This window comes from Heteronotia binoei, chromosome 12, assembly GCF_032191835.1.
Source record: "Heteronotia binoei isolate CCM8104 ecotype False Entrance Well chromosome 12, APGP_CSIRO_Hbin_v1, whole genome shotgun sequence".
Lineage (NCBI taxonomy): Eukaryota > Metazoa > Chordata > Lepidosauria > Squamata > Gekkonidae > Heteronotia > Heteronotia binoei.
The window spans coordinates 57,433,135-57,574,546 of NC_083234.1; the positions used below are offsets into that span (position 1 = coordinate 57,433,135).

The following is a 141,412-nucleotide window of genomic DNA, read 5'->3' on the forward strand; positions in this document are numbered from 1 at the left end:
CTAAAGGGCTCATGAAGCTTTTATTAACCCCAAGATTGCCTTAAAGTGTTCAGACTCATCTTTTATTCCAGAATAGCATGGTTTGCAGTGATGCCCTTGTTCATGACCTGAAGTCCCGAAGCCCAATTTTAGGATTATCTGTAGTGTCTATGCAGATTTGGGTTTGCTTCAGGTGACTTGGAGACAGGCTTAAAACCTGGCTGAACAATGAGTAAAATTTTCCCTGTCACTGTCCTACTTCATTTCACATTACTCCTTTAGGGTGTTTTTTTTTAAAGTTAGTGGCAACTTAATCATTTGAAGTGAATTTTACAATGGCAATTATCTCTGTATCTTAAAATAAAGACTTTCATTAAAAGGCGAACATTTCTTCCCTAGCCCCTAACTTCATACAGCAAATTAAGTGTATTTGTTTATAAAACTTATTAAATTCCTGCTTCGCTGTTTAGATAAACTTGCATAAATAGTTAAGCACCTAAGAGTCTAAGTTTCCTGTTATCTTTGTTTTTCTAAGGTATGTGAAGTATGAACACTTGGCAGAAAAATGGAATGATCACATCACTCTGTAAACACCAAACATCACTTGTGTGTGTGTGTGAAATATGCAGGTTGGCAGCAATCACGCATCTTTAAAATGTAGTTAAGAAGTGCCCAAGGTCTAAGGCCTAACATTTGAAAGCTTTTAAATTGTGGCCATTGAGTTAGATTGCAAACTTGGTCAGGTAATAGTATGTAAATTAATCTTATGAAGAACTGCAAATCCTAGCTTATTTGCAGCAGTGACTACAGTGATGTTTCTCAGATGACGAGAGCACATTATTGACCAATGTCATAGGCTATGCTGTCCTGTTCAAAACCTATCCTTGGTCATTAAAGGTTGTTAAATAGCCGGTCATCTCAGTAATTTTACATCTTTATTCTTACTCAAAGAGCTTAGGGTGACATGCATGTTCTCCTTTCTCCATTTGATCCTGACAAGCCTGTGAAGTTGGCTAGGCTATGGGAATGAATAGCCTATTTGGAGTTTGAACCTGTTTCTCCCCAGGCTAAGCCCAGCACTAGCCATTATGCTATACTGGCTCTCATTTTGGATGAGGATCAGGGTGCAGAATTGAAAGCAAAATGATCATTTTTGTGTTTTGCTGGAATGCTTCTTTGTAACTAATGTGGCTGTGAACTTGATCTTCTACTTGTTCTCAAAATTCATATTACAGGTTCAATGATATATCTGTAAATACAAAATGAAAGTCTCTAGTACTTATAAAACCAAACTGCAACGTAAGGGTGGTGTGATAGTTCCTGTTAGGAAAAACAGCATGTCTTAACCCAAAGATCCTACCCTAGGTGTAGCATCTCTGAAAAGCCAATGGCAGCTTTTCAGGGGGTCCATAATTACAGATGACTGATTCCAGGGGTCGTTTTGTAGAAAAATAGAGCTCATCCAGGAATTGTTATGCAGCTGCACCTACTATTCAAGGGACAAGGAGGTGGAACTCTCAGGAGGAGGAACTCTTAGAAAGGTTCAGGAGCTGTGCTCCTGTGAGCTCCCACTGAATCCGAGGTCTAATTCCGTTCCCCCCCCCCCCCCTCCAAAGTGCCTCTAGTGCATGTAGCATATTTGGGTGGGCCTAGCCTCCTATGGGTGAAGTTTGTGTGGTAGAAATGAAACTAGCATGTTCTTTAACAATATTGCTGAATACCTGACTTGGTAGTATGTTAAGAAGCATTCTGTTTGGTTCATTGCAGTCTCCTTTCTTTTATGTTCTTATAGACAGCTTCAAGAGGGGATTAGCCACAGTGTATTGATGAAACTTGGGCAGTGATGCTTGGTGTATTCTTGGTGCTTGGCGGGAAGGGGGGGATGACAGTGGGAGAGCTTCTAGTGTTCCGGCCCCACTGATGGACCTCCTGATGGCACCTGGTTTTTGGGCCACTATGTGACACAGAGTGTTGGACTAGATAGGCCATTGTCGTGATCCAACATGGCTCCTCATGTTCTATATAGGGCTGATTCCGCACTCACCTTTCTCCCGGGCAGGCTTCTGTTTCTGGGCGGAGCAAACTGGTGATTTCACACCAGGTGCTCTGCACCAGCATTTTGCACAGGGCAAACCCGTGATTTCCCCCGCTGCAGTGTAAACCTGTTTTTTCTGTTGATCTTGAAATGTAAACTGCTATGAAGTTTGGGTCGCCTGAAAAGAATAGTGCTACCACACATCTCTAATAATTTCCAGAACTTGTTACTTAAAATTTCTTGCAAGTGGATCTGTGAAGAGATAATTAAAGACACGTGGGGAACACATCTTTGGGTAGGAGGCATTATGAGGGGCAAGGCGGTTGGAGCTCACTAGAAGCCCTGTTCTGCGCTGAGGTTAGGAAAGCCCGAGTTTAAAAACAAAAAACCATGTATCTTATTTTTTTATTTTTTAAAAAAACACACACCGGGGGATGGGGCGATTAGACTAAGCGTTATAAGACAGATCGCCATCTTCCTTCGTCTTCACAAGTTTGGTTCCCCACTCCACTTACAGCTGCTGGAATGGCCTGAGGTCAGCCATAGCTAAGGAGTTGTCCATGAAAGGGCAGCTGCTGTGAGAGTCCTCTCAGCCCCACCCACCTCACAGGGTATCTGTTGTGGGCGGGGGGAGAAGATCTAGGAGATTGTAAACCGCTCTGAGTCCCTGATACCGGGAGAAGGGCGGGGTATAAATATGCAGTCGTCGTCTTCTTGGTTGTTCGAATATGGTCCGGTTAAAAACAAAAATGGGGTGACTTTAATTCCGCCTCCCCTTATTCGTGCAGTGGGAAAGATCTCTCGCCACAATCCCTTGGGAGAGAGCGCAGCCTGTCTTCAACTCTCACCACGCCCGAAGGACCTCCGAGGAAAGCGACGGCCGGCTGAAGCGAGCGACGCAGGAGCGCCACGCCGGCAAAACAACCGCCCGCCTTTACCGACCGCCTTGCCTGTCACGCGAGGGGCGGGACTCCTGCTCCGTCCCGCCCCCATATCCTTTTGTCTCTCTGGTTAGTGCTTACGTCATCGATCTCTATTTCGTCAGTTCCGCCAGCCTGTAGAGACAGTGTTTCCGGGTCCGGTGGTAGCATCGTTTCGGTGAGGAACAGCCGGTAAGTTGTGAGAGGGGAGTACTGTGGTTTTGCTCTTGGCTGGCGTGCTTGGGAAGGGAAGGTGGACCGCCGCTTTGTTACACTTTCCGGTAGCAGGAGCCGTGGTGGGGAGGGGAGGGGACTGGGGGCTGGACTCGATTGTTCACGGCGACTGAGAAGGATGTACTTTGGTGGAAACTTTGTTTTGGTAAATAGGGTGATCGGGAGAGGGTTTGCTTGGTGCGACTAATTACTTTGACAAGGAGGCGGTTGTCCTGGCGTTATGGTGACCACGGAGGAGGAGGAGTGGGTGGAGGCGATCAGTGACCAAGGTCCTTTCTGAGAGTCAGGTAAACTCTATGAAGAAAGGTTAAGGCGCTTGGGGCTCTTTAGCTTGGAGAAACGTCGACTGCGGGGTGACATGATAGAAATTTACAAGATTATGCATGGGATGGAGAAAGTAGAGAAAGAAGTACTTTTCTCCGTTTCTCACAATACGAGAACTCGTGGACATTCAATGAAATTGCTGAGCAGACAGGTTAAAACGGATAAAAGGAAGGACTTCTTCGCCCAAAGGGTGATTAACGTGTGGAATTCACTGCCACAGGAGGTGGTGGCGGCTACAAGCATAGAAAGCTTCAAGAGGGATTGGATAAGCATATGGAGCAGAGGTCCATCAGTGGTTGTTAGTCACAGCGTATTGTTGGAACTCTGTCGGGGGCAGTAATGCTCTGTATTCTTGGGGAGGGGCTTCTAGCCCCACTGGTGGACCTCCTCATGGCACTTGGGGTCTTGGCCACTGTGTGACACAGAGTATTGGACTGGATCGGCCATGGGCTTGATCTAACATGACTTCTCTTATGTTCTTAAGTGCCAGTGACAGCTTTTGTGCTTGTTAAGGGCTTGCATGTGAGAGTCCTGAAGTTCTGTTTGAAAGGGGAGGGGGGAGTCTTCAAAGGCAGTTTTATTTCTGTCATGCAAGCACAGAATTCACTTTAAGTGGCTGAAGACCAAGCCTAAACAGATGATTGGCAAGTACTTGAAGAGCTGTTGATGACATATGAACATATGAAGCTGTCTTATACTGAATCAGACCCTCGATCCATCGAAGTCACTGTTGTCTACTCAGACTGGCAGCGCCTCTCCAGGGTCTCAAGCTGAGGTTTTTCACACCTGGTTGCCTGGACTCTTTTTAGTTGGAGATGCCAGGGATTGAAGCTGGGACCTTCTGCTTACCAAGCAGATGCTCTATTACTGAGCCACCGTGCCTCCCCTATCATATAGAGGATGATGCAGAATTGATTTCTGTTGCCCCAGAAGGTTGGACCAGAACCAACGGATTGAAATTAAATCCCAAGATTTTTTGACTAAACGTTAGGAAGAACTTCCTGACAGAACGGTTCCTCAGTGGAACAGGCTTCCTTGGGAGCTGGTGGGCTCTCCTTCTTTGGAAGTTTTTAAACAGAGGCCAGATGACCATCTGACAGCAATGCAGATTCTGTGAATTAGGCAGATCATGAGGAGGGCTGTATCAGAAGGGTTGCATCAGTGCTTGGTTCTTGTGGTCTCTTCTCACACACCCAGGGAAATGCTGATTGACACTTCGGGGTCAGTCAGCAGTTTTTTTCCAGGCCAGATTGGCCTGGGACCCTGGAGGCATTTGCCATCTTCTGGGCATGGAGCTGGGGTCACTGAGGATGTATGTGTGTGGGAGGTATTTGTGAATTCCCTGCATTGTGCAGGGGGTTGGACTAGATGACCCTGGAAGGTACCTTCTAACTCTGTGATTCTATGACACCTGAACTCGCAGTTGTAGTGCAAGGAAGCTGACTGCTTCATTTTATTTTAAATTATCTGTGTTTGTCTGCATAGTCTGCAGGATGGCCCAGTGTCATCAATGGAGTCCACTCCCAGTCTGAACTGGCTGGGTTTTTAATGCTAGGGCTTTGTCTTAAAGCTTCACTTTCTGCATTGCCTCAGGCAAGTGCTGTGCAAATGTAACAGCAGTTTTCTAAATAGTAGACATAATCGGAAAACACTATTCAGAAGTTGGTAGCAACATGAAATACAAGCTAATTCACTGCATTCTCAAAAGCCCTCATGGTGGTTTCTGAGAGTCCTCTTTGCGAAGAATAGTTATGCCAGTTATTTTCTCCAGAAAGACAGCTTGCCCATCACCACAGGTTTTCCCTACAACATACTGTCTTCTGGGGAGGGGTTTGAGGTCATATGGGACTGTGTTGAGGCACCCATGTGAACTGAGCATGCACCCTAGAACACTTTCTAGGATCCTTGGGAATGTGCAGGAAGTTTATTAGACCCATAAGGCTTCCTTAGTAGACCACTTTAAATGAATCATGTCTCCTGAAGATAGTGCAGGCAAGAATCGTTGTATGGAAGTCACATGCACAATAGAAAGCCATGTTACCCTCTGTATAGACTGTGCATGTATATATGCAACTGTCCCATGTTTCACCTTGTCTTATCTGTCTATAAACTGCATGCATTTTATGTAGTGGAAAAAAACATAATGCATGATGCACTGCTTAATAGAATATAGCTACTTTTCTGGCATTTGCTTTTGATGATGTAGAAAGGGAATGCTAGCACTGAATGTGGTAATTTGCTGTTATCCCAAATGAATTGGAGAAAGCTAGTGTGGCAAGAAACTTTCATTATTGTAGTGAGGGCTTAATTGGAGTTTCTCTACAAGAACATGTAAATAATATTGTATCCGTGTATCTGCTCAGTGATCTTCCTTTCACCAGCATGCATATTTCTAGATGATGATTTCCAGACTGGTGATTGATTTCCAGGTATTCAAATACAAGGGGGCTTGTAGGAAAGGGAGTCTTGGGAGGGCAGAATTACGCAGGTGAGAGGGCTGTGGTCTTCCTACCTAGTACAGCAATTGGTCTGATAATGTCAATAAGATCTTCTGAGGATCAGTGTGGCAGAGCAATCGGCGAGGTTGTGAAGAGACCCAGTTAATAATTTATGGTTGCTCAGGGTGATGGTGTCAAGTATATGGAAAGGCTGAGTAGGGTGATGGTAGTTTCCCCTGATGCGGCTGAGCAGGGCCTCACCTTAGAATGGCTTCTCTAGTGTTCACAGTATTTTTCAATTTTTATTCTTCCTCCATGGAGTTCAGGGCAATGCACATGATTCTCCCTCCAGCAGTGAATTATCACAGCAACCCTGTTAGGTTGATTACATTGAGGGAGAGCAAATAGTGAACCTTATGGCTAAGTATTGAGTTGAACTTGGATTTCCTTAGTTCTAGCCTGGTATTTTAATCATTATACCACCCTGACAGAGTTAGAAATGTCAGGCATGAATCATGCAGACCAAAGCTTGTCAGTCTCTCTTAATGCTTTCAACAGAGGCATCTATTATCTGTCTCCTTAGCAATATGAGCACAAGGAGGCAAAAAAAACTATTTTAAATTAAAAAACAAAGCCGTTGGAGGGCTGGGTCTCACATTAATTTTGCTGGTAGGGTTGTATGTGTGTGTTTTAATATTGTGTGGAGGAACAGCCACTCTTTGGACCAGATGTACAAACTAATTGGAGTATTTCTTAACATCTTCTTAGAAATGCTTTTCTACTCTGGTCTCCTGTACAAATTAAATGTCTTGTGCTTTCAAGGAAGGTGTCCAAACAGGGACACTTGTCTGGCTTAGGGCCTAGAAATGTATTTCAAATTACTAGGTATTGGATCCAGTTTCTTTTCCTGAAAAGCCAGCATCAGTTTTGTGCTGTTGTTTAGCGACAAAGCACATGCTTTGCATACATAAGGTCCCAGCCTTCTTCTTGAGACAATGAGTATCAGCAATTCAGGTTCAACTTCTTGCCATTATCATACAAACCCAAGTTGTCTTGTGGCATAACATTTTTTTTTCTGGTAAAAAAGCAATACAGTAATCACAATTCAGCCAGCTGTTTAAAGACTTCCATTCATCCCCCTGCTACAGTCCAGGTTCATTGCTGCTGCCTGTTCCTCTTCATCTCAGCAACCCTTGTGCTGCATCCCTTCCCATGAGGATGTGAAAATTAAGGAGCCTTCACTTCTCCCTTGTAATGCTATGCCTGTGCACATTTTGGTTGAACATATGGTGGTGGAAAGTGCCATCAAGTCACAGCTGACTTATGGGTTTTTAAGATAAAGAGACATTGAGAAGTGGTTTGCCATGTTTGCCTCTGCAAAGCAATCCTGGACCTTCTTGGTGGACTCCCATCCAAGTACTAACTCATCCAGGGCCGATCAGGCTTAGCTTCCAAGATCACATGAGAGTGCACAAGCCTGGGCCAAGGTGGCTTACATTGATGGGGACCCAAAGCAGCTTTCTTCCCTTTTCTCTCACCATTTTATCCTTGCAGCAACCTGTAAGGTAGGTAAGTGTGTATGACTATTCCATGGTTGCCTAGTTAGCTTCCACTGCATACTAGAGATTCAAAGCTGGGCTTTCCAGAATCTAGACTGGCACTCTAACCACTACACCACACTGACTTTGTTTGGGTCCAGAGGTGGAGTAGCTAAGGAGCTGGTGCAGAGCAGTGTTAGATATGTACTACAGTAGTGGCAGTTCCCTGCCTTGGCTGTTGATGATGATAGAGGGTACTCTGCACAAAGGGGCCCTTCAATAGGTTCCTATTACCACATTCCCTTCACTTGTGTTCTGAAAATATGCACAACCTGAGGCCTGAGAAAGAGCTCCACACTGCCATCTGAGCTGTCCTGACTGGGTCTTATGTAGTACTTGGGAGGGTTGTGATTGATTGCATTAGTTGGTGCCTTAAACTGTGCTAGTGCTTGAGGGGGTATGGTGAGAGGCAGGTTTTTTTCCCCTCTGCATGTATTTTATGGGAATCTTTAAAGCTGTGTCAGAGTTGTCACTGGAATAACACTGTACTAGGGGGCTTGACAAGGACTGGGGGGGCTTAAATTACTGACTGAGCCATGTCCTACCTGTAACATGACCCAATGTAGCCCAGTTCTGTCCTGGAGTTACACTACCACTGCAGCTTGGCACTAGCATATTTTGGAGTTCTTTGGCTTCGTCACTATTCACCTACAATCAGATTAAAATCCTAGCTCGTTTTACTTTTTCCCTGCCTTGATATTGACCATATAGTTAGCCTGGTAAAGGTGTTGGAGGAACTGCCCAAAGAGTTGCCTTACAACTGTGAATATCCCTTTGTTGGATGATGGCCCATTGTTTGTCTTTCAGAAGCGTTACAAGCTCAAGTAACCTGGCATGGTGTCAGGTGGTCTTGATTTCCTAAACAAAGTACCTGTTAAAGCTGAAATTCTCAAACTCCTTCTGAGTTCCCATGCACCTACTAGGAGGGTCTCAAGACCTACGGGATACCTGTGAATGATGGAACTTCACTAGTGACTGGCTGATGCTACTAGACCAATAGAAGTGGGGGGATTTCTGTGTCACAGGATGGAGCTGCAGTTGGAGGAAGGAGCTGAGGTGCTCCCATCCTACAGAGCAGCTAGGCAGGGAAGACAGCAGCAGTAAGAAGGGCAAAGAGAAGGAGGTAATTTTCTTATGAAGACCTTTAGTAGCCCTTCCCCCATTACACAGACTCTTCTGCACTGCATTGTGGGATCTCTGTCATAACACAAAGGAATTGCCACATGCTCAGTTATCAGTTAGTTTATTGAGTTTGGGGATGGGTGAACAGAAGAGACATGAATGTTTGGCAAATTTAGAAGGAGTTGAAAAAGTTTGACAGAGGCTATTCTAAATATAAAACACTGGGAATAGGCTACTGTGTGTGTTCATGTAATTGCTTTGTTAGACTTGGTCTTTATATGTGTCTCATTGATTTTCAAGCACTGCAGGGCTAGAAGTCCCTTGAGGGAATGAAATTCACCAGATGGAAGTGAGGTCAGACATAAAGAGAGATTTCTCCAGTCCCTTTCTGTATTAGCTGGCCTTCTGATTTGGAACAATCTTGACTTTGAGGGCTTGACACAAGGATGTTTGCAAAACTGAAGAAGAAGATTGCTGAGGAAGCAGCTACTGCACCACGGCCAGGAGGGGCGGGCCGCATCCCCCGATCATTCAGCAAGGAGTCAATCACATCTGTGGGAGCAGATTCGGGGGATGACTTTGTAAGTAAATAGATCTCTATCTCTCTATCTCCCTCCCCCCCAAAATACTGGAACTTGAGGGCAACCAGTGAAGATGATGGGCAATAGACTCAAGGTGGACAATTAACAGTATTCTTTATACAACATTAACTTCTGTAATTCACTGCCATGGTAGGCAGTAATGGCTATTACGTAGGAATCTTAGAGGAATTATATTGATGGAGGATAGATCCATCAGGGTAGGCCCTGATTAGTACTTTGACGGGTGACCACCAAGGAAATCCAGAGCTGATATTGTGAGGCAGGCAATGGCAAACAACCTCTGAACATCTCTTGCCTTGGCGGGGGAAAGGTTACCATAAATCAACTGACTTGTAGCACTTGCCACCTACAGGTCCATCAGTGGCTGTTAACTATAATGACTAGATGTGACTTGCATGCTGAGAGGCAGTATACCTTTGGCTGGGTATACCTTTGGCAGCAGAAGACACTGATCTCTCTACCCCCACTGTGGGACTTTGGGGCAACTGGAAACAGGAAGTTGTACTTGATGAATTTTTCCTCTGATCCAGCAGGGCTCTCCTAGTCTGCATTTTCAAAGCCAGCAATTTATTTAGTCATGTTCTGTAAACTGCAGATTTTAAAATAAAAATCAGAAAATGTAGCTAATCATTTTTGATAGATTTGTTGTACCCAGTTTTCCTCTGCTATGAGTCTTTGCCTGGTCTAAACATGTCTGATATAAATATATACAGAAAAAGTAGGACAAAAATACAACCTTGAACATTTCCTGTGAACTCAACTTGTAAAAGAAAATCAGTTCTGTAACTCTCCTAGAGAACGAGTGATGTGCCGCTACCTCTGGCCTATGAGCTCTTTTGTAGTGACGAGCCCTTAGTGATGGTGTTTCTGAATAGTTATTGCTGCCGGGGAGAATATCTCATGTGTGGATTAATCAAGATCCATGCTGAGTCCAACAAAGTGTATCTGACCAAAGTGTGTAATCTAATCATGAGAGAGGACTGAGGAGCAGCTTGGTATGCCAGTATCTTTTAGCCACAAGGAAACATTTCACATGATGTAAAAATTACAGGAAGACATCCTTCCTTTTAATAGCCCTGTTTCCTATTGTTAGGTTATCAAGTGGGGAGATGTAGCCTTCTCTTCTTTAGAATCTGTTTCAGGATTTGAAGAGGGTCCTTCCATCTTCCTTATGCCATTAAATGTTCTAGTATGTTGGATTACTTCTCCTTCACTATAAATGAGTGTTTCTGCTTGTTTCTCTCTAACCTGCCAAGCCTTCAGATGGAAGTAGTTCCAGAGAAGACCTCTCATCTCAGCTGTTCCGAAGGAATGAACAAATACGGAAGCTGGAAGTGAAGCTATCTGGTATGTTTCCCATTGTGAACACAGAGCTGAAACTGGGGGCAAAGGTGCTGCATTCAGAAACCATAAACTTCTCTGATGTAAAAGGCGACTCAAGCAAACTTCAAAAGGGCTAGAGGCCATAGCTTATTGGTAGAGTGCATGCTTTGCACCCAAGTGCTCAATGACTGACATCTCCAGTTATTAGAACTGGGTAATAGACCTTTCTCCCTGCATGTTACCATCCTGTGGCCCAGGCCATCTACTAGGAGGCAGGATCTTATAGAGCAGATGGACTAGAACCTTCAGCTGGCTCTGGAAAAGAACTGGGAGATACCTCCTTGTCTGTCTCTGGCCAGATTTTCCTTCTGTGAAAAGAAGCCTGACTTCAGTTGGACAGAGTGAAAATTACCCAGTGTTTGGACCACTGTTTACCAAAAGCATTGAAAAAGTATTTCAAGATGAGCAGATTACCTGTTCTTTGCCTAAATCCCTGAACATTCACTACCAGACAGTACTGTGCTAGAGGGATCAAAAATCTAAATTGTTTTAAGGCAGCTTCATAGTTTTAAACTTCTTATTTGATCATATTCCTTTAACCTACCACAGCTGATTCTGTTATTGAGTGGATTATCAGTATTGTAAAGCTTCCTCACCTCTGAGAATATGTTGTTGCTGCCTTATCATTGTAAGTTTTTTGGAGTATTTTAAAGGAGGTTAGTCCACTGACATCAGGGTTGTGGTATATACAAAGATACTTGGGTATAATAGAGGCCCATTCACACATTACATTAGATACAGGTACATACCATCTTGTACACATTCATGAAATTGTCACAGACTACTGGAAAAATTGGGGAAAACATTGTTCTGCCTATTAGTCATGGGGATTTGATGGCCTCTTGGGGTAACCCCCCCCCCCCAAACCCTGAGGAGTAATGCATAAGGGAGTAGTGTGGTATCATTGTATTGTTTGATATTTGCTGGGACCCTTTTCTCTAGCCTGCTCAGTGGTTATGCTCTCAGGGGTAGGGAGATGTTCTGCAGGAGAATCTACAGAGGGCTCTAGAGGCAGCTGCAATTAAAGCTTAACTTTATGCCTGAAACAATTACCTGGAATTGCTTTGAGAGACTTTTTAAAGGGTGTAAGTCTCAGTCTGAGAGGCAAACTGGACGTTGTGTGTGACAGGAGCTGGGAAGTGGGTGCCCAATCTGTTGTTGCTCATAAGAACTGGGTAACTTATTTTGAAAGTTCTCCATTTGGCTGTGGAACACTGCAAGGGGGGAAGAGGGGCTTCTAGTTCCCATTCATCCTATTTTTGCCTGTGGAAAACACTGCGGCAGAAGCTGTTTGCCCCTTTCTCTGGCTCTACATGCCCTTTCCACTGGCAAAAGCAGTACAAGAAGGAAACTAGAAAAACCTCATGCCCCACAGTACTTTGGAGTAGAATGAAGCCTGTTTCAAAGTAAGCTACTAAGTTCTTGCTTATACCAGCAAGTCAGCTTTCCTTCCTTCCTTCCTTCCTTCCTTCCTTCCTTCCTTCCTTCCTTCCTTCCTTCCTTCCTTCCTTCCTTCCTTCCTTCCTTCCTTCCTTCCTTCCTTCCTTCCTTCCTTCCTTCCTTCCTTCCTTCCTTCCTTCCTTCCTTCCTTCCTTCCTTCCTTCCTACATTAGACATTAGATTTCTGGATCGCTCAATCCTTGCTACTGCAGGGCTCTGGGCAGTGGGCACCTGTGTCCTGATTCATGTTATACATAATGCTTAGCTTGGCCATAAAAGGTATTGGCTGGCATGGTATCCATCCCTGTCCTCATGTCAAATGTGGTCTTCATGCATCCTTGTGGCAGCAAAAATTTGAGTCTGTCTGTCTATATCTCCTCCATAGTTGGTGAGCAGTAGTGGTTATGTGTGTTGTCAAGGGAAGGCTGGCTACCTTGCCTTAACAAAAATGATTTTCAGAATAAGAAAATCATTGTCCATTTTCACTCACTTTCCCCTTTCCCGTCTCCCTTTTTTTGTTGTCTGTCCACATCCGGCTGGTGCCACCACCTCCTCTTCCGCTCAAGATTATGCCGAGCAGGTTCGAAACTTGCAGAAGATTAAGGAGAAGCTTGAAATTGCGTTAGAGAAGCACCAGGATTGTACGTATCGTTCTTATCTTTCCCTTTAAAAGGGGCTTGAGGGTCTCTGAAAGCATACAGAAGAAAGAAGGGGGGTTTCTTACTTGATCACTGTCTGCATAATTAGTTTATGGAACTTGCAGCCACATGATGAAGCGATGGACACGAGACTATATGTCTTTAAAAAGGGAACTACCACAAATTCAAATCTGTGTTCAGAGGCAGGGCAGGTCTGAATACCAGTTGCTGTGGAAAAGACAACAGTAGAGGAAGGCAGTTGTCTTCATTACCTGCTTGCAGGCATCATGGAGGCATCTTTTTGGCTACTGTAAGGACCTAGATGGAATCTCAGTTCAGTTCAATGGGCTTTTTTGTTATTCTTATGAAGACCATAGTGCTGTTAGTAATCATTCTCTTCCTCTAATAGAGAGAACTTCCACACTGTATTTCTGCCCCAGATTAGGTTAGAACCAAGGTGGCAATACCCAGAGCTAGCCAGAGGTCACTGGAGGCTTGCAGCTGAGCCTGAAGGGGAGCAGGCAGAACTTTGTTCCTGTTTTATTGATCAGGCAACAACAGAAGGCTGTAAACCAGGACTGACCAGTCCCAAGGCTTCATGCTGCCAGAGCTTGTTTTCCTGTGCCTGGCTGGAGTTTCTGCACGTCCGGGAAACTCTATGCTAGACTACAGACTCAGTTTATGACATTCCTGATTCAAGCCTGGAACCTAAATGGGCTGCTCTTACCATGAAGCAACATAAAACTGTTGCTTGAGGCCGTGGATTCCAGCCAGAGTAACACTTTTTCAATTTCCAGTTACATAATGTCATGAAAATAGAGTTGCCTTTCTGGGAGCTGAGGGAGTTGGCTTATTTTTTTGATTTAGCAGTTGAAAACATCTAATGCCAGCGTTATTTCTACATAATTTATAAGGAGCAAAGAAGCCAACCATCCGAGCAGAGATGTACATTTGTACATGTCTGAGAAGCACATGTTGCTAAATTTTAGCCAAACAAAAACAGGAAACCACAATGTATAGGAACACCATGTGAGTAATTTAAATAATTACTCAACAAACAATTCCAAGGTGTGGTCTCTAATTTTTAACACTGTATTATAATAGTTTTAAAAATTAGAGACCACAACTTGGAATTGTTTGCTGAACATTTATTTAGATTACTTGCATGGTGTTTCTAGCGTTTTGACAGCTAAATTTTAGCCAGCATTTATAGTGTCCTGATTTGTTTGCATAATCAATGCATAAGAGACACAGCATTAGAGATATGAAATTTCTGGATAGGGGTGTGCAAACCCGCCCGCCCCCATTCCCCCCCCCCTCAATTTGGGTATATTGAACCAAAAAATTTCCTGTTTTCTGAAAAATCCAGGATCCCAAGTGCGCCAGGTTTTTTTTTTGAAATCCCGGATTTTTGGGGTTTAATAGACCCAAGGAAAAAATGGGGGGGGGGGATTGCACACCAGAAGCTGTGCCCAGAGGGAGCAGTCTGCCAGCCAGCCACAAGCCGAGTCGGTGGGAGCTGTCTTCTGCAGCTTCTTGAAAGTTAAAGTGGCTGCAGAAGCCCAGCAAACAGCTGAGAGGTGGGAGCAATCCTGCTGTTTTCAAATCTACCAGTAATTCCTGAATATATCTGGGATTTTTTCAGGATTTCCTCCCCAGTTTTCCCAAGAAAACCTGGATACATTTGGGAGGCTGAAATATACCTGAAAAATACCAATAAGGTATTGGGCATATTTTCAGCTTGGATAGACCCAAATGTACGCCCTTATTTCTGGAATTTTGAAGCCATGGGGGAGAAACATGGTCCCTCCCCAGAAAACAACACTGGATATTTTGGGAAAAGCTGAAATATGTGCAATACTTACTGACCTACTGAACCTAAACTAATTTTAGCTGCCGTAATGACATAAAATGCATCATTTATACCTTATTTAGCATACAAAATTACTATACTTGAAATCTTGATGGAATTTTAAAGTTATATATGCCCTAGTTTCTACAAACAAAATTGCAAATGTACCCATTAATTGAGAGACAACTGCAAGGTGATGCACGCTGTGCTACCTTACAGCATTCAGCTTTTTACTTATGCCAAGTTTTTAAAATGCAAAGTCTATATGACCCTATTTTTTGGAATACACACTTTACCACTTGAAAAACTGCATAGTGGAATGGTTCTACAAAATAAAACTTCTCTGTTTTCTTGATGGAGTGGGCTCAGAATCATTCTCCTTTACCTGCCGTGCTGAGTTTCTGTGAGACAAGTAGAAAGAAAGGTAAATGAAGAACTACAAAGTTTTCTTTAGGCAATGCACAGATGTTACTTGGACTTGTGCATCGTATGTCATTCACAGCCTCTCTGAGGAAGCTTCAGGAACAGAATGAGGCTCACCAGGCCAGCAGGGCCAAGATGGCAGAAGGAATGACGTTAGCACTTGAGAAGAAGGACCAGGTAACAGTTCCTGTGAAATCCTTGGCATGCTCTGGGTTTGTAGAGAATCGCTAGAAGAGGTACACATTCTTCTGGATACCATGCTATCCCATGGTGCTAAATATTTGTTTTTTAAAAGGAAGAAATTTATCCTTCCAGATACCCATGGCTACTTTTATTGAAAACAATCCTCCACAACTGTATATGTAACAACAAGCTGCTATAGTATTCTTTTATTTAGATAGTAAAATTCTGTCCAGCCATGTTTTTTGCACGGAGTCATTCTGGTTTCCAGCCTATTCCAAAGCCATTCGCTGAATTTTCCATGTGCTATCATTGCTTCCCAAACCATTAATACATTTCCATCAGTCTGTCATTTCCAAGTTCCTTGTTACAATTATTTGTTGCAGTTGCAAGTGGCTGAGCAGTTTGCTTCTTTCAGCAATAATATTTGAGTTCCGCTCCATTGAATGACTTAAGTGGAATTCTGGGTTTTTGGTGTGTCTGCCCTAACTTTTGACTGGGGATTTTCCCTAGGTGTACTGGGAAAAGCTTAAAATACATTGCATTTTTTCCCCATTTTTCCATGGATTTCTTTGGCCATTGCAAGACTGAGAGAGGTCTGCCTACTAATTATTTTTTTTATGTTTTGTTTGGGAAGGTTATGGCTTCTTTGTTACTTGAGTCTTTATGGGACAGTCTGAGGAAATGAGTTCGTATTGAAATAAACGTAGGGTTGTGGTGGGGGGGGGGAATGTCTGCTAGGCTGTCAGTTATACCCTATGGAGACCAGTTCCCATAGTGGATAATGGACTATTGATCTGTGGTATCTGGGACTTTGGGGGGGCTGGTTTTTGAGGTAGAGGCAGCACCAGCTTGAGAGCAAATAGCGCCCTAGGCAGGTGCCCCCCACCAGCACCCCTGGGTGCACTCTGCTTGCCCCCCCCCGCCGCGGCCACCACGCTCCTCCCCTGTTATCGTTGCTGCTGCGGCCACCACCAGCCTCCTCCTGCCTGCCACCGCTGCACTCCGCTTCCCCCCCCGCCGTCACTAGCCTCCTTGGGCCCGGCGCAGCCATGCTCTGCTTTCGCCGCCACGCTTCACTCTGCTCACCCCACCCCCGCACTCACCGCTTGCGCGTTTAACCAAACGCACAGGCTGCGATAAGCCAATAGGGCTGTAGTCGTGGTGAGCGGGGGGAGGGGGGCAAGCGGAGCACAGCAGTGGCAGCGACAAGAGGAGCACGGGGGGCGAGTGGAGTGCAGCGGCAGGCAGGAGGAGGCAAACTAGCTGGTTGTCTTTGGCACCAGAGGCGGGGGGAGCCCAGTTCAGCGCCCCTACCTCTCAGCGCCCTAGGCAACTTCCTAGTTTGCCTAGTGGGTGAGCTGGCCCTGGGTAGAGGCACCAAATTTTCAGCATAGCATCTGATTCCTCTCTTTAAAACACCCCGCCCCCTCCAGTTTCAAAAAGATTGGACCAGGAAGTCCAATTCTATGAGCCCCAAAAGAAGGTGCCCCTATCCTTCATTATTTCCAAATGGAGGGAAGGCATTTAAAAGGTGCATGGTCCCTTCAGATATGATTGTCAGAACTCCCTTTGGAGTTCAATCATACTTGTCACACCCTTGCTCCTGGCTCCACCCTCAAAGTCCCCAGATATTTCTTGAGTTGGACCTGGCAACCCTAAATAAATGTTGTTAGTCTTTGAGCTGCCACTGGACTTTAGTCTCAGTCTGAGAAGCCCACATGTTATGGGGAATCTACAGTGCTCAGAAGGTGGCTAGTAAGAAGTTAGAGCACCTGCTTTGGTTGCTTAGTGGTAAAACAGTGCATGCAGAAGATCCTAGATTTGATTCCAGCATCTCTAGTTAAATGCTCCGGGGTAGCAGGTGCTGAGAAGTACCCTTCTCTGCCTGAAACCCTGTAGAGCAGGGTTGTCAAATTCCTGGCCCACCTAGGGTTTCAATCAGGTCTGTGGCAATTTTCTCCCCACTCCTCCACATCCTGTCCTCAACCCTTGAAGCTCCAAGGCTACTTACTGTGTTCAAAGCTCCTTCTGCTTTGTCTTTGCTGTCTTCTGGGTTTGCAAAGTTTCAAGAAAAACACAGTATGGATTTTCTATTAAGGTCTCTGCACCCAGAGTCCTTAATGGAAAATTCATCCCATGTTTTCCTTGCAACTTTGTGGTGCAATGTATTTTAATGGAGTGGAGCTAAGGCAGTATGGCCAGTTGAAGCTCCTTGCAAATCAAGGGTTGATGCTTTTATCTAGCTTGTCTCTGCTGAATGAACTGGTGCCTTGTGAGCACTCTGACTTGGGTACCCACACCGAAGGGGGATATTACACTGGAGAGTCATTGCCAGTCTAAGTAGATGGGGGTGAGGTGGGGGGAGAAGCTTGTAGTGCCCAGCCATTTCATGTTTCTCCAGGTTCATAGCATTTTATACTTATAGTTTATATTTTTAGTTTCTGCCATGATTCTTGTGCTTTTTCTTGATGTTTTATTTTAAAAATTGCATTGCCAAATCCCACTATTCTCCCACCTTTCCATTTTAAAAAATATCACAACAGTTTTAAGCATGTTTGTATTTTAAGTTAACAACAATATATTTAATTGTGTGTATCTGTAATTCTGTGTCCTTTATAAAGTTTACATCTCTGCTACTTTGCATTACATTTTATGACATGCATGGCTCTGCCCCACAAAGTTCGATTTGTGTCAGATCTGACCCTTGTAACAAATGACTTCAACACCCCTGAGTCACTGCCAGATAATACAAGACATTGCTAGATGTACCAGTGGTCTTAATGTGTACAAGGCAGCTTCATAAATGTATTATCTGATCAGTTTTAGAATGCTGACTTATCATGCCTGGGGGCGATAGTTCCTTCTTGCCCCCTCATTTCTTTCTCTCCTGTACTGGATCTAGTCCCTCAGATGATTTTCCTTCCTTCAAGGGACTGTCTCTTTAAGGAACGAGCCCTCCCCTACTGTGATGTAACAACAGCACCTGCAGCTGATGTGCTTTGAACTGTGCAGAGCAGATGGTTTGAGCTCTGAGCCACTTTTCTCATGGGCTGTGTCACTTACTGCTCAGCTCTCCCTGGTTTATTCCGAGTGTTCTTTGGTATTTGTAGTGAGGCAGCCCCTCCTTGGCCCCTTCATTGTTTCCTGTAGACATCTGGAGCAGGCAAGACAATGTCTACTTGTCCTTTTTTCCATTTCCAGGAATGCAAGGAGAAGCTGTCTCATCTTGAAAAGGTAAGTTGGTTTGTTTAGCGCTAACCTCAGATGTTTGAGTAGGCCTGGGCAAAAAATGGTGATAATTACCTTCTCGAGGATCCATCCTTCCAGCCACTTAGGGGCTCAAAGCTTGAAGCCTTACTGCATACTTTGAGCTGCTTGGTCTCTCTGCCTTTTGCTTTCTTCTCTGCACGTGGTTCAGTTGCTGTTTTCCAAGAAGCAGTGTCTGGAGCACACAGTGGGTGTGCTTTCTCTGCAAAGGAACATTGATGGAAAGTCCTCATTTCCAGGTCATTTGCCAGAGGCTGAGTCGTTCAGGGGCATGCAGCCACTCCTGAAATCCCAGGGGGCCCTAGGGCCTTGAAAATGGCCTTGAGGGGGTTGGGGGTGGGAACGTCCAGCAGCTTCCACTTAGACTCTGGTTGGCTTTTGGAGTTGCCATTTTTGTTTCCTAACCCTGTTGTGTATGCCTATCGGCCACTTAACAGGAAAGGAAGATCCTTACAGAACAGTTACAAGAGATGCGAGAACAAAGCTTGAATCTCTTCCAGAAGCGAGATGATTACGATGAGCTGGAAGGCTTTCAGCAGCAGGAACTGGCTAAAGTCAAACACATGGTGAGGCAGTTGGGGCGGGACCGGCAACTCTGTAACGTTATCTTAGTCAGCCAAGTGCTTGCTTGGTCCTGCCTTTTTCCTCCAGAACAGAAGATTACCTGTTCTCATCCTGTTTCAAGAAGATGGCAGGCTTGTAGCTTAACCTAGTGAAAGGCTGTCAGGTGGCAGGTGTAGGGAAAAGGCCTTTATTTGCCTGATATTTTGGTGACGTAACTGCTAGTCAGGATGGACAGCACTGGGATAGATGCACCCAGTAACTGAGTCATTAAAAAGCAGTTTCATACGTCCAGGGTTTGATGAGCCTGTCTGCTAGGCTCCAGTCTCTCCTTGCATCTGATGCTGCTGTACTTCGCCCATTCTCTCCTGCTGCCACTGCTGGCCCTCATTCCTCACTCTGTCCTTGCCTTCTCTTTACCTCCCATATGGTAATTCTGGGGTGGCAGTGTTTATCTGTAACTGTCACGATGGTGTAAAAAGTTGCGGTATTGCAGAAGTGCCTCCCTTGAACTGCTTGATGTGTGTGCTCAACCTTTTTTTTAACATCCAGCTTTTGAAGAAAGAAGAGTCCCTCAGTCAAATTGAGAGAGAACTCGAAGCCTCTAGGAAAGAACTCTCCCATGTCCGAGAGGAGCTACGTGCCTCCACCTCTTTGTCCACCCGTCTGACTGCTGAGTTGCAGGAGCTACGACAGCAGCATGCGGACCTGGAGGCAGAAAGGTGGGGTCAATCTTGCATCTGGTTTTTCTGCTTGGTTCTTGGTGTGAGCGTGTTGTGTGGTGGGAGGGGCTTGACTATCTGGGGATGATTGGGCAGATGTGGGGGAATTCCTTTGGGTTAATGCTGTTAGATCTCTTGGGATGACCTAGAGTGAATTAGCATTGGTGGATTGTTGTCTTCACTCTGTTTGAAGAAATGTTGAGGGATCTAAGTCCCGAATGACCACATCATTGTCTCAAGCTTTCAAGACCTCGCTGACTGATGAGCTAGTTTAGACCGCAGGTGTAGTTGGGGTAGCCACTCATTGCTCCTGTCTAGCTCTGATCTGTCTGGACTAAATTCCACCCCCACACCAACCTGACTAGTATCAGTTACCACACTATCCAACCCCACCAGTCGTTGCCATTCATCTTCTCTTTGGGTCTCTATCAGGGAGAAGAGGGGGGTATATATAAATATTAATGGCAAATCCCTGCAAACCGATGGACAGCTATATGTGCATGTTATGAGCATCTGTGATCTCATCACTTGCAGCTGTTGACTAATTGAACGTGCAAAGGCTTTAAGAATGTTTCTGTTCCTAATTGGCCTCAGAGCTTTTGGATACTTTTGGAGAAGAGCTAGGAAAGAACCAGTTAACTCTTCTTTACATTGGCTCATCTTTGGCCGGTGGGTGAACTTTTTTTCCTTTTTGCGAAGGGATGAGCTCTTAGATGCAGAGGAGAGTGCAGAGAATAAGATTACCAACCTGGAGCAGCGGGGCCATGAACTTCAAGCATACATCCAGCAGATGTCAGTAGATCTTCAAAATGTAAGCTGGGAAATGCATGTGTTTCTCCCTTCAGTATTCATCCTTCCCTGCTGTCAGAGAATGCTGCCACAAGCTACTGTGCCCCAATGAGTACACACTTAGTAGCATGCCTAGGTTTGTTTCCAAGGAATGTGTGACACAGCATAATAGCTGGCTTGTTAACCTCTTAGTGGAGTTCAGTTGTGCAAAGAATCAGCGATTCATGAATGATCTGAGAACAGTTAGTGATGAGGAGTGGCTGGAAGAATGGGGGGTGGATTGTCATCCCAAGATGAGAAACGTGTCTCCCCCCACACAGCCAGTCATCTTACTCAATATTGGTTGGATAAATGAGCTTCAAAGCAGTTGAGTGGTGGCTCTATTTGCAAAGGTTAGATTTTGAAAGTTTTTCTCTCTGATATTCTAGGCTCAGGTTGCTGCCTCCAGTTATGAAAAGACATTGGAAACACTGCAGGCAGAACACGAAGCTCTGAAACTGGCATATGAACAGCACAAGCAAAAGGTATGTCCTGGAACTTCCCATGCATGAGCACTGTAAACAGCCAAAGACAACATCAGGTCCTTGGACTCTGCCAGAGGGAAGACCAATGTACTTGTGCAACACGGAAGGCTGTGTTGTCAGATTTCCAGAGCCACCAAAGCTGGAGCTGGTGGACGTAGATCTGTTCCTGATGCATGATACAGGAGTACTTTCCACATAGTTTTCATGAACAAGATGACCTAATGGCATTATGCTGGTTCTTGTTTTCTGGTACAATTTCTACAGCAGCTCTCAGAAGTTATGCTAAAGAGCTGTCCCTCTCATCCCTGTTGCCAGAGAGGGCTGTTCCCATATTCTTGCCTATTTTGGTTGAAAACTTCTTTTTTCCTTTTCACAAAGCAATTGTTTGCACAGCAATGATGTGTACCTTGGGTGTTCCAACAGATGACTGCCGAAGTGGAGGAGAAAAAACAGCTCATGGGACACTTGCAAGGGAAACTGACCACTCTGGAAAAGCGATTGGAAGGCAACCTCTCTGGTGATGAGCATGTACGGGAGCTACTCCAGGAGGTAATAAGTGCATTTGGAAAGGATGTCAAAGCAGTGCATTAAGGACACAGAAATTTTTATCCCTAACATCTTATCCCTAACACCTTCTGAGGCCAGTGGAGTTTGCTCGCCCACACAAGTTCTTGCTCTGCAAGAGTACCTGGATTCAGTGGGCATGCTTCCAGACTGGATGCCTGCCTCCATAGAGGCTCTGTGGTTGCGTACTGACAGGGCGTGTCAGTTGCTTTGTAGTGCAGCTTGCGCTAATGGCTGTTTGTGTTTTCTCTAGAAAAGCATTCTGGAACAGCGGCTAGAGAGTGCCCTGCAGCAGCTTTCAGTAGCACGGACGAGTCACGCAGAGAGTGTGAGCCTCTTGGAGACTCAGGTATGCATGCTGGACAAGGTCTTTGTGTGAAAGAGCTACCGCATTCATTGATCCTGAAGGACCGTTCTTGACTTGGCAAATACAAGGCTTAATTTGAAAAGTGGTTAGCCTTGGCATCCGCTTTCAGTGCCACATCTCAGACCTGGAATTAGTGAGAGAGTATTTCCTCTGAGCGTGTGCAGAGCATCTCTCACTGCCAGCCCCATGCATTAGGGATTAAAAAAAACAGCTTCTTGGGAAGAAGATTTGGCTGTGTCTTTTAAATTATTAACTATAGATTGGTCTGGTGCCTGAACTGACACATCAGAGTTGCAGCTGTTACTCTACTCCCAGATGCTGGGTATGAACTTATGTTTGTAGAAGTGCTGAGAGGACAGTAAATGCAAATCTTCTAGTCCATGGCCAGTCTTGGAAGTTCAAACCGCGACTTGAGCCAAAGCATGTTCCATTCTAGATCCACCAACTGAATTGCAAAGTAACAGAAGGGCAGGTGCAGCTGAGTGAGAAAGAAGAATCCATGCGGAACATCCAGGAGAGCAGTTTGTACCAGGTAGAGGCAATGTGAGCTTGTGTATTTCTTTTCTCCTTTTGTCATAAATTGGGGGGGGGGGGGGCTGTACTGGAAGACAGTTAAGAATTTTGGACCAGAAATGAATGTGTGTGTTCATCTTGCAGCTGAAAGGTCTGGAACAAGCCCTCCAGCTTGCCAACGAGGCAGCGGCAAAAAGTAAAGATGATGCCAGGGAAAGAGAGCAGCAGATCCAAAAGCTGGTGAGTGGGAGGAGGAAAGTAGATACTGAGAGCTTTTAACATAAAATTTCTTCCCTTCCTCCCTGGCCATGGCAGGCCCAGGGGTTATTCATTGCACTTTTACCCTTCTTCTACCATGGATACCCAAGCAGCACATTTTCTTACTATATGGCTTCAGGCTAAAATAGTTTGTAAATCCATAAAATAAACCTGAAAGATGTGTCAGAATAAAACTTGCCAGTTGAGTAAGGAAGGCCATGCAAGCTGTTTTTGTTTTAAACAGCGTGTTAGATTTACCAGGAGGCTGAAGAGGCATCATATAAACATCTTAAATAAATAAATGTATAAACACATGTGCACACTTCTTCTTTCTGGCACCTGTAAGATTGGTGGAATTGCCTGCCTCTCCTTCTCCCTTGGCAGCAAGCAGACCTGGAGCTGGAAAGCGTCAAATCAGAGGAAGCCATCTCTGCTGTGAAGCATCAGTGTGCTGAGCAGGTCAGAAGGCTTGAGGAGCAGGTTGCTACCCTTGAAGCAGAACGAGAAGCTGAAATGATGGGTGCCCAGCACAAGATTGTGAGTACTGCATGCAAATGAGAATCTGTGAATTGGTGAAATTATGCAAATTGAGCTGTTTTGCATAATGGATCCTGACTTTGCTAGTCATAGGAGTGGCAAGGTTACAAAAACTGTGTTCCCAAGTACTGAATCTTCACCTATTCTGTGGCTTCTGGAATCATCCACACACTTTCAATCAAATCTTCACAGCCATAATGGTGAGAAACTTGAGCATTTGGAGGCCCAAACTAGATGTCTTGTCTAACAGGAGTCAGATTGGGGTTCCCCCAAGTCCAATTCTGGTCTTTTAGGTCAGACAATCGGGCGCTAGGGCCCAATTCGGCTTTGGCACATGGCACTGCAGGAGGAAGTAGCTTCAGCCTCTCCCCCACCCCTTGCCCCCCAGTCATTTTTCTTAGCCAAAATGGGGGAGGGGCATTTGCCCCACTGTGGGAGCTGCATGTGCATCTGACATTAGTGGACCCATTTCCGCAGTAATTTTAGTTAGGTAATGACTAAAATGGACTCTGGTCCTTCACCTCTGTTGCTGCTTCCCTCTGTACTCATTGGTCTGAATTACAGTGATGATATGGAATGTCCAAGAGCATTTTAACTGCTTTGAGTGAAGATGTGAGCAACAGAACTCTGGCACATAGAAATCAGCGTTTGTGATGGAAGTTATTGATTAGGATACGCAAGAAACTTCACACAGGACCTTAGAGCAAGAGCAGCTTTACTTGGGCAGAGAGGCACGTTGACTTCAGTTCTTCCCAGAAACTGTATGATTTATACACCATTAACAGTCCAAGAAGGCAGCCCCTTTCACAATGTCATGCTTCCACACAACAACGTTGTGAAGTATCTATTTCAGGAGAGTTTATTTCACTGTGCATACATTCCATGTGGAGGAACTGAGGTTAAGAACTTGCCTAAGGCCTTTCTTCAAGCTGGACAAGTGCAATTTAAATGCCAGTTGCTGATATCCTACTGAGTAGATGGCTGGGTGGGTGGGTGCAGGCATCTTTGAACCTAAGTGAAATACTTCTAGAGCTATTTAGCTGTTCCGGTGAATGTCCTCATCCCCACCAGCTGCTCCCTCCCCAGTGTCAAATTTTTGATTTTAAGTTCCTTGGGACAGTGATGTGTTGCCTTGCGGTTTGTGAAGCGCCATGCCCATAGAAGGTGCTGTATAAATAGCAATATTAATCTTGATGAAGTAGTCCATTGCTTTTTCCCACTTCATTAGAGCCAACTAGAGAAAGAAAACGAAGAACTCCGAGACAGCCACAGGGAATGTGAAAGCTCTTCAAGAAGGCAAGAGTCAGAATTGGAAAGGCTAAAGGTATGGGGTGAGGAGGGTGGATGGGCTGGAACTCTGTGTTCAGCCAGATGGAAGCTGGGGTCTCGTGGGTGGGTGGGCAGCATGGCCTTGGGGCTGAGCCAAGCCCACACAGTTGATGTTTTGGCAGTGCAGCAGGGAAGACAGGGCCCAAATATCAAAGCAGATTACCAAGTCATAGAGCCAGCAAGCTAATTTCAGGGCCAGCTGAACTAACGGGGAACTTGAGACTTCATTTTTATACTGTAAATGTTTACTTCTCTATCCCATACCAGACAATATGATTTGTGAAAATGAAGGGTGACTGGAGGGGGGGGGGCAGGGAAGAGAATGATAGTTCTTTGACCGGCAGTGGATTTGCAAGACTTCCAGTAGAGAAAGGTCATTCCCGAAAGCTGCTGAGGTCCTTTAACCAGAGAGACCAAAAATGGAAGAATATGTGTCTGCAGCACTGGGGAAAGTATATTATCTTCTTGGGATCCTGGAGAGCTGCTATCAAAAACTGGGTTAAATGGCACCAGTAGTCTTGGCTGTGTGTATGATCATATATGACGTGTTCTCAAGGCAGTCTGCCACCCAAGTACTGGCTTCGCCCAGACTTGCTTAACTTCAGAAATGGAATTGCTTTAAGCACAAAGTTTAAAGTGCCAGCATCGGGGGGTGAAGAGACTGGGGTGCTTCTGGGTGCCTCTTTGATTATGGAGGTCCAGGTCACTGCCGCTGTCAGGTCTACCTTTTTCTATCTGAGGTGGATCAGGCAGTTGTTCCTGTATCTCAACTCCCATAACCTGGCTACAGTGCCCCATGCAATGGTCACTTCCAGGTTGGATTATTGTAATCCCCTTTACATGGGGCTGCCCTTGACTCTGCTCCGGAAACTCCGGCTGATGCAGAATGCAGCAGCATGTATGTTGATTTCGTTTATGCAGAGGTGGATCTATCCTGTGCAAAATGCACTGGCTGCCTGTTGAGTACCAGATCAGTTTCAAGGTGCTGGTACTTCCTTCAAAGCCCTATATGGCCAGGGGCCGCATATTTTTGAGACCACTTTTCTCAATGTGAGCCCCGTAGGGCTCTAAGATTGGCAACTCAACCTCTCTTGGTGGTCCTTGGCCCCAGAAACATCCAACTTGCCTTGATTAGGGTCAGGGCTTTTTCAGCCCTGGCCCCCACCTGATGGAATGAACTTCCATTGGAGATCAGGGTCCTGTGGGACCTGCCGTTCTGCAGGGCCTGTAAAACAGTTGAGGCAGCAGACATCACTTTCTATTGGGCCTCCCCGCCACCCACCCCAGCGACCTTGGAGATCTGATGGACCTCTAGGCCTGACTTGGTCTTCACTGTTGAGGCAGCGTTTTACAAGTTGTGTATTTTAGCTGTTTTTATATTGTAAATTTTCATATTGTTTTAATGTTAAACTTCAGATAGTAGAGAACCCTTCTTGAGCCTGCTTTGCAGGAAGGGTGGGATATATAAATATAAGAAATAAATAAAAATAAAGGAAACCTCTGTTATGGAAGACTTTCTGCTTTTGCTTGCTTTCTTCATTCCCCAGAGTTCCTGTTGACAAGTCATTATATGGGATGACAGTCCTATGAAGTTCATATGTTTGTGCTATAGAAGCATTTGATAGAAATTTAACCCAAATAAAGCTAGCTAGAACGGGAGAGGTGAACTGACTGGAGAGAGGTTTCTTCCCCATTGCTATCAGCTTGATGCCATTCTTAACTTTCCTTCATCAGTAACATCCAGATTCTTGTTCCTTTGTAGGCAGAATTAAGCAGTAGGGAAACAGTTAGTGTTGAAATTGCCAAGGCCCTGGAAGAGACACGGAAACACAAGGAGGACTTACAGCAGCAGGTAAGTCTATATTGCTAGTACCCCACTGTGAGTTAATCGGCCTTGCGTCCCTTTCCCCAGAGACCAAACCTGAGGGAATCTAGAACATCTGCTGTGCAAAGTAGTTTGCAGTGTGACCCTAAGCTAGCCATTGCCTTCCTTGGATTTGAGGTGTGTCTGCATGGGTTCTTTGCTCCAAATTCCACGCTTTTGGGATGTGGGGTTTTTTTCAATGTGTCATTATACCAAAATATGCATCAGCTTCTCTGAATTCCCAGCTTTCATAATTTTTAAAAAGCAAGCCTCTAGACCAGGGGTGGCCAACGGTAGCTCTCCAGTTGTTTTTTGCCTACAACTCCCATCAGCCCCAGCCAGCGTGGTCAGTGTCTGATGGGAGTTGTAGGCAAAAAACATTTGGAGAGCTATCGTTGGCTACCCCTGCTCTAGACTCTTTGCTTGCAGAGATGTATAGGAAAAAGCATATCTCTACAACAAAATGGGCTAGAAATTGACTTCTTTTATTAAAAGGAAAGCTGAGAAAAATGTAGGACTTGATGCATATAATGGTATATAATTATTAACACTATAAAATTGATGATTTAAAAACTATCAGGAAAACCTACTGTATACATTGCTTGTCTTTGTGTTGAAAACACCTTGGTAGACATTTTGGTCAGACTCTAATCACTTCAAAGGAATCTGCCTGCTTAGAACTGATAATTGTGACGTTCTCTCTCCAAAACAAACCTGTTTTGGAGATCACCTGGTAAAGTAACTGATTGCCCAATTGGATAGCTTTGTCTTGCTCCATCATCCAGCCACTGTTTGCAATAGCCTTTTTAGCAGTACTAGGGATAGGAGGACATGACTGGTGCCCCTTTGTTCTTTCTCATAGCAATGGTGGTTTTGCACCTACCTCCTGCTATTCATGAGAAAGACTGTCTTGAAGCTTTCACCCAATGGTGTAGGCTGTTCTGCAGTCTCTACCCAGCAAGGAGAAGCCAGAGGCAGTAGCCCTGCAAGGCTCTGTGAGGATGTTAGCTTTGGGACCTTATTATTCCATGTTTCTGTAGTACAAGGAGGGCTTGGGTGCCACACAGAATTGCCTGGAGATTTCCTAGCCAACACTGGAATGAAAAATAACGGAACTGATAATGTGTGAAGGGTACATTAGAGAATTATGTGGAGGTGCTGCTCAGGGTTATTCAAGGCAAGCTTTTTTAAAAAGTGAGTATTTGAGCAGAATTTGAAGGCAGAAAAGGTGAGGGAAAAGAGGCTGATTTATGTGGGTACTGTACATATCCCAGTATTTTGCCATTCATGACTGAACAGTCTTTGTTTGAAAAGCCTTGTGTGCAAAGGAGATAACAAGATCTCTGTCTTTGGCACCCGATTTGTGATGGTGGCTTTCACATCAGGTGATTAAAAACAGAAATCCATGTGTGAAATTGCCCATAGTCAGGAGTGGAAAATTTCTCAAGTAAAAACCAAGAGCCAAATTTTAACTCCCTGGCCCCCATTTTGGTGTTTAGGTTGCAGACCTGTCCTTGTCGCTGAAGGAGAAGGACTGGCTGATTATGGATAAAAGTGACACGCTCCTGAAAAAAGAGGAAGAGCTGAATTGCTTAAAGCGAGGTGAGGCCCAGCAAATCCTGACTACTGCTTGCAGGGTAGTGATGCCATGATAACTTGTCCCCTCCCCTCTTCTCCTGTGATGTCTACCCAACTCAACATCTGCCCATTTTCCAGTTCATTCCTCAGATCTCTTGACACCTGCCTATCTCTGGCACCTAACCTCTGGTATTTGCTCACTTTCTGGTGGTGGTGATTGGCTGTAAATTGTTTGTGTCATCTGGATTATAATCCATAAATCAATGTTCACTTCAGGCAGAGGTGGGGCACTTCAGACTTAATCCTGGACTCTTGTTTCAGCATCTGGCCTTGGCATGTGTGCTAGAAAAGTATGCGTAAGCATGTGTAAAGTGATTTTCTTCCAATTAACCATAACCAGTCCAGGATGAAGGGAAATTGCAGACCAGCATTCAGCTTCTTAAATACTGCCTGCAAAAGGAGTCAATGCGTGAAGTTCCTAGTACTCTTAAATGGAACCACCTGGACACACACACTCTTGGCGTTCCTCTCTATGCTGCCCCAACTGATCCACGACAAAGGAGCTATTCATAAAGAAACATTTCCTCTGACTTGCTTGGGAGTGCTTTATACCCTGGATGTGGGGATGAACAGCATCTGCATTCCCACATCTCTGGATGTATTGACCTAGAAAGCAGCTCTGCTGGAAGTTTTCTCTGAATCCACTTGTTGCTGTTTTCCTCTGCCCCAGGCTACGAGGAGCTTCGGCTGCAGATGCAGCATTTGCAGACTGACATTGAGTTGTGCCAGCAACAGGCTGCAGAAAGGGAAACTGTGATGGGGGAGCAGGTGAGCACTTTGCGGGAGCAACTACAAGAGCAACAGAAGTGTCGGCTGGCCAGCAAGAGCCAGGTGAGCAGATGTGCCTTCAGCCTGTGGCAGGGAGCGCTCATAATGTGCCAGAGCATTTCAGTGAACTTTTTCTTAGTGCTTTTGCCTAGAGTCTTCCTGCCTCTTACTGTATCTGGAGAGCAGCAGCTAAATGAAACCTCCAGCTTCAGAGACAGTATACCTAGTGCTATACCTAGCTAACATAGGAGGGGGGCAAAACCAGGGGAGGGCTATGGCCTTCAGGCCCTACTTTTGGGCACCTTGGAGGCATGTTGCTGGTCATTATCAGAAAGAGCATGCTGAAATAGTTGTACCCGTGGCCTACTCCCATGAGTCCTTATGTACGTTAGACAATATGGGCTAGACTTGGCATTGGTCTGTGAGGCAGCCCTCACAGTTTAAATTCTGGGCTTTGTATGTCATGATTACATGAGAGTTTGGAAAATCTGTGCAATGCAGTACTGGGCACAAAATTCAATTTCTGAGAATTTCAGCTTTCATTTTTTAAAAGAACATTTTTAGCCCTTATGGTAGAGGGAGATGGCTGAAAGTGACTGGGCACTTAGTGAATCTGGGGGTGATGGTGAAGAAAGATTTCCATTGCCCAGGCAATTAAGCTACTGTGCCTTGTACACATCCTTGCCCTATTATGTGGTGAGAAATAGGAGATCTTACGTAAAATAAGTGTTCAAATTTGCAGAACTGGCACAAAACTGATTTAGTTTACATATGCCCTTGCTTTCCTTGAACCATATGACCTGTATCCATGTAGCTAAGGCTAACATGTAATCTGGAACAGCCATCCCTTTGGTATCAGCGCCTCTATCTCTTCACCTCCACCCTGCATATATAGTAAGAAGAAACCTTGCTGTGTTTTTAATTGGTGTGCAGCGCTTTTCTTGTCTGCTTTTGTCTCCGAATAGACTGCTGGGTTGGAATTGGCATCCAAAGCCTTGCAAAAACAATTACACCCCACTGAGGATGGAGAAATGGAGCCAAATGGAGAAGTGGCTGCTGCAGACGTAGTCCAGCTGCAGGTGGAGAACAGAGAACTGGAGCAGCTAATTGCAGAGAAGAACAAAGTAAGGGTGCAATTGATCAAGAGGCTTATAAACCGTATACCATACTGTGCCAGGCCTTTGGTCCATGTAGCTCACTTGTGACTGGCTGTGGGTCTCCCAAGATGTCAGGGAGAGAATGGTATTTCCCAGTACTTGCTAATTAGAGGAGGAGCTGTGACTCAATGGCAAAATGCCTTTGCATGCAGAAGATCTGAGAAATTACTAGACACAGCAATCCAGAATAGGCTGAAATACCCAGTGCTTTGCTCACTTGAGGAAAACAAACCCTCAGGTGCATCTGATTAGCCACAACTGACTGTCTTGCACTGTTTTATTATTTTGCTGGCATGGCAATATCATCTGTACAACAACTACCTGTTTCCAAAGAGGATCTGTTACATTTCCAAGGTTAACGAGCTGCTTTATGTGGATAGGTAATAATAGTGAAATGGTTACCTCCTTCCTGCATAGGAGCTAGCTGGCTTATACTAGGAACTACATGTTAGCTGGTTTGATTATTTTTGGAAGCTGAAGTGTCATGTCATTCTGCCCTCCCCCCCGCCCCCAGATGATCAAGCAATTACAGCAGAGGATGGCAGAACTAAAGAAGACATTGCAGAAAGAACTGGTAAGCTCACTCCAAACTGTGCACCAGCCTGAATCAGAACTCCTTCAGCTCTGTGCTTAGGGCAACATTTGAATGTTTATGGAGCTGTTGCACTTTCAAAAGAGTAATGGTTTAACTGGCCAACAAAAACACCTTATCAGAAATTCTTCTCCAAACCCATGGCCTCCTTTATGCCACAGTTCAGCAGGGATGGCACATAAAGTGATAGTGGAAGAAGATACTTGGATTCTTGATAAAATGTATTTTTAAAAAATAAAAAAGCCATGAATTTCTAGCCCTTAAGACTGCAAAAGTATTCTTCAAAATATGTGTGTAGTCTGTGCTGAAATTTCAGGAGCCAGAAAAGAGGCTGAATATTCTAGAATCTAGAGGTCAGAGTTGGGGGAGGTGTCAATCTTACCCACCCACCCTCCTATAACTACTACAATGAGGGTAAGTGACTGAAAAATAGCAAGCATTTTAGAATTATGCAGGATAAGAAACTATACAAAAGCTGTAGAATCATGGTTTTCCTTGGTGCAAGATGGAAATTGCCTGGGGACTAAATTTAATTTAACCACCAACAAAATACATTCACAATGGAGAAAATATAATCATACCATTAAACATTTTTTTGGTTCTTTTCCATATTATAGTGTAAAGGATTTTATAGTAAAGATTCTAATCAATTTACAAATCTACAGCTTTAGTGGACCTGACTCTTACAAACTAGTTGAAGCTAATGTTTAGTTGTGGCTTCCAGTCTGTGAGCAGGCACAGCTGGTTAACTTGTGTAGAGCACAGGGTGGGGAAGACTGCATTCCTTTTCTTGTTTCTTTCCTAGAAGAGAGGCACTTTCTCTTCTTGCAAAGAGCTTGTTGTCATGAAAAGATTGGAGAAAAGTATGCAGTAGTGTCTGGTCTGTCGGTTTATGATAGAGGGTGAACTTTCACTGGGCCTTTTATAATCTGGAACTGTGTTCCTTTCAGAAAATTCGACCAGAAAGTGAGGTCCCAGAAGTGGCCAACGCTGCCTTGACTGTGACAAACAACTCAGACCTGAATGACTCCCGGGAGATAAACTTTGAGTATCTTAAGCACGTGGTACTAAAATTTATGTCCTGCCGGGAATCAGAGGTAAAAAAAAATATTGTTTGATGCTGCTTTTAGTATTTCTCTCCTTCCTTCCTTTTCATCATGTATGTAGTGTCATTTTTTAAGTAAAACAAATGAAAGTAAGGGATGAATTCAGATCAAGCAAAGCCAGAATAGGCCACAAGAAGCCTTGTTTGTTTGGAACCAATATAACAGAAATAGACTGTCTTGCCATACAAAGCTGCCATACAGAATTAGGCCATTAACTCAGTATTGATTTGGCTGGCAGTGGTTCTCCATATCCTTCCCAGCTGTGCTGGGAATCTTGCTAGAGACCTACCTGCCTGCAAAGGATGTGTTCTACCACTGAGCCATGGCCCCTGTCTTACTGCAAATTTAGTGACTGTTCTTTAGCTACCAGGCCTGGCTTCTAAATGCCTGCCCCTCTCTCTGTGAGCCCATGCGACAATTCAGATTTATTCAATAGACATTTCTGGTTCCCTCTGCTATTGCTTTCTGTGGCAGCCCTGGTGTTGTGGTATAGCCTGCCAGAAGTACAGAAGACAGCACCCTTGTTGGGGTTTTGCAGGAGTATTTCTGCTGACACTAGTAGCGTTAAACTCTGCTTCCGGTCATTCTAGGTATATTTTGCTTTTATAAGTTGCCTTGTCATGAAGGCAGGATATACTTTTTTGAATGAAGGGAGCTGCGTGATGACCCACTGTGGCTCTGCTGTTGTGTTTTAGGCATTCCACCTCATCAAAGCCGTGTCTGTTTTGCTAAACTTCTCTCAAGAGGAAGAAAACATGCTTAAGGAGACTCTGGAATACAAGGTAAGGCTAGCTCTGAACTCTCAAGAACTGTTCAATTGTGCACTTACATCACTGGACAACTTTGTGTATGCTAAGCTATCATCAAAAGCTGATCAGCAGACCTTTCATTACTGAGAGCCAGTTTGGTGTAGTGGTTAAGTGTGCGGACTCTTGTCTGGGAGAACTGAGTTTGATTTCCCACTCCTCCACTTACACCTGCTGGAATGGCCTTGGGTTAGCCATAGCTATTGCAGGAGTTGTCCTTGAAAGGGCAGCTACTGTGAGAGCCCTCTTAGCCCACCCACCTCACAGGGTGTCTGTTTTGGGGGGAAAAGATATAGGAGATTGTAAGCTGCTTTGAGTCTCTGATTCAGAGAAGGGCAGGGTATAAATCTGCAGTCTTCTTCTATTCTTCATGCAACTCCATCCCAGCAATTCAAATGTTCATCAGTACACCATTGTGTAGTTGACACACTGAGCAATGCTTACCTGCATACGAATTAACTCTTTAAGTTGGTTGTTGGCTGTGTGGGCACCTGCATTTACAGGGCATTAGAACTAAACTTGTGAACTGTGCAGTCTAGGTCCTGCAAGTACGCTGGCTGCATCTCCCCCCACCACCCTTTTCTTCCCCCTTCTGTTCAATGGAGCACTTTTGTCCAGATCTTAAATGCTTCCGCCAGGTGTTGTCTAGGAAAAACTAGTATGCCTTTAGGCCTTTTCAAACGCTCCAAAATGTTAGCCCTTTTAGCATCTACTACTTAAAATATGCCTACCTGGCCTTAACCTTCCTGCTCACCAAGGTCATCTGCAATTTTTGAGTGTGTTCTCCCCAAATGCCTTGCTTAAATTGATTTCTTTCCTCATTGCTGTGATCTCTACCTACTATGCCATTTGCTCTGCACCCTTGCTCTCTTCAACCCTGTTACATTTCCTTTTCCCACATGGCCGTGATCCAAATTACATCTCATTGCACAATTTACCTTAATCCTCCATCATGTCTGTTTTGGTCCTGAGCCTCAGTGAATGGAAGTCCTCTCCTTGTTGGAGAAGTGGGCTGGAATTGAGTAACTTGAGGCACAGGTGCCTGTCTCTGCTTTGAGGGACCAGTGGCCACTAGGAAGTTGTTTTCCTTTTGATGCCTTGAAAGTGAAAGAATTGCTGTGCTTTAGAATAGGTGCATGATTGCTCAGGACTACTGTTTGAGCCACGAGTGTGATGATGTTGGGCTTTTTCCCTGCCAGATGTCCTGGTTTGGGTCAAAACCGTCTCCCAGGGGCAGCATCCGACCCTCTATCTCAAGTCCCAGGACCCCATGGTCATGAATGGCTCCAAAGAATGCACTGTCTACCTGCCCTTCAGTTGCTCTTTCTTTCTAGGACATGGATACTGCACCTGTTGATTAAGGTGTGTCTTAATTACGCTCACCATAGTATTTTGTATAAGAGCTTTGAAAAACTGTTTACAAAACTGTACTGTAAAAGGGAGTGTTCTTTGCTATAACTGACTCCCTGTGGGTGGGGTTGGAAGTGCTGAGGTGGACAATGAAGTAGCTGGCTCTCGAGGCCTTGGGGAACTGAATACCACTTTTATGGAAGCAGTACTTATTAGCTTGGGATGTGTTTTTATTCCTGTCATCACAAAATGCATATCTGTTAAATGAGCATGGTGCTTGCATCATTCCTGACAGTATAGAATGCTCCAAGGCTGAGAAGGCTCTTCTGCCTTCTCAGACTGAACTGTTTGCTTATTAACATGGCTGCTGGAAAGAGCATATTTGAACTTCTAGCAGGATAACACAACTTTTTGCAGAGTTGGCCACCTTTATTTTTCTTAAAGAAAAATAATTTTAAATGGTCTTTATGACATAACTATTCAGTTGCCTTTTAGATTAATGTAGTAGGATGTACAGATGGGAAAGTGTGAGAACATAAGGCACTTGCTGCTGAAGCAGAAAGGAGTTTGTTTCATCTGCAAGTTTGCTTTATGGGGGCTGGTGCACCATTCCTGGCATGGTGACATAAGCTGCTTCAGACATATCTTGGAACTTATTCACATGCTGTCAGTAGAAGCAACATGAACAACTGGAGCTGCTGCTCTGAATGTGAATGACTTTTTAAGAAACACTAAATACAGGGCCTTCAGTATGGTTCATTTGAGAGGAGAACTTCTCTCAGGTCAATGTTCTTTCTTTAGTAACTTAAAAATCAACACCTAGCTTGGAAACTACAGTTTAACTGAAGTATACTATTATGTGCTCTACAGAAGACTGACCATGCAGAACAGCAGCACTAAGCAGCAGGTCTTTAAAAAAAAAATTACAAACTGCTTAAGAAATTGAACCTGTTAGTTTGATGGAGGTCTTCCTTACTATGAGGAATGCACAGTAAAATTTTCAAGAGGTGGCTCAGCCAGCCCTTTTTAGAGCCAATTTTAAGGCACAGGATAGGAAAAAACCCTCAGATGTCTCTTGTCACTCAGGTGTTGATTTTTTTTTCAACTAGCAGAGCTGAGGTTGTGTATATATTCATTAAATAGTAACTGATGCACTTTTTTCTTGTACAAAGAACACATAATGGAGTGTATATAAAAAGCCTTTTTATGGACACTTTGTCTACCCATTCTGTATGCAGAGGAACTGTATTATGTAATGGCTTGTAGAAAGCTAATTTGTGGTGCAATACATTTTTGATTAAAACTAGAATCTGCCTTGTTACCTGCTACCAAGTTGTGTATTTAACCTAAATACTAATTGCCTGTCTCACCAGCTGAGAACCAAGTTGGACTTTCATCCTCAAGGAATTTGAGTGGTACCATTCCTTCCTGAAATACAGATGGATTTTATATATTGCTTCATAGCTGCAAATACTTTGCTTTCAGTATTATTACAGAGAGATTAATATGGTGGTATAGGTTAAATGGAGGGGAGATTCCAGCTGTTAAAGACATTGGAGAACTGAGCTGTCCACATAGAGTTTAAAAGGTGCCAGCCTGTGTTCTGCCGTATGAGCTTTGTGTTGTTTCCAAAAAACCTAGTGTCCTAAATAGTACAGGTCCACTGTCATATTAAAGCTACCTTGTGGGAAGTTTATGTTAGTATAATATACTTAGCATACTGTCCTGGAGAAGATTATATAGGAATCTCCTAGTAGTTTCAAGACTAAATTTAGTTCAGCATGGGCTTCTGAGTATACGCAAAAAATAATATCCCCTGGCTACTGGGCTGGGTAAAACATGCACACAATTGATTAAAGTAAAAAAGGAAGATAAGGTGAATGCTAAAAGTCTTAGTGGATATACAGGATCTTATTTCAAATCCATTCTTAGCCAAATAATTTTGTAGCACATATTATAATTTCAATAGAGGAACTTGGAGTATGACCAAGCTCAGGTAAGCTAATTATAGGGGACATACATTGGAAAAGAAAAGGCTGCTTGCTGTCTCTCTCTTTTGCTCATTAATTGAAAAGGGTTATATGGGCCCAGAGCAAGTCTGGCATTTCACTGCCCCACCCCAAAACTTGAGAACAGGTAAATGGGGCTAGAACAAATATTTGCATGTGAGAATTAGCCATGAACTAGCCCCCAAGGACATTCAAAAATCCATCATGGAATATTATTTATTCTAACCATCCAAGAACTTCTAGATAGAGCAGCAGGCACTTTACATGAAACAAACTGTATTTAGTCCAGCTATTCTTATCCATATATACAAAAAGCCCTCTTGCATAAGAAAATCTTCCTTCAACTCTTAAACCAACCTCTTGTTTCTCTTGACAGCTCAGCTCCACCCCTGCCCCCACCACACACATTTGTAAGTTTAAATTAAGTCTCACTTATTCACCCAAGCACATACATACACACACACTTGGCCAGAGCAGCCACCATACTGCAGACAGGCACACGCGTATATACCACCCCCATTTCTGTTTGCGGCACAAATTGCAAGTAGTCCCCTCCCGGCTCCTGAATCTGATAGTCAGAAAACATTAATATACTGGACCTCCCCCGCCACTTCTATGGTTAAAAGTACTTGTTCCAAGAGAGGAAGGAGACTCCCAAAGTATTTCAGTAGATTGCGGATCCTAGAAGGGTAAAGTATCAGCATAGCCAGTGCCGCCTCCTGGCTCCAAGAGAGTTCTCGGTGTCTCAATTCAAAGGAACAGAGTTTGTTAAACAGTTTTTCGTGCAGTAAGAACTCTTACTATGGATCCTAGTCCACCTACTGCTAATGCCTGAGGGGGTGAGAGAAAGAGAAAAAAAACTCATTAGTTTAGGGGCCAGTCCCAAACAAGCAAATTTCTCAGAACATATGAAACATCTCCAAATGCTCTAAAGCAGTGGTCCCCAACCTTTTTGGCACTAGGAACCAGTTTTGTGGAAGACAATTTTTCCACAGACCAGGTTTGGCCGGGGGGGGGGGGGGGGGGGCATGGTTTCAGGATGATACAATTGTGCACTTTATTTTGGTGTAGTGGTTAAGTATGTAGACTCTTATCTGGGAGAACTGAGTTTGATTTCTCACTCCTCCACTTGCAGCTGCTGGAATGGCCTTGGGTCAGCCATAGCTCTTGCAGAGATCTCCTTGAAAGGGCAGCTTCTGGGGAGAGCTCTCTTAGCCCCACCCACCTCACAGGATGTCTGTTGTGGGGGAGGAAGATAAAGGAGATTGTGAGCTACTCTGAGATTCAGAGTGGAGGGCAGGATATAAATCCAATATCATCATCTTATTGTAATTATTACTACAAATTTATTATTACTAAATTATCACTAAAAATTTATTATAAATTTATTATTACATTGTAATATATACAACTCACATTGTAATTATACAGGCCACAGACCGGTACTGGTCCACGGCCTGGGGGTTGAGGACACCTGCTCTAAAGGACTTTAAGGACACTACTGGCCCTGGTTTCACAGAGCAGTTTTCAGTATCTGTTGCCAGTTCTTTCTTTTGACTTTAGCAGGAGCACCACCTCTCTCCTAACGTCCTTTAGGCCTCCACTGTCTGAAGCCAAGTTTTCTATCCCTAGTGTGTTCCCAAGTGAGGGAAGGAGGACCTGAAGGAAAACAAATCAGTTCTCTTGGACATTACAAGCAGAACAACCTGCTGTGTTGACTAATACCTAGAGTCTGGGCCTTTCTTACTAAACGAAGTAAAGAAATACAAAACAATATGAACATTTCCAAGAGGAAAAAAACCCACATTTGTTAAGTTTTATGCTGTTCTAGGAATTCAAAGTCAGTCATTTTAACTTTCAGGCTCTGTATGTGAATGAGAGAAAAAAATCCACGCATAACTGAACCCAGCTCAAGACAAAAGCAACTCCATATATGCATCTAAAAGGACCAATTTATTTAAGGGCCAATTTATAAAACTACCTAAAAGCATCTAAAAGGACCAATTTATAATACAGGCTCTGAACCCAAGCCAAAAGGCTTGAGGACAGCTGAAGCAGAGTCTGTGTGACAGCAGGAGAGAGAAAGCACATCTCATCTACCAACGGAACTCAAGTTATCTCCATGCAGCAGACAATTGTAGTCAACATCTATTTTATGTGTATGTATGAGCCAAAAATACATGCAATATCAATTTTTACAGCCTTGCTGGTGAAACTACCTTGAGCAGCTGTAGCTTCCTGTCTTCAGACAGAAATATTCGCTCATGTAAACCGTAAGAAGTCTTACCACAAGGTAGACATTTTACCCTTGCAGAATGATGCAAGTAAAGATATTGCAAAACTTTTGGAAATGCTTTGCTGCTCTGCAAATTTGGGGTGGGTGGAGGACTGTAAACTGCACACACACAGACACTCAGCAGTATTTCCTCCTACCAAATAGGCAGTTTGTCTGACTTCACAAAACCACAAATGCCAACCTACACTGGTTACAAGCTGATGTTTCCAATGGAAACAGGAGAGCGAGCAGAAAGACTCTCCATGTTGTCATGAGAACAGAGCTTGTAGCCACCCCCTGGTATGTCTGCAAGAAAAGCTGCATCTGTGAACATCCAATATTGAGCATAATTTCACCAGTAAGCTTTGGAAAGTTATTCATAGCAGAAGCCATATAGTCATCATCATGCTAACACTATAGGGCTAAGGGTGGTTTGCCATTGCCTTCCCCAGTCATCTACACTTTCCCCCCAGCAAGCTGGGTACTCATTTGACCGACCTCGGAAGGATGGAAGGCTGAGTCAACCTTGAGCCAGCTACCTGAACCAGCTTCCACTGGGACCGAACTCAGGTTGTGAGCAGAGGGCTCCGACTGCAGTACTGCAGCTTTACCACTCTGCACCATGGGGCTCTTAGAAATCCTTAGCTCCCTTCTTATAAGTGCCCTGAACTTCTGTACAAACTGTTACCATGCTATGGCTTCTCAACCTTAGTAACCTGCTCTACTACCTCATCCAGTTGAAGGATCTGGACTCTATGTGGAATGTTAACAGAAAAGTGGACAATCATTCAAAAGGTCATTAGCTATATGGCCTGCTGAACTGTGGAGTCAGGCTGGAAGACATACATTACATACCTTTTCATGCCACTGGAGTAGTATTGCACTGCTATTTTCTGTTGGCTTTTCAAATCCTTTATAAATGTACTTCATTAACAAATCAATACCATTTCGGTCTAAGGAGTTTACTGCCTGCTCTATCTCGCTGCCTTTAAAAGAGGTGAGGACCTTCATCACAACTTCCTGGGCCCGCTCCTGGAGAGAGATGCAAGGAGAGTGAGGGCACAAATACAGCCTAAACTCATAATGGCTATTTCCTAGCAACTAATAAACTTAACAAAAAGAGCAAGGCACCTGTTACCCATCTGGAAAAATGCCATACTTTTACAAGAGATTTTAAGCACTAATAGTGTCATACCCATAAGATCTTATTTACAGACCTTTATATTTTATTACAGTGATGGCCAAATGGCCAAAGACACCGCTTACCTTTGCTGCTGGATTCTTATTGTTGACGGGTGAATTCCGTAAAGCCACGTGGAACGCTCGGAGCATGTCGCCTGTGCAGCAAAGCAAGTTAAAGAGCCAGCCACTGAGTAGACAGAACCCACCAGATCAAGACCAGGCCCTCAATCTGGGCTTTGAACTAACTGGCAGTCAATGGTCTTTTATAATTTTATCCCCTTAAGCCCCTAGGAAATACTGACATTAACGTATGAATTACAAAGCAAAATAGGATTCGGTTCAGGAAATGAAATGTAGAAACCCAGCTTTTATCAACAAGACTTCCATTCCCCCTTAGTTCCTTGTGGGGAGGGGGACGCTTCTTAGGTGTGAGCTCTATGATGTCTTAACAACTGCAATTATCAAATAAGGAAGAGACATTTACACATGAACAAGACTTCCAAAAATAAAATTCTTTTGCTTATTTTTAAGATGTTCTCTGCATTACATGTGTGATTTAAAAATTGCAAAGCATCCCTGTGTGCAAGCAAAGCTGCTTCAAAGTTAATTTCATCCGCTCATTTTAAAGCAGTTTTTCACAGAAAACCCTTTGTCACTCAAAGCAAGTGTGACAGGATTTGCAGACTTTCAGATATTTTATAACTCTCCCACTATTATAATAAATTAGATATTAATCTTTTTTCCTTTAAAATCTTGATTTTTTTCCCTTGTGTAGCTGCCAGAAAGCCAAGCCATAAGGAAAAAGCATCAAGGGAACATGTACATTTAAAACACACACACACATAACCCACTAGTTAGACTGTGGTGGTAAAAATCAATAGCCTGCATTTATTGTTAATTTTCTATGTATGCTTTTAACCTTTTTTAATTGTTAGCTTTACTCATTTGAAATAGGTAAAAGCCTGAACATAAACAGTGCTCTGCTGCTACTCTTTGTAGCCACAAGTAGAGAGGTGGTGAGCTGCTCCTCTCTGACAGTCTTTAAGCAGCAGCTGGACAAACACTTATCAGGGATGCTCTACGCTGATCCTGCATTGAGCAGGGGTTGGACTAGATGGCCTGTATGGCTCCTTCCAACTCTGATTCTATGATTTTAAATCCATATTAAATTTACATACCTCATTATAAATGTGCTGAGAAACATTGATACACATTTCCACACATAAATCTCTCCCAACACACAGAAGGAAAAATGTCACCTGCTTTAAGCCATCTGGCTAGCATGTACACCACCCTCTCATACCTACAGATTTACGAACAAGAAACAGATGCACACCCAACAATTCTGAGATCTTTCCCTACTAAAGCATTTTGGGCTGTTATGTTGGGTGAGGGGTGGAATCATGCTTTGTGCACTAAAGTCCTTGTGCTTCTGAAAATAGTAACCTGGATCCAAGCCCCTGGCTTAGCTATCTTCAAAATACAGCCACTGGAACAAATACTTGTTTCTTCCAAACAGTTTTCAACCAACAATAGGTCTTTCAAACATCATGACTTTTAAGTATCTTTTCCTCCCCTTCATCCTTTTTAAGTGAGCATCCAAGCCTGCTGAAGATTTCAGCAGGCTTTCATGGGTATTTTGGTTGATTCTAATAAAAAATACATTACTTTTTCCGTGTGTGCCAATTTATAATCTTCCAGGGCATTTCAAACTCAAATTGTGTCACCTCACCAAATACACAAAAAGTGTCATAAAGCTACAGCTAGTACAAAATGCAGTGGACTGCTGATTGGGGCTACCTATCAGGAGTATGTGACCCTGCTATTACAACAATTACACTGGCTACTGATCCACCCAAGCCCAATTCAAGGTGTCAGGTTTGTCCATTAAAGCCCTAAATGGGACTGGGGTATTTGAAGGACTGTCTTCTCCATGTTCCTGCTTAGGAATTGACAACAGGACATGGCTCTTTTGACTCTCCCATCAACTAGAGAAGTTCATTTGGCAGGTACACAAGAGAGGGCCAGTGGCAGCCCCATGGTTATGGAACAACCTCTCCAGGGAGGTATACCTGGCTCACTTTCAGTCTTTGTAGTAGTGGAATAAGGTTTTATTTAGAACTGTATCTGATTAGTTTGATGGCAGTCTTAATCTGTGATTTAAATTCTGGGTTTTATTATTATTTTATTTACAACATAAGCCGCCTTGAGTTCCATAGGCTGTAAAGGCGGCTAAAAATCAAAGATTTCAGGTTTTCACGGCTGGTAACATCATTAGGGTGTGTAGAATCTTTCGGGCTCAAGTGCCATGTTCTACTGGAGAAAGTTTTCCTTCCAGATGTTTCATTCTTGGCTGCGGAGAACATCCTCAGTGGCGTTGCAGCCGGAGCAGGCGCTCTGACTTTCTTGGCTGCTGTGCATTGAGTGAGGCCAGGGCTGCTGGAGAGCTGCTATTTCTAGGCTGGAGGGGGTGTGGTGAAAGGGCAATAGGTTTGTGGATGTGCCCATTGTTTGGTGGGGCTTCCTGGAAGGGTAGTGATAAGGAAACTGGCTGTTGAATGTAACCATTGTTCTGTGTTAATTGCTGGGAGGGTTGGAAGGGGTGTGAAGATAAGGAAGATGGTTGTTGACTGTGCTGATTGTTCTGTGGAATGTACTGGTTGTTCTGTGAATATCTGCAATTTATAGTCTGTAGGGTGTTTTGCAGAGCTGGATACCAAGATTGGTGGATGGAAATGCCTTCTTCCTTTCTGTTAAAGTTGGCCTCACTCAATGCACAGCAGCCAAGAAAGTCAGAGCGCCTGCTCCGGCTGCAATGCCACTGAGGATGTTCTCCGCAGCTGAGAACGAAACGTCTGGAAGAAAAACTTTCTCCAGTAGAACACGGCACTTGAGCCTGAAAGATTCTACAAACCCTAATGCAGCTAAAAATGATTTAAATAAATAAAAACTGTTGAGCAAAATATTAAAAGTGTGGGATTCTGATTCACACCTATGGCACATCAAAGTTTTAAACGGGCAGGTCCATAGCTATCTCTGATATCTAGTGATTCATCACTTCATCCCAAAGAGCTTAGCCCTGCGGAAAGATCAGGAAACCTTTTTCCAGTGATTAAGTGACAACACAGGTTTTGCACACCAGATGGGGAAGCCCTTTGCTATTGTACCTGGAACAGCTATCCTTTTATTAACAGAGGACAAATAAGACAAACATTCCCACTATACTAGCAGCAGGAAAAGCTGGGCCTGATGCTACCATCTTCCCATTTTAAAAAGCTGCAGAGTTCAAATAGAAAATTGTCCACAGACATTTTGTTCTCGTCTTGCACGCAGTCTCTTAACAAATGAAGCAATCTGGGTTACATCCCAAAGAGATTCACAGCAGTTATTTTGAGCATCTTTATATCAGCTGGGTTCTAATATCTCATTACAAACTATTAGTCTGCCTATGGCATTTTTTCAGAAGACATCTCAAAGGGACATAGTATTCACTCCCTGTAGAGCTGCTACTTAATTCTTTAATTCAGTTTACCAACACTGGAGATCTTGCAAATCCTGGAAAAATTCTAACCAGGTTGTCTTGTCTTGCTCACTAAGGAATGCAGACCTGATCCAAAATCATACACATCACTACCACTTCAGTGTTTTCCCAGGTGTCCTAACCACAGAGAATCCTTTCTGGCAAAGTGGGTTCTAGTCCAACACAATTTATACTATAAAAACCTGTTTTTTAAGGAGCCACAAGACTCCTATTTATTCTTTCTACATATATTTATCTGCTGCACTGTGTTACATACACTTCAACACCCTAAACAGTCACTAATATAGCAGAGGCTTTTTTTGCTCCTGGAAATGAAGGAAACAGCAGCTTTCTCATTTACTTCCTGCTCCGCATTATTAAAAAAAAAATAGGCTCCTCTTTCAAAATTAACAACATGCAGAGCAGCATTTGCTGACCCTGACCAGCCAAGACAAGCCCACCCTAGTCATGACACTTGCTGGAGCTAGTAAAACCTGTCCTGTCTTGCCCAACTCAATTCCATGCATGATGGATATATGCATCACAACCCTACATGGGCTTGTCACTGGTGACACACCATAGGCAGCTACAGGGTGGGGCTCACCTCATACCCATATCACCATTTTGTCTTTACACACTTATCTTCCTGCCCTATCACAGCCTACTAAGTTGACACACCTGGTTTCAAGTTCACACACACACAAGTTGTACTAAGTTGACACACCTGTTATTAGACAATCCTGGATTGTACAGGGGGCAAGAATATACCACACACACACTGCTGCAAACAGTAACCATGACACCACGAGCAGCTTCCCAAAGGCTGCAGTGATTAAACACAGCTCAACTGTCTGAAGGTAGTCTTAGCCTAGCTTTTATAGTCTTCAAGCACCAGGTCCACCACTTTCCACAATATGAAACTCCAAAACTCAAGGTCTAGTTTTTGTTGCACATGGATGAACAGGATTAGAAAAGGACATCTTAGGAACAAGTTTCTCACTATAGTAAATATTACAGACAAGGCAGGAAAGCAAGACAGCTACGGTAGATTACCTACATTTCCAAAACAAGCTCTTTGATCACACTTTGCAAACAGCCAGTCAACTGGAGCAAGTCCTCTCTAGGCAATCAGGCATGAAAATCTCTTAAAAGTCATTACTTTTCCACCAACACCCCTGGGTGTAAACGAGTTTTGTTAAGGTACATAAAGGTAAGAAACCTACTAACTTCTCTCAATTTGCAAGGCATATACCTTGCCATTATGGGGGGGGGGGGGGGGGAGTGTAAATTTCCATTGAAATTGTCACCACTCCCCTACAACCCAGAATAATAGGACATGTGGTACATATGAAGCTGTCTTATACTGAATCAGACCCTTGGTTCATCAAAGTCGGTACTGTCTACTCAGCCTGGCAGTGGCTCTCAAGCTGAGGTTGTTCACACCTATTTGCCTGGACCCTTTTTAGTTGCAGATGCCGGGGATTGAACCTGGGACCTTCTGCTTGTCAAGCAGATGCTCTACCACTAAGCCACCTCCCTCAGCACCCTAAGATTTTTTGGGGGGCGGTGGGGGGGGGAAGATAACCAATATCCCAACACATAGAAAAAATTCCTAAATGCACGAGGAGGGAAGGTGCGGAAGTGAATGACTCTTCGTGAATGGGGAAAAGAATAAGACACAGATGAGAAGAGGGCATCCAGAACACAGAGACAAAGGCAGACAAAAATACCTCCCCCCCCAAAAAAATTAAGGTGTAATCAGAAGAGGGAGAATACCTGTCTATAAAAGAAAGGGATTTTCTAAGGGTAGGGAATGTTTACGAGTTCAGAGATGCAGGGCGCGGGTTTATCTTCCCATCTCCCCCCCACCCCATAAAAGGATATTGCCGCAGCGCCGCCTCCACCTCCGGCCCGGGCCCTCCGTCAGTCTCCGAAGCTCCAGCCCCAGTGCCGGTCTCGGCCCCGTCAGGCTCCTCGACGAAGCGGTTCTCGTCAAACTGGTCGATGTCCAGGCGGCGGAAGCGCGAGGAGAGCGAGTTCCGCGCCATGACAGGCCGGGGCGGGAGAAGGAAACGTGAGGAGACGACAGCCCCTCAGGCACCTCTGCTGCTACTGCTACCGCCGCCTCCTCCACCTCTCCCTCTCCACGCACCGACCGGAACCGGAAATCTAAACTGTGGTCGGCAAAGAGAGAACGTGACGAGCAGGCACACCAGCCAATCCCCAAGCGGCGCTAAGTAGCGTGCGGCGGTAGGGGGGGCTCTAAAAAGGGGAGGAGCTTCGCCTCAGAAACTCTCGCTTGGGTCCCCCGTTGCTCCGCCTTAGTCTCGCCGCCTCCCACGTGGTCTCTGAGGAAGGTGCCGGGAGCAGTCCTTTTCCGTGTGGGATTCAATAAAGATGTTTTATTTGTTTAATGGGACGTGTGTATGACTCTCTCCAGACTCATTTCCCCAAGGCGGTTTCCAATGCAATCACAAAACGCAATTCAAGAATATAACACAGTAAGTAGCGCGAGTTCGGTCGTCCCACTGCTCCTTCACGTTTTAAGGGTTAAGCGGTGGATGGTCGTGGCTGGGCGGACGCAGAGTCCCCCTGACAGCTAGTCTGAAGGGGCGGAACTGCGCCTCGGGAGCCGGGAAGGAAGGTAGGTGGGGAACTTGGGGGGTGGGGGGGGGCTTTTGAAGGGCAAAGAGCATGGGAGGGGGACTCCAAGAGGAGCACTTTCGGCCTGGCCACCCACTTTTAGGGATTCTCCTCCTGCGCCCTCCTTCCATCAGTTTTAAACGGGCTCTTCCAGCAGGAGAAGCGGCTCCTCTCCCCACCCCTCCCCTCCGTGAATACTCTTTATTTCTTTGGATGTTATTTAGACTCTCTTTCACACATTAACATTGATGCTGTTCATAAAGTGCTAAAAAAAAGCCAAAAAGATCACAGATTGCCTATTGGAACCTTCTTTTCTATTATCACCTATATGAAAAAGGTAAAAATAAGAATCTACCTGCACACATATCAGAAACGTTTCAGGCCACAACAATGTATCCAAATCCAGGAAATATTTATTTTAATGTTTTTAGTGTAGACTAAGGCAACTTTACTTTGCGGGCTGTATTTGTAAATATATATTCAATATTTTTTAAATAAAATGCCTTTTTGCATCATGTTATTTGAATATTTGTGTCCTGGAGAGGTAAATATGTGGAATTTACTGCCCTGAGAAAAAGGACTGCTAATAGATGACTTGGAAATCTAAACACATTGGACCTTTTCAGCAAAAGCAAAAAAAAAAAAGACAATTGAATTCTATTTTTAAACAGCACTATGGGGATACCCTACCTAATCTATGTGATTTTTTTGTAAACAACATAGCACAGCATAATCATATCCTGGTACCGGATAATGATACCTGCAGCCTACTTAAAAAACTGATCAAGACATAATGTGGCAGAATTATAGACAGATAACACTTAGGTAGAAGAGACATTTTATACAGTATGCTTGTCACACTCCAGCACTGATATTTCTTATATACACTCACACACCAGGTGACTATACAAGGGTGGGGCATTTGTGAGATAAATGATACTGGTACTGCTGCTTCTTCAGGTTGCAGTAAATAGACACAAGATTCATTGTCTTGACCTCATTCTTTCAAAAGGATTTCAAACATAAATGACAGAATCCTATCTCATCATCTGGTACTACACAGCAGAATGGCACTGGGGTGGAAAAGTAACCAACCAAAAATAGTGAGCATTCAAATACTTTGAAGCTATTTTTTCTATTTAAAAATTACTTGCTTTTTTGGTAATTAATAAAAGAATCTGCAATTATGGAATTTTTGGGGGGGGGGTTGGTATTGTGTGTGTGTTTGTCTGCATCTAGAGGTCATAAATGACTTCTGGTTGACCTATCCCTACTGGGGGCCTGGAGGATATTCAGAGAGGTGGCTTTATAAAGCCTGCCCCTGACTCCTGGTATTTCAAGGAGGTCTCCCATCCAAGTACTTGCCAGATTCGACCCTGTTTAATTTCTAAGATCTGATGAGATTGGGCTTGCTTGAGCTATCCAGGTCAGGGCAAGAATCAGCAATTATGGTATTAAGTACTTCAGGTGTTCTTTGCTGGAAATAAAAATTATAGGGAGGTCAAAACCCAGTCCTATTTTCATCAAATCCATCCCTCTGATATTTCTACAGCCCTACCACAATTGGAGAAAACTGGGCAAATCCATCCAAAGCCGCTAGGATTCTTCAAGTTGTAGCTGAACAAAGAACTGATACATTGGTGACATCAGTTTTCAGAATACAGCAGCACTCTTAAGAGACCCAGCTGTACTTAGACAAACCCTAATCACATCTTCAGCCGATGTCTGTGTACACAGGAAAGAGAATATACATTCATATTAACAATGTAGGGTTTTATTTCCAATGTTTAACATAGAGGCAGAATTCGGGATATGACTTTATTAAAAATACAAGGTATCTGAAAAAAATCAGAGCAATTATTTTACTATACAAATTCAAATACCTGTAGCCAGTTTTGTATTTTTAGTTTTGAATCCTAAAAAACCCAAAGCAAACAAAACAAAAATATAGTCGGGGCAGCCTTTCAGACTACTTATTTTATACCCACTTTAAAACAAAACTAGGACAATTCACTTTTACATCTTCGACATGTGTATGCTACACTTTCAATTGCGAGTCCCATTGTGAATGCGAGTATGCCTTTGCTGCTGAAATTTCTTAAAAACTTGCAAAGAAAAAGAAAAGGAAAGAAAAACCTCCCTGAAAATAACCTCCTAAATGAAATGAAGGAGATCAGACTAGTTCTGATGCCTTGCTCTATTTTTATTATTTCAAGGAAAAGTGCAGTTTTCCCTAAAAAAAGCACACTCCCACGAATATGCAAGAACAACCACCAGCAGGATAAGTGCTAGAGACATTTCACAAGCACTCACAGACAAGTCTTGGGAAGGGAGGTGGGGTACAAAAGGTGTGCAGAAAGGATCGAGAGACGCATTGCTACAGACACAATATACAACACATTTAGATAATTTAAAAATAAAAAAAGGCAAGATGCAACATTTCAGCAGCAAAGTGCTCGATAAAAAGTATGCCACAGAGAAAACAGTACAAGGAACTGAGTGAAGTCTCAAAGGAAATACGGTGTGGTTGTTCTTGGTGGGATCACACGTTCAGAGTCTGGGACTGCCCGGAAGAGCTTTGGTTCCCTCGTATTTGCATCTTTAAAGACCATGATTGAAGCAATATTTCCACAGCGATAGCAGTAGTTTGGAGCAGACCACACCGTTACCAGCTTCTCATCAAACATGAATTTATAGCCTTCATGCACCAGCTGATGGGCTCTGCAGATGAGCTTTAAGTTGTTGATGTGGACAAACTAAAATTTAAAAGGAGTGGGAGACAAAACATTTACAATGAATACAATAAAAAAGACAACCCCTTTCATTGACAGCAGTTATCGCAATCCCCCAGAAGAGCACTGTACATATTTTAAAAACTCTCATTTGTGGGGCTCCCTTGTTCCTCACCTTCGTAAACACAGCAAGTAAAAGCAGGGGGGGAAATGGAATTCTGTTCCATAAGCATAGCTCTCTACCTAGTGTTAAGGATGCAACCTAAGGTTTAAAAATGTGGTCCCGAAAGCTAAATACCAGCTTAAGGAACATGGAGGAAAGTACATAAATACTGGATATAAAATGAAATACTGCTGTTTTTATTGCTGCACCCCAAGGCTTTAGAAGCAGTGTCACACTAACAGCAGTGTCATGGATATTAGTACATGTATCTCCAGACAAAGTTTTACATTCAGTTACAAGTACAACTAGAGCTTGCAAATTCAGCAGTACTGGGACCCCACCATCTCCTCTCCTCATTTTAACTGCTACATACAAAGCACAGAGCACCAAATGAGAAAACTGCAAGAAAAGGAAAAAAAAAAAAGAATTTCTTCCTGTAAAATACTCATTTGTCCCAGAGGCAATAACAAGCTAGAAAAATAGATTTCAACAATTCTTCTAAGAGGAGGATTTAAGAGTTGCAATTGACTCATGGCAACCCCATGAGGTTCCAATGTGTGAGGTTTTCAAGGCAAGATATGAGCAAAGGTGATTTTGCCTTCCTCTGCATAGCAGCACTTTGTGATCTCCCATTCAAGTACCAACCCTGCTTAATTTCCAAGTTCTGATAAGACTGGGATATTCTGAAACATTAGGGCTGCTCTCAAGTTGATGTGTTGTCTATGAAATGATGGTAAGAATGCTGGTAACTCCCACAATTAAAAAAAAAACAATCAACATTCTTACCATAGTTTTATAAACAACACATCAAATATACTGTCTAGACAAGCCTCCTGACTGCTTCAATACTAAAATATTGAACACGAGAAACTGCTGCCGAGCTCACTATTTTATAAGATGGGTTTGGGACCTTTTTTACCTCATTGGTAACTTTTGCTCCAAATAGCCAACCCGCTCCTCGAGGACTAATAGCCCAGGTGTCAACATCTTCTGGGTCTGACCAGACAAGGTCACAAAATGCTCCTTTGTGTGGAATCTCTTGGTTGCGCTCAATAGTTCGGATCTGATCCAATGTTTTGATGTCTGGCGACAGGCCCCCGTGTACACAAAGTATCTGCTCGTCTATTAACTTAAAGATGAAGAGAGAAATATGAGCATCACAAGTTTGAAATTCAACAGACATACAGGAAAAAGGATTAGAGAGTCGCTCATTTTCTATTTTCAGAAGATGCATTAAAAAAATGAGCTGGTGGAATGAGCTGCCGGAAGAGATCAGGGCCCTGTGAGAGCTTTCACAGTTCCGCAGGGCCTGCAAAATGGCATTCTTCCGCCAGGCATTTTTATAATGATAACATCTGCAGCGGCATGCTTGGCCCATAGAAACATCACCGATGGTCTACCTCTTTATGTTATTGCAATCCTAGAAGCTCTTAGAATGGCTAACCACCATTCAGATCACTGTCTGAAACCTTGATACCATTATAAGTAGATATTTTTAGAAATCGTTTTAATGTTTTAATTGTTGTTTTATTTGGACACAAAATGTAACTGTGTTACCTCAAATTTGTGAGCTGCCCTGAGCCTGCCTCGCCAGGGAGGATGGGATATAAATCAAATAAATAAATAAAATCCCTTACCGCTGCTACTGTAAGCATGTCGAAGACTTTGGTGCAATATCTCCAGGCATTAGCATTACCATATTTTGTTTGGCATTCATCTGTTAGAATGAAAGAAAGGGAGGAATGAAAAACCATGATGTATTAGTTTCACAATCCAGCTGGACTAGTAAGGTTGTGGGTTCAGTAGATAACAAGACACACTCAGCTTCTAGAATGGATGAAAGCCTGGCCACATATGTTCACCTAACTCAGTCTATGAACACCTCCACAAGTCACTTAATGTTGATAGTCCTGTTACACTACCATATTACCACTGATCACCATTTTAATCTACGGTGTCTAAAGCAAATACAGGACAGGCTACAGACAATCTTTAGCTACTCTTACGCGCTGTTCATGGATGGGTAACCTTTGACAAAGTGACAGAATGGGTACATAAACGTTCCAGTGCCCAGGGTCATTCAGCATAGTCATGAAAAACTAGGGATCTGAACACAACATTTTCAAGCCCAATCCAGTTTACTACCCATTAGCCAAATCTCAGTGCCTTGCACCCCACACCTAGTATTACTGTTGCTAGATTTTAACAATCCACAGCATCAGCTCTCTACCTACAGTTTCCTAAGTTACATTTTTATCTTTGTTTACACTTGTGATAAAATCATTTCCCATAATCCATGTTCTCACTGCAATTTCCAGAGAGACAAGTTTCCAAAAACTACAATTTCCAGAGAGACAAGTTTGTTCATTATGGTTGTGTGCTGACTACAATGGAGATGTTTTTAAAAAGAAAACCCCTTACCATAAAACCCGTACACTTGTGTTATCTGTCTGCTTTCATGATTTCCACGCAAGAGTGTGATACGATCAGGCCATTTTGCTTTTAGGGCAAGAAGATATGTGAACGTCTCAAGACTGTAGTAGCCTCTGTCTACAAAGTCACCCTGGAAGTCAAGACAGTGTTTCATTCAAGTGGCAGAGCATATATTTTGCATGCAAAAGGTCCAGGCTTAATCTCTGGCATCTCTCAGTAATGGATCTCAGGTAAATTCTGGGATGAACTTTACTCTGCTTGAGACGATGGAGAGCCACAGCCAGTCAGAGTGGACAATTCTGGACTAAACTGAACAATGGCCTAATTCAGTACAAGATACCTCCATATGTACATGTATAACAGTGACTTGGTCAGCAATATTAGGTACATTTACTTGAGAGCATGTTAGACTGCGCTTTTTGGGACTTAAGACAGCATATGGGCAGAATTAGGCCACTATTTGTACTTCCAAATGCACTTCTCATGCCTCACTCTTTCACAAAATAAATCAGCAAAAAAGTTGTAGGATTATGCCCATCAGGACAACTCTACTGAAAAATGCAGACTTTTAATAGATTGGTTAATTAGTTAATCATCTCTCTCTGCACCTTTAATTGCCACTCCCACACAGTGACAGCACATTTCAGTTCTCTGCCCCCTCCTATTTGTGAACTGAGACCCATAACGGAACTCCCATAATATGCAGCAAAGATCTGTCCAGTCCTGTCAATTTTGTGCAGGACCAAGCTTCAAATTTCTAGGCACCTGGATGTTTTTCAAGTCCTATTGATAGCATATAGCTTTTGATTCATTTCTTACAACTCACCATGGGCCAGATCATATTTTTTTCAGACTATAAGGAAAGCAAGGAGGCAAGACATACCGAGTACAAACCAAAAGTCTGCTGGGTGTTCAAAACCCCAGATTAACACTATGTTTCTTTAACAGTAGCGCACGCTCTCTTTTTCTGTATAGCATTCAGTTTGTATACATACCATAAATATGTAGTTTGTGTCTGGAACTTGGCCTCCAGTTCTAAACAATTCACATAAATCATAAAACTGAAAGAAAAAAGAAAAATGGGAACTTTAACAAGGGCAGGTTTGCAGCTTTTAGTGAGACAATCTAAATTACTCAGAACTCTCACTTGATAGCAAGAGGGGATCCTTTGCTTTTGTTAATAAGTAAGGACTCTGAAAGGCATTTGTTTACTATATACAGACTGAACAAAGGCATCCATAGCTTGTACCTGCTCAGAATACCACCTTTACTGACTCTGTAACTAGCTGATGCTACATTAATACAAAATGGATTGTTAGCCACATCCAGGTCCCACCAGCAACCTGAGTGGGAGAACTGAATTCTGCAACTGAAAAAAAAGCAGGCAAGCAAATAAATACATCTATTCCAACTAATTAGGTGGAAACATTTTAAACTTGATTTAAGTTTCTTCCAAGAGCTAAAAGAGATGTTTAAGGTATAATAATCTCATCCACAACCATGCAATGATTCTATTTGATACTTTTTTGTTACCTATAGAGGTAATGTTACAGTGTTTCAGTATTTGCAACTCAAAAGCTTTTAGATAGTTCAAATGAGAAAGAATTCTCATTTGAGGAAAATAAGTTAGTTTTGAGAGTTTGTTAGTAAAGGCAACAAACAGCTATTAATTCTCCGACATAGTAAGCCAGTTTAAAAAATACATGAATAAATGGTCTTGCAATGTTAAAACATGATACTGATATCTCCATGTGGAATTTCCTATTTATAAAAGGCTCTACTTTCTCTCTTACAGTGCATGAAAATGTGGTAAAAACGACAACTCAGTGGCATTCAGCCGCAAGAAAACTAGCAAAAACATTTGCTTCAATGAATGGAAAAGTGTTCACATTATGAAGCAGAAAATACTAATTATTTTCATGGGTAGCAGAAGTGTAGATGCATGGTAAGATTCTGCCAAATTCTGTTTGATATGATCACTGGTGGAATAAGGTACAGACTTCCCCTTATCTCAGAATTACGGGAAACTCCAAACATATTTAAAGATGCTGTATTAAATGCTATAACCACCACCACCATTTTCATGCTGTTGAAAAAAGTAACAGCACTGAGTAAGAAAGAGTCCATGGAACACTTTAAAGATTTAGTGATTAAATTCCATGATTTAAATTGAAAGTTTGAATAAATTACATTTGTGGAACTTAGTTATGCAATGTACTGAAAATATGGAATAAAACAAATCTATTCTGAGTCAACAGTCTGCTTTTTTTAGACTGCAGACCCTGGTAAGTTTATCTCCCCCCTTCTTTTAATGTAAACTATGTTTTATGATTGCAGAGTGATAGTGTGCAAGGGAGGTGCATATGCAATGGTCATTTTGCCTGCTCAGGGATGCCCCTGTCTCATATTGCTCCTGTTGTGATTGTATTCCACCCCACTATTGTTTTTTTGGCCACTGTGTGACACAGAGTGTTGGACTGGATGGGCCATTGGCCTGATCCAACATGGCTTCTCTTATGTTCATCCAGCTAGTACATCTTTACTATTGCTGATGTAGCTTGACACTGCTCTCTCCACACTAGGGCTTTACCTCAGCTTGTACAATTATATCACAGCAAGGGAACTTTCACATGTTCTCATCCAGAAAAGGGCCCATTAATCGTGTTGTTACATGCAATGTTCCCTCTAAGCTGCAGAGTCTTGTGAGCAAAAATTCTACTTTGGGAGCTACTGGCATTAAAGTTGTGAGTTAGTGGCATTAAAGTTGTGAGCTACTGCATAAAGTATTCTTGTTCTGGGGCCATTTTTCCTGAGCTAAGACAAAAATCTGTGAGCTGGCTCACACTAACTCACCTTAGAGGGAACACTGGTTACATGTAAGTTCTTCCACAGAAAACCCTGACGTTAACCCAAAAAGTTCTCTAGGCACAGTGCACACCTGCTTGGAATGGAATTCCATCTTCTGTTAGGGCCTTCAGGGAAAAATCTACATAAGCATTGAGGAACTCAATTAACTGTAGTCTAAAAACTACCAACTTCTGAACAAGGAGTAGAAGCAGAGAAGTTACATGACTTTTCCCTCAGAAAATTATTCAAATAACCATCTCAGTTTGCCAAGCACACTTCTGGGGTGGTGAGACATGACAGGACTGAAAGCTAAGTTTGGAAAAGTCAGAAAAAGCACCAGCAAGATTATAGGCACACTGCACATAAACTATCACTCTGTACACAGGCTGCCTAGTATTATTCGTAAATACAAACAAAACCCCTCTTTTCTTCAATGGCACCAAGAATACTGGGGGGGGGGGGGGGGATCACAAGAGATCTCAAATACAGTAACTGTTTTCCCATAAGTGAATACTTGAAAACTCCTCTATATTTGCCCTCTCTGGTGCTAGAGAGAAGAGTGCCAAAAGAATAATCTGTATGAAATTCCACCTGTCCATGTATATCTCCACAGACGGTCACTGGCGTAGAAACAGGCTGCACATTAGATTCTTCTAGGAGCAGGTCACACACATAGTCACACAAGCGCTACAGGGAGAAAAATTACTTGGGTCAGTATGAGAATTTGACTGAACTATGAATAACTACCAGCTTGCTGCATCCTTACAATAGAATATATATATTTTTGGGTCAATAGCTGCTATACCAGAACAATCTGGAGCCATTCTATTTTTTCCCCCATCACTCACCACACTGAATTATAAACTGCCTTAGAAGAAGATGATGATGATATTGGATTTATATCCCACCCTATAGTCTGAATCTCGGAGTGGTCACAATCTCTCTTACCTTCCCCCCCATCCACAACAGACACCCTGTGAGGTACGTGGGGCTTAGAATACTCTTACAGCAGCTGCCCTTTCAAGAACAACTCCTACAAGAACTATGGCTGACCCAACGCCATTCCAGCAGGTGCAAGTGGAGGAGTGGGGAATCAAACTCAGTTCTCCCAGATAAGAGTCCGCGCACTTAACCACTACACCAGACTGGATCAGAAAAGGGTTTAATCCAATATCTGAAAATCTGAAAATGTATTTTCAAGCACCTTGTCAAAGTACTAGAATGTGTGGCTATCTGAACCACATCAAAACTTGTCAAACAAGAACGGGTTTGGATGGTACAATCCTTTGACATGTACATTGCTTTTAGTGGGTAAAATGTAGAAATCAGTGCTTGATTTTTCCTCTTGCTCACTAGAAAGCAATTCTTACTTGCAGTCAGCCTGATGATTATTTACACACCAGGATAGCAATGAAGCCAATAGTGTTCTTATTTCCTGGTAACTTATTTAAGCCTTTTGTTCTCTGTGTGTTCAAAGAAGAGAGATATTTGATAAGCTACTGGAGTTTGTGTTTTTAAATGAATGGCTGCCCTCTTTTGCTGCTTCTTCAAAATGGCAAAGGATCCAATTTTATACTAGCCTCACCCTGCATCCTTTGAAGATGGGAGATCATCTTACATAAGAGGCAAACAAGGAGGCTCTAAGATCAGGGACTGTAAGATCTTACTCCTCACCCCCCCCTTTAAACATCCAGGAAGAATTCAGAAGAACATAAACACTTGCAAAACCGTAATGTGGTATTTTGATTGGTCCCATTACAAGGTATTAGATGGCTTTTTCCTTCCTGGACCAACATAGCTACCTAACATCCAAAGTTACTCCAGATTTTGTCTGTTGATAACTTCCAAGAAATTCTGAATTTTGACAGCAACAGAAAATATAACAGAGTTGACCAAGCAAGGGCCTAACCATGTATCAAATGGCTTCACAGAAAAGGTACAATGTTGTCATTTTGAACCATTTTTTAAAAATAAAAAGCACAATTAGATTGTATTTTCCTATCATCATGTAGTGTTCCAGTATATGGTATAAAACATTGTACATGGCAAAGAACTTTATCAGACTCAAGTACATTTGAAAGACTGAGCTCTGGCTCAAATTAGCCTATCATTGCAAAAAAATAAAGTGGTTTAACAAGCAATACCTTAGCAGGGGTGTCAAACATGCAGTTCAGGGGCCGAATCAGGCTCCCAGAGGGCTCCTATCAGGCCCCTGAGCAACTGGCTGTCATCTGCTTCCTTCTCCCTCTCTCTTGCTTCCTTCTGCATCACAGCTTGCTTTGCAAGGCTTGCTCAATTGCACAGCAGAGCTACTGAGCCAAGCCTCTCTTCCTTCTATTGACTGAGGCTCTCCGTCCCCTCCCAGACCCCGGGGAAGGAAGGAAAGAACTAGAGCTTCCTTTGCCCAGTTCCCTGGATCCCATGGGAGAAATACAAAGAAAGTACCTTTAAGACCAACAAGTGCTAATGTTTTAAGTTTTTTTAAAAACATATTTGTGTTCTTTATAAAATTTATATCTCTGCTACCTAATCTTAAATAGGTACACACATGGCCTGGCCCCTCAAGGTCTCATTTGTGTCAGATCCAGCCCTCATAACAAATGAGTTTGACACCCCTGCCTTACAAGCTACAGTAGTCTGAAAGACAAAAGTAGATTTTAAAAATCACCCAGTACAAGCTGTTTTCAGCAACCATTCAAAAACAAAAGCCCTGGCCACCAAGAGCTGGAAGTACAATCATATGGCAAAATATTAGCTGCAAAGCATTTCCTGGAGACAGCTACTATGCAGTCTGCTAAACAAAAACCTGCTCGTAGGAAATGTACCCACATACTCCCATCTGTCATTGCACTAATATATTCAAACTAAAGAGATGTTGTGCACAAGAAGACAGTAGAGCTCCTAAAACTTTTAACAGATATATATAAAAGTATTGAGATGACAGATACTAACTAGACTTGTCTCTGTAGTGTGTTATGCAGAGACCAAAAACAGCTGTACCTTACTAAACATGCTCTTTTATCCACCTGCTAGAGAAATGAAGCCTTGCTGTTCTCCATTCATTAGGTTCATCTTCCAAGAAAGAAGCTCCATTTTGGTTTTCTTCCCTATTAAAATGCTACATTTATCAGAACATATACTCCCTTCTTCTCCAAACTGGATCCAGACTAAAGTAGCAGCTTCCACCAATCTCCCCTTCCTGTTAAACACCTCCTTCATGTCATCCTCAAGGTCCTCTGTGTCTCATTCTATGGAAATGAGTGAGTTATAGTGGATTTGCTGATGAAAATTTAATCTGGATTTAATCCTATGTCAAATAGGAAGATAATGCAGTGTCCTGTCTTACTCTAATCTGCTTCCATGTCTAGTCAACAGACTCTGACATTTTCACCTAATTAACACACACAATCTTGCGCTTGAGAAAGTTTACAAAAATAGTGCAATAACTAAAGCATACACTTGAAAAGAAAATTACCCTCCAGGAAATTCTACTCTTAACCATCAGTCTCCAATACAACCTAGCTGGTTACAGGATTTCTGTGCATCCCAGTCATCTCAGGGGCTTGACAAGGTTTATAAAACTTCCCAGAAACCCGTTACCACAACACCAACTGAGAAAGGAGCTCCATGGGACTCCCTACCCCAAAACTCTCCTCTGGATGACCTGTTTATGACATTTCGGTGCCACCTCAACTTCCTCAATAGACGGCCTTCGAACTCCGTTCCAAATCTCCGAAACCGGAAGCAGAAGGGAGACCCAAGCCCCAGCAGACTGCAGGGCACCCGCATTCCCAATTCGCCTACCTAACTGCACTAAAACTTTCGTGCGCCGCCCCTCTTTCCAGGCGGCTTACAGAAAATAAAACTTCACAGAGTACCAAGAGAAGAAAGGAGTGACCCAGCTCCTCCCGCCCCGCAGGGCCCCAAGGCAGCCCATCTTACCTTGAGGTCGTTCTCAGGCAGGTACTTGCAGAGACGCGCGATCTCCACGTACTTATCTAAGTCCAGGGGCGCCATTTTGGAAGAGCTGCTTTGAAGTGGGGGAAGAGGTGAAGGAGAAAGGGAGGGAGGAAGGGAGGGAGAAAACGAGAGAAAGGAGAGGGGGAAGGAGAGACCAGGGCCCGGAAACAAAGGCCAGCGCTTCCGGGTTGCGGGCTGGTAAATTCGCCCCCGGAAGTTTCCGGCTAAGCGCGCGCGGAGGGAGTTCAAGAATCACACAAATTCTCTCACCCCCTTTTTCTTTCTTTCTCTGTTCCCTCCCAGAGGGAGGGAATGCGGACCGTACCGGAAGTGAGAACACCCACTTCCGGTTAACGTTTGAATTCTATAGAAAAGCGTTCCTCCTATCCAGACAAAGGCTCTTTCCTTCCGATACCCAGACTGCACTGCGGTATTTTGCGTAAAGAGCGCATACGTTTTGTTCCTTGGCCTTCTGGGATTTGTAGTCAACTCATCTTTCCTAATTCCGAGGATAACGGTATTTCTCAGAAAGTCGTCCTATCCAGTGTCCGAACAGAAGAAGAGAGCCCGGCTGGGTCAAAATAAATGTCTAGGTAGTCCATCCTGATTTTCTCACAGGCACGGGGAAAGTCCAGAAACTGAGCAAGAGGCCAAAACCTGTTTTGTTACCTGTTCCTCCCCATGCAACAAGAATTCATAGGTATAGTATTACTATATGTAGCTAGATCAACAACAGCCAGTACATAGAAAATTGACAAAACTCCATCCTTAAAAACCTGGTACAATAAACTCTGGAATTTATATATCCTAGCAAAACTTAACGCCAAATCGAAACCATTAAGGGACTCTAACTACTATTCCGATATAGTGACTGTCTGGTTTCCAATTTTATAATTTCTATAAGAAATATCTGAAACACCTATTTATAGAAGTTCTTCATTCATGGTGAATATATGCAGTTATTTACTTGTAAAAATAAGTCTGACATCAGTGACATGGAAAAATATTTATTTGTTACTATTGTTAAATAGCACATAAGTTTGTATTGCTACATAACAAAACAACCAATAAAAATTATTGGGGGGGGGGGAGAATTCAAAGGTATAGTACTCCTGTACAAGGAGTTTCCACTTATCCATTGTGTCTAACAGCTGTTGACTGACATCTATCTCCTCCATTAATTTTTCTTGGCTCCTTCCAAAGCCAAAAGCCACTTGAGCTGTAAATCAACAACATATCTTGTGACAGTAAATTCTGTATGTGCCGTGCTTCGGATTGCCTCAAAAAAGCTAGTCCTGATCTGGAAAAGTGGAAAACGGTAACCACACAGGGAAAAGAAGGGCGCAGGACGTCTGGCCTCTGTGACAGCTGTCCATGACAGAGAATGAATGGACACACAGCAGACGTGTGTGATAACCAAATGAAGCGAAGTCTGTGTGATAACCAAATGAAGCGAAGTCTTGTATCATTTCAAAAACTGAAAGATCATAAGCTTCCACGAGACAGATTGATGCTGGCATCCGACAAAATCGGCTTTAGCCCAAGAAAGCTTGTGTATCCACATATCTGCATGTATCAAAACATCTGCATGTGCGTGTGTGGATTATCTGCTTATACAGATATTGATTATCCTTATCTCAGTGGGCTAATTGAAAAGGACACTCCGTGCATTGGATGAAGTAGACTCCAGATCATGGAAGTTCCTGCCACGATAAGCCTACTAGATTTAAGAAATGTCGCAAGGCCCTTTTAAGTTTATTTTTTTAAATGGCGTTGAACAATGTGCAGTGCTTAATGAAACGGGAGAGCTTCTCATTTGTGCGGAAAACGCATTATTGCAAATAATTATTGCAAAACGCATTATTTAGTGCAGTGTGAACGCACCCTGCAGTATTACTTATATGCCCCTCCTTTTAATTAAAAATGGATTCCGGGCGCAGACGTCTTGCGCCCTTCCTTTCCCTGTGGTTACCGTTTTCTACTTTTCCAGCTCAAGACTAGCTTTTTTGAACCAGTCCAAAGCACAGCACATATAGAATATCCTGTCACAAGAAGGCCAGCAGCGTTGCTCTTCTAAGGGCGGGGCCATGCATATCCTAGCAACCGCCCGGGAGAAGGCGGGGACCTAATTTCTACCACGCCTCTTGGTCCTCTTCCTTGGCCTGAATCAATGGGGCCGGACTCCGAATCGCGGGCGTTGCTGCGGGAGCTGAAGCCTGGAGACGTGCCAGAAGGCGCGACCTGGTGCGTTTGTGAAGCAGGGAGGGGAGGCTTCTGTACGTGTGAATGTAGCTTTTGACCTGCAAAGAGAGAAGTCAGCGCTTGATCTTTAGTGAGAGGCGGCTGCGTTCCGACACGGAAGAGGTTTCGCCGATCCTGCGTGTGTGCAGACTCCATATACGTGGTTTGCACGTCCCAGACGAAAAGGGCTAGCCCAGGGGCAGCCAAACTGGCTTAATGGAAGAGCCACATAGAATAAACAGCAGATGTTTGAGAGCCGCAGGACATGAAGGTCAGATGTTTGAGAGCCACAAGACAAGAAGAAAGGAAGGAAAATGGAGGGAGGAGGAAGAGAGAGGGGTGAAAAGAAAGCAACTTTAACTTTAAATGCCTTCTCCAAGCAGGACAGTGGGGGCTTCGAGAGCCACAGAATATGTTTTTTTTTTTTACTATTGTGTGCATCTTTTATTCAGAACTGTTCTTAAGTCAGTGTACAGTTTTGCCCCCTCCCCCCTGTATCTACAGAATATGTTTGAAAGAGTACCGAGCCGCAGTTTGGCCACCCCTGGGCTAGCCCTATCTCAGTATTTTCACAGATGTAAACAGGGACATTTTGTAGTTATGCTTGAATAGGATGTTGCAGCAGACCATTGGTTAATAAAGTATTATTTTCTCTGGCTAGCGCTCCAGAGAAAGCGTTTCCCCACATTCTGCTACATTAAATAATTTTATTGGAAACACCTGGGACTGAACTGGGGACTGTGTGTGTGGAACATGGAAGCACAGCTCTTCCCTAAAATGTAATTGTCCCATAATAATGTTGTAATTAGGTTGGCCTTTGATTGCCAAGACTCATCAGTACATGACTGGTGTGAGGTGAACAGTGTTTTATCTGCAGGAGCTGTGCCTGGAAACTGAGTGTTTGGGCTGGAAGAGATGACCCACCACAGTTGAAGGGAGGAGAAAGACTTGTAAATGAAAAAGAAAGCACAGGAGAGATTTAAGGAAGATTGACAGGGGGATCTGATGTGGTAGCTAGAAAGGGAAATATGATTTTAGGCTGCCTCAACAGAAGTATAGTATCCAGATCATGCGGAATGATATCACTTTACTCTGCTCTGGCTAGAACTCAGCTAGAGTTTGTGTTCAGTTTGGGGCACCACGGTTTAAGAAGGATATAGACAAGCTGGAAATGTCCAGAGGAGGGTAATGAAGATAGTGAGGGGTCTGGAGATCAAGTCCTACAAGGAAAGGCTGACGGAGCTGGGTATGTTTAGCCTGGAGAGGAGATGACCGAAAGGTGATATGATCATCATCTTGAAGTACTTGAAGAGGTATTGTACAGAGGATGGTGCAGAGTTGTTTTCTGTTGCTCCAAAAGGCTGGACCAGAACAAACAGGTTGAAATTAAATGAAAAGAATTTTTGGCTAAACATTAGGAAGAACTTCCTGACACTTAGAGCAGTTCCTCAGTGGAACAAGCTTCCTCACGAGGGTGGTGGGCTCTCTTTCTTTGGAGTTTTTTAAACAGAGGCTAGATGGCCATTTGCAGAAATGCTGATTCTGTAAACTTAGGCAGATAATGAGAAGAAGGGTAGCAAGAGTTGCATAAATGCTTAGTTCTCATGGCCTTTTTTACACTCCCAGGGATATGTTGATTGCCACCTTGTGGTCAAGAAGTAATTTTCTCTAGGCCAGTTTTGCCAGGGATCCTGGAGGAGATATACAGGGGGAGTATTTGTAAGTTTCCATCAATGCACAGGGACTTGGGCTAGATGACTCTGGAGGTCTCTTCCCAACTCTATTTTTCTATGGTGTTGTGTTGCATTGTATTATTCCCATATTGCAGATGGAAGGGCTGAAGCTAAAAGTCTTGAGTCTTGGCCTAAGGCCACTGAATAAGTGTATAGCAGAGAAAGATCTGGACCAAAGACTTCCTGATTCACAGACTGGCCTCATAGCAGTTGTGCTGTCACCAGTTCAGTACAGGTCTGTACCAGTGTTCCCTCTAAGCTGAGTTAGCATGAGCTAGCTCACAGATTTTTAGCCTCCAGCTCACACATTTTTGTCTTAGATCGGGAAGGAAGACCCCAGAACACAATAATTTATGCAGTAGCTGACAACTTTAATGCCAGTAGCTCACAAAGTAGAATTTTTTCTCACTAGACTGCAGTTTAAAGGGAACATTGGTCTGTACAATACAATACTATACAGGTTTGCACAGAAGTCATCCCTACTGGATTCAGTGGAATTTATGCCCTGGCAAAGTTATTGTTTTTCTCTGTTTGCTCCATACAAAACTACAGACTTTTGGCAAACCCTTTGATTCTTTCTCTGTTTCAGGTACACCTTTGCCCCACTTGGGGAGAGCCCCTGTGCTCGAGTGGGCCACAATTGCTTGTACTTGCCTCCATTGGACTCAGGCAGTAGTAAAAGCAAAGCTGTCATTGTAGGGGGAGCAAACCCAAATGGCAGTTTCTCTGATGTGTATTTCATCGATCTTGGTAAGGGTTCAGAGTATTATTTTGCAGCTGAGTTTATGTTAAAGGAGCACCAAAAAAGTACAACATAAAGTATTGAAATTAACTTCCTGGGAATCTTAAGCGTTTGCACTTAAAAAGCAGGTTTCTGGTCCTCATGATTCTGAAAATATGCCTGAAAGTGTGGGACTAATGTGGAGTGATTGCCATAGCTACAGGAGTTGCTTAATTTATAGCACTCAGGGCCTAAAGTGTTTCTTGCCTTTTCCTGTGGACTAGTGGAAGCAAGCTAAAATAAAAGACAAAAATAAAGATTGCATGATAAAATGTGCTAAATAAAGATAAATCCCATTTATTTACATAATTTATGCTAGTTGCATTATTTAGTATTTCTGCTTTCAGGATTCAGGTTACCTGGATACAGAATGTTGTTTTGTATTTAGATTAGAGGAGATGATTACAATACTTGCATGTGTGTATTGTATTCAGTGCAAGGGACTTTGCTCCATGATCGTAACTGACAGCAATCCCAAGCGGGTTTAATCAAAATCCTATCCAGGTCTCTTCAATACGACTTTCTGCCAAGGAAGTATTCTTAGGACTGCACTGCAAGCCACCCTATGCTCAAGTTACCAGTGTGGTTTTTTTTTAATATCCCATAGATGCACACAGTTGGACCTCGCCTCATTGGGATGGCCTCTTGCCCCGATATGAGCATTCAGCCTTTATTCCTGTAAGCCAGCCCACAAAACTCTGGGTGTTTGGAGGGGCCAATGAATCAGGGAACAGGAATTGCTTGCAAGTTTTGGACCTACGTAAGTGTTTGTTACCTCATATTTGTTACTTCTTCAAATTATCTTTTAAAAAAACCCCTCCATACAGTATTACTGATCATATCTCATGGGTCTGTGCCATGAAAGAGGCACTTTCACCTGGTTTGAGGAGTCTTCAAGAGGTTTCTTGAATAGAAAAGATCACGTTTGAATTACTTTTGAACAAGAACGGTAATTAAGAAATCTCCAAAACTGTGTAAAATCAGGGTAGTTGTGGTTGCCTTTCTCCATGACATATGACACTTCAAAAATGTATGCATTTCTTTTATTTATAATTTCAATTTAATGGTTGCATTGCCTGAAAATATTTCTTCTCTGTTAAAACAATTTTATTTAGTATATGGTAATATATGGTAACAATATCTATTTCTTGCATCATTAATAACTTCTTTTTATCTATCCCATATATTATTTTCTAACCACCCTTCCCCCCCACCCTTCCCCCCGTTACTTGACCCCTGCCGGTGTTATTTACTTTAAGTACTAATATTTAAAGGTACCCTTAACTAATAAAAACAAAGATTAATATTTTTCTTCCTTCTAAGACTTAATCATTATCAAAAATTGTCCAATGTCCTTTTATTTTCCACTCTTTTTCTACATATCTTCTAAACTTTTTCCACTCCATCTTAAAAACTCTTAAGTCATAGTATCTTAAAATTCTTGTTAATTTGTCCATTTCACTCCATGACATAACTTTTACAATCCAATCCCATTTTTCTGGTATTTTTTCTTGCTTCCACAACTGCACATACAATGTCCTAGCAGCTGAAAGCAAGTAGCCTGAAAATATTTCTTTATAAAAAATACTTCTCTTTCTGTTTTTAGTACAATGTGGCTCATAGCAATATAAAAGTCAACATACAAACAATAAAAAAAACAAATTCAATAAAAACACAGAGTTAAAATTCACAAAGCAGTACATTAGCACTTGGGAAATCAATAAGAGTAATTAGTATTGTTGGTCTCTAAACAAAGATTTCAACTCTCTAGTACAGCCAGCCTCAATCAAACTAAAAACTTTGCAGAAGAGGTAAATTTTAATGGACCTAGTAAAAGCTGCAGTGAAAGATGTCATCCATGCTTCATGGGTGAGGGTATCAGCAATCCTGGTGCTACCAATCAAAAAGGCCTTGTTACACATTACTTCCTGTTAGACTTCCAGTGATAGGACCGGAAGGAAGAAAAGAGGTAGCTGTTTGTTTCAATATGAGCTTTTGTTAGCTACAGCTCAGTTCTCCAAATATATCCTCCAAGAAGGATGGCTTCTCCAGATAGCTTCAATGTCTAGATTGGTTCTTTGGTATGAATCTGATGGTTTGTGAGCCTTTATGTTTTCCTTACTAGAAAGTGGAACTTGGGAGAGTCCTGAAGTAACTGGCACTCCACCATCCCCAAGGACATACCACACATCCTCTGCAGCAATTGGGGACCGGTTGTACGTATTTGGTGGAGGTGATAAAGGGGCATATCCTGTCCAAGACCAGCAACTTCATGTATTTGACGCAGGTGATTTACCATTTACTTTCTAAGAAAGAGTATAGTCTTTTTCATCTACACCGATTAAAGTCTCCCTGACCTAGAGTAGGATTGTCACATTCAGGGCTTTTTGTTTGTTTGTTTCTGGCAGTACTCACCAATATGAGCACCTTTTGGCCTGCCCTCCAATACCAGTGGAAGGATTTGGTGGAAATCAATGCAACCTTGTGTGTGAATACCAGCACTTCTTTGTACAAAATAAGCACTGGACATACTAGTCTCATATTAATAGTTTGGACTGTGATCAGATATCCCTTGAGGTCAAATGCCCTTGAGGTCAAGTGTAGGTAGCCGCTTCCCTCTTTCCATTCATTCTGAGGACATTTGTTAGCAAGGGACAGGAGGAGGGCTGCTTGTTTCTTAGCCCAGGCAAAGGCCTCTCTGCCAAGGACACCTTACATTAAAATGTATGGGAAAATTACCTGTATTGTTTCATAGAATCACAGAATAGGCCATCTCTAGACCAAACCCTTGCCCAATGCAGGATCAGCCTAGAGCAGGAGTGGCTAAATATAACATAAGAGCTTAACATAAGAGCTACAAAGAATAAATGTCACCAGTGGGAGAAGAAAACACACATGTACCGTATAAATCACTGACCTCTGTTTGCATCATTATGCATCTCCCTTTGCCTTGACACCAAAGTTAGTAAACACAGCTTCTATAAGAGCTATGAAATTAAGGGGGAACCCTGTGCCACCCTCTTTAATTCCCTCCCTCCTTCCAGTGGCTCCCTTGGCTCTTTTGCTGTTTCCCCACTCTAGGTCTCAGGGCGACCTCTGTGGTGGAAGAGAAGAGCTTGCAAGCCTGCATATTTCCCCCTCATTTTTCCTGCTTCACACATGGCGGAAATAGTCACCTACCTATGGGTCAGTGCTCAGAGGCTGTTTGAGGTCACAATGCTAAGCATGCTTACTTGAGAGTAAATCCACACTAAGTTCCTCCTTTGGGAGCCTCACAGTATGTGTGAAAAAGCTACATGTGGCTCCCAAGCCGCAGTTTGGCCACCCCTGGCCTAGAGCGTCCCTGACAAGTGTTTGTCCAGCCACTACTTAGACTGCCAGTGAGGGGGAGCTCACCATCTCCCTAGGTAGTTGATTCCACTAGTGAACGACTCTCACTGTCATAAAAGTTTTTCCTAATATCCAGCAGGTACCTTCCCGCCCTTTATTTAAACCCACCCTTATTTTAAAAATTAATTTTAATTTCACAGTGAATTATTTTGTTTTGTAGGAAGTGTCAAACCAGTTGGAATAAATGCTTTTTTAAAAAAAAAAATAACAGCTTATTTATTATTTGATTGGTCTAATAGTTGGCCAAATCTTCTTTTTAAAAACCAAATCTTGCAATAAGAAGCATAAATAACTCGCATGACATTTTTTTTAAAAGGAGCCAGGGCTCTGTGGCAAAACAGTGATCTCAGTTGTTAACTGGGCCTGGCTGTTGGGAGCATATTTTTAGTATACTGAAAGGTCTTTAATGGGGTACCTGTTTATTTGTGGCCTCAGTTTGAGCTGTTTATGCTGACTTTGAAAGGGTGATGCTCAAGGGAGCCACATGTGCCACCTGCTCCATGTTTCAGGAAAGTGGGCAAGGCCCTTGCCTGATGGGGATTCTGATTAGCACCTAGTTCCCGTTTTGAAACAGCCACCACCGGAGGAATGGGTAAACTGCAAGTCTGTTCACCAGGGCCTGAACCCATGTTGGGGGGTGGTGCTGAGAAGAGCCACTGGTAGCGCTGTGCATCAGAGGCTCCTGAACCACTGTATCACTGGCGTATTTCACAGATGAAGTTCTGGAATATCAAGCTGTTATCTTTAGGGCTGTTATCCAAGGAAATAATTGAATGTAAACAATCTTTTAAAAAAATGATGAAGACTTGATATATGTGCCTGTTTGTTATACAGATGGAATATATGAAGCTGCCTGCTTTGTGTTTGTGTGTGTGGTGTGATTTAACCTGTGACTGGAAGCAGGGCCCCAGGCAGAGAAACTGGGTTGGGTCCAGTTTAAAGTTTCTATCAACAGAAGAAGCTGCAGCTCCTTGATCTTCACAAAATGCTACTCCTGAGGTGACAGAGGATGCTGAGGAATGAAATTGGGGGGGAGGGGGTCTGCACTGGAAAATGGTATTGATGGGAATTGCTACTTGAAGAAGAAGATGAAGAAGATATTGGATTTATATCCTGCCCTCCACTCGGAATCTGAGTCTCAGAGCAGCTCACAATCTCCTTTATCTTCCTCCCCCACAACAGACACCCTGTGAGGTGGGTGGGGCTGGGAGGACTCTCATAGCAGCTGCCCTTTCAAGGACAACTCCTGCTAGTGCTATGGCTCATCCAAGGCCATTCCAGCAGCTTCAAGTGGAGGAGTGGGGAATCAAACCCGGTTCTCCCAGATAAGATTCCACATACTTAAGCACTACACCAATCTGGAGCCACCCCACTCCTTGAATTGGAAATCGCAGGGAATGAACCTTGGACCATCTTCATATGAAAAATGTGCTCCTGTAAGCCCCTTTCCAAATATTTTATTGTGGCCTCTTTCTAAATATTTTAGAATGCTTTCCCCTACATGTGATCTTATTAGGTATTTAAACCCAGAACTCCTGGCATCAAAAATTAGAATCAGGTCCCTAAATGATGATGCTGCCTTCTTCCAAGTCAAACCATTGGCCTAGCTTAGTATTGCCTATTCTGACTGGCAGCAACTTTCCAGTCCTCACCCAGCACCTAGTTCTTGAGAAGGGTTGCCACTAGATCTGGTTGGGAAATACATGGTGATTTTGGAGGTGGAGCCTGGGGAGGCCAGGGTTTATGGAGGAGAGACCTCAGCCAGATATAATGCCATAGAATCCATCCTCGAAAGCAGCCATTCTCTCTTGGGTAACAGATCTTGGTTGTCTGGTGATCAACTGTAATAGCTGGAGATCTCCAGGTGCCACCTGGAGGTTAGCAACCCTGAGACTGAACCTGGGCATTGCATGCAGAATGTACCATTCACAATTCCTCTGCAGATCTACTGCAGGAAATTCCCAAATAACCTCCAAGTTCACAGGATCAGCATTGCTGTCAGATGTTCATCTAGCCTCTGTTTAAAAACCACCCTCCTGAGGAAGCCTGTTCCGCTGAGGAACTGCTCTGTCAGGAAGTTCTTCCTAATGTTTAGACTCTTCTGATTTAATTTCAGCCCATCGGTACTGGTACGACTTTCTGGGGCAATAGGAAACAACTCAGCACCATCCTCTATAATGACAGCCCTTAAGTATTTGAAGATGGTTCCTCTTAACGGCTTGGTCTCCAGACCCCTCACCATCTTTGTTGCCCTTCTCTGGACATGTTCCAGCTTGTCTGTATCCTCAAACTGTGGTGCCCAAAACTGGACACAATACACTAGGTGACGTCTAACCAGAGCAAAGTGATATCATCACTTTGTGCGATCTGGACACAGCCCAAAATCACATTTGCCTTTTTAGCCACCGCATCACACTGCTGACTCATGTTCAGTGTATAGCGCACTAAGACCCCTAGATCCTTTTCACACATACTACTGCCAAAACAAGTCTTCCCCCATCCTATAATTATGCTCTGGATTTTTCCTACCCAAATGCAAGACTTTGCATTTATCCCTGTTAAGATTCATTTTGTTTTAGCCCAGTTTTCCAGCCTGTGATAACAGAGTTGCAATACAACTTGCCCTTAGTCTTGTGAAATGGTGCAAATGTAGCTCAGACCAAAGACCACCAGTTTAGCTTTAGATCACAACAAACCCAGTTTGATAATATTAAAAAAAAAAATTGTTTTTCTGTATTTTGTCTTGCAAGGGATTCTCATGCTCCAATTTTGTGGCTGAGAGATTCAAATTACACCTAAACTCCCCCTTCCTGGTATTTTAAAAAATCTCTTTACAAAGTGTAAAGCCCCACCTTTCTGCCATCATCAGGTACGCTTTGCTGAAATTGAAATCTGATTTGCATTGTCAAATCTGTCTGTAACAATTTCCATTTAAAAATCTCAACAAGGTGCAGAGTTAGGACTTTCCCATCATGTCCTGCTATAGCTCCTCCCCCTCTCTCTTGTTTTGTACTAACAACTAGCTGATATTGACAAACACTTGATGAAAAGTTCTGGATGACATGAAAGATTACTCATGACTTTGTGGTATATTGGCAGGTCCTAATCCAAAGTATTGCACTGTAGGTCAAAGGAAAGTAATCTCCCTGCATCCTAATGCACTTGGTTTTCTCTTGCATAGCCACGTTGACATGGCAGCAGGCAGAGGTACAAGGGAGTCCTCCTGCCCCTCGGCATGGCCACGCAGTTGTGGCACTTGGAACCAGGCTCTTCATTCATGGTGGTTTGGCTGGTGATACTTTTTACAGTGATCTGTACTGCATTGATACAAGTAAGTGAGGGGTGCTGATTTTAAAGAAAGGGTTTAAAGAGAGCAGATTTAGGTTTCTCCATGTTAGACCACAAACTATACTATAGACAGGTTATTGGTGGGATTCTGAAACTGATCCAAATTCTGCAATGCAAGTGGAGTAATGGTGCAGTTGTGCCACATAAGATCTTTCTCAGATCTGGTTTGAGTCTGTATGAAGCAGAGATTCTCAGGATGCTTTTTAAGAAATGTGTTTAATTAATTTTCACCCACATTGTCTGTGGTTCAGTTAAAAACCTGTGTGTGAATTTCAAACCAGTTCTGTGTGGGATACAGACTGACTATTGGTTTTATCTTCTATGTGCAGGAGATATGAAATGGGAGATGTTGATGCCCACCGGATCTGTCCCAGGAGAGCGGGCAGCTCATTCAGCAGCTGTTTTTCAGGGTCATTTGTACATTTTTGGTGGAATGGATCCAACAGGTGCACTGGACTCAATGTACAAGTATCACATAGGTGGGTTCTGGCAAGGAAGACTGGGAAGGAGTCTTAAGCGGTTGCAAATGACCAGGTTACTTTGCTTGGGGGAGCCAGTTCAGCACTAATAAATGACCCTATTTCAGCAAAAGATGAGGGTTATGTATTGGGTTGGACCCTATCTGACATTTCTGCAGATGAGAGGGGGTGATTACTGTCTGCTGTGGTCTTTCTGGGGGTCCACCAGGAGTAGCATTTGGAGCTGCAGCAGTGGGGAGATGAGAAGGCTGGGCATCTCTGATAGAAAATCCTTCACTCAATGGTGATTTTTAGGATTTGAACCTGTGACTAACACAGCTGCTCTCCCTCACCCATGTCTGAGGCTCTGAAAAACATTGTGCAAGATGAAAAAGCACAAAAGGCCTGTGCTCATGGCATCCCATCCACAGAAGCCAAAGTGACTAAGTATTAACACAGCTGCTCACCCACCTCCCTGTGCTTTGCTCATCTGCAAATTATTCCCTTAATGAGTATTTGGCTTTTTAACATTTCAGAAAAAGGTCACTGGACACGTCTAAAGTTCAAGAGTCCTTTGCCCCTGGGGCGCCTGGACCATTCCATGTGCATCATTCCCTGGGAAGCTCCTTCCAAGGACAAAGATTGTGGAGCAGCAGCTGGAGAAGAGATCACTGGCCAGAAAGAAGCCACTGGGAAGGAAAACTGCTCCAAGAAGCACCTGTGTCTTGTATTTGGGGGAATGGATATGAGGGGGGAGCTCTACAAGGACTGTGTTGTAAGTTTGCTTCAGTAAGAAAAACCAGATGGTGCGGAAAACAGCACAGCTCTTAGCAAAAGCAAAGGTTGGCCCCTTAACCCCTGGGGAGCCTTTTCACTGACAATCCAAAACCCAAAATCTTATGGCAAACTACTGTGAATATGTGCATTCTTGTATGTTTCTTGAGGTTCAGGTTTCCAGTTCTTGAAATGGTTGGGAAAGAACTTATGCAAATGAGCTGGTTTATTTTACTGTATCTGGTAATTTAAATGTGTATAAATAGATAATGTTCAGATCTGTAGCTGGATGTAGCTTGCAGCCTTTTTTCTACCTGGGGCTGGCCACAATTAGGGCAGTATGTTTGGCAATTGATGCCTAGAGGGGGGAAATGTGAAAGACCACCACCAGAGGATCTTGCTTGCCAAGCTTAAGTCAGAAAAGAGAACAGTTGTCAGGACAACCATAAAGGATTACATTATGGGAGACACAACAGGTGAGAGGAATAACCCCTTTAGAAGACATCCTCTTCTTCTAAGGGGAGGGAAATGCTGGACTTCTGCTTTTAGTGTGCTAAAGAGCTACCTTGGGATATTTGCATTACCTCTTCCCTCCCCCCTGGACGTATCTTAAAGGTAAAGGTAATCCCCCTGTGCAAGCACCAGTTGTTTCCGACTCTGGGGTGACATTGCTTTCACAGACTTTTTACAGGGTGGTTTGCCATTGCCTTCCCCAGTCATCTGCACTCCCCCCCCCCCAACAAGCTGGGTACTCATTTTACCAACCTCAGAAGGCTGAGTCAACCTAGAGTCTTACATGGTTATATTCATACACATAGCTGTGTGAAAAATCGATGAACACATCTTTTGCTTTCTTGGTAGAGGTGGGATGTTTATGCATCAGAGATGACAGATGGTGTTTAGTACCTGTTCCAGTGCCTTCCTCCAGTAAAAGAAAACTACAGGTGGTCTAATCTTAAATCTGACCACATTATAGTAAGCCTCAATATCCCCCTGATCATTTTGGGATCACATGACAAGGTCATGCCTTGTGCTCAAGAGCAAAATGTCCCTGTTGCATTTGATAAAATGTGTATTTAAGTTGAAGGCATGGCTGAGAGAGCTGATACCTATTTAATTCTTAAGACCGGCTTAACATCCCAGTCAAGCATACAGATTCTGCCTGTTAGGCAGGTACCACTGAATGAGAAAAATTCATTTTATTTTGGTCTTGGCTCTTTAAAGTAATTTCTCCCGGACTAGCCATTTAAAATACACATCACCAAAATGGGAGAAATGGTTAGTTCCACACAGCATGTGCAGTGCTAAACTTGTTGACCAATGTAAGGCCTCATCTCATTAGCCTCGGCAGCCCTCAATCACCCAGTAAAACTTATTCAGCATTGGACAGTAAGCCAAGGCTGCTGAAGCTATGACATTCGTTAACTTTCTTCAGTGGCAGCAGTAACGGCAAAACCAAGTGGCCCATTCTGGCAAAGAATTTAAAATTACAAAACTATGACAACTGCTGATGGCACTACAAAAACTGGTGTGCAAAAAAACCAACAAACCTACTCCTGGAAAACTCCAACTAAGTTAGCCTTCCTTCCCTCTCAGTACACCAGATTGAAGCTGGGACCTTCTCTCATTGTTTGTTGTACTAGATTATAGTAGTGAAACTCTGCTGTTCCTTAAAGCCACTAATCAGTGACTGAATTCAATTAAAAAGACGAAGAGCACACCAGTTCCGTTATGATCACTCTTTTGAGGGCACAGAAGCTGCATGAAAGCTCTTGTGGGCTTTTGAGTAGCATGCCCCGGCTCATCATGAGTTGAGTAGTGCTATCAAGTGGTGGACCAGTCACACACACAATTGTGGAGCCTGCTTGTTACAGAGGTGGCCACAGAAGCATGACCCATGTTAATTCAGTTACCCATAGGAATGATAGATTAGGCCCAGATCCAGTGTCAGTAACAAATTTATTGTTGTCACTTGAGGGTAGAAAAGTTTGTCACAGAACACACATGACCCACTTTGTTAAATAGAATGGTTTTAAGGTGAACACTTCTAAACCCTGGTTGGTTATCCCCCCCCAACCCCCCCTTATCAGCTGCTAATGAAAAGCAGTAAACAGCCACTTTGGGCTAGCATTTCCAACTCCACGTAAGTGAAGATTCTGATCACATTCCAGAGTTCAATAGTTTAACAAAAGTTCCAAGTCCAATATTTACAGTGATGACATTCAGAAGACTGAGGCCTACAATTCATCTTTCTCTCCTCCTGTTTCATCCTCACCGGGAGGAGGGGCTGCACCACCATATAGCTTGCCCACAATGGGCTGTACCAGTTCTTCTAGTTCCTTCTTTTGTGCTTTGAAGTCTTCAATCTCAGCATCTTGGTGACTCTCAAGCCATTCGATCTTCTCTTCCACAGCCTTTTCTATCGTGTCTTTGTCTTCCGATGACAGCTTGCCTCCTAGTTTCTCCTTATCCCCAATCTGATTTTTCAGTGAGTAGGCATAGCTTTCCAGCTCATTCCTGGCATCAATCCGCTCCTTCAGCTTTTTGTCCTCCTCTGCAAATTTCTCTGCATCGTTGACCATCCTCTCAATTTCTTCTGGAGTTAGACGGTTCTGATCATTGGTGATGGTGATCTTATTTTTGTTGCCTGTGCCTTTGTCCTCAGCTGTAACGCGCAGGATTCCATTCACATCTATTTCAAAGGTGACCTCAATCTGGGGAACACCCCGAGGTGCAGGAGGGATGCCAGTCAGGTCAAAGGTTCCCAAGAGATGGTTATCCTTTGTGAGAGGACGTTCCCCTACAAGAAGAGCCATGGTTTACATGAGTTGTTCAAGTTATATCATCTGAAAACCCACACAACTACAAATTGCTCCTTATTCAGCAACCAACGTCACTCGCTTATATGCAAACATGCACAATGGCTAATCATAATCCCTGAACTCAACAATTATGAGAAGCAATTGTATGCCTTGAAACTTTAGGCTCCAACACTGGACATGCCCTATTACTTTAAGTCCATTCTATTCCTCAAAGCAGCCCAATACAAGGCAGTAGCAGAAGTTTCCAAGTCAACAGCTAAGAATGCAGGCTATTTACCTTCAAAGACCTTGATTGTCACAGTTGGCTGGTTATCTGAAGCAGTGGAGAAGATCTGCGATTTCTTGGTAGGTACAACCGTGTTCCTTGGGATAAGCTTGGTCATGACTCCACCAACTGTCTCAATGCCAAGAGTTAGAGGGCAGACATCAAGCAGCACCAGATCGCCTATGTCAAAATACAAGGCAATTAACACATCATTATCTACGTAATGTAAAGCAACATCGTATTTCTGCTCTGTAATTATCCCATTTCAATGCAACAGCTAGATAAATATCCATGCTATACATGCACTTGTAAATACTGGAATACTGGGCCCCACATCTCGGCTTTAGTGAAAAACCAAGCAGCTTCCTCTGGTGTATGCCCATACTCAAGACAATAGCTGTAGCTGCCAAGTGCCCACATGTTATTGTAGTGTGTCATTATTAAGGCTGCTCAACCTACCAGTGTCTTGATCCCCTGAGAGCACACCAGCTTGGACAGCAGCACCATAAGCTACAGCTTCATCTGGATTGATGCCTCGAGAGGGTTCCTTCCCATTGAAAAATTCCTTCACAAGCTGCTGTATCTTGGGGATTCGAGTAGAGCCACCAACAAGAACAATTTCATCAATGTCAGACTTTTTAAGGTCTGCATCCTCTAGGACTTTCTGGACAGGCTTCATGGTAGAACGGAAGAGATCCTACAAGAAACAAATTTCATTAAGAAAAAGCACACTTCATTTTTTACTACAAGCTGCAAAATGGATGCATTCAGATCTGTTTCTGCTCAAATACAAAGGGTCAACTACACAAATCCTCACTGTTGCTTCATTTATCACCCTAGGCTTGATGGGTCTTTGGCTGTTCCATTTCATTTGTGGAAGGCACTTCAAATAAAGCCCACTTAGATTGGCCTTAAGAACACAAAACTTTTAAATTCCAACATGTCAGCCATTTTATTCTGAACTGCAAGATTTTGTTTTGCATTTGTTATAAACTACTTTGGAATCAGATGAGAATGTTAGTCACGGCTGCAAACCTGGCTCCTCCAAATTGGATAGAAAATCTCATACATGGTGCCCATCATCTGTCCAAAGCAGCAGCTTAATTTTAGCAGAAGGGGCTCTTAATCACCTCTATTTAAGATACCTACCATGTTCAATTCTTCAAACTTGGCCCTGGTCAAGGTCTCTGAGAAGTCTTCACCTTCAAAGAAAGATTCAATCTCAATCCTGGCCTGATGTTGAGAAGAGAGCGCACGCTTTGCTTTCTCCACTTCTCGTCGTAGCTTCTGAACAGCCCGGTTATCCTTCCGAACGTCCTTCCCAGTTTTCTTTTTGTACAGCTTAATGAAGTGTTCCATCACGCGCTGGTCAAAGTCCTCACCACCCAGGTGAGTGTCCCCATTGGTAGCCACGACTTCAAAGACTCCATTATCAATTGTCAGAAGGGAGACATCAAAGGTTCCACCACCCAGGTCAAACACTAGGATGTTCTTCTCGCCCTCCCTCTTGTCCAGTCCATAAGCAATTGCAGCAGCAGTCCTGCAAGAATATGCAAGTGTGTCAGGACCACTTCACAGCCTTCTCCCCACACCCCACTGGTGCCCAAACATCTGCAGAAGACCAACTATTAAGCATACTTACGGCTCATTAATTATTCTCATGACATTCAGTCCAGCAATGGTACCAGCATCTTTTGTAGCTTGGCGCTGGGCATCATTGAAGTATGCTGGCACAGTGACAACAGCATGAGTAACCTGATATTTAAAAAAAGACATGAATGTAAGCTCCCATTTCTGCCACCGTAGCATCTACTGTGCCTCATTTCTGTTTTGGGAACCCCACTGAAAGCACCCACCAAGGACTTCTTTCAAATGCTCTCCTGAGGAAGTTTAGAAGGGATAGCCCATGCCAGGTTGAGCAGCCAAGTTACCTCTGAAAGGCCCACAAGTTCAGGAGGCATTAATACCCTTCTCAGATTTAAAAGAGTTTGAAGGGATCCTGGAGCTCTCAAGACATCTGGCCCAAGACCCCCGAGAACCACTGTTGTTTTCGGGGGGGGGGGGGGTGTTGTTTTCCTCAAAACACACATTTCATTTTACCTTCTTTCCCAAATAGGCTTCAGCAGTCTCCTTCATCTTGGTCAAAACCATAGCTGAAATTTCTTCTGGAGCAAAGGTCTTTGTTTGCCCTCCTCCAATATCAACCTGAATATGAGGCTTCGACTTCTTTTCAAGGACCTGTTGAAATAGATAGAAATTTAGATGCCATCCTAAATTTATGGCATGCTTCCCCCTCATCTAGAATCTCAGCCCCTCAACTACAAGTTAAGATGTGTTCATTATCCCAAGGAACCACTATATCAGAAAAATGTAAACACTGTTCAGATTCTCCCATTCTATCAAAAACATTACATGTCAATGCCCTCCCAAAGAAATACGGCACTACAGCTAACTTTATAAAATGTGGTCATTTAAAAATTCTGGGCAGTCTAGTCCTTCAGTTTACAACTCTGTAAGAAATAAAGGCTCACTAATCACAGTCTATGGCCTACAGGGTGCTTGGCATCCCCTTTTGTAGCTCTGTTAAGCCCCACATAGGGGTGTGTGCATGTGTGAGAGAGAAGAGTCATGGTTTGGATTAGTGAATCACAAACTGTAATAGGTTAGAAAGGTGACACTCTACAGGCAGTAATTTTTCTAGCTGTAAACCTTTATTCAGGCTCAAATTCATTTCTAGTTCTTGGCAAGTTTGCAGCAGAGAAGGAACCTACACCAAAAATATACTGCAGGTTTCAAACTGGAGCTTTAGCAGAAATAAATATAAAATGCACACCTTGAAAGGCAGGTATTTGATATCTTGCTGTACAGAAGGATCGTTCCATGTTCGGCCAATCAGACGCTTGGCATCAAACACTGTGTTCTCAGGATTGGAGGTCAACTGATTCTTTGCTGCATCACCTATAAGACGTTCTCCTTCAGGTGTGAAGGCCACATAGGATGGAGTTATTCTGTTGCCCTGGTCGTTGGCAATTATCTCTACACGCCCATTCTTGAAGACTCCAACACTGTTAAGAACACATGTATTGTGATCAATGTACACATCAAGGTAGCAAAGCTGCCAAGGAATACTGCTCACTAACACTGACCATGGCGCAAGGTAGCTACAACACCATTGTACCCAGGGCTTTTTTTTTTAGCAGGGATGCAGTTCTGGCTGGCTTGGCATCAGCGGGTATGGCCTAATATGCAAATGAGTCCCTGCTGGGCCTTTTCTACAAAAAAAGCCCAATGTGAAACAATGATGACATCAAAAGGTGTGGCCTAATATGCATATGAGTTCCTGCTGGTCTTTTTCTACAACAAAAGCCCTGATTGTACCTATTTGGAACATATGCTTCAATACTGGCATTTCTCTATACTGCTAGTATTTCTAACTGCAATGCTGTACTGGTGCCAAGATGGTGTCTCAAAATGTGTATCGGTTTCTCTCCCCCAGACAAATCTAAAAAGGCGGGGGAATTTAACTGGAAGTACAATTTAAGAGAATACCCTTATAATCAGAATGCCACTCCTCCACCAAAACACATGATTTTTACAACTGTTCTATTCTAGACTATTATATTTGCAGAACCCATAATATAACATATTACATCAGATTTTACTCTATTTTGCCTCGCACACTAGACTGAACTATTAGAGGTAAGCACCAGAAAATAGGTAATCAACTAATTCTGCTCCCTCATTACACATACCATGAGTATGTTGTTCCCAGATCAATGCCAACCACAGTCCCCACATCTTCCTTTTTGTCATCTTCGTCTGCAAATACACTGCCAATAAGCAGCAAACAGACAAGTATGTACTTCATGTTGTCTTCGTGTTTTTTTCACAGCACCTGAAAAGTCTTTGTGTATTTCTTCAGCAGCTGAAAACCCTGTAAAGAAGAAAGCCAAATATCAGCTGTAGCACCAAGAAGAAAAAGACCACATACCAGGACAGCTGCACAGGATAGCCAAGTACTACCACCAACCTACAAAATTGTAGTAATCTTGGAGTCCCACTAATCTAGGTAAAGGTTAAGAGAGGTGCATATGCAAGAACAAGACCAACCAGAGTCACATGGCACCAACAAGAAAATGGAAAGCAAGTCTTTTTGGAGTAAGCATTTTTAACTGCTAGTCAAGACAGGGGAGCCAGAAGGGAGCACCCTATCAGCTCCCCCCATACCACTTCCAGAACTAGGTAATCTATAGTTCACAGAAACAGTAGCAAACTTTAAGGGGAAATGTAAGTAACTTCTCAGAGTCCACTAGCTTGAGTTCCAAGACATCCCACCACCAATGAATGCTCTGTTCTCTAGAAACTACTGGTCAGCATAAGCACAGGCCCAACTTTTTCTAACTTCTACCCAGTCCTTGGTTTAAAAGCCTGTTTAATGAAGGCTGGATCTACAAAAGCAAGACTTGCATAACTAAACATACCACATAAAATGCCAAATATCAAGAATCCCAGCAGTACAGAACCAGCCTACTGCGGAATCCTGTTCCTTCCATTTCATTTTTGGAATAAATAATTCATGCTGATTCTACACCCAACTTTAACAACAAAAATTAACATGCTGTAACAAAAGCACAACTGGGGTAGGTGGGGAGACAAAATGAAACCTTAAAGTCATTTCTCAAAACTAGAGAAGAAGGCAACAATCTAAGATTAAACCATGAAACACTTGGAATGTGGTAATATAGTATAAGCAACATAGGACAACGACACATTTTAACAGGAAGACCATACTCAACCCCAATGGAGAAGAGGAGAAAATACAAATACAAACTACTCCTGTAGCTAATTGCTTCGCAAAGCTGCTGAATATTAATGTTCCTCTAACCAACTCCTTACAACAGAAGCATTAAAAAGGGAACGAGAGCCAAAAGCGCAAAAAATCCACCCAAGGCACTGTCCATCATAGAAACGAACATTGCCAGAAGCAACAAAAACAAGGGGGGGGGGTTAAATTCCGACATAATTTTAAACCAAAGAATGAGTGTTCAGCATAAATTATTACTGCAGTTTAACTACTTATATAATTTTAATTTTCCGGTGTTGGGGGGGGGGGGAATGAAACGTTAAGACAAAGAACACAGAAAGGGGGGGGGGGATTGTGAACCCAGCTCAGAATCGCGTAAGCGGCTACAAATCTCCCCCAACACGAACCAGGGGAAAGGAAAAGTTTTAAAACCATGTTCTCTACCCTCGTGCCATTTACTTAAATATATGACCGTTGCTCTCCCTCTAAAATCCCCCAATCTATTTCCTCCAAGGATCTCTGGAACATAATACATGGGGCGGTGGGGAGAAGGCACACTGAAGGTACCAACTGAATGGGGGGGGGGGGGCAGCTATGATCCCCTTGGATGCTGCGACTCCAAAAGCCGCTCTACAAGAGCTATTCAACCGCCCACACACATGGACCCAGAACAGAGCGCGCACCCCCACCCCCGAAAATGGATGCAGCCTTACCTTCTTAGGCCCGTAATCCCAATTCACAAAACTGGCTCCCTTCCAGCACACGAGTTAACAGTCAGTCCTTTCCCCAACTCCCCTAGCTTTTCAATCGTTTCAATCGAAGATGCAGGCCCACCCGTGCTCCACTTTATATACCTTTTCTCAGCCTTGCGTGGACTCCTTCTATTGGTCACTTTTTCTTCGCTGGAGCCTCCTTATTGGCCACTTCCCACCATGCTGTCCGATACCTATTGGACCACTGCAGCTGTGACGTACCCCGTCGCGCGCCGCGCCGTCGCCCTCCTCTTTCCTTTCCCCCACCCAGTAATGGCCTAAGCCGCCGAGAGTCTCATTGGACCGCCTTGGCCAGTAGCGCGAACCAATCAGAGGACGCGGCAATGGCCAAGCGGAGGAAGCCCATTGGCCGCGGTGGGGACGTCATGTTTAAAAAATAAATGCTAGAGAGGGCTGGCCCTTTCTGGAAGTTTCTATGGTTACTGGGCCCTTAGCAACTGCCGGGGTCTATAAGAAGAAGGGGTTGCTGCTAAGGGCCCTTGATGCTCCCATAAAGACAAACGGAGGGCTGCTTCACACATTGCACCCTTTAACGTGCAGCTGCCCAGAAAAGCAACATTGGGTATGGAACTCTTAAAGCATATCTAAATATTAGCCTACTATACGTTATGTTATTTTCATACCACTCTTCCATTTAAACTGTTGCTAGTTTTGGTTAATGTCACAAAATTTACAACAACAACAAACCAACACATAATATGCAACAGTAAAAGCCATAATAACTGTCTACCCCTTAACTAACCATCACAACTCAAACAAAATAAAAACTCCTTTTTAAATTAACACCCCTCATGGCTATCTCTCCATGGATTTCACCTGCTATTTCTTACAGGGAAGTGATTTGATGTACAAAACCACAGAGCCAATGCAAACTTTGCTGGTTGTGTGAATTGTCTCCTAAAATGAGTAGTGTTACAGCCCTTAAAGTGGAGGGGACACCCCAATGGCCATTTCCTTGATCAGAAAAATCTAAGCTGCTTTTCTAATTGAAGTAGCTGCCCCAATTAATGCTGGATTCCTCATCTGATGAAGTGTGCTTAAGAGCACACGAAAACTTACATTCTAAATAAAAATTGGTTGGTCTTAAAGGTGCTACTTGACTCCTGCTTTGTTCAGCTGCTTCAGACCAACACAGCTGCCCGCTTGGATTTATCTGCCCCAAATAAGACATTAATTTATAAACAGAAACATGAACAAAACATTTTAAACATTTAAACATGAGTATCTGCTTGCATGGCATAACATGTTAATTCAGATCTAAGAATTGACATCTTGATGACTGTAATTACAAACAAAATAATCTTTAAAAGTCACTTCTAGTGCCTTTGTCACCAACACCATTCCTTTGGTAGGGTGATGAGGTGCTCTTGCACACTCAGGATATCTTGGTGTACATGAGATCACACCCTCTTATGGTAGATTAATTAGGCAACGAAAAAAGATACAGCACATAGATAAAAACAGTGATTTTGCATTAATATTTTATGACACTCCATATCGCTGCTTAAAACAAACAGATTGAACACTGGCAGATTAATCAGTCTTGAGTAATTGTTACCAGTGTTCCCTCTAAGCTGAGTTAGCGTGAGCTAGCTCACAGATTTTTAGCCTCCAGCTCACATATTTTTGTCTTAGCTCAGGAAGGATGACCCCAGAACACACTAATTTATGCAGTAGCTCTCAACTGTAAAGCCAGTAACTCACAACTTTAATACCAGCAGCTCACAAAGTAGAATTTTTGTTCACAAGACTCTGCAGCTTAGAGGGAACACTGATTGTTACCAGGGCTTTTTTTTTTTTGTAGCAGGAACTCCTTTGCATATTGCACCTTTGCACACAACACCTTAGCTGATTCTCCTGGATTTTACAATAGGCCCTGCATTAAGAGCCTTGTAAACTCATGGAGGATTGGCAACATCAGGGGTGTGTGGCAAAGGAGTTTCTGCTACAAAAAAAGCCCTGATTGTTACTAAAGTTGCCAACCTCTCAGTGAAGCCTGGAGGCCTCCTGAAATTATGACTAATGGCTAGACTATAGAGATTAGTCCCCAGGAGCAAGTGGCAGCTTTGTAGGGCAGACTGTGGCAGCACATACCCACTGAGTTTCCTGCCCTCACCAAACAGTATTCTCAGATCTCTAGGAATTTCTAAAACTGGAGCTGCCAATCTTAATTGGCACTCTATGGTTCCATGTTTGTATTAGAATAGTAACCCCCCTCCAGTTTTGACATGTACACAAAAATACACTTCATACTCTCCATTAATTGAACATAAATTCCAGTGGTGGTTCCGGTCCTGTTAAAGATTCTGAGAGGCCAAGGAACTGAATGTTCCTTTTAATCTTTCCTCACCTTCTTCCTCTCTACATCCTTTGTCTATGTCATTGTTTTTCACAGCACAAAAAAAACCTAGTTGTGCAACAATATTTTTCAAAACCTGTACTTCAACACCATAGGTTAGTACATCAGTGTGTGTTACAAATTCTATTCTAAAATTTCTAAAACAAACCAAAAAAACTGAAAGGCACTCCTGAAAATCAGAACTTCTCTTTGAATGTTGGCTTTTGGACCCTAGGTTAGTAGGGTTCTGAAACAAATGTTCACAACATCACCTAACATGAATTTGAACTGAGCCATTAATGGGGAAAGATGGGGACAGGGATGGAGCTCTCAACCAGGAAGAGGAAAGGAGCAAATGGTCTCCATAGTGATTCAAATAGCAGAACAAAAAGGACATTCAAGCATTACCTTCCAATGAAGTAAATGGCCCAGAAAATGGAGTATACTCAATGTACATGTAGTCCTATGGTTAGATGTTTACTGATCACAGAGCATGCCTTGGAAAGAAAAGGATCTTTATTTATTCAGACATTTCTACTCCTACTTTTCTCCCAGATGGGGACCCAAGCATAAGAACATTCTCCCCTCATACATTTCATCCTTACAACCACCACCCTGTGGGGTACACTAGGCTAAAAAGTGACTGGCCCAAAGTCACTCAAAGAACCTCCATGCCGGTGTGGAGTCATACTAGGGAAGCCAGCTTCCAGATGGGACTGGGGGATCTCCCAGAATTACAGCTCATCTCCAAATGACAGAGAACATTTTCCCTGCAGAAAATGTATGCTGTGGAAGGCAGACTCTGTGGTATCGTACCTCACTGAGGTCTCTGTTCTCCCCAGGCTCCACCCCCAAATCTCCAGGAATTTCCCTACCTGGAGCTGGCAACCCTACCCCCACCTGCTGTCAGTGGCCAGGGGAACTTGGCAAACCTAATTTGTACCTGGGTCTCCTACATTCTAGTCCAACAGTCTAGCTGCTACACCAACTGCTCTCATTTCAAACACTGACACACACACAGAGTACAGCAATGTTGAAAGGACCCCCTACATGTGGGAAGTCATCCTTTTCCCATTAAAAAGGGGGGGGGGACGATTATGGTTGCATACTCACATATGGCAAAAGATTAAAAAGCTCACTTTGCCACAATCATCTATTCATCCTTTCAGAGAACATTAAAGTTAAAGCATATCAAGGAACAGGGGTCACTTTGTAGAAAAACAGGAGGCGGAGCTCATCCAGGGATTGTTATGCAACGGCATCTACTATTCAATGGACAAGGAGGTGGAACTCTTAGAAGGAGGAGGAGGAACTCTCAGAAAGGTTCAGGAGCTGTACTCCTGTGAGCTCGCACTGACTCTGAGGCCTGTCAAGGAATAACTCATACACATTAAAATTATCCTATGTACTATTTAACTGCATGTTGAGCACCAAACTTTGGTTAAGCTACTAATTCTGAGATTTTTGACCATACAGCACACAACACGGAAGGGAATCTGGACCAGGCATTACAGGCCATGGCAACTTGGCTTAGGCTGAGTGGGTTGAAGTTGAACCCGACGAAGACAGAGGTCCTTTGCGTGGGCCACGGTGCTCTGGGGAGGGAAATACCTCTCCCGGTTTTTGACGGCGTGCCGCTGAAAGCGGCGCACCAAGTCAAGAGCTTGGGAGTTCTGCTGGAGCCTTCATTATCAATGGAGGCCCAGATAGCAGCCACTGACAAGTTGGCATTTTTTCATCTGAAGCGGGCAAGGCAGTTGGCCCCTTTCCTGGAGCGTCGGGACCTTGCAACAGTGATTCATGCGACGGTCACCTCAAGATTGGATTACTGCAATGCCCTCTACATGGGGCTGCCTCTGTGCCAAACCCGGAAGCTGCAACTGGTGCAGAACGCGGCGGCTAGGCTGTTATTAGGGCTCCCGAAGTGGGAGCACGTACAGCCGGGGCTGCGCGGACTGCACTGGCTGCCAGTTACATACCAGGTTTGTTACAAAGTGCTGGTTATTACCTTTAAAGCCCTATATGGTCGAGGACCTGCCTACCTGAGGGACCGTCTTTCCCCATACGAGCCCCAGAGAGCACTGAGGTCAGCGGGGAAGAACAAGCTGGCTATCCCCGGGCCAAAGGAGGCAAAACTGCAGAACACCCGCACACGGGCCTTCTCCATTGTAGCTCCACACCTTTGGAACCAGCTCCTGGAAGAGGTGTGGGCCCTGTGGAGCCTTGACCAATTCCGCAGGGCCTGCAAGACCATCCTTTTCAGGATGGCCTTTGCGGATTGCTGATTGAATGATTGATGGATTCGCCTCAGTGACTTTCGCCATCATGCCAACTGACAGAATAGCACCAGAAATGTTTACTGTTAATTTATTGTCAATTTTAAACTAGAATGGCTTTAAGACTAATGTTGATTTTAAAAGTTTGTATAATTATTGTATGGACATGTTGTTAGCCGCCCTGAGCCTGCCTAGGCGGGGAGGGCGGGATATAAATAAATTTTATTATTATTATTATTATTATTATTATTATTATTATTATTATTATTATTATTATTATCATCATCATCATCATCATCATCATCATCATCATCATCATCATCATCATCATAACATCCCATGAATGTTCTCTAAAGACAGCAAGAGGATAACATACCTCTTAACATATTTGCTAGCATGAACCACATTTTTGTACACAGAGTTCATGAGATAGGTCTAAAGGTCTCACAGAACCTCCCCAAAGAGAGGTGAATGGACGAGCTCACCCAATTGCAGAGGGCTTCTAGCAGAATCACTGAGTCACAGTTCCTCAATATTGCAACACATTTTCTGACATAGAACACCACAGAGTTATATCAGACAAAGGATGGGTAGCAGTTCCAGAGTTATTATAGAATAAATTCCCTTAACTGGTTTATCTGCCTTCAAGGAATATCTGCACTGCCTGTGTAATCAACCATCCAAATGATCAGCTGTAGCAAAGCATGTTCAAAGATGCTAAATTTCATTTAATGAAATACACAGCCCACCATGCAAGCAACTGTTGGCAATTATCCATGAGACAGAAGTGTAGTTTATGCTGCTTTTGGAAAGGACACTCTAGGGCACATCTATCCTACAAACTGGTTTAATAGTTATTCTCTCTTCCCAGGGGACCCTGGGAATTATAGTTCTGATGCAGAAAAGGCTACAGATCTCTAATAGAGATTCTTATTACGTTAATCAAACTACAATTCCCAAGATTCTTTGGGGGAAGCCAAAACCAACACTAATTTACAGGACAAATATTCCCTCCTCAGTCTACTGAACTATTTCTACCCAGAAGTAGCAGCCCTGTACACCAGTGCAATTTGCATTGACTCCTTCAAGCAGCCCAGGGGAAATATCAGGAAAGCACATCTATTTGTTTCAGAAATAATGGAACATCCAACTAACACTGAGCAAGTACAAACGGTATGGTAGCAGCAGCACACCCAGCAGTAATTTTGTCTGCAAAATGCTTGGCCAACAAAGAATCAAACTGGCTTTTCATAACATGCTGTTCTACACAAAATATGCACTTAACTCTAAGCTAGATATGTACACTTCTAATTCACATCTTAAGAGCCCCGTGGCGCAGAGTGATAAAGCTGCAATAATGGAGTCGGAGCCCTCTGCTCATGACCTGAGTTTTATCCCAGCAAAAGCTGGTTCAGGTAGCCGGCTCAAGGTTGACTCAGCCTTCCATCCTTCTGAGGTCGGTAAAATGAGTACCCAGCTTGCTGGGGGAAAGTGTAGATGACTGGGGAAGGCAATGGCCAACCACCCCGTAAAAAGTCTGCCGTGAAAATGTTGTGAAAGCAAAGTCACCCCAGAGTCGAAAATGACTGGTGCTTTCACAGGGGACCTTTCCTTTACCTTTTTAAAATTCACATCTTGTTCAATTTTGAGTCAGTAGTCAAATTAACAAAGAGATTCAAATGTTTGTGTGTGTTTTTTAATTTGAGCGTGTTTCAACACATGTCAGTTTTTGTTCTCAGGCTACTGCATATCTTCAGTATGTCTTAGGCTTGTGGTTCTTCCAGCCTTATCTTCAGAAGGATCAAGTTCAGCTTCTGAAAACTGCCTGTTTGAAAATTCCACCAAAGACATCATGGAGATACAGCTACTCCTTACCTATTGGCCAGTCAACCACTCAGTGAAGTTGTTTATGAATCCAGTAGATTGGTCCAGGATCTCCCAATTACAGGAGCAGTACAAGGTTGACCAAGAGAGATTCTAAGCATCTCAGGTGTATGCTCCACCTATCTAATGACTTCAGATGAACACCAGTAGTGCTGAATAGGTTCTTTACATTTGTTCTGTGCATCTTGGCTGTGAGAATATGAACTACTTTGGTGTTCACCATGCAGTCGTGTTGTGTTCAGACTAGGTAAGCATATGCAGCAAGTCTCTGAGAGGCATCCCATGGACTTCCTATACACTCTTCAGGTCCATGAGCTCACCACACTAAAGACCTATATTTTCCAGATCTATATCACAGCAAACTGTGTTATGCATAGGTTTAAGATGAACACCTGCCTTCAGTAGATCACACATAAGAACTTTTATGCTTGCAATGTTCAGATCCTGTAAAATTTACTGGAGCCAATCAGAAGCAGCATTAGAGGCTATCAAACATTCCATATTATCTCAGTGTCTCTTATGCAGGGCTTTTTAAAAGTACGAATACACAGGAACGCAGTTCCAACTGGCTTGGTGTCTGAGGGTGTGGCCTAATATGCATATATTCCTGTTGGGCTTTTTCTACAAAAAAGCCCTGTGTGAAACAACAGTTATGTCAGGGGTGTGTCTTAATATGTAAATGAACCCCCTGCTGGGCTTTTTCTGCAAAAAAAGCCCTACTCTTACGTATATGTGACACCAATGTTTCCTTAATTCTTAGCTAAATTATGCTTCCACATAGTTTTTTCCCGCTCTTTTTCTCTCTCTCATCCACCGATCAACACAGCAACTCACTCGGGGCCCAATAATGTTACAAAGAACTTATGTCCTTAAAAAGGGTTGACAGGTTCCAAAGTCTCCTGGAATTCAAATGAATATCCCAATTTCAGAAATGGCAGCTTTGAAGGGTGAACTCTGTGACATTATACCCTGCTGAGGTCTTCTTCACCCCAAATCCCACCATCCTCAGACTACACTCTCAAATCTCCTGAAACTGGCAACTCTATGTCCCCATGAGTCTGTCTTGGTCCTGTGAACAGACGTGATCAGATCGGCCCAGCAAGGTAAGTTGTGTTTGTCCAGGGTAATTTAGGTCAGGAAAATGGTATGGGAGGGAAGCTATAAACTTCTTCTGCCTGTATGCTTTAGTCCCTATCAGTATTAAGCCCAGGGCTTTTTTTTGTAGAAAAAGCCCAGCAGGAATTCATTTGCATATTAAGCCACACCCTGACATCACCATTGTTTCACACGGCTTTTTTTGTAGAAAAAGCCCAACAAGAACTCATTTGCATATTAGGCCACATCCCGTAACATCACCATTGTTTCATACAGGGCTTTTTGTAGAAAAAGCCCAGCAGGAACTCATTTGCATATTAGGCCACAACTCCTGATGCCAAGCCAGCCAGAACTGTGTTCCTGTGCGTTCCTGTTCAAAAAAAGCCCTGATTAGGCCTATGCATAACTGGAAATTAAGCATGATGTACCCGACCTCATCTGAGGCCTAAACTGCACATTACATGTAATGCAATCACTGTGGGGGCTGGTGGAAGGACACCAGCTCCACAGTCCCATCTGAACAGGTCATAACAGAGTTCCCACTAGGGTTGCCAGCTTCCAGGTAGGGCCTTGAGATCTCCTGTTTTTGCAACTGATCTCTACCTGGCAGTGGTCAGCTCCCCTGAAGACAATGGCTGCTTTGAAGGGTGGACTGTATGGCACTATACCATGCTCATTGGACCTGTTGGACCTCAAGCATCAATGCAGGAAAAGTAAGCTATATAGTTAGGCCTTCCAGTAGTCACAATTTGTTACTTAAAGCTACCAGAGAGATCCTTTTATGAAAGAAGGATCTGTCTGCATTCAGTTCAAAAGGTTTTTAGCTGCCTGCCTTTACTTTCCCAGTCCAGTTTCTTGTGGTTTAACAGAAGTAGGGAGAATCAAGTTAAAGCTAGTGACTCCCAGTGAGAAAAATGCTCCTCATTATTAAGGTGCTACCTCTGTCTCATCAGTCTCAACAAAGTCCCAATATTGAGAATTTTCTCCCATTTTTTCAGCGCAGGATGCTGCTTCTAGATGTCATGGAGTGCACCTCTAAGCAAGAAAGGATCTCTCTGCCTTCATACAAAAGGTTTTTAGCTGTCTGCCTTGACACAGAGAGTGATTAAAATGTGGAATTCACTGCCAGAGGATATTGTGATGATCACAGGAATAAACAGCTTTAAAGGGATGGCTACATGGAGGACAGGGTCTATCAGTGGCTATTAGTCATAGTGACTGAGGGGAACTTCCACATTCAGAGGCACTAAACGTCTGAACCCCAGAGCCAGGAGCCAACATCAGGGGAAGGCCTCAGCTGTTGTGCCCTATTGTTGGTCCTCCAGAGGAACTGGCTGGCCACTGTGTAAGACAGCATGCTGGACTAGCTGGACTGATCCAACAGGGCTCTTCTTATGTTCTTAAATCACGAGTATAAGAGCAGCCCTGTGTTCCAACTAGTCTAGCATCCTGTTTCTGATGAAGGGAGCTGTGACTCTCAAAAGCTCATACCCCAAAAATCTTGTTGATCCTGAAACTGCTACTGGACTTGAATCTAGCCATTCTACATATTGGCCAAGCAATTGCCCTGGAGGTCTAACAAACAGGGCATAGAAGTCAAGGACCTCCCAATGCTGCCTCCTAGCACTGATACTCAGAGGTTTACTTCCATTGTGTATAGAGGTTCTTTACTCACCATGGCTAGTAGCTATCGATAGACTTGTCCTTCTTGAATCTGTCTAACTTCCTTTTAAAGCCATCTACACTTGTGGCCATCACTATGTCCACCGGCACTGAACCTGGAATTACTCCTTGAGTAAAAAAAATCTTTATTTTTGCCTGTTCTGAGTCTTTTGACCATCATCTTTATTAGGTGTGCCTTCCGCTAACAATATTATGGGACAAGAAGAAAATCTCTGTATACTTTTTCCATCCCATGCATAACTGCATAAACCTCTATTATGTGACATGATATATGTCTTCCTCTTTCTTCTAGGCTGAAAAATCCCAGTTTCTTCAGCTTTTCCTCATGCACATCTATATAGTTTCCAGTTTGGCCCTTATTGAGAAAGCTTATATTTTCTGGACTCAGAAAGAGTGCAGTGTTTTTAAAAAATTGTCCTTAATTCATCATTTGCAGTTTTAGGGGACAGGGTGAAAGTAGACCAGTATGGAGTACTGATAAAAAATGGGCTGAAAAAAATACTTTTTCCATTATATAAGTACGATACCATCACTCCATTTTGTATAATTTTAACTGAAAAAATACTTCCCATCTTCCACTTTAAGAATAAGAGATTGGATTTATACTCCACCTTTCACTACCCAAAAGAGTCTTAGAGTGGCTTACAATCTCCTTTCCCTACCCCTCCCCACAACAGACAACCTGTGGTAAGTGGGGCTGAGAGAGCTCTTTCAAGAACTGCTCATGAGAGGACAGCTCTGAGAGAGTTAAGATGACTGACCCAAGGTCACTCCAACTGCTGCACATTAAGGAGTGGAGAATCAACCTTGGTTCTTCCAAACAAGAGTCTCCCAGATAAGAGCTTAACCATTACACTGGCTCTCCAAGGTTTCCAAGAAAGATGTTGTGTGTATATGTGTAAAGTGCCATGAAGTTGCACTAACTGTGACCCCAGCAAGGGGCTTTCAAGGCAAGTGAGAAGCAACACTGGTTTGCCATTTCCTTCTTCTGCAGCTTTCCTTGGTGGTCTCCCTTCCAAGTATTGACCCTGCTTAGTTTCTGAGATCTGATGAGATCAGGCTATACCATGCCACCTTCCAAGAAAGATGTTACTGGAAAGGAATTTCTTGCCCCCTGATAGAAAAGATGCTTTACCTTAAAGCCAAATTACTTCTGACACGTGGAATCAGTGATGAGATCCTGAACATGTAAAAAGCAGTAGTGTACTGGGGGAATGGAGCTGACTATGGTATGAGGGAAGGGTAGCTTTAACTCTTCCTTGTTGCCATTTCTTTAACTAGAAATATCTGTAGACAGGCAGAATTAGGGCTGCTTTATGTTCAAAAAGGGATGAAAAGAGAAGAATGATATGGGCACCTTTATTTTCTCCCTCCTGTGAATTAAAGTACAACAGGCCAGGAGAATTTCTTATCTGGAAAACGGCAAAAGAGTAATGCTCCTTGCCCCAGCCTATAGAAACTGAGTCCAGAAAGAATTCAATAAATCACAATACAGTTTACTGCAAACAAGGTAAAAAAAAACCTTCTGGGAATAGAACCCACATAAAGATGACTTAAAACAAAACTTGTAGTCGTATAGCAAGTTTTAATCAGTAGGATGCAATGCATGTAACGATGTCAAAAGCTGATTCTAAAATGCATCTAAGCCAAAAATCTCTTGAAAATCCCAATGGTGGCTTGATAACCATTTTGGATATATTCCTTTGTCAAGAGATGAAAATAACATCCAATTATGGAATCAGGTAAGTGGCCAGTATCCACTAATAAAATAAAGTTACAGATGGAGCACAATCACCTCAGTGTATCACAATTCAACAGTAAATTCAAATCAGGGGCTTGATGTTGTTGTTGCCTGATTTGAATTCCTTCTGGACTTTCTGTTGGATCATTGTGTGACCTCTTATGATTCTTAGATTTTGTGATTTGTTATGTTCTTTTCCCTTATTATTACAATATCATTTTTTTACTAATTGTTTGGGGAGTTATTTGGTTTTTTTCATTTGTTTATTAACTTCCCTACTCTGTTTGTTTATTTTTTGTTCTGATGCAAGGCCTGACTTCTATTCAAGGCCCTTACTTAGACCTGCTCCTATTGTTGCTATGGTTTTTTTGTGCCTGTAGAGGGAGTGGTGACTCAGTTCTATCAGAGGACTTCTTCAACTATGTCGTTAATGAGTTGCAGTAATAAGACAAAAGGTGGGAGGTGGCAGGAATGTATTCATCAGTTTATCGCAATAAAATATTTTTTTGTTAAAAAAATTCATGAAGTGTCCACTTACAGCCAACTTTGCATTATTGTTTTCAGCAACAAAACCCACTACAAAGGGACTTTCTCCAGCAATGGTGGCAAGGCAGAACAACCTTGCCTGTGTAAGAAATATGCCAGAGGTGTCAAACATATGGCCTGGGGGACAGAACTAGTGAAGTGGGACCCCTGAATAATTAATGAATACCCCTATAATAATGAATGAAAGCATGCTTCTGCCTTCAAAAAGAGGGTGTCTGATGCAATGTTCCTTAGAAGCACAGATAGCCTTCAGTGGGGGGGTGTTCACAGATGTGTATTAGGATAACACAAAGGGGCCTCATTGAGAAGCTTCTTGTTGGAGCTGATAAAGCATGGAGACAGAAGGAATGGAAAAGTACTAGAAGGAATTGCAAGGGGGTGGGGAATGCTGAATCAGATAAACTTATGTGCCTGCCTGCTTGTTTTCGGTGTGAATAAAACTGGCTGTATGTAGAATGATTTTAACTCAGACATTTTGGGGGCCCATGCCTGGCTGCGTTCTGCTTATGGTACCATAAAGCAGATCTTGCTTCAAACCAGTAAGTCTGTGCGGACCTCGTTATTTCTCTGCTTTATTTTGGTGCATTGACCAATGGGAATAATGGGGTTAGGATATTTCCTTTCCCTTGGCTGGTTGTATAGCTGTGTGCCATCCACCCTCGTGGTGGGAAGACCGGACTAGGTGCCACGATCACATTTTTGATCGAGTCCGTCTCTCTCTGCCCCGGTGGGAGAAGGTGTCCAGTTTACCAAACCAAGATCCTGTGCCTGGTTGAACCGATGTGTCCAGGGAATAGGAAGATCTTCAGGATTGTGAGTATGAATTGTCTGGGAATTCTGATTACCATTCCTTAGGAGAGAAGAAGGGTCTGATCACCCCTTAAGCTCTGTCTATTAGGCTCCGCTTTGGAGCGGAAGCACAGAAGCTAGGATCTGGAAGGATTTCTGTGGTGTGTGTGAAGGAGAGGAGACGAAGCCTCTAAGCGAGAGGGATTTTCTCTTGTGCAGTTCCCAGTGGGGTGACCTCACTGGGTCACAAGAGAGAGGGAGTGAAAACCCCCAGGGCTCCCTGGCTGCCAGACCCCTTACTGGCAGCTCCTGTTTTCTGTTTTCCCTAGAAGTGTCTTGTCTAAACGTTTGGTGCCATGGGGAACTTAAAAGCCAGAATTCTGGGGAACGTCAGAGAATGGTAGTTCCACATGGGTAGGCAAGGCTCCTTTGTCCCTACCCCCCCCCCCAAGAAAAATCTAACTTTTAAATTTGAATGCCTCTTAGAATAGAGAAACCTGACTTTGTAAGGTAACAAAGACCTCTCTCCCCTTAACAAAATAAAGAAACAGAAAAGCAATGATTTGGACTAAAATTAAATGAGGCCAGTTCTCAAGGGTGAGGCCTGGAGATCTCCTGGAATCACAACACAAAGTTCCACGCTGCAGACTCAGTTTTCTCTGCAGGGTAATGGAAGTTTGGTGTGAGTGAGAGCTCAGATCTTGGTTCCCTTGGGATCTCTTTCTTTAGATTTCCATTCTAGATCTCTAGAATCTGTAGCCTTGCTCAAAAGATCAGGTCTCTGTTAGTGTGACGAAGTCTGCCACCTGTCTGGCCGAGGTGGGTCAGCAGACTTGCCAATTGATAGCCCAACACAGGTCCAAAGTCTGGTATTTCCCCCAGAAGCACCAGGAAGGTAGGTTGCCACCAGAATGGATAAATCCTCTGCCTATTGGGAATACTCTAGAGAAAACCAAGCCACACCACTGCAGAAAGGGGTTCCCCAAGTCAGTTTTCACAAATTGGTAGTACGCACCTCCAAAGGTTAGTGGGTAAATTTGGCTCGGATTGTGGTGGCCCTGAAAGCAAATAACCACAAAAATAAACTTAAACAGGCTTCCCCCCACTAGCCAGCTAGCCAATGGTGGAGAAGAGCCTGCAAAATCAAAGGATCCCCTGCCCGGACCGGGGGACTGGCAAGCCTAATGGTGGCAGCAAAAGCAAGAACAGCAAGAAGACCTGCATCAAGTCAGTTGGCTGAAGGATCTATCCCTTCCTTCCTCCCTCTCTTGGTTGGGGCAGGCTGCGCATGTATGGCCACTGTTCCCCTCTCCTCAACCTGTCAGAGGCATGGCAGTCCTGCCTTCCCATAATTGCACATGTGCCCTGGGCTTCCCCCTTTGCTTCAGTAGCAGAAGCCACCTCTTTTGTCATTTTCACTGCCACCTTCTTTTCCTCTGCCTGCCTCTCTCACCCTTTGAGAGGAGGGAAGGAAGGAAGGAGGAGAGGAGAAAATCCTTACATGTGAAGTTGGGCAGGGAGCTGCTGATGTAAATGGGCATCGCGAAAGTGTATGAATGGGAATGCCAGAGTGTATCTGTGGGGGAGGGCATAAGGGACTGGAGGGGGGTAGGGAAGGGATGAAGTGTGTGTAATAAGGTGCATGGTGGGAACCATTTTTGGAAAGTCATAGGAGGGGAGAAGAAATATAGCTGTTGTGGTGAGGGAAACTGCAGAGTGTTTGTGTTTGGGGGTGGGTAGCACACAAGACCAGGGGTGTAATTGGATGATAAAGCAGGAGTCTTGGGCCATCTTAATGATATTTGGTTGCATCTTTTATTTTCTAGGCATCTGTGCCTTGCTTTTCTCCCCAAATGGGAACCCAAAACAATATACAAGTATTATTCTACATTTTTGTTCTCACATCTCTGTTCTCCCCATCCATATTTTTGTCTTCACAATGCAGTGTACATTAGGCTGAGAGAGTGACTTACCCTAAGTCACCCGGCAACTTCCATGACAGGGTGGGACTTGTGAGCCTGGATCTCCCAGTTGTTAGTCCCTGTGCTTGAACCTCACACCATGGGGTACATGTGTGTCTTTGTGTTCAGTTTTGGGTACCTCAATTTAAGAAGGATATAGACAAGCTGGAGTGTGCCCAGAGAAGGGCAACGAAGCTGGTGAGGGGTCTGAAGACCGAGTCCTATGAGGAAAGGTTGAAGGAGCTGGGTATGTTTAGCCTGGAGAGGAGATGACCGAGAGGTGATATGATCACCGTCTTCATGTACTTGAAGGGCCGTCATATAGAGGATGGTACAGAATTGTTTTCTGTTGCCCCAGAATGTTGGACCAAAACCAACAGGTTGAAATTAAATGAAAAGAGTTTCTGGCTAAACATTAGGAAGAGCTTCCTCACAGAGAAGTTCCTCAGTGGAACAGGCTTCCCCTGCCCAGGAGGTTTTTAAACAGAGGCTAGATGGCCATCTGACAGCAATGCTGATTCTGTGATTTCGGCAGATCATGAGAAGGAGGGAGGGAAGGGCTGGATCAGTGCTTATTTCTTGTGGCCCTTTCTTACACATCAAGGGAAATACTGATTGCCACTTTGGGGTCAGTTAGCAATTTTCCTCCAGGCCACTTTGGCAAGGGATCCTGGAGATTTTTGCCATCTTCTGGGCATGCAGCAGGGGTGACTGGGGATGTATGTGGGAGGTATTTGTGAACTTCATGCATTGTGTGGGGGTTGGACTAGATGACCCTGGAGGTCCCTTCCAACTCTATGATTTTATTATTCTGGCCATGTTAGTCTGAAGCAGTAGAACAAATTTTGAATCCAGTGGCACCTTTAAGACCAACAATCAAAACTTGTTGTACTGTAAGAGTGTTGATGTTTTAAGCATGTTTGTATTTTGAGTAAAATTAATATTGCTAATTGGGTTTGCCTGTGTCCTTAATAAAGTTTATATGCCTGGTACCCAGCATTACATTTTATGGCACACATGGCCTGTTCTGTCAAAGTCACATCTGGCGCTTATAACAAATAAGTTTGACACCTCTGGAATATACAGTGTAGTTCAGTTATATCTGAGGCACATCCAGAGTTTAATGAGAGGTAAAACACATACTCTGCATGCAGAAAATCCCATCTTTCTACAATTCTTTGTTGAAGACTCTCAGGAGGAGAGGGGGGAATAGTGGCCACAAGCATCTGTGGCAAGGGAAGTGTGCGAGAAAGCATCCATGTGAGTGCCCGTTGCCATTGCAAATGTATACTACTGTGAGAATAACTGCTGTGCAATGAATCATTGCAGCCCAAGAAACATATTGCATCCCACCCAGGTTTTTTCAACCATTCAGTCCTCCTTCTAGGCATACTTACTATAGCTGTCATACTGACAGGCATGTTACTGACAAAGAATTAATTGAAATGCCCTAATGAGGATGCAAACAAACACTATGACTCTGGAGCCACTTCAAAATAACTTGCCTTCTGCTTTGCCTGTAAAAAGAGTTTTCAAGGCATGATTTAAAACCAGCTGCCTGATTAAAGCAGGGACATGAATACGTAACACAAGAATGACTGTTCACACAGACATATGATTAGTACCATACCAACAGCCCATCATTGGAGCTTATAGGAATCCTTCGCTCAGCAGTAGGTGGGCAGATGTGTCATATTCTTTTTCCGCTCAGATGCCAATTGGCTTCCAATGTTCTAGCCCCTCCTCCCAGTCCAATGTCTCCAAAAATAGCCAGGAGTCAGGGAGAAAGTGTGCCCCGACAGGCTGCAGAGAAAAGTACTATATAAAGAAAGTGCTGGGATTCCACTGGGGGGTGGGGGGAGCATTCTGCAGTTTGGAGGAGGAAAAACCTGGCACATTATAAGCTCTGACCCACTAATTTAGAAGAGGAAAGGGGATAGAGAATAGAAGGTACTACTCACACTTTCTGCAGCTGAGAAGGGGTTGTGACTTAGTAGAAGATCCTCTGCTTTGTATGCAGAAGGTTTCAGGTTCAGTTCCCAGGATCAGGTAGTAGGTGATGTGAAGGTCCTCAGCCTGAAACCCTGGAGAGCCACAGCCGGACAGTACTATCCTTGATGGAATGATGGTCTGATTCTGTATAAGGCTTGATTTGTGTGTCTATGTTTTAGCAGCAATAAATAGGTTAGAATTCTTAACAAGGAAACTCATGGCCGGTTTTAGTGTGTATTTCCAGCCCCCCCCCCATCACTCTCTCTTATATACAACCTTTACAGCAAGGGTGTCAAAGTTTCAAAGATTGCTTCTCAGTTTATTTTATTTGAGGGTAAGTTGATCCCACCCTTATTCTTTGTATTCTGGACTTCCATATCTTATTAACCTCTCTGTGACTATATGAACTATTCTAAAAGATAACCCAGAGCTAGCCTTAACTTTACAAACAGAGAAGAATTAAATTAATTCAATCATGGACAGTTCACTACTTTACCCAATAGTTGCTAGGTAGGAATCTAGCCCTGGTCTTTCACCTCTTTGCAAGGCCAACCTCAGAAAACAGAATGGAGCAAATGTTGCAATGCAAAAGAATGAACTTGAGTCTTGGCCTATTAACTTGTAGCTCACACAAATTACCGTATATAGAAGGAACCGTTGTAGTTTCATTATAATGGGTGTTGTCCTCTTGGCAGTCTTACAGCTTCTGTTTGAAGATTTGATTCAGATATTTCTCATAATTTATAAGATAACCTTTGTTGACGACAGCCTTATCTTAAGGCAGTTTGGAAACACTCACAAAATAATCGGAGTCCTACTGCATCAAACCACATCAAATTCTGGAGCTTCTAGTTATGACAGCATCTTCCTCTTATTCTCCCTCTCCCCCCATTTCTTCCCCAAATACCATCTCAGCCCTATTATCTGTCAAGGAACACTGGCAAAGTTCTTCCAGACATACAATTTTGGATTGTGTCAAGTATAGTGGCAAGATTACGTGAAATTACAGTATCGCTTTACTCTACTCTGGTTCAACCTCACCTAGAGTATTGTGTTCAGTTTGAGGCACCATACTTTAAGAAGGATATGGACAAATTGGAATATTTCCAGAGAAGGGTGATGAAGATGGTGAGGAATCTGGAGACCAAGTCCTATGAGGAAAGGTTGAAGGAGCTGAGTATGTTAGCCTAGAGCAGGGGTCCTCAAACTACGGCCCGCGGGCCAGATGCGGCCCGCTGAGGACGTTTATGCGGCCCGCCGGGTTATGGCAAAATCAGACCGGAAGTGACGTTCGACCTAAACTCGCATTAGCAACGCACACTTCCGGCACTGGGCTGAGGCAGCGGAGACAGAGTGTGAGGTGATACTGAGGTGAGGTGAGTTCCCAGGCCGGGGTGTGTGGTGTGGGGAAGGGAGAGAGATGCAGAAGATGGAGAACTGACGGCCTGCAGCCTTGTACAGTAACGGCAGTCAGGCCCTCCAACAGTCCGAGGGACAGTGAACTGGCCCCCTATTTTAAAAGTTTGAGGACCCCTGGCCTAGAGAGATGATTGAGAGGTGATACAATAACCATCTTCAAGTACTTGAAGGGCTGTCATATAGAGGATGGTGCGGAGTTCTTTTCTGTTGCCCCAGAAGGTCGGACCAGAACCAGCAGGTTAAAATTAAATGAAAAGAGTTTCTGGCTAAACATTAGGAAGAAGTTCCTGACAGAGCAGTTCCTCAGTGGCTTCCTTGGGAGGTGGTGGGTTCTCCTTCCTTGGAGGTTTTTAAACAGAGGCTATATGGCCATCTTACAGCAATGCTGAGTCTGTAAACTTAGGCAGATAATGAGAAGGGCAGCAAGGGTTGCATCAGTGCTTAGTTCTCATGGCCCTTTTTTATACCCCTAGGGATATGTCAATTGCCACTTTGGGGTCAGGAAGCAATTTTTCTGCAGGCTAATTTGGCTGGGGATCTTGGAGGGTTTTTCTTTTTTGCCATTTTTTGGGCATGGATCAGGGGTCACTGGGGTGTGAGGGAGGTAATTGTAAATTTCCTGCATTGTGCAGGGGGTTGGACTAGATGACCCTAGAGATCCCTTTCAAGTCTATGATTCTATGCTGGTTTGGAGGGAGCTGTACTTCTGGGTCATGCTCATAACACATGCTTTATACCTAGAACAGGTTCAGCCCTTGGCCTTAAAGAATCTTCAGTTGTTGGGACAAGATTTTTCTCTGCCTGAGGCCCTGGGAGAGTCTGAGTAAACAATCCTGGGCTAAATGCACAAATGACACGGTAGGGCAACTTCATACTTCCACTGTGGTTCCTTGCCTGTCCATCTCTATTCAGAATATTTGAAATCTGCTTCCAGCTCTGCCTTTCTCTCTACTAGTTACCAGTTTACTAACAGAATTAGTAATGAAGGTATGCTTTCTAAAGGCAGAACTTATCAGAGCCAATGAGATAATTTGCAAGGCAGATCGATTACATCTCAGTCAAAGTAGGCCTTATAAACCCTGAGCTGGGGAAGCAAAGCAAAGGAAGATCTTCAGGTCTTTGAAGTAAAACTCTGCTACAGCTGTGGTGAACAGCTCGACTAAAAGACCAAGTTCCTTCAAAAGTTTAGCTATGATACCAGTGTACTGTAGTGATTAAGAGTGTCAGACCCATATCCAGGCTAGATGGATCAGTAGACAGGTTTGGTAGAAGATAGTTTTATGTGTAATTTCATATCATTTACTCTGAAAGAGTCAGAGAAAAGAGTAAGAGGCCAGGAGCACCTTAAAGACAAACGAAATTTGTGGTAGGGTATGAGCTTTCGTGAATCAGTCACTACTGACTTCTTCAGTATCTGGAAGACTCAGGTTCAAACCTCCATTCATAGGAAACTTTTTATTAAGTATCTCCCAGCTGCAGTCCAAAGCAAGACTTTCAGCCACAGGGTCCCTTATTTGAACGTTCCTCTGGTTAAAGTCCAACAAACCATAAACCCCTTCTTGTAAACAGATAAGTAACTGAAAGGGAGATGACCAAGTCAAACCTTTTCCTCCAAAGATGCTTGATTTTCACTTGCAGCTTGAATAGTTTTTTTTAAACATTGATGGGCATGAAAGAAATAGATTCTTTGCCTGAATATCCTTTAAACAACCCCCACTCCCAACAACGGAAGTTTCCTGTAAAATAAATTATATATCTATTTATTTTATATATTTATATATGTGTTTATTTTGCAAGAAGAGTGCTAGTTTTTAACAGGGGACAATGTCCCCTCGCCAATAGCGTAAAGTGGTACATTCCATTTCTTCCTCAGGATTCCTGTTTAAATTAACACCATTCCTAATTTTTTAAAAACACCCTTTCTAATACAAAACTATCATAGAAGAGAACTAGGTTGTCGAAATCTCTATATCTAGAGAATTTTAAGTTTTTAGGTAAGAATTCTCCCACCCCCTCTTCATGGGAAGCGTGAAGAAAATAGCCCTTTCCTGCGACCCCATGGTAGATTCCAATCCTCCTTCTCTCCCCGCCCTCCCAGGGTCTGTCACCTTCGGTGTCCACCGCATTCTCCACAGTCTTTCCCCCTTATCACCTCTCTTCCCGCTCAAAACTACATTTCCCAGTCGCCCCGGCATGCCATTTCCCCTTTCCGCATGCGCGGTGTTGCTTCTCGGGCTCAGAGAAGCGGAGGCAGGCGGGCGGCCGGCCCTACGAGAAGAGCTCGCGCGGGGCGGTGGGTCCGGAGCGAGGACAAGGCGGCGGCAGTGGTGTCGTCGAGGGCGGCGAGCTCACCCTCACAGGTCGGGTCTTCGGGGGAGCGGAGTCCTGGCCAGTGCGACCTTCCCCCGGGTTCCGCGGTAGGGGTGTACAGGCATGGTGAAGGTATGGTGGGTAGGGGGCAGAGTCCGCCCTGGGTAGGGGGCTGGGCCTAGCCTAGCCTAGTCTTTCTCCTCCCTCTTTCTGCGGAAGGACAGGGCACTCCACCCCCTTGTTCGTCAGCCCCCTCCCATAAATTTTGCATTGAATTTTATCCCCCCCCCCCTTAAGAAAGGAATTTTCTTGCCCTTTTCCGCCTCACCTCCGACGTCTTCAGTCTATTCCTCTTTCACCCCTCAATGTCATTTGGATTTGTGACACCCGCCCCCTCCTCCCCAATACATATTGTGCTTTGGTATATTTTTACAGAATAATTGTTTATTAGGCATTTGACCTTTCTCTCCGCACCTTTTTCTAAAGTTAGGTTATTCCACCTCCTTACAACATGATTTGTATTGACAGTTCACCCCCACCCCTTGCTCTGACAGTGTTTTTGCATGCTGCTAAGGTTTTTTCTCCCTTTCAGCCTAAAATCAGGCTATTTCACGTTCCCTTGGCAGATTTGGCTTTTTTCACACCTCCCTTCTATTTTTACTCGCATTTTGTTCTCTTTCTTATAAAAGAAGAGTTATTCCTTTCCCCATCCCTCTGTCACCCGAAGGCCACAATAATTCCTTTGTTATTTATCTTTACCCTCCCCCTCCAATGTTTGCTTTGGCTTTCCTCCACTCAAAATGAAAGGGAGTTTCCCTTTAATTATATCACTATTCTTTTTTTTAGGTTTTGTGGGGTGAAGAGTAAAGGGATGTGCTAGGCTTGGAAGCCTTTCCCTTGTTTTGAAGAGGCTGATTTTCCACCATGTGTTATAATTTCTAATGTGAAAGGTGGCACTCAGGGATATAGTTTGGGAGGAAGATGGCTCTGGCTTAAAAGGAAATCTTGTGTAGCAGACTGGGGAAGACCATAGAGAGCCGCTGCCAATAATTTGGGCATGACAAGCCAGATTGCTGGCTCAGTATACAGCAGTGTTCTAAAATCGATAGGCATTAGGCTCAGCCCAGACAAAAGGAAGTACTTCTCACAGTGTGTAATTAATGTAAGGAATTCACTGCCACAGCATGTGGTCTTGGTTGCAGCTGCTGACTTAGATGGCTTTCAAAAGAAAAAAATTGAATATGTTCACAGAGGAGATAGCCCCGTTAAAGGCAATTAGCAAGGTTAGCCCAGTGGAACATCCATGTTTAGAGGCAGTATACATCTGAATACCAGGTGCTGTGAAGAAAAAAGAGGCAGAGCAGTTCTGATGCCTTCATGTCCTGCGGATTGAAAATCTACTGGTAGCGTAGCTGGGCTCTCAATCTGATCCAGCAGGGCTTTTTATTTTCATCATAACCCTGGCTCAAAGCCATGCCCTTTGATGCCGTGAAGCCTTTTCACTCCCTCATTTGTAAGGAGGATGGCTACAGCAGTGCTTATATAGTGGTTTGGAGTACTCTGAGCTCTTCACATATTTTATGTTGTCCTGAAGATAGATTGTATGTAAAGGGAGGATTTATATATTGCAGGGATTCCTAGTTTAGATGGGGTGGATTGATGGACATCTCTGTGTCCTTGGACATGTGTGGAATCCCTGTCACTTAGGGGCTTGCACACCCAGTATCGGGGGTGGAGGAGCACAGGTTCCTTCACGACCCTGTCCTACCAGTTTGCCGAGGAATGAACTGTGCATTGCAAAGACACCCCTTTGCCTCTGGAATTTAAACTGGCTGTAGGATCCCTGTGGATGATAAGCAGGCCAACTATTGTGAGTGATGGAGACTTTTTACTCTTGCTTCAAAGTGTAAGAAAACAAAAGTATAAGAGGACTATATTGGCTTCAGAGCTCCAGCTGCCTCTGATGACACTAGCTGTTTTAAAAATCAAATGTCTTCTTTCTGAATAATTTCTCAGTTCTATTTCTTGGCTGCACTAGTATGTGACAAAATGTTTGGAGGGTGACTTTAGGAAACCTCTTTTTCTTCTTTCTGTCTCTGATTTTGTATGTACATATGATTGAGGTGGTATACACTAATACTGTATGAGTGAAAGATTTCCCCCTGTCCCGCTACCTTCTTTAGGTAGAAATGTCAAGGATTGAACCTGGAACCTTCTGCATGAAAAGTAGGTGCCCTACCATGGTGCCATGGCTTCTGTTACTACTTTGGTGTACATAGCACTGCAAAAGTCTTCAGTTAAAAGAACTTTCACTGCTTACGGTCATGGAGTGCTGCTCCCAATCAGGGCCCCAATGGGCTAGATGAACCAGTGCTCTAACTTGGTATAAGGCAGCTTCTTAAGTTTAAATAGGGAGGCAAATACTGAAGGTCCCCAGCTCTATCCAGTAAAGGAGACAGGTTTTTTTGGTGTATTGCTTTGCCGACTTATGGCAACCCTGTAGGGTTTTCAAGACAAGAGGTATTCAAGGTGATTTCCCATTGCTTGCCTCTGCAGAGCAACCCTGGGCTTCCTTGGTAGTCTCCAATCCAATTACTGACTAAGACTGACCTTGCCTAGCTTCCAAGATTTGAAGAGATCAGGCTGGCCTGGGCTATCTAGGTCAGGGACAAGGAAATAGTAGGTGATGAAAAAGACCAAATGCAATAGGAAACTGCTGCCAGTGACATTGTTCTGGGCTAACTGCATTCAGGATGGGCAGGAAAAACATGCTCCTTCCCCAAGGAGCTTATAAGCCCCAAGAAAGCCAGGTAAATTTTTGGGTTGGGAGGAACAACAATGAATATGGGCTGCAAATATGTAGGATTGGCTTCTGCCCAGATGTAGGGGGGTGGGGAAAGCTGGTTGCTATTCCTGAAGGTCACTTTGTACGTTACACAGAAGTGAACCAGGGATCACTGGGTATTTTGCCCTGAAGCTTGTTTTTAAAGTGGCAGGAACATGTGAAGAAAGACAGGGATGCTTTTGTGCTTATGCATAATACTTGTGTGAAACTGCTCTCAGTGAGGAAGGACATTATACAGTGCCTTTGCTGAAGGATTTTGAGTGACCATGTGGGACAGAGCTTTTTCTGTAGCTGTGCTTCAGTATGATATGCCTTCCGCTCCAGCTAACACCGAATGTGAGATGCTCAAAGCACCAATTAAAGATTTATTTATCCAGGCTTTTAAAAAAATTATTTTAGTGAGATTATACTAGCATTTTTAAATGGTTTACGTTTCTTAATTGTCTGTAAGCGGCTTTGAGCATCTTCAATAATGTGGTAGGATGTGGATAGAAATGAAGTAAAATGAATGAAGACTGAGAGGTTCCTGTGACTCTTGCATACAGAGTTTAGGCATAGCTTAGATAAGACCATTTACAGACTGTAACAGAGAGCGATAACACAATCTTCCTTGCCTTGCTCTGCAAACTCACCATCTATAGTGAGATAAATACTTCTGTTGGATGAAGTTCATGGAAGCTTGTGTGTAAAACGCCGTCAAGTCATTGCTGACTTATAGCAAAACATTCAATACTTTTTGTTTAATATATTTTCAAAACTAGGAATAGCTTTGGGGGCTAAACCCCAATTCATGTAGAGTTTTGTGAATATCTCCCTTATCCATGATGTCTCTTTCTCCAGATGCACTTTAAGCAGTTAAAATGAAATGAAAGATGTATTCGGGGTATGCAAGTGTTGTTAGAAGGCAGGGTGAGATCTTTGAGGGATCCTACAAGGGAATGTATGGGATAGCTGTAACTCCATCTAGGCAGTACTTAAAGCTTGTAGTTTAGGTCGGGCTCCTTCGTATTCCTCTCTTTTTTGTAAGGTAGTTATGTTACTTATGTTACCTTCTGCTATACCATCTGTCATCATAATAGGGGATATGCTCTCTTAGTTGAGAGAAAGAGCTGTCACACCATACAGAAGGAATTTATATGTACATGAGATTGGGTTTTGTGCTGCCTTCCTTCCAAGGAGCTCTGGCACTGCACATCTTCTCATCTCAGCTTTATCCTCATTCAACCCTGTGAGGTAGGTCAGGCTTCAAAAAAAGTGACTGGTCTGGGGTCGCCCACTGAGCTTCATGATTAGGTAGGGATTTCAACTGTGATCTTGCCACTCTGTAGTCTACTACTTTAACCACTGCTCTACACTGGATTTCAAAGTGTGTTAATGCTAATGGTTAATGTGTTTTGGAACAGCAGCCATCTAGCAAAGTTACTGTCATCCACCCCCATGGGCAAATGAGTAATTCTGTTCACCTGAGATAAGATAAAACTGACTCCAAGTGAGCAAAGATTTACAGACATTGTGTATTTGTGTGTGGGGGGGGGGGGCTAAGTAAAATGATCCTGGTCTGTGAAAACTTCCGCGTGTGGATATATTTTTCAAGGCTAGTTGATGATCGGAAGCATGCCTGTTGTGAAGCCATGCACTACATTTGTTCATTTGTAAACATGAACATATTTTTGGGACCCTTTCCTAGTACGTCCCTGGGAAGAGCACTGCAGTCAGGGAACAAGAACTTACTGGTGGTCCCTGGCCCAAGAGAGATCTGACTATCCTCAACAAGGTCCTGGTGGAATTCTCTGCCTGTGGGACCTGCTACCATTTTGCTCATAATATACTCGATTGCCAATTACACACAGAGTCTCGTAACAAACTTCTACCCTTATACTCTGTTCTATTTAGAAGCCAATATAGCACAGTTTGATATCTGCTCAATGATACGTTTACAGAAACTACTAATACGGTAGCTAAATTTTTAGCAGAAGCAGTTCTTAGATATAGGCTTTTTATATGAATTGTACTTTTTTGGATGAATTTTAATCACTGGAAGTGCATGTTGCAATGTATCTTTTAATACTGTTATGCCATTAAAGGTAATTTGATTTGATTTACTACCATTTTGTAGGGCATTTAAGGCAGTGATGTTCTACCTGACATTTGGTTGAGGACAGTGATGCAACAGTATACAGTCTGGCACTCTTCCTCTCCCTCACCACCTGAAAAACCCAGGGTGCTCATAAATTGTAACTTTTTTGCCAACTTGTAAATAGGGACTTTTTCTTGGAATTGTGTTTTAATGTAAATTTTAGTGCAAATTATTTATTGTGTATACACGGCTGTAAACTGCCCAGAGGCCTACTCGCGGGGAAGGGCGATTAATAAATTTAATGAAATAAATAAATAAAACTCTCTGGTATGTGCCTCACCTTTCTTTGGCATTTATCGTGGCAGACTGGAGAGCCTTGCTTCACTGTGTGTCACCAAAACTTGGGAGAAAAATATGAAGGAAATCAGTTGGGAACTGCTCTGGTAACTGTGTGTTTTATTTGTTACGGTTTTCATATCTCTTTCTCCTCCTTCCTGCTTAGAACTTGGAGCCGTGCACATGATGAACTTGTATGTGTCGCTGGGAGGAAATGAGGGTTGCATCCTTTGGAATGTTTCAGGAAGGAGTATTGAGAGGGCTGCATAGATATAATCCAGCTAAAGCACCTCTGAGTCCTGTTGATTGTTAAACAGAAAAGCCCTTAAAATCTACATTTGAATTCAGCGTGGATTTAAAACATGCCTAACTCATGGGCACAATTCAGCTAGTCTTCACATCCTCTTCTAAAATAAGCTTTCTGCTTTCACTCTTAGTCTTGGGGAAATGTGCAGCATCCTCAACTTGTAATTGTTGAGCTAAAAAGGTGAAAGTATTTCATATTCCTGGGTACCAGCCTCTGGTTAATTTAAGACCTTGAATCAAGCCTTTTGATTTCAGCCCTGTACAATGAAGATCACCAGTTCCCCAAGTAGCGGCATCAAACTTTTGGGTGCCCTGGCTTTTCCCCCAGCTCCTTATAGTTGACATTAGCATCTTACTATCCCTGCTAAGGCCTCTTCTCGCATGAACCTCCTACGCACTCTGACAATGAACATTCATGCATAGCCAGGTATGCAAATATTAAACATGGCCAGCAGGTAAGCAGCCAAGTGGGCTGTAAAGGAAACCCCCCCACGGATTTATAGGAACTGCTGTCATGTTTTGAGGTGGCCTGTGATGCCAAGTGCCTCTAACAGAAGGTTCTTGTGATTCCTTTTTTTCTAGCCCTGGTAGCCAGCCTACATAGTCAAGCCACTAGTCAGCTGTTCTAGCATTTATTAATTTTCTATTCAAGTGTAGTTCAACCTTGCAAATAAGTTTTCAGCTCTTACTTGCCTGCAGTCACCTTTTCTTGTCCCACCAGTGCTGACATTTCCTATTCACAAGTTAAAAGAAAAAGGACTAGCTCCTTTCCAATTTACAAAAGCTCTCCTTTCCTGATTGATACTTCTGCTCTTTTTTATTTTTATAAAGTATTTTTGTGTGTATGTGCTTGCATGCCTGGAAGTCATGGCCAACTTCTGGCAACCCCAAGTAGGGCTTGGATGTTTTTCGGAGAGGCGGCTTGTATTGCCTGCCTTTGTGTTCCAGCCTGGTGTTTCTTGGAGGTCTCCCTTCTCAGTACTTTCCAGGGTTGGCCCTGCTTGGCTTCTGAGATCTGATGAGATCAAGCTTGCCTGGGCTGTCTAGGTCAGGAGGCTAGTCCTCAGTTCTTTACTTGCCACAGGCAGCCAGGTGAGTGGCTGTGTATAGGTTTGGTGTCCTACAGTTTGGATAGAATGGAATTAATAAGCCAGCTGTCTGTGCCTTTTTCTTTTTTAACTTGGAGGACTGAGTGATTTGGGGCTAGGTGCTGCCAAAAACAGCTTCCTCCTTTTGTTGTTGTTCCTGTAGGTGTTAGGAAGTGAGAAGTGTTCTCAATGGTTCCACCATTGTTTTGCCTCACTCCCAACTTGTGTTTGACCTGCCTACTTTTGGTTTGGTAGTTGAGTCCTGTGTTGGCTGCTACAGGAAGCATTCAAGAAAAAAAGATAATTTCACTGAGGATTTCTAAGATGGGTGGGAATCCTTATAGAGTTGGTCTCAATTCTGAAATGCTGGATGTGGTCAGCTAGGACAGGGGTGGCCAATGGTAGCTCTCCAGATGTTTTTTGCCTACAACTCCCATCAGCCCCAGCCATTGGCCATGCTGACTGGGGCTGATGGGAGTTGTAGGCAAAAAACATCTGGAGAGCTACCATTGGCCACCCCTGAGCTAGGACATTGACTAAAGACTAAAAGCAGGCTCTCCTATTGCATGTGTTGAATGTATCTGTCTATTAGTCGAACTGAATGTAACCTAATCTATCACAAGCAACCAGTTTTCTTTCCTGCTTTGGAGCGACCAAGGAACACAACAGATTAAGATGATAGATGCAAATTTGATTCTCTGTTACTGACATCATCAAGGAGAGGGATCAAATTCAGCTCCTACCCCAATGTTGTGGTCCCTGATTACACCATTTTACTTTCTCCTGTATCAAGTAAGGAAGGTCAGTCGCTCCTATGAGCAAAAGCAAAGCACTGCACATGGGAAGGCAGATACATTGAGCATAATCTAGTTTACTATGTAACCTGCTTTTTAAAAAAAGATTTTTTAAAAAATGGATTAATTATGTAATTATTGTATTACATTTTTGTTGAAATTCCACCCTGATCCCATTTGCAGGGAGGATGGAATAAAAATCTGCTAAATAAAACATAAAATAATAAGCTCCATCTTTCTACTCCTGGCCCTCTCTGCCAAACAGTTTTGACATCAGTCAGGGACCCCTGCCATATATAAGGTAGCACAAGGTATGACTTCTTCAAGTCTCTCTTCAAAACATACTTTTACCCCTGACTTTTGGCTTGCCTTCTTCACCCTGAATCCAAGCCAAGGCTTTATGAATATGCAGCTACTTTTACCCACATACATTCATCTCTCAGTACTGACTTTTCTTTCTCCTTTTCTCCTTTTGACCTCTCCCAAAACTAAGGGTAATCTGTTGTACCTTAAAGACTTAACAGGTTTAAACTTACATATCAACAAACCTGTTAACCTTTAAGGCGCCTCAAGGCTCCTTTTTTGTGTTTTCTGCAATTGCTTAACATGGGCATCCTGTTGGAATTTGTTTTTCCCCACTGTTATAAACTGTAATCTTGTGGTCAGAGACCTTTTTGCCTACTTTGAAAGGGACCATGGAGAAATAAGAGAAGTAGCAATTTATAAGCATGCTGTCTGCATGTACCCCCACCCATTGCAGTGACAGAGAGCCAGTCCTGTGTAGTGGGTAGAGTGTTGGACTATGATCTGTCAGATCAAAGTCTGAATCCGCCCTCTGCCATGGAGGTTTGCTAGGTGACATTGGGCCAGTCATGTACACTTCCAGGCTAATCTACCTTACAGGGTTGTTGTGAGGATAAAGTGGAGGAGAGGAGAATGATGTACGCTACTGTTGGTACTGAGTGAGGAAAAAGGAAGGGTGTAAAGGAAGTAAATAAATGTTGCAAAAACCAGTTCTCTCCCCCCCCCCCTCTGCAAAATGGGGTTTGTTTGTGTTGGTTAAGCATACAGTGGACTTCACTTTTATAGCTGCTGTGCCGCAGGGCGGGTTAATAAATTCAACAAGCCCAAATTACTCTATTCTGCTTTTTTAATCTTTTAAAGAAGTTGAATAGGGTAATTTGGGCTTGTTGAACTCTTTAATGTCTAAATGCTCTGAGCCCTCTCTCTTCTTTTGATGTGTTGTGATGAAAATTTCCATATTTTATACTGAGCTGTCCAAATGAATACGTTTGAGTCTGCTGAGGTATCGTCAGCTGTGTATTGTATGTGTTCTTAATATTTCAGTTGCTGTCCGGGAAGATGGGTGGTTGTGTTTTAGTAAAGCACTCTCCTGATTATACACTTCTTTTGTACACTGGTATGATAGCATCCATTATGCAATGAATTCTGCTTCTGTTGTAAGCTTATAGCTCCCTCTGACCTGTAGGATGAGATGAATACATATGGCTTCCTCTGTTTTTCAATCTGATCATATGTTCACATGTTTAAGATGAAAATGCTTGAATGTAATGTCAGAAGTATTGGGAGTATTTATGGAAATTAATGTGTCAGAGGGCTGCAGACATTATGTAGCTTATATGTCTGTGTGGAACCCATGTCCATAAGAAGTCCTTAGTGCTTTTATTTATTAATTTAATTTATATCCTGCCCTCCCCACCAAAGGCAGGCTCAGGGTGGCTCACAAACCAAGGGTCGACACAAGCACATCAGTGTGACCAATTCAATAAACAACAATAAAAACATAAAAACAATTTAAAACAATCGCATGTGCTACTATCATAATTTCAGGCAGTGATTTAATTCTGGTGGTTACCTATACTCAGAGGTCTCAGGATCGCTGTAGCGTAGTGGAGTAGGCCATTGGTGGTGTTCTTATGGGCCAGTCCCATTGCTGCAGATGTTACCATTCATGTAAATGCCTGGTGGAAGAGTGCCATTTTGCAGGCCCTGTGGAACTGTAAGAGCTCTCGCAGGGTCCTAACCTCCTCTGGCAACTCATTACACCAGCTAGGGGCAGCAACAGAAAAGGCCCTGGCTCTCGTTGTTTTGAGCTTCGCTTCTCTGATGCTGGGAACTGTCAACCGGTTTTGAGACCCGGACCGAAGTGCTTGCTGGGGCATGGGCAGGGAAAGGCGGTCCCTAAGGTATGCAGGACCCTGGCCATATAGGGCTTTAAAAGTAATAACCAGCACCTTGAAGCGAATCCGGTACATTATCGGTAGCCAGTGCAGTGCTTTCAGTACAGGCTGAATGTGTTCCCATAAAGGAACTCCCATAAGCAACATTTATGTGTTTGCTCATTTATGTGTCTTTGAACAACTTAGAAATAACTTCCTGATGGAGCAGTTCCTCAGTGGAACAGGCTTCCTTTGGAGGTGGTGGGCTCTCCTTCTTTGGAGGTTTTTAAACAGAAGCTAGATGTCCATCTGACAGCAATGCTGATTCTGTGAACTTGAACACATCTTGGGCAGGAGGGGTTGTAACAGTGCTTAGTTCTCGTGGCCTCTTCTTACATGCCCAGGGAAATGCTGTTCACCACTTTGGGGTCAAGTAGCAATATTTCTCCAGGCCAGTTTTGCCAGGGATCCTGGAGAGGGTTTTTTTTTTTTTGGAGGGGGAGCATCTTCTGGAGTCGGGTTACTGCATGTGTGTGTAGTGAGGAGATACTTGTATTTTCTGCATTGTGCAGGGGGCTGCTCTAGATGACTCTGGAGGTCTCTTCCAACTCTGTGGTTCTATAACTAGTGTAACATCTCTGTAGTGCCAGCATTTTGTCATGCAGTAAATTTATAAACAAATGCTGGAAGTTACTCCTATTTGCTTCCTGGAATTCCTTCTGGGAAGCAGCATATCCACCTCAGAAACAAATACAATCTATGTGGGAGAAGATATGTGGAGACTCTTGTAGCTCTTGCTGAGTGGCTTTTAAAACAATCCTGTGAAAACATATGTGTGAAAAAGATGCACCAGAGTGGTTTTCTCCGGCATGATCATGCAAGAGAGGTTCTGTATTCCTGATTAATCTACTCAGAGGGCTCCTCCTACACTCACCTGTACAATCTATTTCTGTAGTTACTTTGGGAAGTGAATAGTTGACAGGATGGGGTACATACATTTAAAATATATAAGATCAGATAATTTTTCCATATGGCCATGCTCTTGTAATGCCTTTGCAAAGTAGTTCCAACTGCCCTGCTGGAGTTGTGTCCAGGATTCCAGCATTTAGCGTATGTGCTAGCCTAGTAGTGAGAACATCTTGTCTTAAGCACTGTCTTGCTTGCATAATACAGTGATGTGCCTGCCACTACCATTCCTCTCCTGTAGTCATGAGTTGAAAGGGGCCTTGTTCCCTGCAGGAAATCCAAATGTAGAGCATCCCTAATACATGCCTTCTTAGCCTCTGCTTGAAAATCTCTAGCATTCTTCCACTACTCAAGGTAACTGGTAAGAAGATGATGATGATGATATTGGATTTATACCCCACCCTATATTCTGAATCTCAGAGCGGCCTACGATCTCCTTTACCTTCCCCTCCCACAACAGACACCCTGTGAGGTAGGTGGGGCTGAGAGAGCTCTCACAGAAGCTGCCCTTTCAAGGACAGCTCTGCGATAGCTATGGCTGACCCAAGGCCATTCCAGCAGCTGCAAGTGGAGGAGTGGGGAATCAAACCCAGTTCTCCTAGATAAGAGTCCGCACACTCAACCACTAAACCAAACTGGCTCTCAGACCTTTTGGGAAACTTCTCATCATATATTCAGTTGAAATCTACACTTCTGTTACTTAAACCAGTGAGATCTTCTATACGGATTTTGCACTCACCTTACGCCACTCTCACGTTCATCTTCTCAGTGTTTTCGTGCAGCAAACAGAAACCGCTAAAACCCAGTTTCTGTTGCTGTGCATAAACGCCAATCCTTGCTACAGCCCCAGGGCAGATAGTGGGAAATCAGAAGAACGCTGTGCTGAGAAGACGAACGTGAGAGTGGCGTAGGGTGAGTGTGAAATTGGTCCTAGTGTTCCCCATAGGAGCAACAGAGAACAAAGCTTTGTATGTGATAGTCCTTCAGGTCCTTACCAGCCAGAGTGGGGGGAGCTGGGTGTGTTCTGTGTCTGGGGTTAACTTAATTCATACATGGCCGGAGTGAGGCCCCATAGCCCGTCCTCACCAGCGCAGGCACCCTAGAATATTCCCAGTATTCTCTGTAAATGCAGGTTTTCCTCTGCAGACAAATCAGATGCAGAATAAGAGAAGGGAGCTTGAAACCCAGTGGTGTAATGCATCTTGGAATATAATACCCTGGCCAAGAAAACTTGAGTGAGGCTTTCCTAAAGCAACTTCAGAAGTGCCAGTAGACATTGGCTGGGTATCCCATTTTGTTGTTAGTTGTGAAAAGCAAAAGCTTCCTGCGTGTGTTCTGAGTTGCTTTCCACAACCCAATTGGGATCTCATGGGCTTTTGAATCTCAGGCTATATGCATTTCCAGTCTCAAACTGCTTTTTTCAAGGCTGGGGTGTGGCATTGTTGGAATGCAGGTTTTTGAAAAAAACGGAATACTCATAAATGTCGCACATCTAGGTGCATATGAGAGGTTAGGAGCGGGCAAAGCCTCAAGCAGCATCTTATAAATTCATGCAACATTAGTTCATGGGGTGGTTTTTCAGAAACCACAAGGACACTTGGCTCTGCTTGTATTATGTAGTAGGTTCAAACTGTTCCAGGGATCTGAAGAGTTCTTGGAAGCTCATCCAGGCTTTCTCACTGAGAACAGCCTTGAGGAGAAGAACTGTAGCTCACTAGAGTTTATGCTTGTCCTGCAAAGAATTTTAATCCTGGCATCTCAGTTAGCAGGTGAAAAGCCTTTTTGTGTGCTGGAGGCCCTAAAAAGCCAGTCAAAATAGGCTGTGCTGGGCTAGGTGGATCAGTTGCCAGGTCTGGTAGAAGGCAAGTTTTTGTGTCATTTCATACCACTTGTTCTGAAAGAGCAAGAGTCCACTAGCCAGGCCCGTAGCCACAGGGGGGCCAGGGGAGCTGGACCTCTTTCTTCAACCCCGCCCCCTCCAATCTGTGTGGTCTCTCTGTCAGTCAGCGAGATTCCTGGCCGGCGTGGAGCCCTTGCATGGGCTGCTGCTGCAGCAGACCTAGGAGGTAGAGGGGGTGGTCAGCAGCGTGGCGGGGAGGAGCAGCAGGTGACTGTCACAGGGCTCGGGTGGCATCTGCTGGGGCCCACATGGAGCGCCCTCCCCACCACTGCCAGCAGCCCCAAGGATGCCCCTGCTGTTGCCGCTACAGGGCTGAGAAGTGGAGGAGGAAGCAGTGCGGGTGTTCAAGAGCCAGGCAGAGGAGGGGGCCTTTCCTGGGAGACCCGCCTGAGGGCTGCAAGGCGCCCGCAAAACCCACCTCTCCCAGGCAGCTGTAACCCAGTGGCCCCAGCTTTCTACCTGGCCAACCAGCACACTTACTTGGAGAGTGCCATGTCCCCTTCCTGTTCCTCGATGGCATGGGGCCTCAGCTTCACCATGTCAGTCCAGGACCAAAATTGACACAAGCAAGGGAGGCAGGGAGTGAAGCTCCTGTCTGGGTCAGGGAAATGGAACTGCACGACTGCCTCGGTGGCTCTTTTTTACATTTTGTAAAAATGTGATGTCATTTGACATTATTTTGGGCCCCAGAGCCCCCCCCACCTAAACTTTTACCCCCTGTCCCCCTAGCATTTTCTGGCTACAGGCCTCCCATAACAAAGTTTGTGGCGGGGGTTTTGTGAGTGACTGCTCATTTCTTCAGAAGGAGCCAGTCATTTTCCGAGCACCCTGCAACTGCAGCATGAAAACGATTTGTAATGTTCACTGTGGAAACCTGACAAGGGAGGGAACTTCCATATCAGGGTTGTAATGATTACATTTAGCAATATGATCTTCCAGAATGGGTTGTGTTCTCAACATCCGCATAGACTCCTGTGAAAGTGAATCTGAAGTGCACAGTCATCTCTCGACAATATTTCCCTTGCGCTTCCCATTTTGCTATATCCAAGTATCACTTTTATTCACACAGTTTTAAGCACTTCTGAAACAGAGCACATCTTAGTCGTTGGGGTTGAGGTTCTTTCTGCAGAAATGCTGCAAGCAGCTTTGATCTCTGATTTCTAGTTAGGGATGTTCTAGGCTTCCGTGGGGCTGGGAAAAGATGCCAAAGCCAAAGGAATGGGTAAAAGTTTCACAAAGGCCAGAGCTGGAAATATGCTTAAGATTCTGACACATTTTCAGGAGAGGGTCCTTTGACAAGGCTAAGTAGATGTCTCAAGTGGGGAGTGACAGTGTGGAGACACAGACGGCCTCTTTTGGAGGCACAGAAATAATTACATACGAAGTACTCTTGCTACTTTCAGTGATGCTTGCCCTGGAGAAGAGGCTCTTTGGAAATCAATAAGAACACATTTGGCTTCACTCAGGAGAACTTCCTGATGGGTTTTCCCTTGTTAATTAAGGTTTTCATCATGACAAGCCAGCCCTGACCACTGAGATCTCACTCTGATTCAGCATCAACTTTTCAGGGTACCAAACAACTTCAGCGTTCTTAGACATCGGCACAAAATATTTAGGTGCCTGATTGACCAGCTATCTTAAGTCTCTCTTTAAAATAATCCTGATTGTGGCATGGGACAGGTTGTGTGGATTTTATCCAAAGTGTGCGATTTCTCTGACTTGCCCTGGATTGTTCAGGCTAGCCCAGTCTCATCAGATAAGCAGCACTGGCTAGTATTTAGATGGAACAGTAGGTTTTGATGCAGAGGCAGGCAATGGTAAACCACTTCTGAACTTCTGTTGCCTTTAAAACCCTGTGAAGGCACCATAAGTTAGAAAGCACAACGACTGAGATGTCTGGTATTTTCTGCTGCAAGAGGTAGTGGTGTCCACTGCCTTTGAAGGATTTAAAGGGGGTTTTTTTTGTTAAATTCATGGAGGGTTCATCAGTGAGTAGCTGATAACCAGAGTAGTTAGATGGACTCTTCAAGTTCAGAGGCACTGTATCAATGAATACCAGCTGCTGGAGGCAATAGTAGGGGTCAGCTGTTGCCTTCATGATACTTCTTTTAGGTTGCTGGAGGCATCTGCTGGACCACCCTATGAAACAGAGTGGCAGACCTAGATGGGTGTCTAGAGTTAGATTCAGACTAAATTTTCTAGCGGCAGAATGAAACTTTCCTGTCTTCCAACCACAGCCCATTGATCTCTGAGAAATGCTACTTCTAAGGGATGAGGACCCTGTGGAATACCAAAAGGGGTGGGGTCAGGAGCCATCAAGGAGAAGCAGAGGAAATTGTTGGGAGCCAGCCCCTGATCTGGTCAATGCATTCTTATATTCTTTACTGTTTGAATATTCACAACTAGAAACTTAAACTTCTGTTGACAGGAGTGTGTTTATTCCCTTATTGTACATAAGGGCCCTTTGTGATGTGAACTTCATTTTGAGATGCATAAGGTTTTGGAGAATCTGTCGGTTTGCCTAACTGAAAAGTGCAAACTAGCAAGTTAGGGGGGAGCTGCTGGTGGTGGTGCTGCTACAGCAGTATATTGCAACCTAAACAGACTGACTCAAAGTGATTTCCTCAATAACGCTTCTGTTCCAAAGCCCTCCTGTGACACACTATGTCAACAGTGCACCACCCAGCATGGCTATATAAAATCTCTTGTAAGGACTTGTTTGTAGGCCTACTTAAAGGGAGTCATTTTGGAATGGAGACACAGTTCCCCTTTAACAGTCAGTAGAAGCTATGCTGTGCTGGAAGGCAGTTTTTGCAGAAGAAAGTATAGGGAGGTGCTATGGCTCCATGGAACAGCACACATCTTGCAGATGGTCTCCAGTGTGATCCCTGGCATCCATGAGTCCATTACAGGAGGAAGGAAGGTGGGTTAAAATGACTTGAATACATTTCTTGTTAAAAGACTCAGGGTAGCAAGTCTGAAAAAAGACCTTCTGCTATGGAGAAGCCAGTCAAAGTGGACAGTTCTGAGTTAGATAGATGAGCAGTCTGACGAAATAGAAGGCAGCTTCAGATGCTCCCTGCTGTTAGAGTGCGTGGCACTTTCACCCCTTCCATTTGCAAACGATTGGCTGTGTTTGCGTGAGATGGCATTGAAAAGTATTCTTTTTTTTTTTCTTCTTCTGAGTGAATAAAATCATCCCACGCAATGTTGTGTGAACATCTATTCTGAGGAGGATGCATTATCATAAAAATGCTGAATAGTTCTTCTCTGACTAAATTGCTCCTTTGTGAAACATCAAGTTAAGAAAACAGCAGAAGTGCACGCTGCCACTGTTTCGAAACAGAGCCTTTATGAGACCTTGTGAAAAGAGGCTGTTTTGTGTGGGGGGCTGTATGTAAATGTGTGTAATTTTTTTTAGAAAAACATGATTTTTGTTTTTCAAAGCCCAGCTTGGTCTAGATATTGCAACCAGCAGGAGTCAAAGCAAATATGTTACCGTGCAGCAGAAGCTTTTGTCTGTGGCACATCTTTAGAATGGAGCCTGTGAGGAAGTACCTCTTTGTAAAAATGAATTCGTTGAAAGATGGTTTCTTTTTTTTTGAATATACAGAACAATCTAATAGCACTCATTGTAAGGTGCCTCCAAAGTACCAATACTTTCTTTTATTAATTTATCCAAATGTGTGAATGTAGATTTCTATATGAATGTAAGTTTATCTGTATTTACTCCCATAATCCAATGTTTTATTTTGTTTTGGTATTTCTTTTTCTTTTGGTTATAGTATTTATTGTTATTGTTTGATGATTGACAGTTAGCGTGTGTGTTTTGTATGTTTTATGGTTGAAATTAAATTTTAAAAAGAAAAAAGAATGGAGCCTGTGATGTGAGCACATCCAGGCACTTAGTTGAAGCTGATCTACTGTTTCCTCCCCCCCTTTTTGCAGTGAGTAATCTACAGTTCTGCTGCCCTCCGCCCCCCCCCCCCAAGATGGTGAAACTGGACATTCATGCTTTGGCTCATCACCTCAAGCAGGAACGGCTCTATGTAAACTCTGAAAAGCAGCTCATCCAGAGACTGAATGCTGAAGTTCTGAAAACTGCAGAAAAGCTGTACCGCACGGCCTGGATTTCCAAGCAGCAGAGGATTAACTTGGACCGGCTGATCATAACAAGGTGATAGCAGGTGTATCAGAAACCAAAAATCCAAATCTCTCGGTTTTCCCTGTTCTCGTTAGATTCCGCAAACTGAGTTAAGGGGGTTGTATCTGACCATTCTGCTCAGCTAATGGTGATGTGTTCCTCAGGTACCAAGAGCTTTTCACTGATGCAAAAGGCTCTTCCTTTGAGCTCCTGGCACCAGAGAAATGCAGCACCCAATGGGCAGATTGGTAGGAGAGGTCAGTATCTTCTGCTTGACTTTTTTTCTCTTCTACTGGTAAAGGGGTGAGCAAAGAAGAGGAATTATGAAGATCTTTGTACTATGAAGCACTGCCAAAATTGTACCAGATAACTTATTTACTTTAAAAAAATCCTCTCAGTCTTAAGAATATATATATATCAAGGCAATTTTTAAAAATTCCTGGTAAAAGCAGCAGCATTCGCAGAGGCGTCAAACTAATTTGTTAGGAGGATCAGATCTGACGTTTTGTCGAGTCGGGTCATGCATGCCATAAAATGTAACACAAGGTACCAGAGGTACAAACTTTATAAAGGTGATTCAGATTCAAAGGTGATTCACCTGCAATAGCAGGTGAATGACAGTGGCAAGCTTGATTGGATTAGGTGTGATATGCAAAGAGGAAGTAGAGGTTGAGACTAGCATTGGTAATGAGACAGGCGATCTAGGTCTCAGTTCAGTCCAGGGGGATTCACTGCAGGAGAATGCAAAGAATAAACGGACAAAAGCGTGCTATTAGAAACCACAGCATTAAAAAAAAAACAGTGCGGGGACATTTTTTCCTTCCAGGACATTCAGTTTCTGACCTAAGAGGAGCAGTTCTCTTCCAGAGGAATTTCAAAGGAAGATTAGAAAGAAAGACTGCTGAATTGCAACTGATAATGACGCTCAAGACAATGCATCTTCCTGGACTGAATTGAGACTTAGGTTTAGTATCTAATTACTATCGTCTGCTATTGTCATTTGGCATCACTCAATTTACCAAGATATAAGGACCTATGGACTCATATTCTAGCTATATCTGAAGAAGTGAGCCAGTGACTTACGAAAGCTCATACTCTCCCATTATGAAAGTCACGGAAAAATCTTGTGTTAACCAAAACTGGACTCAGGTAACTACCAGTGAAGGTGCTGAGAAGTGCAGATTTCCCCTTATTCCCCCCCCCTAGGGTAGTAGAACCTGCACACATTAATAACCATACATGTAGGGAGCTGCATTGGGGAAGGAGGTGAAATAATTCCCTTCCATCTTTAGTGCAGCTTATTTTGTTGGTCCGTGGGGTCCCACAACACTGAATCAGCTTTCCTGGGGCTGGAAAGAACTACTTTCAGGGAGAGAAACAAAGGAAAAATCCATGCTTCTTGTGTTCACAGATCATTGTATTCCAACCCCATGTTTTAATAAAAAGCCCAGTAGAATCCAAATAGGTGAACAGTGTAATGGTATTTGTAATGCCAGCCCTGTGGACAAGTGCTGAGAAGATGCTTCTCTTATGCTAGGGGTTATTCTGGTTGCACATAAGGAAGAAGTTGGAAGGCATGTGTTAAGTTTAGAAAAGGACTAAATTGGGGGCTCATACACCAAAGGTAACATGCACAAAGCGTAATTAACTTTTAGAATTCACTGCTGCAAAATCTAGTGATGGCTGCTAGCTTAGATGGGCTTTAAAGGGTGTTAGACAAATCTGTTGTCTTCCAGTAAGCACTGTCTTTATAGCTAAATTAAACTTTTTAAACTTATGTGTTCCTTAGAACACGTTGCTGGGAGCTTGTGGAAGCATCTGGTTCTCCGCTGTTGGAAACAGGATGCTGGACAAGATAGACCTTTGGTCTGATTCAACAGTTCTGCTTTTAGTTTCATGTGAGAATCTTTAAGACTCCCAGGTCTCCGATGTTGCATTTCTCAATGGTTTCATTTTTTTTAAAGTGCTGAAGCTTCCCCCGCTGAATGCTGCCAGCATGCCAAAATCCTGGAAGACACACAGTTTGTGGATGGGTACAAGCAACTGGGGCACCAAGAAACACCCTATGGAGAATTCCTCAACAGGCTACGCGAGAATCCTCGTCTTATTGCTTCTTGCCTGGTTGCCGGAGAGAAACTCAACCAGGAGAACACTCAGAGCGTCATTTACACTGTGTTTACCTCCATCTACGGCAATTGCATCATGCCAGAAGATGAAAGCTACCTCCTCCAGGTGTTGCGTTATTTGATCGAGTTTGAACTCAAGGAGAGTGATAATCCCCGTCGGCTCCTGAGGCGCGGCACTTGCGCCTTCAGCATTTTATTCAAACTCTTTTCTGAAGGGCTCTTTTCGGCCAAGCTTTTTCTCACTGCCACCTTGCACGAGCCCATCATGCAGCTCCTAGTTGAGGATGAAGACCACCTAGAAACCGACCCCAACAAACTGATCGAGCGCTTTTCTCCCACCCAGCAGGAGAAACTCTTTGGAGAGAAGGGCAGTGACAAATTCAGGCAGAAAGTTCAGGAGATGGTAGAGTCAAACGAAGCCAAGCTGGTGGCCTTGGTGAACAAGTTCATTGGTTACCTCAAGCAGAACACCTACTGCTTCCCACACAGCTTGCGATGGATTGTATCCCAGATGTACAAAACGCTGTCATGTGTGGACAGGCTGGATATTGGGGAAGTCAGAGCCATGTGCACAGACCTTCTCCTGGCATGCTTCATTTGTCCTGCAGTGGTCAACCCAGAACAGTACGGGATTATTTCTGATGCTCCAATCAATGAAGTGGCAAGATTTAACCTGATGCAGGTAAAATATTTTCTTTAAAAAACACAACATACATACGCTCCAACAGAGGAGTGAACAGTAGCAGCAAGAAGGCTGACAATGGAGTTGTGACACCATAGGAATTAATTTGTATGTTTGTGTTTAAAATATATGCATTCTTTTTCCCCCCCACAGTCTGCATACAAATCAGTGGCTATTTAAAGAATTTTAAAAATTGACTGTAGAATGTGTATTCTACGTTTTAAGGAATGAATGATGTTTCTAGATGGTGGATTTTTGGTTATTCTGCCATGAAGGTAGTCCAGGTGACAGATGTAGTAGTAAGGGTTGTTGCAAATGCTGGATTTGCCCAAGGGCTGTGTTTGCACAATGCTACATGTCTTCTGTACCTCTTCTTTCTGGATGTTATTGCTCATAGTTCTGACTAGGAGTGTGCAGTCCTCCCCGCACCTCCCCTGGTATTTTTTTGGTTCAGGGCTATTGTACCCAATTTTTTTTTTTTTGTATTTCTGAAAAACCCCAGATTTTTTTGAAATCCTGAATTTTGATTTAAACCACGCTGCAGGAGAAGCTGGCCTCAGCAAGCAGATTGTTCCCTGTGGCACAGTAGCTTCTGGGGCCGGCTTGTCCTGCAGCCTGGTTTAAACTAGGCTGCATGAGAAGCCAGCGCCAAGCCAGCAGGAACAGTCTGCTCTCCCCCCTCCCCCCAGCACAGCTGATTCTTGGGCTGTCTTCTGTAGGCCCTGTAAACTTTAAAGGGGCAGCAGTAGAAGTCTGACCACTTCTACTATTTACGGATTGTTCCCACCTCTTCGCTGTTTACAGATATACCAGTAATCCCCAGATATATCCAGTATTTTTTCCCACTTTCCCGAGAAAACTTGGATACATTTGGGAAGCTGGAAGCAGAAATATACCTGGAAGATACTGATAAAGTATTTTTGCAGTTATATTTTCAGCTTTGGTAGATCTGAGTGCACTCCCCTAGTTCTGGCTTAGCGTAATATTTATGCATTTGCTGAAACTTACACCCTTTTTTTCTGCCCTCATCAGGGCTACCAAGCTGGCTAGGAGATAAAAATAAGCATTTAAAAAATACACCTTGGAAACTATTAAAACATTAAAATTGCTAATACCATTAAATACCATTAAAATTGCTAATACCATTAAAACATTAAAATTGCTAATACCATTAAAATTGCTAATACAATAAAAACCTAATCTAAAATACCTCTATAAAACAGCTAAAACATGGGACAGGAAGGAGGGATCACCAAGGAAATACCAGATAAAACACAAAAATCTTCAGCTGCTGGTTGGAGGATAGCATCAAAAGGAGACAGTCAAGTCTCCATGGAGAGAGAGTTTCAGATTTTTGGTACCGCGACTGAAAAGGCCCTCTCCTGGGTTGCTACCTGTTTCCTCTCAGAAGGTGGGGGGCAGCCAGAGCAGGGAAGATAATTGTAGCAGTAGGGTGGGTTTTTGTAAGGGAATAGGCAGTTCTTCAGGAACTGGGACCCAAGCCATACAGGGCTTTAAAGGTCCACACCTGCACCTTGAATTGTGCCTGGAAACAGTTTGGGACTTAATGTAGGTGGGGTCTGGCTGGAGTGATAAAGTCCCTGTGACCCACTCAAGTCAATGTTCTGTCTGCAGTGTTCTATGCCAATTGAAATTTCCAAACATTTCTCAAGGGCAACCCCATTTATAGCACATTGTAGCAATCTACATTAATTAAAAGCTGCTTCTTTCTGGAGACAGCTAAATCCTTTCTGCTTTGCCATTACTCATTTAAAATAATTGCCAGTTCCTTCTGGCCAAACTTGACAGACCTGCCAGTCAAGATGCTTTATGGAAGGTAACAGTCTATGGGTGGAGGTGAACTTGTGAAAAAAAACCCCAAACCCCCTAAATTTATGGGCTGTTAAATTTGCTTTGCACTTCAGGGCTAGAGGAATAAAATATTTCAAATGGTACCTCAGTTCCTTGGTACTAGAATCAGATTTTGAGGAGCCTGGGATTTTCCCAACTCTTTATCACTGCGGGTCAGAAATTACTCTCTGTTTCATTACCCTGGTAAAGCCACAGCTGCATTCTTATCAAAACCAGCAACATATCCATCAAATATCAGACATGGTAAGCAAGGATGACCTCCAATGGAACCAGAATCTTTTCTAGAAGAGGGCTGGTTCTTATTTTTTTTTCCAGTGTTCCCCAGATGGCACAGATATTTGGTAAAGGAGGTGAACTTATAGATTTCCTCCCCCCTCGCAGGGTTAATAATTGTTGAGGGTTTGTTGTTCATAAAGCAGCTCTGCTCTTCCCGCAGAAAGAAACCCATGCTCAGGGCCAGAGAAGTGTTTTCAGAATTCTTGGAGCTATCTGCCAGGCCCCCAAATAACATACAGTAGCTATCTGCCATCTGGTTGTTTTAGGAGCCCAAGCACTCAAACATTTTCCAGCCATGGTAATTCTGAAAGTAAGGCCCTTGTTTTTTAAACTGCCCTCATGTGTTTTTCTCTTAAAAAGAAGGGCAGCATCCTAGTTTCTTCTTTCTATGGGTGCTGTTTCAGCATTTTTTTAAATTGTCAGGATTAACTTGTGGTGCCTGATATTTCTCCTCTTTGTAACTCTGAGCAATTTGCTCACGTGGTCATTTTACAGTAAAAGGGAAACTTTGGGAAACTGTACAGGAGACTTAAGCCTGCATTTAAAAGACTAGCATCTGCTCTTTGTGAAGATGACAGCTGTAATACTATGGTGCTGGAACTGAGTGTACTGAAATGCATTTATATGTTAACTTGTGATTCCTGAGAGGCTTTGCGGCTTCTGTGGCAGAACCTCTTTGGGTGGAATTCATCCCCCAGTCAGTTACCTATTTGTTGCCCTGCTAATTTGTCTGTCCCATCTCTGTCAATGGAACTGTCAGGCAGGAGGGGAAGCTGCTAAAGAGCTGCAGATATGGACTTCTCATGTTTTGCACCCGTGTTCCTCTTCTTCCAAGAACAGACCAAGTGCAGTCCTTTAAATAATTACTCCAGGCTAAGCCCAACTAGAGCCCTGTGGTGCAGAGTAAAACTGCAGTACTGTAGTCCTAAGCTCTTCTCACAACCTGAGTTTGATCCTGGTGGGAGCTGGGTTCAGGTAACTGGCTTGAGGTTGACTCAGCCTTCCATCCTTCCGAGATCTGTCAAATGAGTACCCAGCTTGCTGGGGGGAAAGTGTAGATGACTGGGGGAGGCAACGGCAAACCACCTTGTAAAAAGTCTGCTGTGAAAATCTTGTGAAAGCAACATCACCCCAGAGTTGGAAACGACTAGTGCTTGCACAGAGGACTACCTTTAAAAAAAAAATTAAGCCCAACTAAATCAGTGGGATTTGACTGTAGTAACTCTGTTTAGGATTTCACTAGAAAAGAGGAAGGGTCCATTAGCACATTAAAGACTAACAAAATTTGTGGCAGGGTATGAGCTTTCATGAGTCACTGCTCACTTCTTCAGATGCAGAATTTTACTGACAAACTGCCTTCAGGTGACATTTGTTCGGTTCCAGGATGAGCCTCAGAAGACTTCAGGCTTCCTCCTGAGGGCTCCCTCACTTGCAGAGTTCCCAGTTTGTATTGAGGTGTTTGGGGTTTTTTTGCAATGTTTGTGCTGTGTGAAGTGGTACGTTGCAGTTACTTCCTTGCTTACATAGCAGGATTTGAAGTTGGGGTTAGCTGATGTGGATAGATGGTTCAGCTAGATGGCCATTTCGATTCTCCCATCTCTTTTCCATGAAAGCCAAGATCTCAGGCATTTTGTATTCTCTGCTTATGCAGTGACCACACAGGTTCAACATAGTAAATATGCTACAGACCAAGGAGAAAGATCTGCAAAACAGTATGGCAAAACTTCATAATTCTCAAGAGGGATCATATGTTCCTGCAGCTCTCAAACTATATAAAGCTAAAATGCTTCCTTAGTTGTTATATGGCTCCTTTATGGGGCCACCCAGCACATATTTTTGCACCTAAAGAAAGATTTCAATCTAAGTTCTTAAAAACCATTTATAGTTCTCTAGATGTGTGTCAAATGCCAGGGGAAGACTGGAGACAGGTTGTCTAAAAGTTGAAGCCTGGGTTTGTGTTCAGTCTATTTATATAAGGCCAAAGGGACATCTTAACCCACAAGGTTTTACTCCCTCTGATACAGTGAGACAATTCCCAATCAAACTGGTATAATTATGTGTAGAATTATCTGCTGAGAATTGGTCTTTCTCCCCAGGGAGTTATCTTATCCTGTGGAATAGTCCAGGCAACAAAATTAGTTAAGCAGAGAACTGAGGATATAGAATACCAATCCTTTCTCTCTAGCTTACAAAATACTGTGATGAGGGCAAGCATTAAAAACACAGTTGAACCGGCAAACTATTTGACATAGTTGGAAATAAGAGTATAGGAGAGCCTTCACTCTGACAAGGTGCTCTGCCCTCCCTTCTGGTGTACTTGAAGGGAATTCTAAGACTGTTCCTCGCACAGTAAGGCTCTGTACTTGCCTGTTAAGGGAGATTGCGACTACAGAACACATGTTTTTCATATGCCTGTATTATAACGTGGCATTGAAAAAAATTGGGCCTTCAGAAAGCTAAACTTGAGTTCCTTCTATCTGATAGACACCCCCAAGATTACAAGTAGCCAGTTTTTGTATGGTGATACTCAGGTATGGAAATTGCCTGATAGTTAGATAATAGGTAGTTATGGTAAGAAGATAACAGATGAAATTTTAAACTTTTTAAAAAATGTTTTATTCACGTATTTTAAAATCTTGGAAATGTTGTATGTTTGTATTTTCCTTCTGTATGATTGACCTAAGGACTGATATAATAATAAAACAGTCCACAGAGGTATATGCACCATGGTCCATGCATAGTCCTTGTCACATTTTCATTGTGTATGAAAATCAACCCACTGGCAAAGCAATGTTAAGACTAGTTTGATTATTACAGAAAAAGGCTTTGCATGCATTCCATGTAGTTTTTAGTACAAGCAGAGACATGAGATCTGTGAAACAAGGCACTCTTTGAGCTGAGAGAGAGGTCTTCAAAGATTTCTTAGATGTATAGAAGCCTTGTTCAGGCGCTTTGCTGTGAATGTCTCCATATAAAATATTTTAATTCAAAGGCAGATGTATGCAGTGTTTCAAATCTTGGCAAGTGGAATATGAGTTGGTTTTTCACTTGGTTTCATCTGAGGGAAGGTTGGTTTTTTTTACCATCTGTGTCTAACTGGCTTCTTGTCCTAGGTTGGGAGACTTCTTCAGCAGCTGGCGATGACTGGTTCTGAAGAAGGAGATCCTCGTATGAAGAGTAACTTGTGTAAATTCGACAAAGTAAGAGCCAGGATTGTACAAACTGTATCTCTCTATGTGTGATATATTCTTATCCTGTGTAACATTAAACCCAGAGATAGTGCTGCAGAAGTCTTTTCCAGGATACAAAGAATACCCTGGCACTCCCCAAAAGTCTTTTGCTGTGCTCTTTCTCTGAGCTTTGGGCCTACTAAAATAACATAGGCCATGCCTGTTTGTCCATCCAGAATGGGATTGCCTACTCTCTGGCAGCACTCCAGGATCTCAGGGTGGAAAAAGGTGCTTACTCGGTTTTAACCCATGTAGCTTTTCAGAGTTGAAAAGTGGGAGTAGCACACAACTAAAAGAATTTTAGTCAGCTATACAAATGTTAGTCTCTAAATCTGCTACATTTGCAGAGATTTGCGTATACAAAAGAAAAAATGGGGGGAAACATCGATTTTAAAAAATTATATTTAGTTTTTTTTTAAAAAAATCGTAGGGAAGATAGTTTTTGGTCTATTAAAATTTCTCTTAGTTATTCTAACCAGTTAATTGTGCCCTAAATGTTTGCAGTGGCACCTTTAAAAAAGCACAAGAGTGATGCCTCTTGTCCTGTTGTGTTTCTTTTCCCTTGTGGAGTTTTATGTCTTGTCAGTTTTATGTTGCTTCTCTTATCAGTGCTTACTCTCTGTTTTCTTATGCTGTGCTTTTAAAGGTTTTGGTATCTTCGCCCTTGTTTTTACTCTAATACTGTGTTTAATGGTTTTATTCACATGCTTAACTTTGGGGCAGAGGATAGTTCATTGTTTAGCTTTTTATTGGCTTTGTCAGTTGCTGTGGATTTCTTTGGGAAGGGAGAAAAGAAAAATAGTAAATATCAAAAGAGGTAATCACTATTAACAGAATGTTGAAAATGGCTCACTGAAGCTTGGATTTTTCTCCTCTCTTTGCAGGGTTGTGTAGCTGCATTTCTGGATGTTGTCATCAGTGGACGTGCAGTGGAAACACCTCCCATGTCCTCTGTTAATCTTCTGGAAGGGCTGAGCAGGACTGTGGTTTATGTGACCTATAGCCAACTTACTGGCCTGGTAAATCACTGGACTTTTTGGTGGGATTCTGCAAATATTTGCTGAATGTCCCTTCCCCACCCCCTTTTTTGTGTGTGGGGGAACCAGCACATGTGGGTAATACTTCCTGCCTGTTCTGATGGTCCCTGCATTTTCAGGTCAGCTTTATGAGGAATGTCATGTCCGGTGACCAGCTGAAGGAGGATCGGGCAGCTCTGGAAAACCTCCTATCAAATCTGCCCCAGAGCAAGCCAGGAAAGAGCAGCAGCCTGGAAATGACCCCTTACAACACCCCACAACTCTCGCCAGCAACCACTCCGGCCAACAAAAAAAATCGATTGCCTATAGGTAAGGAAAGTCAAAGTAGGGTTTTTTGCAGGTTTGCTTTTCCCTCTCCCTTTGTTACAGGGCACTGTCTTTTTAAAATATTCTAATCCACAGAACTGTTTTTTGCACTGATGTGTGCTAACTGACCTCTCTGTACCTTCTGCAGTGCCATATAAATATTCTGAACAAGTTTGTAGGGTATGCAGTAAGATAACCTCAGATGTTGGCCTGGTTTTTTGCCCCTTGTTGGTGCCCTGTTTGAACAAATGTTGCCCTCTGGAGCAATTCCAGCAGTCTCCTGAAACTGCAGGGAAACTTATCTGCAATCATCAGTCTTCTCATTGAGGAACCGCCAGTAAGGTTGCAAGGAACCACAACATTCCCCAGAATGCATTTTGAAAGCTGCTTGTGTAGCATGTTGCTGGATATCTTAGTACCTCAGTCCTTTAACAGCAGTACTGCTTAGGACCTCAGAGTCCTACGCTCTTGACAGGATCATATGGAGTGTTTTACTGAATAGATGCATGGAGTGGAATGGGATCAGAAGGACATCTAAGCCAACTCCTCTGGCTTTGTTTCTCTGGATAGTATCCTTCTAGTACTCTGTTGGCTTCGCTTCTACCTGTGTGTGGAGTTTGCTGCTGGAAATAGGCAGGGCTGTAAAAATATTTATTCCCTTATCACATTTTTATCTTGCCTTTCCTCCCAGGTGCCCAGGATAGTGTAAATAGAATCAACCTATTTTATTATGTTGATTCTGCACAGTAGTCTAGGACGAGCACTCAGGAATTTTTTCGAGGCCACTTACTGAGTTCAGTACTTGGTATAGATTTCAGCCCAGGTCTCTGTGGTCCATGTCCACTGGGTCATACTGGTCTCGGTTGGTAGCATGTGAACTCATTAGTTCTAGGACCTTCAAAGGCTTATTGGTCCAGCTTTCAAAGGCTTATTGGTCCATTGGTTTTTTTTTTAGTTGAATACAATCTTTATTCCTTGGTTGAAGGATGACACAGGCTTTTGTATCAAATGCCCCATTTTTAAATGCTGCAGAAAGAAAAAGTTGGGCTTTTGTTTTGGGAGGCCTTACATGGACACTCTCCCTCAGCCCAGAGCTGTGTGTACTCTGCACTGAAAAAAAACCCCTGAGTTTTGCTCCCAGAAAAATGAGGATTATGCGATTTGCCTAATCTATACAAATTAGGCTGATGTAATGTAATTCCCCTTGCATTTTGCTTAATTGCATCATCTGTGTTATATTTTAATATTGGGTTTTGTGTTCTTATCATTACTTAACATTCCCTTGGTTTCTGGGATTTTACCAGGTATTGCCCAGACACTTTTGAGCATATCTTGACAATTGTGTTAGTTTAACTTTACAAAAATGTTACTGAAGAAGCAGACTTTTGTAGCCATCTTTGTAAAACTATATTCCTCCATTAGGTTGGAACCAGTTACCCACCTTAGCAAGGATCACAGATTTCCCTTGCTTCCTACAGCAGTCCTTTCCAGCCGTGGAAAAGGTACATGGTGTAGTAGGCACACAGATCTGTAGGCTGCAGGAAGAGGGCAGAATTATTCCCTTTTGCTCTTCTGTCAGTGCTCTGCTGACAGAAGAGCCAGGAAGGGTGATTTTGCTTGCTTTTTTATTGCTATCCACAGATCTTCTTGGCTATTACTTCATGCAGGTCCCACAATCTCCAGAATTCAACTTTCCTGCCGCTGGAAGGGACTGGTGGGGGTGGTGGAAAGCTGTGGAAATCAGCGGCTGTCAGCAGCTTCCATTGATGGATCGCTTTATTCAACCCCCTCTGAAATAATTTGCTTTTATATTTACTTCACAACTGAATGAGTATTTCTCTTGTCCAATGGCTTAATTCCTCTTTCTTTTTAACACTGTCAACTCAGGACAACAGTTGGCAGCCATCACTGCCTGGGACACTTCGGCCACCAACCTGACAGCTCACATAAACCTAGTAACCCCTTTTGGTGGGTAATGGAACCCTTCCCTCCTTCCTCTTTTTGTTAGCACCTCCATAAAGTCATTGCTGTTTTGTGTGCATGTTTGTGTCACCAGCTACCCTTCAGGCAACAAACACCTTCTTGCAGGAAGCTTGCTGCTTTTCTTTTTTTAAAAATAGCTAGAGAAAATGCTGAAAAACTTCAGTCAAAGTTAGTGCATGATAAACTGGAGCGCAGATTCAGAATGTGATTCCTTGAAATGAGTGTAAGGGGGGGGGGGGAAATTCCAGAGAGCCTCTACTTAGATTGCAGTTGTAGAATACCAACTGAGACCTGGAAGGGTCACCCATGATCTGAAGAGGTGCATTGAAACACTTTTGCATGCTTAGGCTGTCATGCTTTCTTTCTTCCATGCACTTCTTGTCCATCAGAAGTGGTTCCTCAGTAAATTTCAGGAGCAGCTCTCTACTTCTTTCCTGCTTGCAAAACCCACTGATTTCAGGCTATGTTGGTGTCATCATGTATATGCAGATTTTCTCTTGGGTTTTAAAAATGGCAACCTGGTTGCAAGTTTTTAAAGGAATGTATCCAGCAATCTGCTTTTCAGTTTAAAAAGCGGGATCTTTTGACTGGGTTGTTTAACTTCTGCTTTGCAGTGGTTAGCTGTGCTTTGAGCCAGTGTGTATAAAAGCAGCTAAATCAAAACTGTTCCTGGACGTACCACACCAGTCTCGGGGTGTGTGTGTGTGATTGTGTTTTAGTCTTCCCTCTCTGTGTTGGAAACCAGCATGTGAGTCAGCCTAGTGATCCCCTAGAAGTGCACATTTCTGTTCGCAGAAGGGTCCCCCCCCACCCCGGTTCAGGGACAACATTTAAACATACAACTTTTTCTTGTTAGCTGAAATAATTCAGTCCAGTTAGAAACTTGGACAACCTGCAACATGCATACATGTTAACTCAATTGAATCCCCACTGCTTACTTGGTTTCTGAATCAGAGTTTAGTCCAGGTTTAAAATCCTGGTTTGGCAAGAGGGTAGGTGGGAACAATGCTGGGTTCAGCTAGGAGCCCTCATATCATATATCATGGGTAACTAGAGCTAGTTTCTAACAGGTATTTTCTGCACCAGAAGAGCAGAGAGGACTTTGGCAACAAGTTAGCTTTCTGAACAAGTTGATTAGGTGTTGTTTAAAAGTATAATCTGGTGCAGTTTATGGTTTCCATGTGTGTATATAAAGTGTTTAAGTTTCTCTCCAGTTTTGCTTAGCTTTCCTCCTATGCATCATGATTGCATTAAAAGAGTATTAGAAAAAGGCTCAGAGCTGCTAAACATTATTCTGCAAACCCTCCAGATGTTAAGAGTTGGTTGTTTAGGACCCAGTATGTTGTTAGTTGCTTGAGTTTAGTGATTGTCCAAAATCCAGAGCTCTGCTGCAGCTTGGGCATAGAGCTGTTCCAGCAGTTGTCACTTTAGCAGGATGTGCGGCCAGTGTGAGCTTTTTGCCATAGTGTATTATGTGGAATGCTCTCTTCTCTGCCATGAATTAGCTGTCGTCTTAAAATTTTCCAGAAATGGTGGGGTAGAGATGAAAGCACACACAGTGCTTTGTAATTGATGGTTAAGAGATGGTTTAAAATAGCAGAGAGCCCATATTTAAGATGTGCTGCGGTCCCTTTTCTCTGTATTCCATGTTTTGTCTTCAAGTGTCATGTAAACCTCTTCTCTGTATTGATGTGTTAGGGATTAGAATCACTGTTTAGCAAAGGAAAGGAAATCCTCTGCTGTTTGAATTGTAGACAAGCTGGAAAACTGGTCTTGTATCTTTTAAAGGGTTAGCGAGAGATGTAGATTCTGTGGAGCTCTCACTGTTGTTTCTGAAAGTACCCCAAATCTGTATTTTCAGCTCTGGAATTGTAGAAGCAGTGTAGATTTGACATGCAAACAATGGAGTGGGTCAGATTATCAGCTGTAAATGATTTTGTCAGGTTAGATAAGATTGGTTCAGACATAACCTCAAGTTTTGGATTATTTTAACAACTGCTAGTTTCTGAAACCAGTATTTCTAGGGGAGGGGCTGTGGCTCAGTGCTACAGCATCTGCTTGGCATGTGAATGATTGCATGTTCAATTCTTGGCATCTCCAGCTAAGAGGATCACATGATGGTGATGTGAACAAGCTGTCCCTGAGGCCTTGGAAAACCATTGGTAGTCTGATCAGACAGTTCTGACTACGATGGACCAATGGGAATTATATTCAGTATAATTCATGATTTGACTTGAAAGATGATCATCTGGACAAATATTGGCTTCACCCTTTTTGCTCTCATCAGGTGTCTGTGTCGTTGGGGAAAGGGTGAGGGAAACTCTGGGAAACAAGCTTGAATGTATGTGTTTATATTATATTATACATGTGTGGTTAATAAATCAGCATCAGGCCCATGTGTCAGATCCTGGTTAGTGGAGTAGCCCACTTCTGGACCATCATACCATTGTTGGTTTAAATACATTTTTCATGGTATCTGAACTGAGCCTTAGATTTCTTTATTGAAGAAAAGGATGATGAGGAATTGGCATTTAAGTTCCTTTGAAGTAGTAACTGGTACTAGCATTACTTGTGGAAGAGTATAAAGGGGGAGGAGAAGCATGATTTCGCCTTTGCAGAGGACCAGCTGCTGTGGATGCTATCATCCTTGTACTTTCAGAAAGAGGGAGTTTTTAGCAAATGGAAACATTTTCCCTTGCTAAATGAGGTGTAACGAAGGCCCATCAACCCAAATTCTTCTATGTACACAGCTCTTGTCCTCTGTTGGAACTTGCTATTGGACCTCTTGTGGTCAGCGACCATTTAGCTAGTTGGAAGGTGTATTGTTAAGGTTTTCCCTGATGCTTCTTGATGGAGAAGGAAGCTCCCATGTACTTCTACAACAACAACTGGAGGGGGGGATGTGACTGTAGCACTGCGCTGTCCATGTTCCTGTCCATAAATGTCCTCTTGCGTGTTCTCCAGTCTGCATGTGATAGAGAATGATTACCCATGCAAAGTCCTTCTAGAGTTTGCATTTGTTCTGTTTGGACCTGTCAAGTACCTTGTATAAAATGATCCCACAAATGTTCCAGCCACCCGCAGCAGAAGCCGGTCGAATATGCAGATGGACCAGCATGCTGACCACGATGGACCATCCCAGGAGACAATACAAGAAGTTCAACCAGAAGAAGTCTTGGTTATTTCTCTTGGGACTGGACCCCAAATAACTCCAGGAATGATGTCAGAAAATGAGGTATTGGACCATGGTGGGGTTGATAAGAGCTGTGTGTTGCAGGACAGGCTGTTGTCTCTAATACAGAAATTGTGAGCAGCCGTGAAATTCGGAATAGGTCTGCTGCCATTTTAAATAGCAGCCATCTGGCTGTGTTCAGCAATCATGAAGTAATACTTCCTTTTGTTTAGCCCAAATTCTAGGCTGTGTCCCTGCACATAACAGTTACTCTATAATTTTATGTAGATGTTGTAAGTATCAAATGTATAAGGCAGAGTGGAAGAAGAGTCTGAATACAAGATAAAGATGCATAACTCAAACCAGGTATAGAATGAGATATGTGGTTTTTGTTCCAATAGAGGAATAGGTTATGAATTTCCAGGACTGCACTGAGCGCAGGTCACATATCTTGAGATGTCATGCATTTGTTTGTGGGATCCTTTCATTAACTATATAGAAATCATCATCAGAACCAAGATATATTGACAGTCCCTACTAATGGTGGCAATTTTAAAAAAAATGTGTGGTGGATAGGTTTTTTCATTGCAGTTAGCCCAGCTGGACTTGATGAACTGTAGATTTAACCCAGCAAGGCATTCCAGGAATTCATAGAAGTTTTGAGGACCCTCTGGGTGGAAGTTTCATTATTCTCAACAGAACCCTCTCCACCATGTATGCTGAATAAACATTGCCAAACGTCAAGGGGTCACCTCCCCAATTTTGCTAGTCTTCCATTATTTCTCCCCTTCTAGTCTGTTTTGGAAGACAACTATAGACACCAATTCTGAATACACTATAATGGGTTCCTCAGCCTTAATGTCTGCTTTATCCTGGGCTTTGGTTAGTAGGCAAGCTGTTTTTCAGCATCTCAGAACTCTTTGCAGAAATAAGGCTAGCCTCGTGTCTGCCTGGCATGCCTGAGTTAAATGTCCTACATTTCTGCATATAATTAACTCTGCTGAGTAAGAGGCTCCCTTGATTCCTGCTGTGTTTAATAACGCTGAGCAAACGGGAGGAGTATTGCACTGTGAGCTGCTCCTAAAAAGCTTTTGATGTTGAAGGCCCAAAGAGGTCCTACAGTGAGGCTAAATTTCTGCCTTGGATATTTAGCATATAGTAAATGATTTTCTGAAATCCTGACTTTTATCTTCTTGCTGCCCTCCTAGGTTTTAAACATGCAGCTTGCTGATGGAGGGCAAGGAGATGTCCCTGTTGATGAAGCCAAACTCCACGGTAAACCTGATAAAACCTTGCGCTTTTCCCTCTGCAGTGATAATCTGGAAGGAATATCTGAAGGTGAAGGGTCACTTTAGTATCTTGTGTGTCAGACAATATTTAAAGGAGCTTCTTTCATTGTAGCTAGTGTGTATTTTGGCCTGTGTTGTAAAAGATGTGGTAATCTGCTCATTCCATTGGCTGATCTGTGTGGGGAACGTGTTCTGTCTTTGCACATCCTTCGTTGCGCTTACTGCTTGCATCTTTTTTCTTTACTGGGCTCAGATTAACAACAGAACCTCTCTCCACCAGGCCCTTCAAACCGCTCTAATTCTGTGTCCTCGCTGGATTTGGAAGGGGAATCTGTGTCTGAACTGGGTGCAGGCCCATCAGGCAGCAACGGGGTGGAAGCCCTGCAGCTTCTGGAACATGAACAAGGTATTGCTGTGAGGGTAAACTGGAGAAAGTGCAAACCATGTGTGCTGTCCTAAGCCCCTTGGGTGAAAGAGAGCCAATGTGGTGCAATGGTTAGAGGAGAGGTATTCACTTTGCAACTCACAAACTGCTTATGGCTCTTTCATATTCCATCTGTGTCTGTGCTTTTAAATTTGGGTTTCAGGGGGTTGTTCCGCACCTCTGAGGCTGCACCTGGAAATACACAGGTGCACTGGAAGTAGGGCAAGACTGGCAACCAACTTGAGTTAAAGCCACAAGAGGTAAGCCCTTTGAAGTAAAGAGAAGACATCCAGGAGAAGGAGGGAAGGCAGGAAAGTGAACAGAGGCAGAGAAGCCAAGGCAGGAAGAAAATGGCAGGCATACTGTAGTCCCCCAACTCTCTTGGTTGATGGTGATTGTGAATGTGGCTCTCTGCAAAGTGTGGCATGAGTAGTGCTGGGCTAGATGGCTGGGAGACTTGGATGGGCTTGACAGAAAGAAAAGCAACTAATTCAGCTCTCTGATGAAGGGTGCCTGTGTGACACACAAATACAGGCTTTTAGTACGTTATGTAGGTCCAGACACATATTATAACCTGGGTCCTAGGGCTCTGTGCCAATGGCAGAATCTTACGCTGGAGATAGGATTTTCTGCTAGCAGAAGGGAATCAAAGGATCCAGCCTAGTGTGTGAAGCAGCTCTAAACCAACACAAGCGCTAGATTTCTTTACCAGCACCGTATACAGCATATCATGTGTTTTTTTAAATCACTCTTGGTCATCTAAAGAAACTGGACTTCCATTAAATGTGAAGTTTTCTGATCAATTTTAGAAAAGTAACAACACTGTCTTTAAGGGTGGGCCGAGTCACACTTCCCTACTGTGGTGGGATTTTCTGTAGGCCAAGCTCTGCTTCTTCCTGCTTGTGCTGACACCATACCAAGCTCTGGCTCCTATCAGTCTTCTGCCATTCAAGCACCTGGCATATTTATCCAGTTAAACATTTATTCTCTGCATTAAAAAAAATACCCTGACCTAGATGATCCAGGCTAGCCTGGTTTCTTCAGGAAGTTAGCAGGGTCAGCCCTGGTTATTGCTAGGATAGGAGATCACCAAGGAAGTCCAAGGTTGCTACACAGAGGCAAGCAAGGGCAACTTCACCTCTGTTTGTCTTTTAGCTTGAAAACCCCACAGGGGGTTGCTTTAAGTCTTCTGCAACGACAAGTGAAAATAAATAAAAAGCCCCGTCTATGTGAAATATGGCTGTAGGCTGTAGGCAGGGTCTGTGAGGAAGCGACTTTGTAACTAGCTGTGTGGCTGACAGGCAGCTCTGTCTGTCAGAACAAACAGCTTGTGCTGGAAATGGGAGGGTCACTCTTGATATCTGTTTGTTTAGCATGTGTTCAAATATCGTCTCTCTTTTCTAAAAGTTATCTTTAAATATCAGTCGCTGTTGACTGACTACAGCTGAGAAGTATCATTGTGTAGCATGTAGTAAGTAATAATGAATAAAAATACTTTCCTACAGTGTGCCTTTACATCCCATAATGGAGTTCTTTCTCCAGGAAGAAGCCCTCTGGAATCCGAGTGGTGATGATTCCTACTTGTGTGGCACCATTTGCAAATGGAGACGGGAGAACTGTTTTGAATGAAGCTTCTTGTTTTCTGACAGCTACCACTCAGGATAATCTTGATGACAAGCTCCGTAAGTTTGAGATTCGTGATATGATGGGGTTAACAGATGACAGAGACATCTCGGAAACTGTGAGCGAAACATGGAGCACTGATGTCCTGGGGAGTGACTTCGATCCAAATATCGATGAGGACCGCTTGCAAGAAATTGCAGGTAATGTACACTGCTTTTGATGGAAAATATCTTTGGACAACACATTGATTAAGTGATATAATCACAAGCAAACCCATTTCTGCCTATCTGAGTTTCCTCTTGCAGTGGTTGCAGTTAGTGGTGTGAGGGCTTCTGATACTGTGATACTGATGAAGCTAAACAGAATTGGATCTTAGTACTGCCTGGATGGAGACTACTTGGGAGTCCTGTATAAGCCACAACAAAATAATTATCTTAACTTATCTCCTGCCAGCTGGAAGACTGAGACTGCTTACTAATAATATTTATTAATAAAATCATCAATACATCCAGTTAATCCACAGTTATAACCAAAAAATATATAAAATCCAGCAGCAAGCCAAACTCAACCAAGACCTTGGGTGTGAAGTGAAAGGGTTTCACCTTGTACTTGCAATTAGCCAAGCTGGGGGCCAGATAAACAACTGCAGGGAGCAAGTTCCAAATATCAGAAGTGGACACAAAGAAGGCCCTGTCCTTTGTAGCTCATCCCCCTGATCCCTGAAGGAGGGCGCAGTGAGAACAGGGCCTCTGCTGAAGATCTCAGTTGAACTTTGACAAGGGTTACTTCCCGTAACAGTGCCCTGCAGCTGCTAGGACAAAGGCTGGCCTAGGAAGGAACCATACACACTTAGGGATTGGTCTTCATACACATTACAGTAGGCATGTTGGGCCCAACTATGGCAAAGCTGCCACCTGATTCAGATATACTAGGCAAGCCTATGGTTGGGCATGGCACGAGCCCTTGTTTCCTTGCACTCTTGAGCCCTCTTGCTCTGACAGTCTTCTGCTCAGAGTGCTGGTTTGAGACTCCTTTGCAGGCCATAATTAGAAACTCTATGGCAGGGGTGGCCAACGGTAGCTCTCCAGATGTTTTTTGCCTACGACTCCCATCAGCCCCAGCCAGCATGCCCAATGGCTGGGGCTGATGGGAGTTGTAGGCAAAAAACATCTGGAGAGCTACCGTTGGCCACCCCTGCTCTATGGGTTGTGGAAGGCAGGCATCAACCATTATCTGCTGGGTCGGAAGCCATGAACTGGAGGGAATTGGGCACATGGTGCAGGAGGGGAGCATGCAAGCACAAGGTTTGTTCATGTAGTGGCAAACCACAGATTGGGTTTCCATGAGAACCCAAACCACTGCTTCTGCAGCAGGTTTATCATATGTATAAATCAACCTTTTGTCCATTTAATTTGGAACAAGAGTACTGGTTGGAAATGAGGATTTCTCTGTATGTGTTAGGCACAGTTAAGATGTTTTGCTGGTTTCTCCTTGTTGCTGTAGGCACAGGTCTGTGTTCCTTAGCAGGCAGGCAGTGGAGGATCCTTCCCTAAGGCCTCCAGGGGATTGGATAACGGTGGCTTTGGCATACCTCCCTGCCTTTTCAATGCTTTCAAGGTTGCTTCCGCAGGTGCAGCAGCTGAGAATATGCTGGGGAGCTTGCTATGCTTGCCCGGTTCAGGGTCAGTGTTGCTTGACCCCTGCACGGGTTCAACCATCTCGGAAACCACCAGCGAAGCTTGGAGTGTGGAAGTGCTACCGAGCGATTCAGGTCAGAATGCTTCACTTAAAGGACCCCTTGTCTGCAGGGTGGGAGCCTTCAAGGAACGCAGCCATCTGTCTGCTGCAGTAGATAGAACCAGTGGAGGGAGCTTGACTACGGCATTCAGATTTCTTCACTGGTTTTCCATCCCTTCCTTACCTTCAAAGGCCTTCACCTCTTACCTGTCTATCTTCCTTTCTTGTTCTGTCCCTTCCTTTGGCCTCTGTTCCTCCAAATTCAGTGCAGAGTGGGAGTTGCAGTGTTGGGCTAGTGCAGGGGTGGTCCTACTTGCTTAATATAAGAGCCTCATAGAATAAATGTTAGATGTCTGAGAGCCGCAAGACATGAACATCAGATGTTTGAGAGCTGTGAGACAAGGGAGGAAGGCAAACAGATGGGGGTGGGAGGAGGCAGGGAGAGGTGGAAAGAAAGCAACTTTAACTCTAAATGCATTCTCCAAGCCAGCGGTGGGGCTTCGAGAGCCACACAATATGTGTGAAAGAGCCACATGTGGCTCCCGAGCTGCAGTTTGGCCACCCCTGTGCTAGGGCTCAGGCGATTGAGAGTCAAATGCGACTCAGTGGGTGACATTGGACTGGTTGCTTTCAGCCAAACCTATTTCACTGGGCTGTTGTGAGGACATAATGAATGAGGGGCAGAGCCCTGTGAGATGCCCTGAACTCTTTGGAGGAAGGGTGGAATAAAAACGAAATAAACTCTTCTGCCCTCATTTTAAAGATTGTTTGCTCAACTGCCAAAGGCAGCTTAAATTGATGTAACAAAAATTTCCTGAAACGGCTGATGCTTGGGCCCTAGAATGGCTGGAATGAGCCCTGTGTGTTCTGTTTCCCATTTAGAGGCTCCAGACCTAAAGCAGGAGGAAAGGCTGCAGGAGCTGGAGAGCTGCTCTGGAGTGGGCAGCACCTCTGATGACACCGATGTCAGGGAGGTCAGTTCCCGCCCCAGTACGCCAGGCCTTAGTGTGGTGTCAGGTGAGTCTTGTATGGGAGATGGTGATCATGTGAGTCTGCCTTGGAGTCTTGGCCCATCTGGTCCTCTTGTCTGCCCTGGTAGCACCTTTTCTGGATCTCTGGCAAAGGAACCTACCACCTGAGACCCCTTAGAGTGGAGATACCTGGTACTGGAGCTCGAACCTTCTGCCCACAAAGCATGCACTCACCTAAACATATGGCGCTGCCTTGTACTGGGACTGCTGGCCCACTTGTACCCAGCATAAGAAGTTACCTGCTGCAACTGGTTGCAGTTCAAAGCCAAAAAAAAGAAACAAACCAATAGCTGTCAACACAATACTAGTCTTTTACTAAAGCCCTGAAAGGAATGGTACCAGGGCACATTGTGGCATCTCTTTCCCACATTGTTAATACAGTATGAGAGGCATGGGTTTCTGAAACTTACTCTACAGTGGGTGGTTTGGGCTATCATTATTAATTTTACTGTAATATTTATTAAGCACCAGGTGCCATGTGACTGGTAAAGTTGACCTTGATCATAAATGAAGTTAAAGAAGGAAGGAAAGTTCTGAAGAACGAAGGAAATAATGGCAGAGGAGGAGAAAAACAGTTATTAGCTGATGACTCAAGAAAAACAGTAAAAAAAGAGATATAGAGCAGCTTTATATGTGACGCACTGTAAAGTGATATAAAATTTATGATGCAGGAAGCAGAAAAATGGACAAATCCTTGTCCTGAGGAGAGGGATTTTTAGTTTGTCTACCTTATTTGTATAAATTTTCTTTGAACCCCATGCACTCAAACATCTGAGCTAAACAGCAAAGTTTCACTTAGAAAACACCATTTCACATCTTCAGTCTTGACGTCTTTTCTCAACAATGTCTTTTCTCTTCCTCTTTCCTAAGGTATTAGTGCAACCTCTGAGGATATTCCCAACAAGATTGAGGACCTCCGGTCTGAGTGTAGCTCAGACTTTGGTGGAAAAGATTCTGTAACCAGCCCTGATATGGATGAAACTGCTCATGGTAAGAGGCAGTGTGGCCGTGTCATACTTAACGTGCGTGTAATTCCAACGTGTGGCCCCAAACACTCAACTCCCCATCCCAGCCACAAGGCACAGGAGGGAAAACTGATGGGAGGGTTTCCTGTCAATGCCTTGTTCTATGGAGAGACTGCGTCTCCTTTTCCTGTTGGGATGGCCAGTCTTTGCACTTAGACGGCATTCTCTCTTTTGGGTAGGAGATACATTCAATATGATTGAGGCTTCTTAGTATAGAACAGAGAGGACTGATTGCTTGCAGTCCCCAAGCTTACCTTTCTTTAGCATGGAAACCATGCTTGTCTGCTAAGTTCTGGTTCTCCTGCCTTTTTAGGTCCCCCTTTCTCTGACTTTTTCTAGTGATAAATGGGGGCAGGTGCCAGACTGCTGACTTCCAAATATAATCCAGGTCTGGAAGTTCTTGACCTCCTACATGGCCTCATCAGCAAATATGCTTGTGGTGCTTTCTGACCCATTTCTCCACACTGCAGGTGCCAGCCAGCTGACCTCTCCCCCTTCTCAGGTGGATTCCTTGCTTGCCATGTTTGACCCCTTGGCATCACATGAAGGTAACTTCCAGCATTATTATTATTATTATCTGGAGTGCCAGTTCTCTTCATAGCCACAAAACACCTTCATATTTTGCTTACAAGAAGAATAGTGGTGAGCATAAAGTTTTGCGTAATCTGAAACCTGCGTTTTGTCCAACAGTGGTGAGGCCTAAAGTGCACTATGCGAGACCTTCACACCCTCCTCCAGATCCCCCGATCCTGGAAGGAACGCTAGGTGGCAACGAAGCCCGTCTGCCCAACTTTAGCTCCCATACTGCAATGCTCATAGACTCAGAGGCGTTCAAGCAGCGACATTCCTACCCAGAGAGGCTTGTGCGCAGCAGAAGCTCTGATATTGTTTCGTCATCTCGGCGGCCCATGAGTGATCCTGGCTGGAACAGACGCGCCGGTAATGAAGAGAGAGAACTTCCTGTGCCCTCTGGCAGTATGGGGGGAGCTGCTTTGGTGACTGCATCTCAGTCCTCTTCCTCCTCTCCCAGCAAAGACTTCTGTAGAGGAGAGGTAAGAGAAAACACTGGCCCCAGCTGAGTCTGCAATAGGTTTTTGCTTTATTTTGACTGCTTCCTTGATAAATTGTTTTTCAGCAGCAGGCACGGCTGCATAAATGTTTGTATCTATGAGGCTGTCCTCCTGTTAGAGTGGAGTCCATCCAGGGTTGCCCTTTAAGCTGAGTGCATTTTGGGAGACTTGGGGGGGAGTGCAGCAAAGCCACAGAACGTGGTATTGGCTGCAGAATCCAGTATCCTACGAATCTCAGCTTTGCATATAATTACTCCTTTTTGATAGTCTATCAATGGGGTAGTGACCAGGACCACCTGTGAACAAGGTAGCCTTTTCTGTGTTTAAAGGGAGCTTTCTGAGACATGCAAAAATATTACTTTGCAAAAAAAAAAAAAGAGAAAAGTGAAGTCTGAAGAAGAAAGAGGAAATGTGTGCTTCTTCCAACAGGCTGAGGACCGGAAAGACAGCGATGATGAGAAATCTGACAGGAACAAACCGTGGTGGAGAAAGCGTTTTGTTTCGGCTATGCCCAAAGGTGAGGTGTTAGAGATCAGATCTGTGTGTCAGCTTTATGCAGAACTTGCTTTAAAATCCTTTGCCTTTGTTTACACTTGAGTTGTAGTTTGTGTATTTATTTTATTGGATTTATATCCCGTCCTCCCCACCAAAGCAGGCTCAGGGAGGCCTAGCGTACCACAATCTGTACTTGTGGTGTTGTGATCTGGATCACAGACCACAGGAGGTTGTGTAACATTGTTCTTTGTGGCCTCCTATATTATGGAGGATATCCTCATGGTTGGGGAGGCCAGAAGCAGGTGAGCCAGAGCACACTCACAACAGGGATTTGTTATAGATGTTGAGAAACCATGGTGTGTGATACAAGTTCTGGTTAATCACAGTGGCTGAAAACAGCCTGCATAGTGAGTTTGACTGCAGTGTTTTTTTTGTTGGGGGTGGGGATTGAAGCCTGGCAGTTAGCTAGCTGTAGCTATTGCGTGTAGAAGCCGGTGTGAAAGAGAAGAGATAGATTAGGGGCATTAAAAAATCAGCTTTATTATTTATGATAAGACAACTGAGAATGTACATCTGTAACAATGGGTTGGATCCTTATTCTACCACTCCACTGAACAAAGTTCAGTTATCTATGTATTTACTACAATACTTACACCTCACCTTTCCTTTTTGTGAAGTGTGAAGATGTCCTTCAACCTAAGGAGCCTTCCTCCTACATATGGCTCTTCTGTTGGAGGAAGAGCCACTTAGGCTGGAAGAAGGGTACTGGGAAGGTGGTCGAATCCACCCCAACATTGCTTCTTTGTGTGTGTGTTGTGGAAGTGTGTGTGTTGTGTTCAGTATGTCAGGAAGTATATTGAATATTTTTTTAAAATGTCAGCTGGGCACTGAAAGGAGATTGTTTTCTGTTCATTGTCAGGAAAGCTGTCTGTTGAAATGGGCATACCTCACTTATGCTTTAATATAAGTACTAAACTTGATTTTAGTATTTAGTCACCCCCTGAGATTTCTGACCTCTCCTTTTTCTCCCAGTAATGTGGGTGGGAATCTTGTGTTTTTGTCTGTCTGAAATCTGTGCTGACATCTCCTCTAGCTTCCAAGTAAAATATTGCTCAACCTGACCTTTTCCCCCAAAATATTTCCAGCTCCAATCCCATTTAGGAAAAAAGAAAAACAAGACAAGGACAGAGATGAGTTCATCCCGGACAGATATGGCTCTCTACAAGGTTTGGAGTCAATGCTGTTATTTTTAAGCTCCTGAATAAATTTGGGGGGGGGGTTTTTGCCGTTACTGAGCATAGATTGAACTCAGTATAGTTTGCTTAATTTAAAAATGTAATGTTTTAAAAAAACAATTTTGAAGGCCTTTGAATAAAATCTGTCTGTTTCCTACTGGAAGATTCCATTTATACAGCAGTCAGCAAAATTGGACAGTTACTCTTTTCCTGTACTGCATTTCTGCAAGGGTGTGGCTGGGGGATGGGTAGAGTATGTTTGCTCCTCCATGAAAAAACTTGAACAAAGAGAAGTAGTGAATGAGAAAACTCTCTCTGACACTCTAGGTTTCTACATGCAGAGACTGTTTCCCCCTCCCGTCAGTGATCATTCAAACATACAACTTCCCCAGCTGCATCCCAAAGTGGTAGAGTCCGTGGATTATTGGAGCCCTTGATTTTTCTAACTGTAGAAACCAGATTTTAGATTTATATGTCCACTAGGACTAAGGCCCGTTGTGGGGAAAAATACATTGGGCTCTAGAAAGAGGCTCTGGGCAAGTGCCCCCCCCCCCTTGGTATCTTCCCACCCACCCAAGTGAAGGAATTCACTCCCCACCCCACCCTTGGTGTCTTCCCCACCTCCTTCAAATTCTCCCCCCCCCCTCCAAACACCTCTTCCCCTCTACTGCCTCTGTGCCCTTGGCACACCACTACTTCCCTACCTGTGACATTCATTCACCCCACCTGTTCTGTTTTCCCACCCATCCCACAGTTGAAAGAGATGCTGGCTCCCCCCCCCCCCCCCCAGTGTGTGTCCCTGTGTCTGTGGTGGCTCAAAGCCCTGAAAGAGGCCCAGAATAGAGATACGGAAGAATAATTATTGGGGGGGGGGAGTATGACGACAATCACACAGATGTTGAAGCTCAACATTCCTTTTGTTTGCAGAGCATTTTTGTTGCCTTTTCCTGTCATATTCAGTCTTGCAGCATTTAGCATCAGCGTGAGCTTGTGGTGTGATCCAGGTTTTTTTTTCCTGGCTTGGTTGTGTTATGGTATACCATAGAACATGTGCCTCCCAGGGCGGCTGGGCCTTGGCCAATCCCATTAGGGA

General features: G+C 43.5%; 6 protein-coding genes and 1 non-coding gene across 14 annotated transcripts in view; 3 read left to right on the top strand and 4 right to left on the bottom strand.

The window, feature by feature from the left end:
- The first annotated feature begins 3,031 nt into the window (after positions 1-3,031).
- On the top strand, positions 3,032-35,204 carry GOLGA1 (golgin A1). Of its 4 annotated transcripts, XM_060250932.1 has the most exons (24): positions 3,032-3,126; positions 8,951-9,231; positions 10,509-10,599; positions 12,642-12,716; positions 15,068-15,165; positions 18,373-18,405; positions 18,876-19,004; positions 19,552-19,721; positions 20,421-20,532; positions 20,939-21,034; positions 21,458-21,583; positions 21,852-21,947; positions 22,402-22,497; positions 22,623-22,718; positions 23,121-23,273; positions 24,502-24,597; positions 26,365-26,454; positions 27,966-28,068; positions 28,775-28,935; positions 29,838-29,996; positions 30,544-30,603; positions 31,572-31,718; positions 32,423-32,509; positions 33,733-35,204. In XM_060250932.1, the coding sequence occupies exons 2-24, from the start codon at positions 9,097-9,099 to the stop codon at positions 33,811-33,813; spliced, it is 2,490 nt and encodes an 829-aa protein (XP_060106915.1). In that variant the 5' UTR covers positions 3,032-3,126; positions 8,951-9,096; the 3' UTR covers positions 33,814-35,204. The 4 variants fall into 4 exon arrangements, with proteins under 4 accessions (XP_060106915.1, XP_060106917.1, XP_060106916.1 ...); XM_060250934.1 differs by lacking the exon at positions 24,502-24,597; XM_060250933.1 differs by lacking the exon at positions 22,623-22,718.
- Positions 35,205-36,090: 886 nt separating this feature from the next.
- On the bottom strand, positions 36,091-45,004 carry ARPC5L (actin related protein 2/3 complex subunit 5 like). The gene is made up of 4 exons (XM_060251230.1): positions 44,753-45,004; positions 39,434-39,505; positions 39,023-39,199; positions 36,091-36,723 (listed from the first exon to the last, which is right to left on the bottom strand). Exons 1-4 carry the CDS (start codon positions 44,915-44,917, stop codon positions 36,661-36,663), a joined length of 477 nt encoding a protein of 158 aa, XP_060107213.1. The 5' UTR covers positions 44,918-45,004; the 3' UTR covers positions 36,091-36,660.
- Positions 44,337-44,405, bottom strand: TRNAV-GAC (transfer RNA valine (anticodon GAC)). Its single transcript has one exon. It is a non-coding gene; the product is annotated as a tRNA-Val (tRNA).
- A 2,260-nt stretch (positions 45,005-47,264) lies between the features above and the next one.
- On the bottom strand, positions 47,265-58,076 carry PPP6C (protein phosphatase 6 catalytic subunit). The gene is made up of 7 exons (XM_060251874.1): positions 57,630-58,076; positions 54,279-54,374; positions 51,836-51,901; positions 50,829-50,970; positions 50,045-50,124; positions 49,327-49,536; positions 47,265-48,268 (listed from the first exon to the last, which is right to left on the bottom strand). The coding sequence occupies exons 1-7, from the start codon at positions 57,702-57,704 to the stop codon at positions 48,020-48,022; spliced, it is 918 nt and encodes a 305-aa protein (XP_060107857.1). The 5' UTR covers positions 57,705-58,076; the 3' UTR covers positions 47,265-48,019.
- A 1,633-nt stretch (positions 58,077-59,709) lies between these two features.
- Positions 59,710-70,656, top strand: RABEPK (Rab9 effector protein with kelch motifs). Its single transcript, XM_060251875.1, has 7 exons — positions 59,710-59,891; positions 62,211-62,371; positions 63,010-63,162; positions 64,528-64,689; positions 68,974-69,123; positions 69,470-69,619; positions 70,135-70,656. The coding sequence occupies exons 1-7, from the start codon at positions 59,818-59,820 to the stop codon at positions 70,389-70,391; spliced, it is 1,107 nt and encodes a 368-aa protein (XP_060107858.1). The 5' UTR covers positions 59,710-59,817; the 3' UTR covers positions 70,392-70,656.
- A 1,656-nt stretch (positions 70,657-72,312) lies between these two features.
- HSPA5 (heat shock protein family A (Hsp70) member 5) lies at positions 72,313-79,135 on the bottom strand. Its single transcript, XM_060251606.1, has 9 exons — positions 78,977-79,135; positions 77,212-77,393; positions 76,293-76,524; positions 75,560-75,697; positions 75,102-75,214; positions 74,609-74,999; positions 73,919-74,156; positions 73,472-73,639; positions 72,313-73,172 (listed from the first exon to the last, which is right to left on the bottom strand). Exons 2-9 carry the CDS (start codon positions 77,325-77,327, stop codon positions 72,610-72,612), a joined length of 1,959 nt encoding a protein of 652 aa, XP_060107589.1. The 5' UTR covers positions 77,328-77,393; positions 78,977-79,135; the 3' UTR covers positions 72,313-72,609.
- Positions 79,136-98,968: 19,833 nt separating this feature from the next.
- GAPVD1 (GTPase activating protein and VPS9 domains 1) overlaps positions 98,969-141,412 on the top strand; it is a 52,188-nt gene continuing 9,744 nt past the window's right edge. Inside the window, exons 1-18 of one of the 5 annotated variants that reach the window (XM_060251762.1) lie at positions 98,969-99,202; positions 115,511-115,739; positions 117,671-118,514; positions 123,776-123,862; positions 124,777-124,911; positions 125,049-125,238; positions 127,123-127,203; positions 130,293-130,453; positions 131,599-131,665; positions 131,960-132,085; positions 133,753-133,926; positions 135,357-135,497; positions 136,346-136,480; positions 137,365-137,484; positions 137,990-138,067; positions 138,210-138,571; positions 139,019-139,106; positions 140,230-140,310. In XM_060251762.1, coding sequence (XP_060107745.1) covers positions 98,974-99,202; positions 115,511-115,739; positions 117,671-118,514; positions 123,776-123,862; positions 124,777-124,911; positions 125,049-125,238; positions 127,123-127,203; positions 130,293-130,453; positions 131,599-131,665; positions 131,960-132,085; positions 133,753-133,926; positions 135,357-135,497; positions 136,346-136,480; positions 137,365-137,484; positions 137,990-138,067; positions 138,210-138,571; positions 139,019-139,106; positions 140,230-140,310 — 3,328 coding nt within the window. In that variant the 5' untranslated portion in view covers positions 98,969-98,973. Of the gene's footprint in view, positions 99,203-115,510; positions 115,740-117,670; positions 118,515-123,775; positions 123,863-124,776; positions 124,912-125,048; positions 125,239-127,122; positions 127,204-130,292; positions 130,454-131,598; positions 131,729-131,959; positions 132,086-133,752; positions 133,927-135,356; positions 135,498-136,345; positions 136,481-137,364; positions 137,485-137,989; positions 138,068-138,209; positions 138,572-139,018; positions 139,107-140,229; positions 140,311-141,412 lie in introns of all 5 variants that reach the window. The other 4 variants (XM_060251761.1, XM_060251764.1, XM_060251763.1 and 1 more) reach the window with 4 other exon arrangements.

Excerpts from the sequence above, each read along its gene's own strand:
- PPP6C (XM_060251874.1), bottom strand. The coding sequence starts at position 57,704 with ATGGCGCCCCTGGACTTAGATAAGTACGTGGAGATCGCGCGTCTCTGC. Across the intron at positions 50,125-50,828 it reads ACAAGTGTACGGGTTTTATG|ATGAATGCCAAACAAAATAT; the intron begins GTAAGGGGTTTT and ends TCATTCTAACAG. Across the intron at positions 49,537-50,044 it reads ACATGCTTACAGTAGCAGCG|TTAATAGACGAGCAGATACT; the intron begins GTAAGGGATTTT and ends TTCATCTTTAAG.
- GOLGA1 (XM_060250932.1), top strand. The coding sequence starts at position 9,097 with ATGTTTGCAAAACTGAAGAAGAAGATTGCTGAGGAAGCAGCTACTGCA. Across the intron at positions 28,069-28,774 it reads GCTGAATTGCTTAAAGCGAG|GCTACGAGGAGCTTCGGCTG; the intron begins GTGAGGCCCAGC and ends CCTCTGCCCCAG. Across the intron at positions 31,719-32,422 it reads TGTCCTGCCGGGAATCAGAG|GCATTCCACCTCATCAAAGC; the intron begins GTAAAAAAAAAT and ends GTTGTGTTTTAG.
- RABEPK (XM_060251875.1), top strand. The coding sequence starts at position 59,818 with ATGGGGCCGGACTCCGAATCGCGGGCGTTGCTGCGGGAGCTGAAGCCT. Across the intron at positions 59,892-62,210 it reads GTGCCAGAAGGCGCGACCTG|GTACACCTTTGCCCCACTTG; the intron begins GTGCGTTTGTGA and ends TCTCTGTTTCAG. Across the intron at positions 63,163-64,527 it reads CTTGCAAGTTTTGGACCTAC|AAAGTGGAACTTGGGAGAGT; the intron begins GTAAGTGTTTGT and ends TTTCCTTACTAG.
- HSPA5 (XM_060251606.1), bottom strand. The coding sequence starts at position 77,327 with ATGAAGTACATACTTGTCTGTTTGCTGCTTATTGGCAGTGTATTTGCA. Across the intron at positions 76,525-77,211 it reads CTGGGAACAACATACTCATG|TGTTGGAGTCTTCAAGAATG; the intron begins GTATGTGTAATG and ends TGTTCTTAACAG. Across the intron at positions 73,640-73,918 it reads CTCAGGGGATCAAGACACTG|GCGATCTGGTGCTGCTTGAT; the intron begins GTAGGTTGAGCA and ends ATTTTGACATAG.
- ARPC5L (XM_060251230.1), bottom strand. The coding sequence starts at position 44,917 with ATGGCGCGGAACTCGCTCTCCTCGCGCTTCCGCCGCCTGGACATCGAC. Across the intron at positions 39,506-44,752 it reads TGGAGGCGGCGCTGCGGCAA|GGCGACATGCTCCGAGCGTT; the intron begins TATCCTTTTATG and ends CTTTGCTGCACA. Across the intron at positions 39,200-39,433 it reads ATAAGAATCCAGCAGCAAAG|GAGCGGGCCCAGGAAGTTGT; the intron begins GTAAGCGGTGTC and ends ATCTCTCTCCAG.